Source organism: Talpa europaea, assembly GCF_964194135.1.
Source record: "Talpa europaea genome assembly, chromosome: 15".
Lineage (NCBI taxonomy): Eukaryota > Metazoa > Chordata > Mammalia > Eulipotyphla > Talpidae > Talpa > Talpa europaea.
The window spans coordinates 78,240,567-78,379,793 of NC_140083.1; the positions used below are offsets into that span (position 1 = coordinate 78,240,567).

At 42.8% G+C, this 139,227-nt stretch overlaps 1 protein-coding gene and 1 pseudogene across 2 annotated transcripts; one reads left to right on the top strand and one right to left on the bottom strand.

The window, feature by feature from the left end:
* Positions 1–2,329: 2,329 nt before the first annotated feature.
* Positions 2,330–59,738, top strand: SLC4A8 (solute carrier family 4 member 8; the record flags this gene model as incomplete). Its single annotated transcript, XM_084256129.1, has 25 exons — positions 2,330–2,377; positions 14,489–14,570; positions 19,725–19,871; positions 20,402–20,537; positions 21,580–21,740; positions 24,401–24,589; positions 25,580–25,671; positions 26,615–26,772; positions 27,670–27,757; positions 28,817–28,963; positions 30,039–30,139; positions 36,373–36,547; positions 37,137–37,270; positions 38,139–38,384; positions 40,113–40,218; positions 40,810–40,971; positions 43,570–43,683; positions 46,559–46,720; positions 47,619–47,870; positions 49,328–49,396; positions 50,495–50,668; positions 53,145–53,282; positions 55,711–55,802; positions 57,799–57,894; positions 59,690–59,738. The coding sequence occupies exons 1-25, from the start codon at positions 2,333–2,335 to the stop codon at positions 59,736–59,738; spliced, it is 3,315 nt and encodes a 1,104-aa protein (XP_084112255.1). The 5' UTR covers positions 2,330–2,332.
* Positions 59,739–102,281: 42,543 nt separating this feature from the next.
* On the bottom strand, positions 102,282–102,436 carry LOC311185317 (large ribosomal subunit protein eL39-like; annotated as a pseudogene). The gene has a single exon. The product of its transcript is annotated as a large ribosomal subunit protein eL39-like (transcript).
* Positions 102,437–139,227: the final 36,791 nt, after the last annotated feature.

The following is a 139,227-nucleotide window of genomic DNA, read 5'->3' on the forward strand; positions in this document are numbered from 1 at the left end:
CTCAGTTTGTCTTATTGCTATTTACCCAACACCCCCTACAGACCTGAACCCAAAGTTTTTCAGTAAACATGTTTTGAATTAATAAATGACTGAATCTCAGTTTAATGACTGCTTGACTCTGAGACAACTGCGAAACTTCTTCAACCTCAGTTTTCTTACCAATGAAGTGGAGAAATAATGGAAATGGTCCGAATGGTAAATGACACACTGTACCTGCACCAGTAAACCTGGGGCCCAGAGCAGAAAAGGATCTGAAACCTTCACCCATGTCCTGCTTTCTAGCAGATGATAGAAAAATATGATCTTCCTGTGGTGGCAAAATAGTCTGAACTAATTAGCCAGCTCATCATAATCTGGCCAGAGCTTTAGTTTACCACAATTTTTACTGTTTACTGTTCTCTATAATTTTCTGCTTTTGCCCAAATCGTGGCTGCTCTGAATGGGCCACATACATCCATATCCATATTTTGCCCAAGCGTTGAGATGCTTACTTTCCTTATCTGGGCTCAACTATTTTCAGATTTTGCTCAAATCCAAGTCCTCTGTGTCATGTTCTTAAAGTGCTCAAAAACATAAAAACCATTTTCTCTTCTGAATTTTTATAATTTTTGTTGTCTATATTACTCATATGACTAATTCTATTGTCATAAGGAGGATTTAATCATATAATCCATTTCCCAGGTTAGATTGTAAGAACCTGGGAGATAAATATTATGTTTCAGATTTCTCTGCATCTTCAGAGCCATTTGGGCTGGAAAATTGTAGGTGATCAATATGTTTTTGATAGATTGAATTAAAAAAACATATATTTGCTAGCTGCTTTCTATGTATCCAGCATTTGTTGAGGCTTTGTGAAATATATGAAGGGCATAAGAAACATAATTATTGCCTTCAAAAACATACCTTTGTAGTAAGCGAAAATCAATGTATAATTAAAGTACTTAATTCAACAACCACAACCTGGTAACTACTTCTATAAGAAACTAATACTATGAGGATTCAGAGGAAGGAGAGATGGCATCTCTTAAGGATGTTGGGGAAAATAGTTTATTGATAAGAGGTGGCTTTTGAGATTGACTTTGGAGGATGGTTAAGATTTTGGTGGGCTAAAATGAGGGTGAATTCCAGATTCAAGCGACAGAATTAGCGAGGATACCAATAGAGACTGTGTCAGTGAACATGGAGGCTCAGAAACAAGAGGAGGGGGTTACACAGGAGATTGGAAATATGGAAATATTTCAGGGATGCTGAAGCACAACCTTATTTAAAATTTCAGGGCCAGTGCAGCGGGTGGTATGCAGGGGCTGAGATCTGGACATGTGCATGACTATGTTCCTCAAGAGAAGCTTCTTTGGAGATTGTGAATTATTTGCAATGGTTCTTTACCCCTCGATTTTGTGGATTTACCTGCATTCTGATGTGACAGTGAATACGACAGCAAAAGGCCCTTTTCTTCCTCTTGGGGGCAGAGGGCCTGGCTGGATGACGGCCAGCTTCTCTTTTCTTTTAAACCCAAATCAAATTGGATGCATTAATCAAGATTTTCTAGACTCGTCTTAGATCACTCATTCATCTCTTGTTAAATAATAACCTTAGCTCATTTCTTGGAAAAGTTGGATGTATTTTTGTGGAATTACTCCAGCAACCATCCTTAGCTCAACCCTGTGCCTTTCACAGCCTGACAGAAAGCTGCAAACAGAACACCTAAGTCCTGGAGAGTGTGCGGGGGCGAGACAGTTCACCGCCCGCCTGCATCTCTATAATCCTCTTCTATCTGGCCACTAGCTCAGAGATGAACAAGTGATTTTACAAGGTCCTTTCTTCTCCCCGCCAATGCCTTCCTTCTGCAATTCCAACGCACATTTCCCCATGATTTAAAATTTTTACTTCAGAAATAGAATCGATAACACGACACGCTCCCAGTCTTCAAGGGTCAGCCGCAGTCGCACACAGAAGCAGGATTTTCAATGTCTAGCCAGCAGTTGGAAGGACCTTCAAGTCCAGAGGCCCCTGAGGGCGGGAGGCGGTTTCCACGGCAACCGGCCCGGGAGCGGCCGGCTCGCGGCTCCCCCACCCCGCCTTGCGCGGTAGCCCGGGTACCGCCGGACCGCGTCCTCCCGTGCTCCGCGCGCTGATTGGCTGCCCGGGCGGCGCGTTGATTGGCTGCGACGACGCTCGCGGGCCGGTGGCCATGGAGGCGGCGGCGCTCGATGGGTGACCGTTGGCTGCGGGGCGGGGGTCGCGGCCGGGGCTGCTCGCTCTGACCCCAGCGGGGCGCGCGGGCGGCAGACGCTCGGCCTGGGCTCGCGGGGAGCCCCAGCTCGGCTCCGCCATGCGGGCGGGGGGCAGCGAGCCCGACGGCGTCCTCAGCTATCAGGTAGGGCCCCGCCTCCCGCCCCACCCCGGGGCGCAGCCTCCGGCCGCGGCCCACCGCCTCCTCCCCGGCCCCGGAGTCGGGGCGCCGCGCGCCGCTCCCCGAGGGCCCCGCAGGCCGGCCCCGGACGCCAGGGGGCGCTTCGGGCGCTCGGGGATCGCGCCGGGGCTGTGCGGGGTTGACCTTGGGCGGAGCCCGCGAGCCCGCAGGTCGCTGCCGCATCCCCTGCGTTGTTGGGGCGCCCTGACGGCCGCGGGCGGGGACCTCTCTGGGGCCCTCGCGGTTGGGGGTGGGGGGCCTGGTCTCTGGCCTCGCTGTGTCTTGCTGGATGCGGGGGGAAGATGGGCAGGAGCCTTGCCCTGATGGGGCAGGTTTCCTCTTTGTGTTTTTGTTTCTGGGGGTTTCTGATTCTTCGGTGACTCAGAGGAAGAGCTGGAAGGACTGGAGGCTGGGACCGGACCCCAGGTGGGGTGCTCAGCTTTGTGGCCCCCCCTGCGCACCACTGCACAGACGTCAGGCTAGTCCTGGGCAGGGAAATGGAAATGGACTCAGGAAATGTTTGAGGGGTCAGGAACAGGTGTTTATTTAAGGCAGCCAAGAAATGGGTTTCAGGGACAACCCAGTCGCTGGGGTGGCTGACATAGGGACAAGCATTGGACTAGATGTCAGAGTTTTTAAGTTCAAGTCCTGCATCCATCTCCTGGGTTTCATGACCTTGAGTAAGTCACTTGTCTCTTTGAACCTCAGTTTCCCTGGCAGTGATATGGGAGTGACACCATCTGTATGGCTTACCTGATAGGGTTGTTTTGAGAACTGAGTAAGATGGTGTTTGTGAAAGGACTTCGGAAAGAATATTTATTGTGTGACACCCAGCGTGTGAGGGGCAGCTGGTTGAATTCTCACTCCCCCTTTCCCATGCAGTCAGGTGGCATAGTTCCTGCTCTGCTTTGAAGTAAATGGCTGCGAAGAGAATGATAGAGCTTCATAGGGAGGATGACAGGTCTTGGAAACAAGTCTACGCTGATGTCAGGAGTGGTTTCTATAAGGAGGCGGAGAACACATTCCTGAGTTTGGACCCAAATGGGTAGTGACACTGATTCTCTTCCCCCAGTTTGCTACTGGGAGCTCCACAATTCCTTCTTGCTTGCTCCATTAAAAAAGAACCATGTCTAAAATTTTAGAATATCTTTGCATGTCTGTTCTTCCTAAGGCCTACTAAGTGTACTCAGTCTGTGTTTGGGATATAATGATGAACAAAAATAGGCGATGTTTTTGCCTTCTGGGAGCTCCCCATTTAGTGTGTGTGTCTAAATTACTATTTTTAATCAAATGATCACACAAATAAATTGTTATTGTCAGTTGTGATATGTGCTTGAAAAGAAAGCTGGGCAGTACTATGAGTATGCATGCCAGTGCTTTCACTCTTAGTCTCAGATCAGGGATTTTGCTAAAGAAGAAAATTTGGGCAAAGATCTAAAGAGTGTCAACTGAGCAAAGAGGGGGAGTAAAGAGAACAGCATATGCAGAAGTCCTGTGGCAGAAGAGAGGTACATCTGGTTGCAAGACCTGACAGAAGGCCCCTGTGGCTAGAAGCAGAGAAAATTATGGTCTGAGACTGACTCTGGTGGTCATACTAACTCATGGGGCCTTTGAAGGCCATGCTGAGAAGCTGGTGTTTACTGAGCAACAAAGGGAAGAGACTGAAGGGACTTAAGCAGGAGAAGGAGAAGGGAAGGGGTGGAGGAGGATAGGGAGAGAGCCAATGAGATCATGATCAAATTTTCCTGTTGAAAAGATTTCTTTGGCTGCAGTGGGAGAACAGACTGGAACAAATGTGAGGAGACGGTCCTTAACATGCAGAGTGTGTGCCGTGTGCCGATTGTATTGTCAAGATCACAAGAACCCCGAGGCTTCTATTAGTGGTTTGCAAGACTGGTAATTCCTGAATGCTTTTGGGAAATAATTCTCTCCTTTACATCTAGTTCAAGAAACTTTTATGGGAGGTGGTATGAGGAGAGGAAAAGGAATTGATTAGGAGTAGGGCCTCATAAGGAGGAGGGATGGAAATGGGATGATTTGGGGGAGACAGCTAAACAATTGAAAATCACCAGCTAAGTCTGTTATATGCCAGCTAGGTTGCTGAGGGGAGACGGACGTTGCAAAGCGAGGAGATTGTGTAGCTTGATGTAAACAGATTCCTGGCATTGCATCTAAATTCCAAATGTCTATGCTGTTTTTTCTCGTTTGGTCTAATGCACTAGCTTCCTATAGGTTTCCCCTGCTATTTCTTTTGCCCTTCTACAGTCCATTTTCTATACAGAGCCTGAGGGAGCTTTTAAAAATGCAAATCAGATCATGTCCTATCCTATCTGGAAACTCTTCGGTTGCGTCCCAGCGCATTTTAGAATAAAATCCAAACTTTTTGTCATGGCCTACCAAACTTCAGTGTGATCAGGGCCTTGCCCACCTGCCTTGACTGCTTGTTCTCCACTCTTTCTCACCATGCACCCTGGCACTGGTTTTCTTTCTTTTTTTTTAAAAAAAAGATTTATTTATTTATGCGTACAAGAGCTGGGGTATAGGCCAGAGATGCGGGGGGTGAGAGGAATCACCAGAGACAGAGTGGGGAGCAGAACAGGTGGATCTACTGAAATACACTGCTGAGGGGAGCAGTGGGGGGACAGGAGAGGTCTGCTGTGCCATGTGGGTCACCTCCCTGGCCGGGGATCGAACTCGTGCTGCAGTGACTATGGGTAGCTTCATTGTGCTGCATCTCAATCCTTTGCACCACCAGGGAGGCCCCGGTTTTCTTTCTTTTTCTCCATTATGGTTTACTCCTTCATGCTACAGGAAGCTTGTCCTCTCTGCTGGGACATTCTTCTAACCCAGACCTCCACTAACTCATTCCAAATGTCATCTCCTCAGAGTGGCTTTCCATGGCTTCCACACCCAGTTACTCTCTTTCATACAATCCTGGTTTTCTTTTTTTTTTTCTTAATAGCACATATGTCTTAGCTGAAGTGTTCTTGTTTTATTTTCTTTTCAAATAGAAGTTTCATGAGGCCATATGGCACAGTGCTTGGTGTAAAATTGGTGCTCAACTGCGCGAGTAAATGAGCGACTCCTTGATATCCAAAGCCAGTGTGCCCCTCCTTGAGGCTCTCGTGGTCTAGTCAGGGTTAGCACAGAGCAACAGATGGCCATTGCTGGAGCACACGGACGCTCTCCCTCAGTGTGGCTGTGCTTGTGCTTGGGCGTTCCAGCTGGACGGTATCTCCCTTCACCTCTCATTCATGCTTCAGGACCCTTGTCCCTCTGCCTAGGACATGTGGCACTTGTGCCTAAAAAAAGAATATTTCGTTTGAACTGCCACAGACCAGCTTCATCATTTATTATTCTCTGGTCATATCACTCCCAAGTGCTGTTACTTCCCCTACTTCATATTTCTGGAATGTTCATCTCTGCTGCTGAAAATGCATTGTTGTTGTTTCTTACGTAAATTTAAATTTTGTTGAGTGCTTGTTATGTGCCAGGCACTGTGCTAGGTGCTTGTATGCATCATTTCTTTTAATTCTCTCAATAACTTTGAGAGTTACGTGTTCCTCTTATTACTGTTTTCCAAATAAGGAATCCAAGATGTGGAGAAGTGAAGAAACTTCTAATGAGTAACAGAGCTGCCTCTCTCCAAAGTATTTAATCACACTGCATTGCTATAGTTTGTTTTTGACACCTTAGATCAGTGCCTGACTTGGAGGGCAGCACTTAATGGTGTTTGGGAAGATATGTGTGGCAAGGTACACAAAGATGTGTTCAAATCCTAACAGACTAGAATGAAAGAGGCCAGCTAGGAGGTCATTGGTGTAATTATTCAGGATGAGTTAATGAAGGCCTGCATTGTTGGATTTCTATGAGCTCTCTGGAAGCTATTGAAATGCATTGGAAGGAAAGATCTGCAGACTTTGGGGGGAGCCCCCCAGGTTTGCAATGGAGCTGGAACATCTTGTAGATCCGGAGCAATATTTTCAGAATTGAGCAGGAAGAAGTACTAGAGGAGACAGCCGGAGAAGTTGAAACAGTGTACACTTGAGCCCAGGGGTGCTAGGAGCTACAGGGAAGTTCAGGGAGGTGAAAGTGGCGGGGGTAGTGGGGGAGCAGGTGAATTTGGGCAATTACCAAGATTTTTATGTAAATCAGGCCTGCTTAGAGTGGAAAATTTTGCAGAAATCTTCAGAATAACAAACCCTGATAAATGGGTGATAATTGGGAGGAAAGTCACACTCCATGTCTTCTGGGGGACCTGAAATACTTTAAGACAAGCGATCTGGATGCTGGTACCCAATGACGGTGGCACCTGTTGGTGCTCAGCAAATATTTCCTGCAAGTAAGTGTAGGGGAGGCTCTGTAGATGACTTTTCTGCAGGTAGCAGTCTGTTTTACGCTGAGCAGTGAGTAAATATGTGCTAAATGTTTTTGAACAGCAGTATCAACCGTCACTGGTTTCTCTTCTCACTGCATTGTGGTGTGCAGCCCACACTCCACACTCTCCCAGGCCACACTCGGTGTCCTTTCCCTGTCTGGGAGTTGGGGAACCTGTGAGCCTTCTCTCTTCCTGGCTTTACCAGCTCTCGTGGGGGACCTTAACAGGAGGGGCATGGACTGTCCTGCCAAGCAGAGAATTGAGGCAATCTGGTGAAGAATTCAGGTTGCAAGTTTACGTGCTTCAAAATTTGTAAATCGAAACTTATATCATGTTATGGTGCAATGTTCCTTCAACAAATTTTATTTTCTTTAACTACTGTACTTAGCTCATGGTTTGCCTTGGCAGGGCAGACAGGGCCCCCAGTCAGTCCTGTCACTTTAGTAATCAGGACCCAGACTAGCAACTGTGTTTATTCTAAAAGTGCTGCTAGGTAACTGCAAAATATCTTAGATAGTAGAGAGGGTGGTTGTTGCTCATAAGGGAGTAACACGTTTACCCTGGTCTTGGTAGTTAGGGAGTCATAATATATGTATTCATTTCTGTTGTTGCCATAACAAATTACCACAAGTTTGGTGGCTTAAAACAACACGTATTGATTATCTTATAGTTCAGGAGTACAACACAGGGCTCACTGGGCTAAAATCAGAGTGTTGGTGGAACAGTGATTCCTTCTTCAAGGCTCTAAGAGAGAATCTATTTCCTTGACTTCTTCAGCGTCTACAGGCTGCCTGAACTCCTTGGCTCTTGGTTCTTGTCCTCCATCTTGAAAACCAGCAACATAGCATCTTTAGATCCTGCTTTTGTCATCACATAGTTCTCTGACTCTTTTCTTCTGCCTCCCTAAGCCACTTTTAGGCATCCTGTGATTATATGAAACCCACCAGATAACCCAGGATAACCTCCTCATCTTAAGGTCAGATAATAGCAACCTCCTTCCATATGTAGCCTTAATTCCCCATTGCTATGTGAGGTCCTAGGGATTAGTATGTGCATATCTTTTAAGGGCCCTTATTCTGTCTACCACAGTATATTATACTGAACCCCAAGTAGGGTTCAAGAAAAGAATCTCTGAAGCCAGAGTCACTTTGGAATTTGGGCCCCTAGCAAACTGCTGAAGAGTCAGAATAGGAAGCTCATGGGCAGTCAAGCTCATGGGTAGTCAGGTTCATGGGTAGTCAGGCTCATGCCACTGAGAAAGGTCTGGAGCAACTGTACATGTCCTTGTGGAACCATTTTTTTCTCTAGCTCTAGGACATCTGCATTCAGTGAGGAAGTGAATTGAGGGCATCAGAAAGTTGGGGGTCTGTGGATCAGATTCAGTGACAGGGTTCACAATGGGCCAGAATTCATAGGCTTAGTTTTATGAAGAGGAAGATGGAAGTGAATAGGAGATGGATAATTATTGGAAGTCTGGTCAGTAAAGGGGCAGTTTGAAGTACAAGGTCGTGGAGCACTAAGGATTTCAGAAGGTGATAATGTAGCTCATAAGCTGTTCTCATGGGGGACATTAATCATGATTAGGTGACCGCAATTCTCTTGAATGACCAGAGTATTTGCTTTTGATAACATTAGTGGATAATATTAATGCAAGGAATACAGAGAGACTTGAATTGGAGTTATCCCTATCCTCTTAGCTCTTGTGGATCTTTCTTAGGCTTGACTTAAGACTGTTGTGAGGATTAAATGAAGTGAGTGCTCAATAAATATTTGTATTAATTCAGCTGATTAAAAATCTGGGAGTCATTTCTATTATTTGTTGATTTTCAAATGATTAAGTGTATCAGAACTCAATGAACACTTATTTTGTTTTCAGAGATATATAATCTCTTTTTTTAATTTAAATATTTAATTTTGTATAAGAGATATACAGTCTCTGAAAAGATTGAATCCTTAGGGCGAAAGGTGAAAGGGGTCTTTAAGGGTGAAAGATCTGAGACTGATGACGGGAAAGGCTACAGAGATGTTTGGTAGCTGGAGGGGAGCAGCAGGGAGGTGTGTGAGAGAGAGGGCTTCTGGCCTCTTGCAGGAGCCAGGGCCTTTGTGTAAGACTCACACCTGCCCTTGCCTTCTAATTTGTCCATTAACTGGAAGTGAGAATCTGGTCTGCTACTAAACTATAATTTATTCATTTTTCAAGGCTCTTAATAATGTTTTATCTCTTAAAATGCCTTGCAATTTCATTGTTTCAATGTGTATGTAACCCCTGCTTTTTTTTATCTTATCTAGTCCTTGAGGCAGGCATCCAGGTCAGTTCATATTCATGTAGTGTGCCATTGTCAGTGGGCTAGGAAAAAGTACAGAAAAGAGGAGATTTAGAACCTTTTCTCTAGTTCACCTTAGTCCCACACCCCACACACAAACACACACTCACTATCCCTCCCCCACTACAAACTTTCCTTTTTCTCCTAAACTTCTATAATGTGGTTCTCATGTGTCTAATCTTTCTGAGTCACAAACTCCTCTAAGAATCTGGTGAATGTTGAAAATTGTACACTCACACGTCATCCTCTGGAGTCCATTCATATGAACCCTGGAAATTCGTGGTTATGAAATCTTCCCTGCTATAAATAATGATGGTGTTGGAAGAAGTGATAGCCAATTGGTGAGGAATCTGCAGTAAGCATAGACCAGTGAGACTTTTCATTTTTGTTTTTTAAATGATCTTAAACAAACTTTATATGTACTCAAAATTTATGAAACATTTCAAATATATGCCAAACTAGAGAATCTTATAAAATCAGTCGTCGTGTACACATGGCCTGGTTTCAACAATGGAAGCACAACTTACCTCGTTTCTTCTCTGTGGCTCTTCTCAGTCCCCAAATCACAGATATCACATCATCAGTGGAAACTTCACTGAAGATTAAAGATTCTTTTTAAAATGATCTAACCAACACATTACAATGTGATTACTGTACTTAAAAGTTAACAGTAATTCCTTTTATAATCAAATATCCATTTAGATGTTTTCTTTCCTGCGAGCGCCCAATATTTTTTTTTTGATAGCTGGCTTGTTTGAACCCAGATCCGACAGGGTCCACACACTGATATTCAAGCCTGACCTTTCAAATATTTTGAACAGTAGTGTTTGGACAGTGGCTCTGTTTTCCTTGGCAAGACAGAAGGAAGGGCTGAATATCATTCAGTGAATTTAGATTATGATTAACCTATTAAATTATGGAAATAAGCAAGTCAATTTTTTAATTTTAATTTTTTATATTCCCCATACAATTGCAACCCCCTTATTTTGACCCCAATCTCTCCTTTTTTTTTTTTTAACCAGTATTCTTAGATGATAGACTTTTTCTTCATATTGTGCTTTTCTAGTCTTAGAGTCAAGAAATCAGTTATTCTCTCTGTCCTGGCCTTCCTCCAGATTCCTGTGTGACCTATGCTCTGTCAGGTGTCTGTGGACAGTACTAAGCATTGTAATTAGTTCCTGTCCTTTGGATATTACGAACCTGTGGGGAAACCAATATGTAAAATTATTCATATATACATTCACATGCATATATGAATACTTTTCACTATTGTGTGTATATAATATACAAATTATATTAAAATACATTAAATTCCCATTGTTTTTGGTGCATAGTACATAGGTATTCATATATTCCTATGTAAATAATTTTTGTGTGAATATGTATGAGGCTTTATAAGAAAACATATGATCTATGATAAAGAATTCAGAAAACCATTACATATTCATTCACCACAGTATATTGGGTAGTTAGTACATACTGGACATTGTACTAGGTTCACAATGGTGAATATAAAGAGTAGTACCCATTCTCCTAGAACTTAATAGGAGTACAAGTTTCTTAAAATTGGGCCTCCCCGGTGGCGCAGCGGGTTGAGCGCAGCACTGTGAAGCTGTCTTCAGCTTCTGCAGCATGGGTTCGATTCCCGGCCGGCCAGGGAGATTCCCACATGGTGTGGCAGACCTCTCCTGTCGCGCCTGCTGCTCCCCTCAGCAGTGTTTTCAGTCCATCTGCCTGTTCTGTTCCCCGCTCAGTTTCTGGTGAATCCTTTCACCCTCCTGCACCTCTGGCCTGTACCCCAGGTATTGTATAAATAAAAAAAAATAAATCTTAAAATAAAAAAAGCAAGCTACTATATTAGTCTCTGAAAGAACATAAAATAAATCTAAAATAAAGGCAAGTTTTTTTTTTGAAGATTTATTTATTTTTATACAAGAACTGGGGTACAGGCCAGAGGCACGGGGGCTGAGAGGATTCCCCAAAGACAGTGGGAAACAGAACAGGTGGATCTACTGAAATATACTGCTGGTTCGATTCCCTGGCTGGCTGGGAATCGGCGCTGCAGAGGCTGCGCCACCAGGGAGGCCCAAGGCAAGTTTTTCTACCTAAAAGTTACCCCTCAGAAAATACTTTATCAGTGGGGGTTAAGTCGCAGTGCTATCACTACTATGCTTAGTTCGACCCGGCCAGGGAACTAACCCACATGGCGCAGCAGACCTCTCATGTCCCACCCGCTGTTCCTCTTAGCAGCATATTTCAGTCATTCTGCATGTTCTGCTCCCCACTCTGTCTCTGGTGAATTGTCTCACTGCCCCCCCCCCAACACACACACACCCTGGCATCTCTGGCCTACACCCCAGTTCTCTGCAAAAATAAATTTAAAAAAAAGGAAATATTTTATCAGAGACTCTTTACAACTTAGATGGGAGTGAAGCTTATATACTCTGCAGAATTGACTCAAAACACCTCTAGTCATCAATGAGGAGGAAGTCACTGATATTAGAAATGCATTTGAAAATTCAGATAACATATTATAAATTTTGAGAAAAAGTAATCATTCTAAGTTAATGTATTATTTTACATATATGTAATTTTCAGATTCATATATAAATATTTCAGTATGTTTAACCAAAAGATACTCTTTTTAAAAAGCACACTACTACCTGAGAGAAAATAGTTTCTTTAATATCATGAAAGATCTAGTCAATATCCAAATTTTCAATTGTCTCAAATGTCAACACTTTAAAAAAATATTTTAATAACTTAATTTTTTTCAGTTTTTTAAAATCAGGATTCAAGTAAAGTTCATACATTGTGATTTCTTCATTGTCTCTTTTAATCTACTGGTTTCACCCTCTTCTCTCTGTCTCTTTCTTGCAATTATTTAAATCAAAGGCAAGGAGGGGGCTTTAGAGGATTTGTTTTATAGAGTTTCCTATAACCTGGATATTGCTGGTTGTATTCCTGTGGTATTGTTTTTTAGGGAACTGTTTTTTCCAGTAAATTGTATTCACTATATTTTCAGTAAACTGGTATTTGGATTTAGGAACTTGATCAGATTCAGGGACCACTTATTTATGAGATTGCTTCATGGATGGTGATATGGTCTGCCACTAGGAGACACAGTGTGTCTAGCTGTCTCTCTTTTTGTGCTGTTAGTGACTTTAAAATCAGTGCAATCCATCAGAGATTGTAAAATGGTGCTGTTCTAATTCTCACACCCCTTTTTCACTTATTTTCTGTAATGAGAAACTTCTTTCATCTACTCTATGCTACTACTCTATAATGCAGTTAATTTGTATAGGAATGCCAGGATAAAATTTTACCAGTTTTTGGAATAACAAGTTGGTTTATTAACATTATTCTCCAAGGGTGATCAATTAGTTAATTTTTAAAGTGACATTGTGAACTCATGGATTTTAACATATCTGATATATTCAGTGTTGCTGTCATTCCCCTATTTTTTAAAAAAGACTTATTTATTTATACAAGAACTGGGGTATAGGTCAGATGTTCTGGAGGGTGAGAGGATTCACCAGAGACAGAGCGGGGAAGAGAACAGGCAGATTGACTGAAATACACTGCTGAGGGGAGCAATGGGTGAGACAGGAGAGGTCTGCCACGCCATGTGGGTATCTCCCCCACTGGCCAGGATCGAACCCATACTGCAGAGGCTGCGGACAGCTTCACAGCACTGCGCTCAACTGCCCGTACCGCCAGGGAGGCCCCATTCCCTTATTGATGCTCAGGTTGTCTTGCTTTTAGCAAAGAACCTCTTTAAGCTGGCTCCTGAGTCCCTTTGATGTAACCCTACTTGTCTTTGAGTACCTTTTAAGTAGAAAATCATATTTTAAGAGACCATAATCTTGTTGCTAAAGATAATGCATTTTTTTCTGAGCCTTTTGAGAACACAAAACTAGAAAATTCACATTTAAAAACAACTAATGACAAGAATATATCATGGTTACTGAACTTCTGTTTTACATCTATATATCTTTCACCCCTTCTGAGAATCCCAGTTTTCAGTTACCTTGGAAGTGACAGGAGAAGTTTACATAATTACTTTTTGTTTTATTTCACAATGTACATCAATCTGAGAATAATTACACCAACCAACAATATGATAAAAAGCAGTTTAAGATCTTTCAAAATTCTTTTTGCTGTAGGAAAAAAGCTACCAAGGATACTCAGTTCATTTATTATGTTTTAGACTTATTTGGAATAATTTCTGTTGGAATAGTTATGCCATATAACTAGTTTGACATTGTCTTCATTTTGTTTCTGATTTCTGGGAATTACTTTTCAAATTTTTATTTTTTAAAAAAAATATGTAAAATATTTACAAAATAAGGTATTTTCAAAGAGGTTTGGTTTCAATATTTGTCTCCCTTTCCCTTTTCCCTTCCTCCTCACCTGTCAACTATTTTTAAAAATCCTTTTATGGCTTATTATCTCCTTATACGCTTTTTTTTTTTAATAATGAAATTCTCAATGATTTGAGGATTTATTTTTTTTTAAAGATTTATTTTATTCATTCATACAAGCACTGGGTACAGTCAGAAGCGTGGGAGGGTGAGAGAATTCACCAGAGCCAGAGCGGGGAGCAGAACAGGCAGAGTGATGAAATACACTGCTGAGGGGAGCAGCGGGCGGCAGGAGAGGTCTGCGTGCCATGTGGGACCCTCACCCGGCAGCCGGGGATCGAACCGGCGCTGCAGAGGCAGCGGGCAGCCTCGCAACCCAGTGCTCAACCGCTGCACCACGGGGGAGGTCCTTTCTTCATATGCTTTTAAGTATAAGTGCATGTACCTATTCCAAACCCCTTTCTTACATAAAGTTAGCAAATTATACTGTTTTATCTCCTTTGCTTTTTAAATTTTACATTATATCTTAGAGATGTCCCATGGTATTGCATAATAATAAGCAATCTTAAATATGTCCATAACAGTGAATTCATCAATAAAATACTATAAATAGGCACTTGACTCTTTCATCCACTTCCCTAAAAGTTTCTGTATTCAAGTTGCCTCAGAAACTTGTTGAATCTCCTCATGACCACTTCCACAATGCCGGCATGCTCTACAGCTGTGGTGATGGAAAAGGTGTGGGACCTGCGGTGATAATTCCTGGTGCTCTGTCTTTCACCATGTTTGTGGCCTTGGGCAATAATAATGTGCTCTGAGTTTCAGGCTGCTCATTTACAAAATGCCATATCTGTGTCTCAAAGTTAGTGTGAGATTCAGGTTAAAAATGTATGTAAAATATGCATTTCCCCCAAGTGTTACATAACAGGTCTGACATTAGAGAGTGCTTGAATGGATGTTGGAATGAATGTATGTGCATTGTTGTGACCACCTAGTTATCTTTCAACAGAGACCAGATGAAGAAGCTGTGGTGGATCAGGGTGGGACCAGTACAATTCTCAACATTCACTATGAGAAAGAAGAGTTGGAAGGTACGAGCTGCTGTTCTTCTGGGGGGGGTTGGGATTAATAAGAAAGTGTGGTGGGAACAGCTTTGCCATCAGGAGACCTGGGCTTAAGTCCAAACTTTCTCACTAGCAGTAAGACTGGGATGGGGGGTGGGGGGGTCACCTAATTTTCTTTAGCCTCAATGTCCTTGTCTGTTGAATAAAAGTAGGGATAATAACGCCTGTCTGATTATTAGGCTATAATAGCAGGTGAGATTGTGATTTGAGTACTGTAAAGTCCGATATAAATATGAATAAATAATCTGTATTCATAAATGATCTACACGTGCGGATGTGACGTACTCAGCTCAGTTGATTCTTGACAACTACCTGGAAATATAAGTATATAAAATACTTTTAAAACAAAACATAATATAAATAGTTTTTAAAACTCAGTTTGGCTATAAGACCCTGTTTTTACCCCATCCTTGATCTAACTATACCCATTTCTGCCTCCTGTTTCCATTTGAACAAGAAAACGGAGCACGTGTACACCCCGGTAGCACATTCTGTGTGTTCCCTGCACAGAGTTGTGTAAAACCCAACTGAAGTGGAAAGAAAGGAGAGACAATTTAATTGACCTGCTGTCTGGTTTACCTTATTGAGGCTCTTCCTCCTTTCTCTGCTTCCCCATTCCTAGCTCCCTGCATGACCGTTGTGTGGGGTCCCTCTATTTCATTTCCCTTTTTCTTATGGGGCCTATTTTGCTGATTAGGGGTAGCACTTAGTTAGAGAAAGGTTTATTTTGTTAGAGAAAGGTTTATTTTTGTGCAGATTTAATAAGAACCCACATTTGGCGCAAAGGCCTTTGTTGAAATCTCCGCAGCATCTCCTGCAATGTTGAAGGCTATGATGCAGCAACTTTCTAGTGACTGAGACAGCATGTGAAATGTTCTCTCTGTACTGCTTGTTCCAGTGATGTTTTTTCCATCAAAGTTGTACAATCCCCAGAGAAAACTTGTCCTTTGGAAATGAAGAGTGAAAGCTGTAGAGGCTGAATCAGCCTCTGGGTTTGTTACCATGAGAACTTATGTGGGTGGCTCTGTGGAGGTCAGTGGATTTCAGCTATATCAAGGTCAAGTTTTCCAAGTTATTCTGACTAGATGGAAGAAGAGCCAATGTGGATTTCAGCATTTGGTAGAAAATAGGAGAAGGAATGTGTGGGGAGGTGGGAGGCTATTTGTTGAACACCCTGTACGTTAATTTGATTGAACCCTTCATACAAAATTGTGTTTTTGTGTTCACAGCAGCCCAGGCAGGTAGTTGTCATCTCTATTTTACATGTAGGGAACTGTTCTGGGTCACGTAGCCTCATAGTAGGTGGGAGTAAAATGGAATTCTGTTCTTTGCACTCTAGCACGCTGCTTGTGAGGGTGGACAGTACCCAGCACTACCCACCCAACCTTAACATCTGCTCCAGCATATAAACATTTTACATATTGCTTCACCCCTTCTGCCCTGATAATCCTCTTGCCTTCCTACCCTTTCATTGCAATATGAGAGCATTGTTGCTTTTCGTTTACTGTCTGGCCCCACTAGACCTCTGCCCTTAGCAAGAGGTAACCATTTATGAACATTCTTATCTGCTTGGGAGTAGGATAATGAACCTGGGTAAGCTCTCTTGGATCCTGAAGACTGGGTTAAATCCACAGAGGTCAGTTGAGTAATTTGTAGTAAGAGCATCTTCTTAAGATGATAGTATCTATTCTGTATGTACTTTCCATTTGCTGTGGAAATCACCCTTGGGATAGGACTTGGCTGCTGCCAGTGTCACCTGGGCTGGTCTCACTGCTGTGCTGTAGGGATCTCATTAACACACTATAGTGGAGCATCATTAGTTAATGGATGGTATTTTATGAAGATGGTATTCAATTTATTCATTTTCATACTTTACTGATCATGTCATACTTTCACTGATAATGTCAGAGGTCTGGTATTCGACATCTTAGCAGATGACCTCTTTTGGCATTATTCTGTTTCAATGAAATTGCAAAATGAGAACATTGTGTTCAGAAATCTGCCTGTCAAAAATGTCCTGAGCTGTGCACAAGTCAACATAGGACTGTCTTTAGGAGAAGGATGAGAGGTGTGATTCTACCAGATACCAAATGTTTTGTCCTCCTACCTCTTAACACTCTGACAAACCTCTGGGAGAGGGGAAGACAAAAGAAGAGAAGGAAATACAGTGAAAGGGGTATTAGAGCAGCACCCGCAGGCATTTCATCCCCATTTGGAAGTAGAGAGAACTATCAAAGAATCGCCAAAGAAGTCAAGCACAGTTAGGATTCCCGTTGCTGGACAGAGAAGAAAATGAAGAATCAGTAACTCTTTCCCTAAAGCCCCCTAATCCAGGAAGCCTTCCTGAAGTAAGCTTTCCATTCTTAGGTTGGCTCAGACCCTCTCATGCCTGCTGATGGCTTCATTTGCCCTAAACGCATTCATTTCGGCACATGCTCTTTTTGTGGCCCCTTTCAGATCCGTATCCTCTCAAGTCAGGTTGTGTGCTTCTGAGGAGGCCCTGAGAGGTCTGGATATTCGTGGAGCAATGACCATGGAAAAGACTCTGTGGTTTGTTATGTGATGGATTCTGAGAGGAAGAAGGTCTGACCTGGTACCTTGAGGAGTTTTGCAGATGAACAGTGGGATATAAGACCAAGAGTTGTTTAATTTGAATGTGAGGCACAAAACAAGTGCATAGGAGAATGCTTGCCAAGGGTTCTTGGAGGAAGGAGGGGCACTTCTTGGTTGGGGAGATCAGCAATACCACCAAGAAGGAAGGTGCATTTATAATGAATCTTGAAAGAGTGAGCCAAGTCCATGTCTAGAAAGCACTGGCTCATTTGTGGAATAGCAGTTTGGCTCAGGTAGAAGAAAGACTGTCAGATAATGGTGGCTACAGTCAGTCAAGACCACGAAGAGGAGATGGAGTCAAACTAAGGTTGTGTTGCTGGGATAGATTCACAAGGTGTACATTTCTAGATGTTTTCCTCACATGGTGCGGTGTGTATAGGATTTCCAGTTCTCTTCTGCTGATAACTCAGATATTTTAGAGGCCTTTCCTTTTATTTTCCTTTTTAATTTTTAATTTGCTGGGGCCTGAGTGCCCTAGAACATGAAGGGTCCTGACTGCAGAGCAGTGAGCTGTGATTGGGGGAGTGCTTCAGGGGAATTAGTTGATAGGGCTGAATTGGTATGGCAAGCAGGAAGGAGTCCTCTGCTGTTGTCAAAGTGGGGGGGAAAGGCTTGACTCCCCTAATCTAGAGGATATAACACTGAGGACTAAGGAGCAGTGGTGCAAATCTAAGGTAACTCTGAGGTTTAAAGCCTGGAAAGTTGAGAGAATGATGCCGTGAACAGAAATGTGGAAGAAAAGAAATGAATATCAACCTGATTTGAGATGGAAGATGGTGGTTTACTTTGGGATATTTTGAATCACTGTAGATAAAGACTTGAGGGTAGTTTGTAGCAGTGAACTTTGAAATCAGGATAGTGGATATTATTAAAAAGAGATGAAAAGGGGCAAGGTTGAAAATCCTTGTGCCTTCCTTTGGTGGATGACGGATGGGGTAGGGAAAAAAGCACTCGTGAGCCAGGGGGAGCTTTGGTGCAGGAGCTAAGGTAGCCCAGAACACTGAGGAGAGGGAGTGATCCAAGAATTTAGATACCGCCAGGTTCCTGGTGAGCTTTCAGTGAAGTCTTTTGAGTTGAACTGAGAAACATGAGATGATAGAAATTTGGTGATAAAGGGCCTTTGGTGTCCCTCATGAGGGCAGTTTCAGCAGAGAGCAGCTGCCTGCAGAGGCCTGGAACAGGAGCTGCGAGGAAAGGGAGGAAGGTCAGTGGACTATTTTTGAGAGTGGTTTGATGAAGAGAAAAGGACGAGGTGGAAACCTGGGAGAATAGCATTGCATTGGGAAAGATTCTTCTCAAGGTGAGCAAGACTGAGCATGGCTGTGGTCAGGAGAAACCTGGGAGGGATGGGAGGGAAGGACGGATGGGATAACTGGTGGAGAAGGACTCTAGAGGGGTGGGAGGGGAGGCTTATTAGCCTGGCAGGAGAAGCAGGGGAGAAAGCGAGCCAGGCTGAGGTGGTGGGTCCAAGTCTTTTCGGTCAACTATGAAGTGACGTCATCTGCTCAGAGGGAGGAAATAGGGGTAAGGTTGTGAATTTGAAGACAGTGAAGTTAAATCAGCTTTTGTGGTGGAAATTGTGGGGCGCTGACCTGAGATCTAGCATGCCGGGCAGCAGGAGCTGGGCAGAAATGGGGAAGCCAAGGGCTCTGTGCCTTAGAGGTGGGGGAGTATCCCTGAAACTGCGGATTCTGGGCGCCAGTCTTGCCCAGAGGGCAAGTGAAGCCAGGAGGAGATGAGCAGCCTAGGAAGTGGGGGGCTAGAGAAGGAATGCTGCTGCATTGTTTAGTCTCTCATGCGCCCCTATTTTTGTACAAAATTCGCTATCTCTCCCTATGAGCCTGGCTTCAGGCTCCTTATGATTGCAACTAGGCCCTTTTTACCAGTTTACATTGTGTATGCTACAGTGTAGGAAAAAAGTAATGGAAACTGATCCTAGAATGTGCTGGCTACGAGTATTTATTCCAGGATTTGTGTTAAACACTTTACACTGTGGTTTATTGCTCCCTGAATGTAGGTAATAAGCTTTCGGTATCCTTTTTAAAGTCAGTCATAGAGCGCTAAGATAACCTGTTCCAGGTCACATAGCTCTGAATGATGGTGTTGAGTTTTGGACCCAAGCGGTGGGCTCCAGCACTAAACCACTTCCCTAAACTGCCTCTCTGCTATGACTGGCCGCGTTTCTCAGGGAGTGACAGTGCTGCTATTTGTTAATTGCTCAGTCAAATTTTTTGTTGTAGTAACAACAACCAACATCTCTATTGACCTTTATAGTTTACAAACCATATTCACACACATTATTTCCTTTAATTTTAGCAGTATTCCCATAAGGTTTGCAGTCGCATGCAGGACCAAGACCTTCAACTCTAACAGCTCTACATTTTCAGTCTTGAAATTTTGTTATTAGGGTTATGACTCCAAAGAACTGTAGTCTTTCCCCTGTATTTTAGATTTGCTAAACTCCTTTTGGAGAAGGCTTTCTTTCCATGGATTTTCTGCTTCTTCTAGGTCATAGAACTCTGTACGTGGGGGTTCGGATGCCACTGGGCCGACAGAGCCATCGGCACCACCGAACCCATGGTCAGAAGCACAGGAGACGAGGTCGGGGCAAAGGAGCCAGCCAGGGGGAGGAGGGCCCTGAAGCCCTGGCCCACGGTAACACACCTGGCGGGGAGGGTTGGTGTCCATGGCTCACAGGCTTGGTGAGGCTGAGGGACTCGCGATGGGCATTAAGCAGGTGGTCTTGCTTCTCTAGTCTTTCTGTAGGGGTTTTAAAAGCTTGTTTCCAAGAAGGAATGCCTGTAAGAATAAAAAGTGTCTTCCTGAAAACTTTGCAGTTCAACCCCCCCAAGTTAATACCATAGTGCAGAAAATCATTTGCTAGAGAATTAGCCATACCTTTTGATCAAATTAATCAAATTTCTAGTTTCTTGTGGATTTTCTTCAAGCAGTCATGAAACTGCTTCCACAGAACAGCCTTTTTTTTTTTTTTCTGAAAATAAAGGCTTTTTTTTTTTTTAATCTATGTCAAGGATTCTCTTCTGCTTGTTCTTGAAGTTGCAAGGCCCCCAGGTGTGCTAAGTATGGCAGCTCGCTACTTCTGTTTTGAGGCGAGGAGCAGACTGTGGTTGATTTCTCTGTGGTTGATTTCTCTGTGGTTGATTTCTCTGTGGTTGATTTTCCAGACACACCATCTCAGCGTGTTCAGTTCATTCTTGGCACCGAGGAGGATGAAGAGCATGTGCCGCATGAGCTGTTCACAGAGCTGGATGAGATCTGTATGAAAGAGGGAGAAGATGCTGAGTGGAAGGAGACAGCTAGGTGAGGCCTTTAAATAACCCGGGTCAAGATTTGCTTGGGTAGGTAAATGTGTGCCTTTCAGCAAGTCCCGACCATGTTTGCATTTTATTTTTTCATAGAAGAAGTGATGACTGACTTGGGGACTGTGACCCTGAGTCTCCTGTGGGAGTCTTGATGTTGGCCTCTTTGTGGTCATACACATATGGCCATACACATGCCAGCTGATGTGAGCCTGGGTTGGTGACAGGAACATGGAGCATCCAAGGGGTCTTCTCATTTGTTTGGGGCCAGAGTAATTCGTGAGCTATCTTGATCTTATTACAGGTGTGGCTTAGGAGGTACCTGACAGGGTCACCTTGGTTTAGACCTATCCAGCAGACAACATATGTTCAGACTTTTCCTGAAGGTGAACCAAAGGATCCAGAATTTTTAAGACAAACTTCCAGTGGGATCATCAAACCTCATTGATTATAACCAGCCTGACTTCATGGGGGTAGTTGTAGAGGGACCAGCTTTTCTGCCTCAAATCCCACAGTTGCCTTCTGATTAACTAGGGCCATGTCTAGGGCCCTTCTGATAACTCACTAGACAGCGTGCTGGTGCCCTTGGGGTAACTAGCAACACTAGTGGCTTTATCTCTCATTGGAATAGCTATTCCTGGATACCTGATGTATTCATGGATGTGCTCAGTCGGTGGAGGATTAAATAAGCCAGTCAACCTGATGACAACCAAAAGGGCAATCAGTTGTGTCAGTCTGTCTTTATAAATCTTTAAAGGTCACACAGCATATAGGCTTCTTCTCTTTACCCGTCTTCTAAGTCCATGGTGCAAGCCCCAAACCGAGAAGCAAGTGTGCCCTTCTTCTCCACTTGTCTCCCTAAGCCCACTTGTCTTCATGTTATGTAGCTCGCCCCTCGTTAAGTGTGGCAGGGACCAAGGTACTGCCCCCCCTTTTGTGGAGATGCCTCTGACAATACCTTTCTTTGTACTTACATTAAAAGTTCTTTCTTGAAAATTCCTCATTTTCTATCTTTGTCATCTAGTTGTTTGTAATGCTTTCAGGTGGCTGAAGTTTGAAGAAGATGTTGAGGATGGGGGAGAACGCTGGAGCAAGCCTTATGTGGCAACCCTGTCATTGCACAGTCTCTTTGAGTTAAGGAGCTGCCTTATTAATGGAACGGTCCTTCTGGATATGCGTGCAAATAGCATAGAAGAAATTTCAGGTAAGGTTAGGTGAGGAAAATGGAAGAACTTTTGTGTAAATTGAGAAAGGTGACACAGAGAGAAGAATAAAGTGACCGTATGTCACTCAGCTTTCCTAACCGCAGCATCTTCAGCTGTGGGTTGGGTTTCAAACTAAGAAAATAATCTATTTCACAGACTTAGGGATTCAGGTGACATAGTGTTTAGTCTTTCCTTTGCCTGTCATTTAGAAAACATTTATATTGTGTCTACTGTGTGCATGGTACTATGTTAAGCACAGGGGAATAAAGATAAGATACAGTTCCTGTCCCCAATGAGCTCACTGTGTAGTGGGGGAAATAGCCATGGAAACAATCAAAATAGGTACAACAAAAGATATGTTTTGGTAATAATTAATAAAGGGGCAACTGGGAGTTATGTAGAGAAAAATAGGTTAAAGATTTTTATAATATGTTTGCTAGGCAAGACATCAAGGAAATTGAGCTGAAGTGCCCCCACTTTTTCATCAAGATGTGAAGGGGAGATGTTTGATAGTTACCTGGTGTGGCCGGCAATGGAGTGTGAGAAACACTGGAGGCATGTGAGGGTTTCCCCTTTGGTTTGGATTTTCTTGGCTGGACAAGTAAAGATTGCTCCAAACTTCTCTCCATTTCAAAAATTCAAGTAATTCTGCTTCTCTGGGATCATGTGGAGACTCAGGGGAGGGGTCAGCATTGTGTCCCCCTTTTTGTCATGGGAGGTGCCCCAGAATTACCACTCTAAATACCTGGGGAAGAACAGAACTCTTGTGTTGGCCATTGGGGTCACATCCATCTTTTGTTAATGTTTGGCTAGGTGTCTGAAATCCCGTGAGGGTCTCTTGAAAGATCTGTATAAGGTAGAAGACCCTCTGGGAGTTAATGAAGCTGCTTATAACTCTCTGTAATCAACAGGGAAACATTGGAGAGTTTTTGGCAGCATAATGACCAAGTTTTGCATTTTAGATGAGAATGATGACAGCAATGTGGAGGATGAATTGAAGGGAAGCTGTGGTTTAGACTGTTACAATAGTTCAGATGAGACATCCCCCCTAACTGCAGTCCGGGATGGAAAGGGAGAGAACTGTTTCCAGTGAAAATCAGAAGTAGAATTGGTAAGATAGTTTGGCCGTTTGAGGGGGGCTGCAGAGAATTGATGATCTGGCTTAGGTGGCTAGAAAACAAGCAGATCTGGTGGGGAAGACAATGAGTTTTTTTTTTTTTCATATTTGTTGGTTTCTAGGGGTCGTGGGATATCTGGATATAGATGTCTAGTGAGTGACTGAAACTTTGATCTGGACCCTAGAAGACAGATAGGAACTAGGAGACAGTTTTAGGGGGTCAGCACATATTAATAGACAGCTGGTATTTGTAGTCTTCTAAGTGGTTATCATAATGGGAGGGAAGATTAGAGACTGAGGACAGAAACTAGGGGAATGCCAAAGGTTAAGTGTACCTTGGAGGGGATTGTGGGTAGGTTGGAGGAAGAAAAGTCAGTAAAAGAAACTGAAGTGTGGTCAGAGAGGTGAGAAGAGAACAGGTCACAGCCATGAAACGTGTATTCCTTTCCCAGAGCCACTGGAGCAAAGTACTACAAACTTGGTCACTTGAACTACAGAGATTTATTCTCTCATCGTTCTGGAGGCCAGAAGATCATAGTCAAGGTGTTAGCAGGGCTACACTCTCTCTGAAGGGGAAAATTAGTCCTTGTTTCTTCCAGCTTCCCCCTCCTAGTGGCTGTAAGTGACCCTGAGCATATGACCGCATAGCTCCAGTCGCCCCTGTCTTTGTGTGAACTTGTCATTTATGTCCCTGGATTTAGGTCTCATCCCAGTAATTCAGGATGATCTCATTTTGTGATCCTTAATTACATCTACAAAGATCCTTTTTCCAAATAAAATTATATTCACAGGGTCTTGGGGGATTTAGATTGAGGCTTATCTTTTGTGGGTTTTCGAGTCAGACAATCCTGGATTTGAGTCCCAGCTCTGCAACTTATTAAATGTGTGACCTTGGGAGATTTTGTAATGATTGGACCTTAGTTTCCTCTTCTTTTTTTTTTCTTTTTAAGATTTATTTTATTTATACAAGAGCCAGGGTGCAGGCCAGAGGCGCGGGAGGGTGAGAGGATTCACCAGAGACAGAGTGGGGAACAGAACAGGCAGACTGACGAAATACACCGCTGAGGGGAGCAGCGGGCGAGACAGGAGAGGTCTGCTCGCTATGTGGGTTGCTCCGAGGCCGGTGGGGATTGAACCGGCACTGCAGAGGCTGTGGACAGCCTCATAGCACTGGGCTCAACCGCCTGTGCCACAAGGGAGGCCCAGTTTCCTTTTCTATAAAAATTGTTATAATACCACCTATTTCTCAGTTTTTTTTATTTTTCAGTTTTTATAGGGATTCCATTAGATAATCTATGTAAAGCTGGTAGTATAGTAGTTTCTATTCCTAATAATGATGATTTATTGCATGAATCAAGTTTATCTTGTGACCACTATTATTCAGATAGCTCTTTTAGTCACTGAAGTAGAAATCACATTTTGATGACCCCAGTGGGACCACTCCCGCTACTCCTTGCCTTTTCCCCTCCATGCACCTGACGCTGGCCTCCTTGGGGTCACTGATGCTCAGTTTGAGTCTTCATGTTGGCATCTACTTTCCAGACTTGATCCTGGACCAACAAGAACTGTTCAGTGACCTGAATGACAGCATGAGGGTTAAAGTGCGGGAAGCCCTTCTCAAAAAGCATCATCATCAAAATGAGAAGAAGAGAAATAACCTCATTCCGATTGTTCGCTCCTTTGCGGAAGTTGGTAAGAAGCAGTCTGATCCACATTCGATGGATAAAAATGGTAAGATTATTAGGAGAGACTGTTGTCTCTTTTCAATAATAAGACATTCTGGAGATACTAAATTGCTAGAGGAGAGCAGCTGGATTTGTCTCCTGCTCTTCCCTGCTCACACAGTACTTTCGGCTTGATGGGTGAGATGGGTGGCAAGGACTGGTGCCCCCACTCTGGGCACTGGGGATGCATGCCATAGACAGGGACTTGTGCCCCAGAGTTACCCACACTGGGGATAATTTGGAGCCAGAGAAGATCATCTGGAGCCTTTTCGAGAGTAAACAATTGTCTTAGACTATGTTTAAATATGGTAATGTAGGCTCTGGAACTTTTCAGCTTGAACTTCTGACTTTACCACTTGCAAAGGCAAGAGGTTGAGGAATATTCCTAAACCTTTTTAAGTCTCATTTTCTTATCTCTAAAATTATGATGATTACTCTACTTTGGAATCTACTCCAAAGTAGAATCTACTTTGGAATCTACTTTGGAATCTACTCCAAAGTTTATTGTGAGACTTTAATAAATTAATCCATGTATCACCTTAGCCAGGCGCATGGTGCTGGTGGGGGGCGGCTTATAAATCAACTGATTGATTTCTTTCTGTGGTCAGGCTGGGCCTAACCTGTTGAGCTCCTTGTCCCCACATTTACTGAATCACCCTGTGCAGGGGATATGCATAGGCATCTATGTATTGGGAAAATTTTTCCTAGAAGTCTCTGATAAGCACCCCAGGTGAAGGAGTATTACCTTCATGGAGGAGAAAAAGGGTCACAAATGTGTTCAAACAGAAGATGCAAAAGTAGTGAGATCTGTGTCCTCGCTTTAGCACTAAATAAAGTAAGGAAATAGGTCTGTGTGGGACCTGGCTTCATAATCATCTCAACCTCTTCTCCATGTGGGCTTTGCAGGAGATAGTCATCGCTGGCTGATGACGGGTGGGGTGTATCTGAGGGGGAAGGGCAAGGGCTCAGAGAATTATGTTCGCTTGTCTCTACACAGGCCAAACTGTGTCTCCTCAGTCTGTTCCTCCTGCAAATCTTGAAGTAAAAAATGGGCTGAATTGTGAACACAGCCCTGTGGATTTAAGCAAGGTGAGCAGCGACATGGAAATTGGCTCATAAGCCTAAGAGCAGTTCTATTGGAACCCAACGCCCAATATCTGGAAGCTGGGTATGCTTGGATAGCTCAGGATACATGCTCCAGCACTGGAGCTGAAAGGGTCTGTAGAACCTTCTGCAGAAAAGGAGGCCCGTTTTCTCATGTCTTCTCCCTTCTAATCCAGCCTGAATGGGGCTGACTTATCAGTTTGTTCTACCAGGTTCAATATGCTGAAACACACTAACCTCTGAGAATCCTTCCTTCAAAGCTTCTGGTTTGTCAGTTGTTTTTTGTTACCTACTGTCCTCTTACCTCTAGGGATTTTGTCAGACCATATTTTTGCTACTGTTTCCTAAAACCATGTCATAACTGAAGCTTTTCTTGGGGATGGTGGCTCTGTTGTCTGAGGCTCGCTACAGCATTGGTGCTCCACTGCAGCTTCTGGTCCAAGCCTCGATCTCCCTGCCTCTCTTCTTGCTCTGGTCTGTCCTTGACACCTCTTCCTGAAATACAGATAGTGCCTTGTCGCTTCCTGTTCATAATGTTCCCTGTTTCATTTAGAAAACCTGAAGCCTCTGTCAAACCATTCAAGGAGAAAATTTAACCTGGAACTTCAAAAACATTCTCCTTTGAGGAAGGGTGGTATAATGGAAGTCAAGTCAGAGCACCTGGATATTAATTCTCCCAGAGGCTTTGTGATCCTGAGCAAGTCAATTTCACCTCTGTAGGTGTCACTTGCTTTATTTTTAAAATATGAAAGGGGGTGAATAAGACCTATCTTTCCCATCTTGCAGGATTATTATAAGGATCAAATAAATACTGTGAGAAAACACTTATGAAATCATGACATGACATTTGAATGTAAGGTGTGAGGAGGATGATTGATGTTTGTGGTGATAGCTACCAACTTGTCAGAAGTTTCTTTTGGACTTTCAGGTGGACCTTCATTTCATGAAAAAAATTCCCACTGGGGCAGAGGCCTCAAACGTCCTGGTTGGAGAGGTGGATACTCTTGACCGCCCCATTGTTGCCTTTGTGAGGTTGTCACCAGCCGTTCTTCTCTCAGGCCTGACAGAAGTTCCCATCCCAACTAGGTAAATGCAAAGACAGCAAAATTGAGTACATTCTGTCTTTATGCATTGTCATAAATCACAGACTTATGTGAGCTCTGGTGAAAGAAACCAGCCAAAGCCAAAATTTGGGATTAATTAGGATTAAAATTCACAGTGATATCAGAAAACTAGGGTTTAGTTGATTAACCTCTACACAGGGAATTCCAAGACTTTTAAGTGTTACTTTTCAGTACTTACAGCCTTGGAAATGGAGAACTGAAGAGCATTCACAGGGCGTAGCAAGGACCAGTCATTGTAACGAGGAGTCTAAGTCTTACTCTCCCAGTTCTATAGCGCTGTGTCTCGGAAACCTTTCCTCTTTGAGCAAAGGTATTGATGTCTCTTTCCACAGTTCTGGCAGGATTTGGTTTGCAAATATATCCACCTTGTTCAAAAGGCCATTCATGCACTCTGAAGGTGGTGATTCAGAACCCCATTAATTTTACAGGGTATTCAGATGCCCAGAAAACAACTTAGACTCTTCCTCAGGGCTTGCTCGTTTCAACTTCCTTGTCCCACTCCTCTGCCCATCATTTTCTTATTAGAACAACAAATAAGAATCAGATAACCTTGAATTTGTACTACAATACCATGTATTGTAAAAGTGCCCTTTCATAGCAAGGAATTGTATCTATGGAAAACCCAAGAATTTTAACCACGTTATTGAATGGGTTCATACAAATAGTTTCCATGCCCATAGTGGAGCTATTAGATCAAGGTAACTAGGTCTGCCCCATTATTAGGCTGTCTTCTTTTATTGAAGATACCATGATGATTTGTATTTGATAGGAGAGAGAAATGCTCTGCTATTTAGAAAGCAGTCAGATGCCACTTCTTTATATTTACTTACATAATTTCATTCTTTGTGTGTTTTGCTAGATTTTTGTTTATCCTATTGGGCCCAGTAGGGAAAGGTCAGCAGTACCATGAGATTGGCAGATCCATGGCCACCATCATGACCGATGAAGTAAGTGCCACCTTTGCTTTCAGTCATGCATCTCATAAATATTGAGTGTTTACTCTGTGCCAGGCAATGAGCTAGTAGTTGGTGACAAAACAATTACAATTGCAGTGTCTTCTAGAAAGCAGTTCAGTCACTTTTCTGAATGCTTATTGTGGGAGGAGCACGCCCCCTGGGGGATTTTTCTTCCTATGTCATTTCACCCTTCTTGAAAAATCAAGGATTCAGAGAAATCTTTTTCTGAGAAAATTATTGTTACCAAGCAGGCTATCTAGAGTTGAAAAATATTAAGGCTGAGTGAACATTTTAGAGAGGATGGTTAGTTAAATGCATTCAAGCTATTTACACAGAGAAACCTCCCTCCTACTCTATGTACAGGAGACCAGGTTGTGTAAGGGTCAGGGACATGAACTCAGGCACTGTAATGTGAATTACTCAGCAACCAGACATTTTGACTGTCCGGTGCTGAACCCCCACTGCATCCTCTGATAAGGACAGCGGTGCTTGTGGAAGTTTCCAAGCAATACTTTCAAGGCATATGTCCAACAGGCAGTAGGAAACAGATTGTGTTTTACGAGCTCTCCTTGATTTCATGAAGGACTGTCGTTAGTAATTCCATCCAGGTTTTCTAGCCATTATGGTCAGAAAAGTTTCCCCATGCATCTTGCCTCTGTTCCCTGTCTTTGAGGAGATAACAGAATTACACAACTTCAGAGTCATGTCTTGTCTCTTCATATTCTTACAAATATGTAGTTCTTTTGACCTATCTCACCTTTTACTTTTATCCTTCCCCTGGCAGAGATAAAAAATCAAGGGGTTGACAGGTGGTGACTTTAATGTCTAGCTGATAATTTTGGCTCTACCTCTGAGAGCAGGAGGGAGCTGGGATAGGTTCAAGCTGGGGTTGATGTGTCAGCTGGGGTAGGGCTTCTGCGTGTTTCCCCGGATAGAAACCGCTTGTCTCACTTGTCCTTGCATAGAAAAAAATCCTTTACTGTATCCATTGGTAATTGTTTCAAGTAAAGTTATTTTCAGTTTTCCTGAGGGTTTTTTTCCTTTCCACAGATTTTTCATGATGTGGCATACAAGGCAAAAGAACGAGATGATCTCCTGGCGGGGATTGATGAGTTCCTAGACCAAGTGACAGTGCTCCCTCCAGGAGAGTGGGACCCCTCCATTAGAATTGAACCACCCAAAAATGTCCCTTCCCAGGTAAGGTATGCACACTAGCCAGTGTGGCTTGATGTCTCTTACTGAGTGCCCACCACAGACAAAGCAAAGCCCATGTGGGTACATGCTAAGAAAATTAAGACAGAGTCCTGCTTCAGGATAGCTAGGAAGTCAGAACAGTAATAATGTGGTAAACATTATTAGAAGTCAGAACAGTAAATATGTGGTAACATGGATTAGCTGAGGTATGATGGGATCAGTCAGCATTACCCTAGGATGGATTTTAAGCCAACTTTTGAAGAATGGATGTGGAATGGGAGAGAGGGGAGGACATTTCTTGGGAGTATAATGTGTATATCATGCATGAAGCTATTAATGAAAAGAGCCAGTTGTATAAAGAGAGCAAAAAAAGTCCCCCATACTTTTTGACAGGTTGAATAAAGGGAGGAGCTCCTGGTGTGTACTAGACACCTGACCAGGTGCTTTACATATGCTAATTCAGTCTTCCCAGCAACTTCTCCAAATAGGTGCAGGAAGTCCTCACTTAACGTTGTTGATAAATTCTAGGAAACTGTGACTTTAAGCCCAATGAGGTACAAGGAAACCAGGTTCTTGAATAGTGTTTCATTCAGGATTGATCTGGCATATTTTCTCTTCAGCATTACAGTGAAACAAGTTGAGCAAAGTGGCATCATTCAAGGGCCTATTGTATTGTTATCCTTAGTTTTACAAATGAGGACTAAGACTGTCTTCAAAGTTTTAAGTTAAGGGGAGGTGTGGGGGTGTGGGGGGTGTTAAGAGAAGGCGGGGGAGGGGGGTGCCGTTTGGCTAGCAGATTTAAAACTGGAATTTGGTCATACCTGCTGCCAAGGTTCCTGTCTTTCTCTCTATTTCTGGGCAAGGCAGAGTTAGGTATTAGGAGAGGAGGAGGGGAGGACAATTATTTTTTTTCCAGGAAAGTCAATGAATTGTCCCAAATAAGTAAACACATTTGAAAGCTAAAAATAGTTGGGTATTATCTGGCTGCTTTTGCATGATTTCATCACTATCTCCCCTATTCACAGGAAGAACAGCATAGACGGCTGACTTTACTAATTTTGTGGTTCTTTGTTAAAAGGAAAAAAGGAAAATGCCTGGAGTTCCAAATGGAAATGTTTGCCACATAGAACCAGAACCACATGGGGGTCACAGCGGTCCAGAACTTCAGCGCACGGGGCGGTAAGTTCTGGCATGTTTCACAGCTGACATTGCTCACTGGGCAGAAGCTGTGTGAAGGAGTGAGTCATACTGTGCTTTCAGCCTTCTTTTCTGTGGTGTCGTAATTGGCTGGGAATGACTTTTCAAGTGGAACACTGGCGACAAGTATTATCAAAAATTGTGTTTATTCATTCAGGTTTCTGAAGCCATCTTGTCTCATCTGTAGACCTTTCCACACATAAGCTCCCTCTGATTTGAACACAGGTCCTCTTTCCTCATTCTGGGCTAACTGCTAAATATCCCTTGTCTCAGTTTAGGTATAATTTCTTTTGGAAAGCCTTTTCGGACTTTCTATAAATGGGGTTAGGTGCTGTTGGTACCACAGCATTGAGTTCTGAACCCTACCCATTTGCCATCCTTTCTCCCAAGCCCCCACCCTTATCATAACTCATTATTACTGCTTGAGTCTTTTTCTTTTCTGCTAGATTATTTGTTCTATAAGGGCAAACCCCCTGGCCTCTTATATTCCTACCACGCAGCACTATGCCCGACACAGGATAGATAGTATCTGATGAATGAACACTTTTAAAATAATGCTTTTTCTGTAGCGTGAGTGGACTAGGTGTGGATAAACAAATATTAAGAAACTTAGGGTAGAAAAATAGTTACTATTTGGGTGTTTGAGAATTGACAATTTATTCTTTTAGGTCAAGATTTTAAGGGCTGATATTCAAGGAGGAGGTTCTCTGTGGTTGGTGAAGGAAACATGTCCTCAGATTAGTAGATTTTATTGCCAGAAAGAAAGGTGTTAAAAGGGGGTGATAGTTTGGGTTGGAGCGACATCTAGAGGTATCCACCAGATGGTGGGAGAAGGTTTGAGACTAGGATGCTGGCTTTGTAAGTTGTGCTTGTATCTAACAGGGGTTTGCTGGTCAAGAATCTATGGACAGGATGCTGACCATGGAAGGAGCTTTTACGGTCCTCTACACCTGCGCCTTCCGATTATTTTTTCCCTCCTTACTTGAAGTTGTATACTTCCCCCCTTTTTTTAATCCTCAGAATTTTCAGAATTTTACCCAATGGAAGTTCAGGTTTGGGATTTTTCTTTTTTTGGAATTGTGGGAAGTAATTTATTTTTCCTGTCTTGGAAATTCCGGGAGAGGTCAGGAGAAGAGACCAAGAAACAGGCGAGAATGGCGCTTCATCAGCAGCCTTCTGGCAGGGTGGTTTGTTTCCTGGCTGGGGGAAATTATTTGAAGGTGGGGCAGATCACTAGGCTCTGGGGAGGGGGCATTGGAGCAAACGAAATTGATGGAAGGGGAGCACTGAAGTAAGGAGTTTGCCATTTTCTTTAATGTTGGGAGAGGTCTGGATTGGGTGGAGGCCTGTTATTGAGAGGCAGTTAAGTGAAGGATGAAACAGTCCTACAGGTGGTGTTTTGTTTTTTTTTTTAGGGGAAGGGCTTTGTATATGGATTTGCTGATATTTCAGAATTATGATTTATCTTTTAAATATAAAGACTGTCCATGTCCATACCCCAGGCCTTAGAGAATTTGAAAATAGTGGCAATAAAGGGCAAGGTTTCCTTCACACAGATATATGCGCAGAGGTGAGATTTTAGGATTTTTTTTTTCTTTTTGGTGTCAAAGAGAGAATACTCTAGGGTTCTAGGCTTTTTGAGAGGGTCACTTAGAGTCAATTCCACATGGGGTTCTGGGACACCATTAGATTGAATCTTAACAGTTATAGAATCTCAGACATGGTGGTTCATGTCCCAAAAGAAAATCCTGTACCTGGACCATCACGTGCTTAATCACTAAAATCCAAATACCTTTACTCACAAATTCAAATGGAGCTTGAGGAAGTTTTCTCATAATGTCACGTTGAATTTACAGAATTGGCAACGTTGAAAGGAAGGATTATCCGGGCTAGTTCTGCTTTGTGTGAGAGATAACTACCTCTTCCTGAGCTCCTGAAGTTTTCCTCAGAGTCCTTAGTACAAGGCAAATGGCCTTCCTTCCACTCTGGCCTTTGAGGCCAGGTCGGTGACCTAGTGCCTGCATTAGGGATCTTCATTCCTGCCAACTCTGGCCTCGTTCCCAAGCTCAGATTATGTAGGAAGGGAACATGAACCTTCCCCTGAAGATGGGCATCCTTGTACTTTTCAGACTTTCCTAGACTACAGGCTCAAAATACATTATTCTGTTTTTTTTTTTCAATTCCTTATATTAGTTATGTTTCTTTGAGGTGGTATGAAATGAGGGACAAATGTGGAGAGTTAGGAAATGTTATCCTTGTTAAGTAGGGAAGTATTTGAAGATGAAGTCGTGTAGACTGTAAGAAGGGGAAGGAGACAAAGTTGAAAACAGTACTCTGGAACCCGTGTTATCTAACTCTCCAAGTCAGGGCTCAGGCAGTGTCTCAGACTCCCCGACACCAAGGCAGGGAGATTCAGTGCGCATTCCCATATGCAATGATGAAGGAAGTCTGACTGCAGGTTCCTAGCCAAAGACTTCACAGTAGGGAGGATGCTCTAGAAAGGGTTTTTCTAAGGTAGACTCATGTACCTTATGGGAATGCCACATTTGGGAAAGTTTAATGAAAAAAAGAATCAGGAACTGCTATCATGATGACCTCCCTCTGCCCCCAAACACTCTTCACACCAGTTTCTTTGAAAGTACACCAGACAAGTGGCTGGCTGGCTTGTCCCTAAAGCCCTCCAGAGAAGGGCTTCCTAGCAGTGCTACAGAGCTAGTGCCCCTCTAGGCCAGGTTGGTCCTTTCTTGTATCAAACTTAAATTCATATCACTGTGCCTTCTGTTCCCAAAGACTTGAAACATAGCATTGAAAAGGAAAGGCGGTCTCAAATGGAGAGGAGCATCCCTGCTGGAGTAACAGCTGCTCGAGGTGCAGTTGTAGCCTGATTTTATGCATAAATGAAGTGCAAAGCTGATTCCATCAGTGGTATTCAGAAATGTTATTATTTTATAGATATACTATTGATATGAGCCTCAGAACTTTTATCACCTCTTTTACTCTCTGTCAGGCAGAGGGATGTCCTCCTTTTCTGGGGTTTTCAAATACACTGCACATAAATCTTTCATCTGTTGCTCACAGACACTCCTCCCTAAAGGTGCCTCCAGTGCCCAGGGCCTGACCAATTATGGCAGCACCTCAGCTTGCCTCAGTGGGGTCCAGCACATTATTGCAGAAGGAAATTCTTCTCCCAGAAAACTACCCTCCAGAGGAAGGTCACATTGTGATTAGGAGGTAATACTCACATAGTTTTAAGATGCTGTGTTGACTCAGGACCTGTAAACACTTGAATCTTACCCCCAACTAATTGTAGCTGCCTTGCTTGTGAGGTCTTTGTGGAGCCTTGTATTCAGAGGAGAGAGCAAGACAACGTGACACTTTCATACAAACTAGAGCTTTGATCCCGCACCCTGAGGCAGAGCTCTCCTGCTCAAGGTTAGGCTGTGTGGACACTCCCTAGCTAAGCTGGGCTACAGGCAGGCCGAGACCAAAGCAGTCAAAGGCTGCCTTTGCTTCTCTCTCCTAAACCCAGATCCAGATTGTGATGTCACTGCTATAAGTTCTATAAGTTGATAAAGTTAGTGAATCCCAATTAATCCCACCCAAATGGAGGAAAAGAACAGTGGGTAGGATGGAACGCTGTCTGCACCAGGCCTGCCTCATCCCGTTGTACCGGCTTAGACAACTAGATGAACGCATGTGAGTGGAGAAAGAACTGGCACAGTTCCAGGTCTTGTGGGGCTCCCCCAGGATCTTCGGCATCCAGAGAGAGAGAGCTGGCCCTGCCCCCTCTTAGGAGAGAGCAGCTTGCTGCTTATGTTACTGTTTTGAGTTTTCAGTTTCAGAAAATGTCAAACATATGAAAAAGAAAGGTGAATAGTATAGTGAACCCGATGTGTCCATGTATGGTTATCAACATTTGGCCAGTCTTGTTTCATCTCTTGCTTTCTATGTAATTGTTTTTTTTTTTTTATGTTTTCTAGATTATTTTAAGCCAAATCACCGGTACCATGTCATTTTACCTGTAACTACTTCAGTATGTATCTGTTTGATAAGAGATTATTAAAAATAACTATCATGCCATTATGAAATCTAACACAATTAACAATAATTCTCTTAAATTGTCTAATTTTAAGTCCAGTTTCAACTTTTTGTGATTATCTTAGCAACATCATTGTAGAGTTCATTTATTTGATGCAGGATCCAATCAAAGTTGGCATTGCATTTAGTTATTATGTCCTCATTCCAGAGCGGCTCATCTTTTTTTTTTTTCCATGCCTTTGATTTGCAGAAGAAACCAGTAGTTTGTCCCGTAGAATGCTAAATGGCCCTTTTTGTTACTCACCTAACAACTTTCACTGTAGTACAGTGACTGTACTCTTAGAAAAATTGACCCTGACAGAGAACACTACCACTTCTTGGTGTGAGGTGTCTTGCTCTTGATCTATCTCATTTGTGGGTAGTAGAGAGGGGTCCTGAATTCCCCTCTTCAAGCCTGTTGTTTCTACCTCCTGATTAGCTCTTGGAATTCATCCACTTCTCCCAATCTGCTGCCTCTAGTTTTAGCTCATGTGCCACTAATCATCTCTGCCAGAGTGATCCTTCCAGAATGCATGTTTAGTTATGTTGCCCCTTTGTTTATAATCTTCAGTGATTTAACATATCATTAGAATAGAATTCTATTTTATTTTTAATTTTTTGAAGCTTTTTTACTATATAATTTATTTACATATATTTATTTTACATCATTGTTCTTTTTTTTTTTTTTTTACAGTGTTTGCTTTCTTTTCTCAGGTCTCCTCCCCATAGAATTTCCACCACCAAGTCACCCGTGCATCATCACCATAGTCCCTTGTGCTCCTCCCGCCCTAGAATTTTATTTCTTAAAACGGTTCACGAGGCCTCTTGTGATTTGGCTTCTCTAACTTCTCTGGTCAAATCTGTTGGTTCTTGCCCCTCCCACAATCTCTTTCACCACCTTGATCCCTCCCTTTGCACTCACCCCTGAGGGTTACCCATGCTAGACCCTCTGCCTCATCTGACTAACTCCTGGTCATTTCCGCCTACCTACTGGTCAGTGCCATCCCTCCCTGTTCTAAGCTGCTGCAGCACCCGCACAACACTGCCTGTCTCCCGCATGAGACTGTTGGTCCTGGAGAGAGGGGCTGTGTTTGTTTTGCTCACTGCTTGAACCAAGTATCTGATACTCCTTGTCAATTGCATGCTAATTTCTCAAGAGTAGGATAGATAGTTATTTTGAGTAGGTGAATACATGTGATAGGGGTGTTCTTTTTTTTTTTTTTTAAGGATTTATTTATTTATTTATGCATACAAAAGCTGGGATGTAGGCTAGAGGTGCCAGGGGGTGAGAGAATTCACCAGAGACAGAGTGGGGAGCAGAACTGGTAGACTGACTGAAATCCACTGCTGAGGGGAGCAGCGGGCGAGACAGGAGAGGTCTGCTGCACCATGGGGGCCACCTCCCTGGCCAGGGTTCGAACTTTTGCTGCAGTAGCTGCAGACTGCTTCATAGTGCTGACGCTTAACCCCTTGCACCACCAGGGAGGCCCCAATAGGGGTGTTTTATCTAGAAAACATAGTAAAACTAACACTTTTAATACCTTGAATTGGTTTTGCACATTTCCTCCTAACAGCTTAGAGTCTGAAGCTAACACTTAATTTCATGGGTTTTTTTATGGTTGGTAATATGCATACCAATTTAATTTTCATTTTTTAAGATTTATTTATTTATACAAGAACTAGGGTACAGGTCAGAGGTGCGGGAGGGTGAGAGAATTCACCAGAGACAGAGTGGGGAGCAGAACAGCAGATGGACCTAAGACACTGCTGAGGGGAGCAGTGGATGAGACAGGAGAGGTCTGCCACGCCTGTGGGTTTCTCCCTGGCCGGCCGGGAATCGAACCCAGCTGCAGAGGCTGCAGACAGCTCAGTGCAGCGCTCAACCCGCTGCACCAACGGGGAGCCCTGTACACCAATTTATTAATTTTATACTTAACACAGTCATTCAAATTCATGTCTCTGGTTGCAAAGAATCTGTGCTGACTCCAAAGAGGTTTCTCCTACACTTGGATCAAGTTAAAGCCCAACTTGTATTACCTCAAAACAGAGCACATTTGAAGTATTTTTGAATGTGGGCTGTTTGTATGCTTTTGGGGAAGGGGGACTGTATTAGAGGCCTGTCTGCCATGTTTTCACAGGCTGTTTGGGGGCTTGGTGCTGGACATCAAGCGGAAGGCCCCTTGGTACTGGAGCGACTACCGGGATGCACTCAGCTTGCAGTGTTTGGCCTCCTTTCTGTTCCTGTACTGTGCCTGCATGTCACCTGTCATCACCTTTGGGGGATTGCTCGGAGAAGCCACTGAGGGACGAATAGTAAGAACTCTAACCATTTCATTGTTCCCAAACAAGACTTCAAGTATTGGCAGCTTGGTCTGGCGGGGGGTGGAGGGGGTGGGGGGAGAATTCTGTATGCTGGGACTGAGGAGAATGGATGTTTTGTACTGAATTACAATGATATTTTGACTTCATATCAAGCAGCAACATAGTTTTCCCTTTAAAACAGACTGTCTTCTGCAAGAGTATCAATTCCAGTAGATTATGGCCAGTTGGATTGTTCATTGCCCCAAGGATGGAAAAATGTGTGTTGATGTCATTTGAAAATAAGATTTAAGGTAACTCTGTATGGCAGCTTCTAGTTTGAATGGTATCATTGTGGTTTCCATAAATTTTTGAATACTGAATGGAGTCATGAAGAATAGGACTTAGTTGAGGAATCACGTGGATGTATTTGGGCACTGGAATTATCAAAGTGGTATCTGTTCACAGGAGTATTAGTGTGTATGCATCTTGTTACCTCAGTGACATGTCAGTGCACACACAAGAGCTAAGTCAGGGCAGACACAGTCCATGTGACCTACTAGAGCTGGGTCATAGACTTAGTGGTGGTTTTTTCTCTCCTCAGAGTGCAATCGAATCTTTGTTTGGTGCCTCCATGACCGGGATTGCTTATTCCTTATTTGCGGGACAGGCGCTTACCATCCTGGGAAGTACTGGGCCGGTGCTCGTGTTTGAAAAGATTTTGTTCAAATTCTGCAAGTAAGACATTTGGCTTTATGAAAACTGACTGGAGGTTGGTTATGGGCTGCTGGGGCTGACTGCCAGGCTTCTAGAGCAGCATATGCAGGACTGTGAGATGCCTGGTGGGGAACCTGGAGGAAGAACATTCATCCTGTTGCCCTGTCCCAGGGAGTACTTACCACATCTAAAATCTCCAAGCTCTCAGAGTCTTTCAGAGCTTTCTTAATGTCCCTCAGCTATTCTTGATGTATCCTCCCCCATTTTGGGCACTTGTTTGTTTATTGAGGCTTAATTGACATATAATGTTTTACTGGTTTCAGGTGTAAGAATGTTTGTAATGATCTGATATTTGTATATATTGTGAAATGATCACAATAAGTCTGCATCTAAGTCTTGACTTTTTATCTTAAAAAAAATTCCCTATCTAACTCAAACTCCTCCCCTTCTATGGAAAGTCAGTATCTTTCAAATCAGCTTTTAGTTTTCTTATGTACCCCCTTCATATGCTGGCTGCTAGCAGTGGAGCGGGCTAAGCAGTTTGCCTACTTTTCTTATAGAATCTTTCATTCATTTTATCTGAAAAATAGGAGCATGTGAGATAAGGTCTAGCCCCCTTTTCTTATCTACAAGAATAAGATCTTAATTAATGGACAGTAATGGCAGGAGTGTGTGGGACAATTCCTTCTTTCTCCGCTGTCTGTGTCCTATGGCAGAAACCACCAGCGAAGCAGTTTTCTCACACCCTTTCCAAGGCAACATTTAAGAGTGAAGGGCAGTCAGAACAGAGATAAAGTGTTGTGGATATTAGGAAATAATCACATTGCTGACCCTGTGTCTCTTACTGCCATCCATTCTTGCTTTCTGATGACCTTTTGTCTTGTTTCAGAGACTACGCCCTTTCATACCTCTCGCTGCGAGCTTGTATCGGACTGTGGACTGCCTTCCTCTGTATTGTCCTTGTGGCAACTGATGCCAGTTCCCTTGTCTGCTACATTACCCGCTTCACTGAAGAAGCGTTTGCCTCACTGATTTGCATTATTTTCATCTATGAAGCAATAGAAAAGCTGATTCACCTGGCAGATACCTACCCTATCCACATGCACAGTCAGCTGGACCACCTTAGCCTGTATTAGTAAGTATGCTGCCTGCTTTTTTAAAAAATTGAACCAAGGGTATGGGTTTAATGGTTGAGGTAGGGTCCCAGGCGCACTCCTATTAAGGAGGTTTCTTGGTCCTCTGGGAAACAAAGCTCAGATACGGATTGGAGAATTGGGGATTTACCCAGAGCAGAACAGTGAAAATTGATGATAGAGAAGATGGACTGTGGGTGAAACCCAGAGGTAACTTGAGAAATGCTTTCCACAGCTTATCTTTTGGTCGTTGGATTGAGACTAAAATAGGCTGCAAATGTGTCAGAGAGAAATCAAGTTAGTTTTGGGGGAAGAACTACTTTTTGCAAGAATTTGTGAGCCCCTGGATCATGTTATCAAGAAAGAGAGTACTTTTTCTCTAAAAGTGTATACAGGTTACTCTTAGGAATCATTACATAGAGATAGATTAATAATTCTAGATCCATGGATTTTTTACTCTGTATCCAAAAAATCTAGAGCTCTATTTACTTGTATGTATTGTAACTCAAAAGATTGTTTTCTTCATGTGCTCAATGTATTTGAATTGACTGGAAAAGAAATGGCATTTTCAGCCATCTAGCAGTCTTTTTTCTCTGGGATGGTCCTCTCCTAATTATGACTAAAGGCCTTCATCCTTTTGCTCTGCATATCAAGTTCCTTCCCTCCTAGCCATACAGTTCTGCTGTGGAGGGTCTGATTGTGAGGTGTTGCCTTCCCAAAATGTCATATATTTGTAATCATATAGTAGGTACCTTGTCGGATGTGCTTCACTTAAAAATATGCACTTAAGGGTCTTCTGTGTCTTTTCATGGCATGGTAACTCATTTCTTTTTAGTGCTAAATAATATTTCATTGTCTGGATATACTACAGTACGTCAATTCACCTATGAAAGGACATCTTTGTTGCTTCCAAGTTTGGGATTTATTTTTTTTATATCTGAATGTGGGATTTTGTAGCTTTTTCTATACTTTTCATTTTCTTAATTTCCTCCAACTATTGTAATCTGTTGAGATGTTTTAGAACTTTTGTCATGCTATATTCTTAGAAGGTATACACATTAAATTCAGGGGTGAAGCAAAGTTGGTAGGAATGGCTACATTAGGTGAGTATACTGAGTCAGATCAGGCATGCAGCATGTTGGACTGGGAGGTCTTATTTTGGCCAGTATAACAGGTCTGATCTGGCTGGCTTAGATGGAGAAGGAGGGCTGGGAAAACCAGAGTATTAGGGTATTAACAGGGATGATCCAATATCAGGAAGCGCTTGCATTACAATTCTAGAAGACTCTAATTTTTAGAGTTATAATATGACAGGGATCTAGGGGTCAAGATATCGAGGCATAGAGAAAGCTGTTGAGAGTTAAATGGGGTATCAGATCCTTCTTGCTATTGACATAGGTAGAGTCTAAGAGAAACTGAGCAAGGATATTCCCAGGGCTAGTTATGGGCATAACAGATGCCAAGCTTGGTTGTCAGCACACTTTATCTGTGACCTGTATGCTGATTTGAATCTGTCCTTAGTAATGACTGACAGAAAAATCAGGCTGTGCTGGTCCTATAGATTGCTCTTAATCATTTGGACCAGTCCCAGGATCTGAAGTGAGCAAAGGGAAAAAAAGGCAGGCTCTGACGGAACCTGTGGCCCAGTCATGGCTAAAAAAGTCATTCAATACTTACTTGACTACTTGACTGCTTTCCTCAGGAGCATTTTTTTTTCTTTTCCTTTTCAGCTGCAGGTGTACTCTTCCAGAGCATCCAAACAATCACACCCTGCAGTACTGGAAGGACCACAGTATTGTGACCACAGAAGTCCACTGGGCTAACCTGACTGTTAGTGTAAGTCTGGGAGCTACCACATGCGCTAGCATTGTGACCACCAGGCTCAAGAGGGCTTTGAGGAGAAGCAGGGAAGCTCTGTGGCAAGCTCTGGCATTTATGAAAAAGAGCTTTTTATTATCCGTATTCTTTCATTTCCCCTTCGAAAGTTCTCTTTTTCCTAAAGGGAAAAGAAAATTAATTCTTTATTCTCTTCCATGTGCACCCTCCCCAGTGACCCTGGGTATGGATATTTGGGGATGAAACCAGGCAGGGCAGGGGGGCAGATCCAGGTTCTGTAGGACAGGAAGAACATTAATGTCTGGAAATCCTCTGTATTAAAAAACCACACTCTTCCAGAACCTTCTGTTTGCTCTGGCTAGTTCTGGTTTCATCTTCTAAGGTTAAGACATTAAGTAGTCTGCCTGTCTGGAAGGGGCTTGTGCAAGGGAGAGCCCCATAACTTCATGGAGGCAAGCAGATGCTCCTGAGAGCCAGGAAGCTAGTGCTTCCCAGCAGCTGTGGGATGGCAATGAGTGGTAAAATTGGAAGGAAACAGCTATTTATTCCCTTATGCCAACCTTTTATTACCCAGAATGCTTTTCCCCCTAGGAATGCCAAGAGATGCATGGAGAATTCATGGGATCTGCGTGTGGTCATCATGGACCTTATACTCCTGATGTACTCTTTTGGTCCTGTATTCTCTTCTTCACCACCTTCATTCTCTCAAGTACCTTAAAGACATTTAAGACAAGCCGCTATTTCCCAACCAGAGTAGGTAGCTTGCTTGTGTGTTTCTTTTTTGTGTTGAAATTCTAACAGCACAGAGCCTGTACTTAACTTCTATGCTGCTTACTGAGAAGATTGGCAGGTGGAGAGCTCCAAATGTCCGAATGTCCTGATGAGCCACCCTATGACATTTTCTTTTTCTAGTGTCAGGCTGCCTCTTTCATAGCTATGTGGTGTGGAATGAGGAGCTAATATTTAAAACGTTAAGAGTGCCAGGGGAGTTTCAGGTGGTGGTAGTATTCTCTAAAAACTACTAAGTTTCATATCCAGAATCTGTTTATTTTCATCTCCAGAATGCTGGTACATGTAGCCTGCAATAGCTGGAGCTAGATCCTGAATATAGTCATTGGGATGATTGCTTTGGATACTGAAGGGACCCTAACACCTGCTCCCAGGGATCATTCTGTGACAGTAATGTGACTGGTTTCATTGACTGCAGCAGCCAAAATGGTCTTGACCTGGTTTGCATGATTGAAGCCTCAGCAACCTTTCCCTGACAGAGATGGCGTTGTTTGTATTGTGACCAGTTTTGGGGGGGAGGGGCAGAATTAGACCCCAGGTATGGGATGACTAGGGGGTTCAATTCTTTGAAAAGGAGCCAAATCAGGAGAAAATGGTGATTTTCTGTAAGTGAGACACATTTGCAGAGCAAGATGTGTAGATGGGTAGGGGACTCAGTTGATTAAATCTTCAGCATACACACATACATGACTAAAGCACATTCTTAGACCTTAGGGAACCTGCAGAATAGTTAAAGGAGGCACATATCAAGTAAGTTCTGGGTCATTGTTTCTGGTTTGGACAAACCACTAATGAGTGGCAGTTGTGTGCTGACTACTTGCTCAGGACTGGGTTATATGCTATATGAGGAATGCAAAAGAAGTTTAAAACATGTTCTCTCCAATTCAATAGGAAGGAGAAAGCCACAAAATAGCCAGCTTGTTAGAAGACAATTGTAATTAGTTGGTGTCAATCTGGGATGTAAGTGCTGTAGGAACTGGGTGGAGAGAGGATCTCTGGGCTTCACAATGACCAAGGTGGGCCTCATTGGTGGGGCCAGCTACACGATCAGAGAATTTATGTAACATTGACAGGATACCTACAGAACCGGGGGAGGGGAGCTGGAAACTTCAGCTTTCAAAGGAAAGCAAAGTTAAGGTATTAGGGATATTGCATGTAGCTAAGACATATTTTTCTCTCTCTTAGAAGTTGAGATTAAGGCAGGCACTGGACCTTTCGGAGGTACTGTATTTTGTGTAGCTACAATAAACCCCAAACTGGGACATCTTCTTAGGGACAAAATGGTGATAAGTGCAATGGGGAGAAATAAAGCAGGAAAAGGGAATGCAGTAAATTCTGGGGTGGAAGGTGGTGACCAGTTTTAAGTAGGATCATCACAGATTTCATTAAAGTGGTATTTGAGTGAACATAAAGGAGGTAAAGGAGCTACCCAAGAAGTTACCTGCACGAAAAGCATTTGCGTAGAGGAATGAGAAGTACAGATTCTGAGATGGGAGTGAATCTGGCATGTTTAAGAAACAATGAGGGGCCTCCCCGGTGGCGCAGCAGTTGAGTGCTGGGTTGTGAAGCTGCCCGCAGCCTCTGCAGCGCCGGTTTGATCCCTGGCTGCTCCCCAGCCACTGGAGGAGGGTCCCACATGGCGCGCAGACCTCTCCTGCCACCCGCTGCTCCCCTCAGCAGTGTACTTCAGTCCTTCTGCCTGCTCTGCTCCCTGCTCTGGCTCTGGTGAATTCTCTCACCCTCCCGTGCTTCTGATTGTACCCAGTGCTTGCATAAATAAATAATAAATAATAAATAAATAAATAAATCTTAAAAAAAAAAAAGAAACAATGAGGAAGTGTGTGTGCAGCGTGATCAAGTGGGAGATCATTAAGAAGCTGGGGTCTGAGACACTGGTGCCAGTACGTGAGGATTCATAGACCAAGAAGGCTTTCGGGTTTTTAACTCAGTCACGTGAGAAACTCTTTCAGGGTGTTGGTAGAAGAATGGCATGATCCAACCTGTGTTTTGAATGATCTCACCAGTGACTTTACAGAAGGGCAGAAGCAAGGTTAAAAGGCTGCTGCACTTACCCAAACAGGGCTGGATGGTGGTTTAAACTGTGTAGGAGCAGTGAAGGTGGAGGGGAGGGCTTGAATTCTCATATGTTCTCAAGGTGGAGTAAGTGGGGCTTTCAGAGGTCTTAGATGTTGAGTTTGTAGGAGAAGAGGGGTTGGTGCTGCTGCTGAGATTCTGGGCTGGTAGAAATAGACCTTGACTGGTCTGAGAAAATCTTATCCCAAGTTCTCAGAGCTATTACCTAAACCTGGGGCTAAATGCTCTAATCAACATTCTTCCGAGATTGGGGTGGTTTAGATTAGAGTATGTCATCGGATTCATTTTTCCCTCATATCCACACTTTTTAGTTTCACATATAAATATCTTATTGTTTAAATATGCTTATAGTAATTCCACTATCAAATTAAAACACTTCTAAGGATTTTAAAGCCTCTTACAACACTGAATTCTTTTTTATTGTATTTAATCTGCTAACATGTTTTTTCTAATCCGTTCTCATGCCAGGTACGCTCCATGGTGAGTGACTTTGCTGTTTTCCTCACTATCTTCACAATGGTGATTATTGATTTTTTTATTGGCGTCCCATCACCAAAGCTTCAAGTTCCCAGTGTGTTCAAGGTAAACAAATCTCAGGGTGCTTGGTGCCCTCATGTAGTTCCACTGAATCTAGTTCTGACTTAATTTGAAAGACCTTTGCATATTCTACTCATGCAGTCATTTATATCTGAATCTTGCTTCTTGTGCCTTATCATTCAAAAAAAAAAAGCAAGCTCTTGAGGCCTGAGTTCAAGTCAGAAAAGCAAAAGAATAGAAAAGTTAAGGCTGTTTAATGAATGCAAAGTATTATTTATTTTTCATTCCACTTATTTTTAATGTTAAGATGTATAACGATGGGATGTGCACATTTCCGTAAACATATACCAGAAAATGTGGAGACATGGGTCCCTGAGCAAAGTCTGGAGAACAGCACTTCCGCTGCGTGTTAACTGTCGAAGGGCACAAGGAGGGATGGAAAAGCTCTATGCAGGACTTAGCCTTTCCACTCAGGAAAGAAAGAAGCCAGCCAAGGGACCTCATGCAGAGTCCAGGGTTCTGCCAGATTAATCATGGCTTCTCTTCAACCTTATTTTGTGTGTGTTTGTATAACTCTCTATAATCTATAATATTTTAAAAAAATACAAAAAATAAAATAAGTGACCAATATGTGGGTACTCCAAGTCTATTTCAGTTTGGGGACACTGAGTAGACAGAGAAGATGCTCAATTCCACAGATCCCACAGAGAGAAAACCTGGGCATACTCAGTGACTGGAGAGGAATCACAAGATGGCGGGAGAGACTGGGGAGGAAAAGGAAGGCAGGAATGAAGGTGCCATGTATGGTTGATCTTCTCATTCTCTTTCTCTCCCTGAAGTAGGCATAGTTAAAAATGCCATTTTTCACATTGCCTGAAATTTTATTTTATTTTGTTAAATTTTCTGAAATGCCACCAGTTAGAAATTCATGGATTAAAAAACACCCTCTTTAAAAATATACCTCTGAGAATATGTCATTCTCACCTTTGTGTAAGTGAGCACAGCACAGTCAACTTTTCTCTCTAGTCCTGAGGCCAGCCCTAGAGGAGCACTGGATTAAGTGTAAAAATAAGTAATTGGGAATATTAAGCAACCCTTGGGAAGGCTTCCTAATGGGTAGGCTTAAGAAGGCACCAAATTTCTGGGAAATCTGAGAAAAAGGCCCCTGGGAAGTGAGAGAAAAATGAGACAGGAAAATGAGAGAATGTCAGAGAAAATGTTGGTTATTGGCAGGCTTCAATCTCAGGGAGCAGAGAAACAAATTTCTTCTTTCTTCCCTTCGCTGTTATACTACACGGAACCCAGTGACCAAGACCAAGCTGAAGACTACTGCTATTACTACTGGGTTAAGGTTCGCTGAAGTTTAATAAGTTTTTGTTTTAGCCTGAGGATTTAACTACCACTTAGAGCACTATTACTAAGGAAACAGATTTTATCAACTTTCAGAAACTAATTTTTTCATATTTTGATACTTGGTGATGTTATCGAAGCCTTTGAATCCTAGAGTCATGACCAGTATGGAACCAAACTTTGAATGTAATGACCTTTGCTTTGTTCTTTGAATTTGGGTCAATTTTGGGCGGTTTGTATTCCTGGCCTTTTACCCTCTAGCGCTACTTGCCAAACACAGTGAACTCCTCTTCCCCAGAGTATCCTGGGATGGAGAGGTGGGGGGAGTAGGGGCTGGAGAATCTGGGAAAGTTTACCTATGTCATCAACATCCCAGTAAGATTTTTGAATAGCGGGGCCTCCCTGGTAGCCTAGGGGTTAAGTTTCAGTGCTAACAATGCTACAGCCTGAGTTTGATCCCAGTCAGGGAGCTAACCCACATATGGGTCAGCAGACCTCTCCTGCCTCGCCTGCAGCTCCCCTCAGCAGTGTATTTCAGTAGATCCACCTGTTCTGCTCCTACTCTGTCTCTGGTGAATACTCTCGAGTCTCCCCGCCCTGCCCTCCCACACCTCTGGCCTATACCGCAGTTCTTCTATGCAATAAATAAAAAGATTTTGAATAGCAGTCTTATGGAACACTGGAGAGGGTTCGAGGTCAAATTCAGCAGTCTTGAGGTTCTCTTTCAAGTCTCTGGAGCCTAGGCCCCTGTTTAACTGCTGAAGGGAGAAGGCCCCCGGACTAATCCAACCTAAGTCCATGAGATTCCATGCAACTGGGTCTATTTTGCCTTTATTTTTTTATTTTTATTAAAGATTTACCTGTCTATGCATACAAGAGCTGGGGCACAGGCTAGAGATGCAGGGGGTGAGAGGATCCACCAGAGACAGAGTGGGGAAGAGAACAGACAGACTGACTGAAATCCACTGCTGAGGGGAGCAGCGGGAGAGACAGGAGAGGTCTGCTGTGCCACGTGGATTTCTCCCTGGCCAGGTGGGGATTGAACTCATGCTGCAGAGGCTGTGGATTGCTTCATAGTGCGGTGCTTAACTCCTTGCGCCACCAGGGAGGCCCTATTTTGCCTTTATTTGTGCTCTGGACATATATTGGTTTCTAAAGGGAGCAGTTAGGTAGATAATCACTTATTTGCATTTGTCTTTGGAAGTCATTAAATTCTTGACAAAAAATTTTTAACAACAGATTTTGTTGTTAAATATATAATTATATTTTACTTGGACTAATGTTGAATCAAGTTGCTTTTTCTGTACACGGGTGTGGCGAGCATGGAAAAGAAATGAAAATTTAATGAATATTCCATAGGAATTTGGTAATTGAAGAGTGGATCTTTCAAAGGAGACTTGGAACAAGGTCACAGGCTTTCTAAGGAGTTGCTGTATTTCGTGCTTTTTTGTTTTTAAGGTTAATCATTCAAGAATAAAAAGAAATGTGGATACTGTGATTCAGTTTGATGTTTTGTACTGACTGTAATTAATTAAAAATACAAAAATAAAACTTTTTTTTTTTTCCTCAGCCAACACGGGATGATCGAGGATGGATTATTAGTCCCATTGGCCCCAACCCCTGGTGGACTGTGATAGCAGCAATCATCCCAGCTCTTCTTTGTACTATCTTAATATTCATGGACCAGCAGATCACAGCTGTCATCATTAATAGGAAGGAACACAAGCTCAAGGTAACAAGAAGTTCTGACCTAGAAGTACTAATGGCAGCCTCTTAGATTTTTTGACTTAGGGTAAACCCATTTAGACCAGGAACTGTAGAACCGGGATAAAAGCAGTCATGAAGTGAGTTTGTAATGGACTTCCAGGGGCTTCAGTCCCCTCTCCCCCCCATTAATGACAGAGATTGATTTGGACGTGAAATTAGAGGGGCGCTTGATGGTGTGATGCAAAAGCAGCTTGAATTCCAGTACTCTCCTCTCACACCTGTGGACGTATGGGCAGAGCTGGCGGCCCCTGCACAGTCTCATTCTCTAGGTTTGGTTTATTTTCCTGAAATTCAGGTCAGGGCTTGGGCACTGTTTTCCAGAGAGAGGTGTTCTCCTGTTCGTGTCCATTACAGGGGTTTCCAGCTTCAGCCTTGAGTCCAAGGATCTGAGGGAGGCAGAGTTCATCAGAGTTCATTCCAGGACATTTATTTGTGAGAGGTTTTGTGCTTTCATTTCCATTCTTTCCTTACGTAAAGTTTCATCATCCACATTTAGTAACAATCTGGGGTGGTTTATAGGAATTTAATAAAGACACGCATCTCCAGCTCCTGTGGTGTCTTCCATCTTGAGTTGGTTAAGATGTGGTTTGGTTTCTGGTTACTCTGTCAGGCAGGATGAATCTTTGGAAAACTCAGGGTGAGATCTGGGGTCACTTGAATATTGGGCTATTAGAGCAGGTTAAGGTTCATTTTTCTTTCTGGTCCTCTCCAAACCAGGGATTGGAAGACTCTTCTGAGATCCATGGAGCTCTTCCTCTTTATCCATACTTTCCCTCTGACTTTGGGCCTAAGACTCATCTCATTGTTCTATGCCCCGCTACAGCCAGCCCTCTGATGGTGACGGAGACTCTGTTTCCCCACAGAAAGGTTGTGGCTACCACCTGGACCTGTTGATGGTAGCCATCATGCTGGGTGTCTGCTCCATCATGGGCCTGCCCTGGTTTGTGGCTGCAACTGTCCTGTCCATCACACATGTGAACAGCCTCAAGCTGGAATCTGAGTGCTCTGCTCCTGGAGAACAGCCCAAGTTCTTGGGTATTCGAGAGCAGAGAGTAACAGGTCTTATGATCTTTGTGCTGATGGGCTGCTCAGTCTTCATGACCACTATACTAAAGGTAACCATTCATTTACTCACTGGGAAAATATGAATGTCTGATTTGTGCCAGGAACCCTATACTGTAGGTGCTGGGATTATAGTGGTATGCCAAGCAGATATACATGTAAATATTTTCCCTAAAAGAGCTTATTCTAGCAGGGTAAGACAGATAATATATAGTTATGAAAGTTAAGAAATTATCATGATAGTTACAGAATATGAGAAGTGATAAAAACTGCATCTCAAGGTATTATTATCTCAACTATATGCTCAAAGTGCTATAGAAAATTAAGGGAATGCTGTTTAGTTAGTGTGGTCATAGAAGGTCTCTGAGGAAATGGTATGTAAAGTGGGATGAAGTTGGCCTTGTCGTGAATGGTGGGCAGTGGTGTAAGCAGATGGGGGAAAAGCAGTCCAGTCAAACACTGGGGTGGGAAAGAGTGATGTGTACTCTGGGGACTATTGGGACCAAGGATGTTGAGTCACAGCAAGAACACAAGGAAGTGAGGATAAAGAGTGTGCGGGGCCAGTGCAGTCAGTGCTTAAGGTAACCTCTGAAGGGCTTTAATGGGAGGGTGACATAATCCACATAGTGTTTTTAAAAGATCACTGTGACTGATACCTAGAGATAAATTTTAAGGGTTGGGGAAAAATAGAAACAGAGACCAGTGAGGCACTTTCAGGTGAGTGATGATGGTGTCTTAGAAAAGGACATTGGTAGTGAGGACCGGTAAGAGGCATGACTTGTATGTATTTGGTGACAGATCCAAAGATCTTGGTGGCTGACTGTGTGATAGAATGGGGTGAGGAAAAAAGTCAACATACTGCTACTTGACCTTCTGGGTAGAGGTTAATGGTATTTATTAAGAGGGAGAAGACTGAGGAGAAAGTGGTTTTGTAAGGGTTGAGGATGTGGTCAGATTTTGGGTTAGGTATCTGGAAGGCATCTCAAATAAAGAGCCTAGAAGAGGGTCCTGGACTAAAAATACAAGTTTGGGAGTCAAAAACACATAGTTATCCCCTCTCTGCTAAGATACCTCCTCACTCCTCCCCTCAAGTCTCTGGTTAGTAAAAAAGAAAACTTACTCCGTGTTAAAAAATATACCAAAGCCCTGAGAAGGTGATTGTGTGATTACAAAATATTTAAAAGTTATTAATTCTATAAAAGTAAGGGGTGTGTATGTGTGTGTTGTGTGTCTGCCCATGCCTATGTGGGAGGAAGAGTCAGCAGACAGGTAAAATGAGGGGCCTATAATTTAACCAGGACTGTATTACACTTATGTGTAATGTTTTAATTTCAGAACAAAATAATTTTTATCGTTGTCAGCTTTTGCTTTTGCTTCTACTTCTCAACCATGTAAAGGCAGCAGAAACTAATGCAACATGTATGCAGTGACTTTTGAGAATTTAAAGGTTTGACTGTGCATATGATGATGTCAAATTTAATTTCTGGTCTTTCTGCCCTTTTCTCTCCAGTTTATCCCAATGCCAGTGCTCTATGGAGTTTTCCTCTACATGGGAGTCTCTTCACTGCAGGGAATTCAGGTATTGTATGGTTCAGTCAGGGCAAGTCTTTTCTCTGCGAGCTCACTTATCCCAACCAGGGCAACACAGATCCTTAAGGAAGTGCAAACCAGTTCTGGAGAAACTGTGTTCTAGTCTTACCAGTTATTTTAGACATTTCTTTAGACAACTGTCAGAATACAGTCATGTTGGCTTAAAGGTTCAGAGACTTCCAGGGTGATCTGGCTTGATGTCCAGTTCCAGTCATTCATTAGTTATTCAGCACTTGTTAGGCAGGTATTAAGCACTAGGTGCTCAGCAGGTGTTACTAAACTTAGATCTGAAATGTTGATCAAGAACCAAACTTACTTCCACACAGGGCAAGTGCTATTTTTAGTGCCCGGCTCAAGTGAGAAAGTGTCAAACTTAGGATACATTGGTTGAAGAGGTTGAGTTGTAGGGACTGTTTCAGGTGAGCAGGTGTTACTTCTGTCATATTCTGCCTTTTCCCATCCTCCGGCTCATTTCCTCCGAGTCCTTTGTACAGAGGAAATCAGGAGCTTGTCACCAACAGCTCAGGTGTCTCAGATTCTATAACTTCTATTAGTGCTAGTCTCTATTTTTGTGCAATGTCTAGTGGTCATTCTTGTACACTCAGTTCTAATGTGACCTTGGAGAGGGGTCATTTAATCACTTTGGGTCTGTTTTTCTCTTTATAATATAATGATGACCATATTTTCTATATCCAGAGTATGAGTTTTCATTTTATCTCTTTACTACAATCAATGAAAAGTTCCAAACTCCACTAAGTACAAGAGATTTCGTTTTGATAATAAGCAGAAAGATGCAGTTGGCTTATTTTGTTTCCAACTCTCCCTGAGAAAGATCTCTCTCTGGAGCCAGTGTAGGAAAGGAGGAAGAAATTTGAATCTATAACTAGAAAAGATGAATTCAGAGTGTGACTCTGTCACTTACCCGCCTTGGCCAAATTACCTGTTCTCTCAGACCCACCCGCTCCTGTCCAGTGGAAGTGATACTCCCTGCCTCTTGGAGTAGGTGACACAAGAAACGTAAATGGACTTAGCAAGGCTCTGACGCAGAGGAACCTCCTGAAAATAAATGCCTGTTCCCTCCTTTTAGTTCTTTGATCGACTGAAGCTCTTTGGGATGCCTGCAAAACACCAGCCAGACTTTATCTACCTTCGGCACGTGCCGCTGCGCAAAGTGCATCTCTTCACCCTCATACAGCTAACCTGCCTTGTCCTGCTCTGGGTCATCAAGGCATCTCCAGCTGCCATTGTCTTTCCAATGATGGTGAGTTGTCAAAAAATCATTATTATTTATTCTTGAAAATTGTGATAAAATATATATAACATAACATTTACCATTTTAATCATTTTAAGCGTACAATTCAGTGACATCAGGTAGATTCACATTGTTGTGCAGCCATAATCACCATCCATCTCTAGAACATTTTTCATCTTGCACAACTGAAACTCTGTACCCACGGAACAAAAACTTGCCATCCCCTCCTTCCTGTTGCCCCCAGAAACCACCATTCTTTGGTGTCCTCTGTGAATTTGACTGTTCTAAGTTCCTCATGTTAGTGGAATCATGTGGTATTTGTTCTTTTGTGACTGGCTTATTAGCCCAACATCTTTCAAGTTTGTCCACGTTGCAGTATAGGTCAGAATTTCCTTTTTTTATGGCTGAATAACTTCCATTGTATGGGGAGTTCACGTTTTGTTTACACATTCCCCTCCTTCCCTCTCTCTCCCTCTTTCTCTCCTTCCCTCCCTTCCTTCTTGAATGTGATGTGGAGAAAATTCATGTTTTTGCAATAATTTGCATATTACTTCAAAGCAGTATAGTTTCACTTTGGAATTTATTGCAATCAGAAGTATCTAAAGTGGTGAAATGCACTGAGTTAAGCCACTAGGAAGAGGGAAGGATGTTGGTCTAGCACATCTGGTGGAAATGATATTACCTGCCTTTCAGAGTAGTAAATGACCAGGGCATCCTTACCACCTTTCTAACTGAGGCAGCTTCAGAAGGAGACTAGGGAAGCTGAACTGTGTGTGGTGTGTGACATGTGACAAGCAGTTTCCTAAAATTAGGGTGATGATGGAATTGCTGCCACCTGACTGCCTCACTGTTAGCTTCTTTCTGGCTCATTCTGTGTCCTGAGGATGCGAGAATTCAGTGGCTGTTTGAAAGCAATCCAAATGGTGGGTCTCAAGAGGGAGAAGGCAATGAGGGTAGTGTTAGGTACTACTGACTTACTGGGGGAATATTCAAGGATGAGGAACCTGGAGTTGGGGGTTCTCTTTTCCTAATCTTCTAGATGTACATCTTCTTGATAGGTTTCTCAATTTTTTCAGAATATATTTTGAGTCCTGCTTTTGGGCGTTACACTCATGGGTTGAGTGTTTGGCTAAAGAACTATCAGATTCCTAGACCAAATTGGTTTAGTAGACATCTATAGAACACTTAATTCGAAAACTACTATATAAACATTTTTTTTTTTTTTGAGTACACATGGGACATCTTCAGGATAGACTGTGTCTTGGTATCTAAATCAACTGTCAATAAACACAAAGATTCAAATTCTATCTAGTATCTCCTCTGACTATAATGCCATAAAACTAAAAGTGAACTATAAAAAGGAAGAGAAACAGGAAAAAATAAGAGTACATGGAGATTAAACAACATGCTGCTAATAGCAATTGAGTAAAAAAGAAATCAAAACAAATTTAAAAAATACCTTGAGTTGAATGAAAGTGATGTTATAAATTACCAGAATATAGGATGCAGCAAAAGCAGTGGTAAAAGAAAAGGTAATTGCAATACAGGCCCATATTTAAAAGCAAGAAATTAGGGGGAAATCAATAACAATCCCAAATGAACAGCCTAATGTCATGCCTACAGTAACTTCAAAAAGAACAAATAAGACAAAGTTAGTAGAAGGAAATAAATAATTTTTTAAAAAGCAGAAATAAATGATATAGGACAAAAATGTTATGACATTCATTAATGAACCAAAGAGCTGTTTCTTTGATCTTTAAAGATAAACAAATTAGATAAATCCCTAATCAGGCTAAAGCAGGGGAGCAAGAGAGAGAGAGAAATGGAAATTACAAGTGAAAGAGGAGGAATCACTACAGATAGCACAGAAATACAAAACTTGATAAGATTATTATGAACTGGCATATAAGTTAAATGCCACTAAATTCAATAATCTTGAATAAATAGATATATTTTTAGATCAGTATAATCTAGCAAGACTAACCCAGGAAAAACAGATGAACTGAACAAACTCATCACAAACATGGAAATTAAAACTAATAAACTATCTAAAAAAAAAAAAAGAACTATCAGATTCCTGACAACTCTTCTAAGGGATACTGTCAGTTTTGGATTTATTGGGAAAAATAGTCATTGAAATTAGGGGGAAATGTAATAAGCCTGATTGGCCTCATTCCTCGTGCAGCAACCAGATGTTGCTGGTGAACACCACTCAATTCAGGTAGGTCATCCTGGGCTCTTGGTTTCTCTGGCTAAAATGGCCCTTATAGAAAGAAAGCCTCTTACTTGTAGGATTGTTATGATGATAGGTAAATAAAATAATGTATATAAAACACCTCAGTATCTAGTATAAATAGGGCATTTATTAAAAGGCAGCTACTATGAATTGAACTGTCCTAGTCTGCTATGAAAATAAGACTTTACTTTTAATTCCAAAAAAAGAACTTAGCCTCTTTAATTCATTTTTCTTCTTATTTTTCTTCAGGTTTTGGCCTTGGTCTTTGTCAGGAAAGTCATGGATCTCTGTTTCTCTAAGCGAGAACTGAGCTGGTTGGATGATCTCATGCCTGAAAGCAAAAAGAAGAAGTTGGATGATGCAAAAAAGAAGGCCAAGGAGGAAGAGGTCATAATTCTTATACCAGTCTTATACTCGGGGGCAGCCTCAAATCACAAAACATAGGAAAATCCACATGGAAAGTCAGCGTGTCTGGCATCCCAAGAGTAACATGCAGAAGCTGGGAAGGTCACTCCAAAGAGATTCTCAGCTGAGAATGGATTAAGGATTTCTTCTCTTTATCTGTCCTTCATGCTCAGATTTGATAACCAGTTGATTTTTTTTCTTTATCTGTTTGCAGCCTAGTTACAAAGTTCATACTTAGAATATGAACATAGAATCTTGCCTTACTATCAAAAAATCTAACGGCTCATGTTCTTCCAAAAGATCTGATTTGTTAAGCATGTAAGAGGTATTATTTTTTGAGAATATTTGTTATAAACTTAATTGTAGATGGTGCTGTGCTGGGCACCATGCAAAAGCAACTTGTATAGGACTTTCTCCGCCTTATTTCCTTCTGTCCACACAGTAGAGCCGCAGTCAGTGGCCTGTAGGTACAAAAAATGGATGTGTAGCAAAATGAAGATACCATACCTAGAAATGAATGAACTAGAACTTTTTCATCTTAGAGCTGCAAGTATGTATCCTTTGACTACCTTCATCCAGTTGCTCCAACCCTCAGCCCCGCCCCCCTCCCCAACTGCCAATCTGTTCTCTGTTCCTATGAGCTTGACTTTTTGTTTTGTCATTTTTTTTTTTTTCCGATTCCACATGTAAGTGTGAATATAGGATTTGTCTTTCTTTATCTGACTTCTTTCACTTAGCATAATGCCATCCAAGCCCATCTTTGTTGTTGAAACTGGCAGGATTTCCTTTGTTTTTAAAGATTTATTTATTTGTGCATACAAGAGCTGGGGTGTAGGCCAGAGACAGAGACAGAGAGGGGAGCAGAACAGGCAGGTCTACTGAAATACACTGCTGAGGGGAGCAACGGGCAAGACAGGAGAGGTCTGCTGTGCCATATGGGTCAGCTCCCTGGCCGGGGTTTGAACTCATGCTGCAGTGGCTGGCGATAGCTTGTTAGTGCTGAGACTTTAACCCCTGTGACACGAGAGAGGCCCGTTTATTTTATTTTCAATATGTTATTCCACTTTGGTTTTTCTCTTATAAAAACATAGCATTAAAATGTTTCTTTGTCTATAGTAATATAGACTTGTATGTTTCCTTGTCTATAGTAATATTATCTCATATTTAATATAAACACCCTTTAAGGCTTATAATTGTTTTAAGTTTTATTATTAAATTCTACTTTAAACTTCTTTCTGTGTAATTTCCCCCTTTATTTCCTTTGTTTTTATTTAATAATAATAGAGTTAGTATTTTTTCTTTTTATGGAGGTAACATTACTTTACAACATTGTACAGGCCTCAGGTATATAGTTCCTTGCCTCAGTAACTGTGTATTTCATACCTCACCCACCACCAAATGTCCAGTCACCATCTGCCACCAAGACATTCCTTCCATATCTTCCCCTCTGGTAATCACCATTCTCTGTCAGAGCTAAGGGTTTGTTTTGCTTTATTTGTTCAGTTAGTTTTTTTCCTTTATATTCCACAATTGAGTGAAATCATATAGTATCTGTCTTTCTCCTTCTGACTTATTTTGCTTAGCATAATTCCCTCAAGTTCTATCCATGTTGTGGCAAATGGCAACATTCATCTCTTTTTAATGGCTGAATAATATTCCACTGTGTATATTTATACCACCACTTTGACAAATGAACAATAGGCACTTGGGTTGTTTCCTCCTGGATTCTTGGCTATTGTAAACAGTGCTGCAGTGAACATAGGGTGGTGCAATATCTTTTTGAATTAATATTTTCATATTCTTTGGGTAAATACCCTGAAGTGGAATTAGTAGATCATATGGTAGTATGATCTAGTAATTTTTTGAGGAATTGTTTGACTGTGGCTATATTCAAGAAAATATTTTGTTATGGAACATTTTAAGCATCTACAAAAGTAAAAAGGACTTTAGTATTCGTATTTTCTCAATTTATCATTGTTTTTAACAGTCTGTCTGATGAGTATCCAAATGAGGTCTGTATAGTACAGTTGGATGATAAATTCCTTTAAGCTTTCCCTTTCTATCTTTTTTTCTTATTGTTGAGGAAACTGCATCTTTGACCTACAGGGGTTCCTACTGTTTAGATTTTACTAAATGTGTCCTTTGGTATCATTTAATACGTTGTTCATCCCCCTACGTTTCCCATAACTTGGTAGTTGAACTGGAGGGCCTAACTAAGAATCAAGTTTGTCTTTTTAAAATACTATTCCACAGGTACAAATATGTGTTTGTCTCTCTTTATGTGATAAGTCAAATCTATGAAAGAACATCATTAGACTCATAATAAATGTGAGAAAAAAACTGAGTAGAAATTGTCATGGTAGAAAAAGGGGCTTGTTCCAAGACATAATAATATCTCTTTTTCTTTTAGGAGGCCGAGAAAATGTTAGAAATGGGGGGAGACAAGTTCCCTTTAGAGAACAGGAAGTTACTAAGTAGTCCCGGAAAGAACAACAGTTTCAGGTAAAACTCCCAAACACCAGGGAATTTACTGTTTTGGTTATTCTGTAAACATTCTGCTTTGTGGTGGGAGCTGGTATGACAGATGCCACTACTTGTATAAAAAGCTTAATATTCAGACTCCCAGTTGTGAAAACACCAACTTGTGAAAACACCTTTCCTTTGCTGGGTCCCTGCCATGTCAGACACTATACCAGGTGCTGGAAATGGAAGGGAGAACATACTGAGCTCCTTCTCTGTGCCAGGACTGTGCTGGAAGATGTACTCATGTGCTCATTTGATCTGATATGTGTGATTATTCACATTTGTACAAGTGAGGAAACTGAGGCTTGCATGGTTTTAGGAAATTTGCCCAAGGTCACAAGACTGCTAAATAAGTTTAAGACTCAAACCCGTTTGAATCTCAGAGTCTTTGTATTGCTCAAACCAGTGCTCTTTCTGTCTCTTTCTTTTGCTTTCCAAAGATGACTAGAGGGCATGGTCCTAGTTGCGTGAGAGTTCTCTGCTGGTGGGCATGAAATTCCCATGCTTGGGTGATCTTTTGGGGATAGGACAGACAGTTCATTCCAGCCTGGCCAATGGCATCTGTGTTCCTAAGAGTCAAGCAGGAACTGAACTGGAATCACAAAAATTACTTTCTTCTGCCAGTAACCTCAGTCCCTTTCTCTGTCAAACCTTTTCCTCACCACAAGTCCCAGGAAGCTAAGTTTGTGGTTTTGTTCCTTGCATTTTGTTTCTACTTTGGAAGAGGTGCCCTCAAGTTGAAAGAAGCTCAGAGGTCGAGGGATTAGAAAAGGAAAGAAAGGGCCTCAAAGCCGTGTAAATCCTGGATAATTTACTGCGGAATTATTGACCCTTCATAGTTGATACTTGGGGGGTGGGGGTGGGGAAAGTTTTTCTTTGGTCTATTTATTTTCGACAAAAATAGCATAAATTTAAGGTATATAATATGTTTTGAAATACATATATACTGTGAAATGATTACTGCAATCAAATAAATTAACATACCCATCACTTCCCATTGTTACCTGTTATATGTATAAGGTGAGAATGTTTGAGGTCTGTTCTTAGCAAATTTGAAGTGTATGATGCATTGCTAGTAACTCTTGTCACCATGCTATACATTGGGTCTTCAGAACTTCTCCATTTGATATCTGTAAATTTGTATCCTTAGATGACTTTGTCCATTTTCTCCCATCCCACCCCTATACCTAGCGTCTGGTGGTTACCATTACTCTGTGCGTACTAGCACTTTGGCTTGTTTTTAGTTGACCCCAGACAAATGGAATTTTTAATCTTTAATAAACTTTCTACAGCTTGCTATGGAAGAGCCACGGCTTTAAAATTCTCTGGGAGCAGTGTTCCTTCCCTAGCAGTATGCTGTCACCTCTCCTGGCCCTTTAAAAGGAAACAGTCTGGTTTATAGGAAACTTCAGAGTGCTCTGCAAACTCTGTAAGACCAAGGACTCAGTTTGAGGCCTTGATTATTCATTTACTGTCGTTTGATCCTTGATGGTAAACTGACCCTGGCAAGCTTGCTTTCCGCACCTTCAAAATGAAGATGTCAGTAATCTGATGCTGTGGCAGTCCACATAATATGTTATAAAAGTCCTTAGTGAACTACACGTGGAAAAGACATAGCCTTGTAAATATGGAAATGAATGAAGTGTTCTCCGCTGTGCCTGGCACACAGCGAGCACTCAGTAAGTGAGAGCTCTTGACGCCACCACTGTTGTCATCATGTGTTGTCATCAGCAGCCCCAAAGTGGTTGTTGGAGGGAGTGCAGGATAGTTGTGGGGCCAGGGCAGGGGCCACCTGGCACTGTAGCCCAACTCTCAGCACTACCCATGGCAACTTCGTGTCTCTGCGTTTGGACCATCTGGGTTGCAGTGCTCCTAAAAACTGTTAGCTGAGCTTCCTCAGATCTAATCTGTTCCCTTCTGGTGAAGACTGAGATGTGATTTGTTTTAAACTTTATGTCCTAACCATTGATTTCAGGTGTGACCCCTCTGAGATCAATATATCTGATGAAATGCCTAAAACCACGGTCTGGAAAACTCTCAGTATGAATTCTGGAAATACAAAGGAAAAAAGGTAAAAAGAACTATAATTGCTGATTTTTTTATTTATTTGTGACCTTTAAAAATGGAGGTCTTCTTGAAAGTAAAATATATTTTAGATATAAAATTGAATTTGTTAAATAGCACTTCCAGGACCACCGTTAACCCCACAAGAATAATTATAAGCCCTTGAGTATAAGAACATATTCTAAACTATGTAAACAACTGCATATTTGCACAGGCCCAAAATCACAGTGGAATTATTTGGGCATTCATATTTTCATTATTTAATTCCCTTAATCCTGTTTCTAATTCCCATATCAAAATCTATAGAACATCTCTCTGCTTGCTGCACCACACAAACTGGAAAATTGCTAAAATATTTGTGTAGTGTTGATGGTGTTGCTATAGACTTTAACCTTATTTAAACTTGTTTCATTATGAGAATTATTGCCAGTAAGGATTTTAAAATATTACACTGTAAATTTTCTTATTTTGGAAACTATATTCTATATATCATTTGTCATTAGCATATATCAAATTTAATTAGGTTAATGAAGAAAATGGAAGAACTTGAAGCATCTTTGCCTACGTTGAGGTAGGCTATGTACCCAAGTTACTTGAATAATTTAGTCCAAGCACCATTTACGTTTCAGTAGTTATGTAACTAAAGGCAGCATTTTAGGTCTTATTAAAGGCAGCTTTTCTAGTTAAAAGAAAAACATCAAGTTAGGAATTAGGAGACTTGGTCAAACTATTTAATGGATAGCCTGCCAGGCCACTCAGTTTATTCAGCAGTAAAATGGGGATAATAATAATTAACAGTCTCACTCACGGGGCTCCTCTGAGGAGAAACTGAAAAGCTTTGAAAAGTCACAGCCATCCGTGGGTGGTAGTGGCAGGTTATTTCTTCATCTAATGGGTTAAAATAAATCTGTGCTGAATGTGAGTGAAATATAGAATCTTGTTTCCTTCAGAGGAAAATCCAGGCAGCTGTCGAAATGTATAACGCACATGGTTATTTTTAGTTGAGAACTAGTCTACTTGTAAATGAACTTAAAATATAGCCAGATCCAAATTGTGGTGACATCTTCAAAGTATTGTGTTAAAAGCAGGAATGAATCATGTGTTCCCTTTTGGTCTAATTGTAACACTTTTATTCAGTCTCTTCAACTAAAAGTCTTTGCTTGGGATGGAAGATTTGGGCCATGAGGTGCCTCAGGGAAGTTCTGCTTACAGAGAAGATGGTGAGTCGCTCAGAGAAGAAGCGAGACCTATCTGGCCCTGTCCTTGGTCATATCAAAGCCATGCTGAAGCATCCAGTTATTTATGGTTTGTGCGGGTGGGCATCCAGCTACCCCCACGCCAGCAACCCGTCACCAGATGTGAGTGTGGAAGAAGACCACCCTCTGTTGGTACTTCTCTTCTTTCTCGTTCTCTTCAGAACTACATCTTTGAAGACCCTGCTTCCCATTTTCCAGTCATTTTTCTGAAACATTCTGCTGGCGTCCTGAGCCATCTGGAGCCATTCTGCCACTGAGAATTCCTTCAATGGAGTCCCTCTTCCTAAAGGATGGGGTTGGGGGGAGGTAGGAAGATAGCAAAAAGAAAAGGGATAGCTCCCCAGTCGGATAGAATCTGCAGACTCCTAGGTAGCCTTGGTTTGACTGCCTCCTCTGGTGGTTGCTGCTCAGATTCAGAGGCTGCCGGGAGGGTCTGCTGCGAGGAGGGGCAATGTGGGCATTGGCAGTGCCCACCTCTGCAGTTGGGAAGGCACCTTTGACTCTGGTGCGCCTTCATTGCTCACTGGAGCCGTCTGTATAGCTCAGTGAGAACCGGGATGATGACGGGGCCAAGGAGGACATTGGAGTTGTTTAGGCTTGGATGGGAAAAGGCTCAGGGGAAAATCAGTAAAATTGAAAGTGAATAGCTTCTCTTAGTTTCAAGAGGAGAGATTACTAGAATGAACTTAAATTAGTACAGAGGGAACGAGTTTAGGTGCCAGAAAGGAGTTCCTAAATGAAATATTTGTCATAGTGTCTGCTTTCTGGATATCTGGGAAAGATTTGATACTCGTTGTTTGTGGGTAGAAAGTGAGATATAAGGTGTTTTTATTGGCCATGTTGTGGAAACATCCATGTCTTGCTGCTGTCTCTTGATACATTCTGATTCCATTCCTGGAGAGATCTAAGTGCTTACGTCACGTCTCCTTAGTTGCCTTAGTAGTGACCATTGTCAATTCAATGGACCAAAACCGTCCTCAGCCATGTGGTTTCTTCAGCACCATGAATTTCTTTTAGTCAGTAATGTTCTGACTTTCAGATGTAAAAATCCACGCTGGAAAATGAACAGTGAGTGGTAAGATTTATTTTGACATTTAGTTTAAAACTTTATAGTTTTCTCTGTTGCAGTGATTTTCAAGGATTTGGGTTCTATAGACTTTCCTTCCCTGTGTGCACAGAATGTGAAGAGAAAGCATATCAGTAACCAGGGAATCCGACCATATTCATTTTCCACCCTGAAAAATCATTGGACAGAGGGACATCTCCCCAGTGTGCTTTCCTCTCATAGGTGATGATTGGACTATATCACTTTGTGGAATCTTACATTCCTTGGACTCTTCAAATGTAGTAGTTTTCTAGTCTTAAAGACCTTTGACATTGGAAGTATCCTGCATTTATTTTATATTTCACTGTCTCCTGGAGCCACAATTGTTTTACACAGCTGATTTTAAAAATTCTTAACAACCGGTACAGGAGGGCACCAACCGCTCAGAATGGATACCTGCTGTAAACAGCAGTAAGTGAGGCCCGCCGGTGCCTACTGGCTGAATGCCTCACAGCTTTCAAATATCAAAATGATAGCCCTGTGAATTGTGGGTACTAGTCCTGGTTTGTCTGAATTCTGCTGACAGGCTGTTTTAAGAGATGGCCTCGGTTTCCTTTCTTTTGGTGCAGATGGGATCAGGTATGCTTATTTGAAATATGTGAGCATTAAAATCTTTGTGAGCCAGAGCTTCACATTTTGTCACTTTAGGATAAATGTAATAATTGAATGCATTTACCTACCTAATTTAGAAAAAATCAAAAAGCAACCTGTCAGTGGGAAAAGGTTCCTGGCTGTCTTTCCCTCTCCCTGTAGGGCTGCTCCTGGAGCTTGCCTCCCTTCCCATTCTCTGATCCCTGGAACGTGCCCCCTTTCTTCCTCTTCCATCGTCTCCTGCCACCTCTGTGCAGGAGGCCAGTGACTGCTGCATCCGCCCCCCACCCTCATCACGACTGTAAGGAATGTAACAGGGACGAGTCCATTGTGCAACCAAAACAGGTGACGTCACTAAGGAAAAAAATCTCTTTGCTAATCCCGATGTCTTATAATGCCTGTGCACACTAAGTTTTCTGAGGGTAAGAAATCTGTCTTTGTGAACACTTTGCAGTGCAGATACAGGACGAAATGTGTACTTTTGAGTCCTTCCCAAGCCAAAACCTCAGGTTACTGCACATTAGGAGTGTCAGCTACTAGAAGTCTGTGCCAGTCCTTAAACCATTAGATTTTTGTCAAATAATGTGCCATTTCTACTACTTCTCAGTGGTGGAAACATTCCTTTTTCTTTCTCTCATCTTTTCTAACTCCCAAACACTGGCTAACTCCCAATTCTGGCTGCTTGCTTGCACGGGCCTGCAGTGACGACCATGGGGCCAGAGTCAGCTGGGCCGTGTTTAGAGTGGGTGCCTGGGAGTGGCGGAGAAGCAGAGCTGGTGGGGGCAGAGTTTATCAACAAATAAGAGTTTATCCATAAGATTTCCATTCCGCTGTGCCGTGTGCACTTAGCAAGGGGATGGGCAGGTACATCAAAATATGGTCTTTCTCCCGTCTAGGTGTTCACCTCTGTGACTTCTCTGACAGAATAGCTTGATGGCAGGTGTAGTCAGATTAGTTTAGAGAAAGAGGCATTTAAGCTCCGCATAATGGAGAAACAACTTAGGGGTGGAAAGCAAGGCAGGTAGTTGGTTAGGCTATTTCTGTACCTATGTCTGGTTGGGGCAGTGAAGTGGTCCACCTCTTTGATGACAAGGACAGATTTCAAGAATAGTTTTGAGTGGTCTGCCTTCACAGGATGGTAGAAAAAGGAAGAGCAGGAGGCCAGGGACTTAAGAAAATGTTGGTAAGTAGAATCTTGGCTCTAAGGGGAAGAACTAGAATTGCTAAGTGGGTGGGTTACATCTTAGTTCATAAATTTTAGGGAAGGATGGGTCTAAAAAGAAAGCAAAGACCAGCAGAAATATGCTGTGAAATTGCCAAATATGTTTGGTTACATAAAATGCAGGCTAGTTCTCTGTGGCGGTTGTGGTGGAGGGAGAGTGAGCCACCTCTGCCCAAAACTAGTGTGATTAGTTGCTGTTTCTTTGTCTGGGGTGTGACTGGCTTCTAAACTAGTCACAAATGTGTGGTAAAGGTCTGGTCTGTGCTAAGTTTTAGACTTGATTGACATCTCAGGCTATAACAACTGTCACCGTCAAGAGGTCTCTGGCTATCAAAAAAGACAATTCCCAATTCTACTTAATTTTCTACTTACTCAACTCTCCAGATTTTCCTTCCTATAGCGGAGCCGGTAATTCTCCCTGCATCTTCTTAGTTGATTTCATTGTTACTTCTGTGGGCCCAGCAGAAATCAGCAGCTCTTGGGCTTCTCTTCGGAGCTTTGCAGTTGACTCCAACGTGCATGTTTTTGAGTGTCCGTGTGTTCCTGAAGCATCGGAGAAAACGTGACCCCAGGGCCTCTGGCTTGCCCCTGACTAGCATTAGAACACCACACTGCATGTTCTCGCTCTGTCTCCTTTTGCAGAGCTGGAACCATCCTCCTAGGTCTTTCAAAGTCTTTGCCAGTTTGTTACTGTGTTTTCCTTGGACTTCTCAGGTTGCGAAGCCATGTCCTGGCAGGACACACCGGAACCCTGCACTGAATGTCCTTGATCCTCTTGAATTTCTTGTGTTTGTAGCTGTCCCTCTGCCCATAAAGTAGAAATTCTTCTGTGATTCCATTAGCCAAATGACGTATTACCTGTGTTCCTCCCCTTTTACTCACTCATTTTTGCAAAAACCCTTTCCTCTTCTTTTTGCCTTGTCCTCAGTCTTTCAAGTGTCCTTGGAGGGAAAATGTTCTTGGTCAGAGGTCCTAAAAACCACCACCAGTTGCGGTGGTGAGAGAGGTGAGGAACTTGGATATTTCTAGGTTTTTCTGGAACGAGGACTTTACATTTGTTTTCCATATTTATGGTGAGGGATTCTACGCCCTCCAGCTCATCAGATTTATATAAACAGAAAAGAGACATTCCAAAACCAAATAGAAGTGATTTTTCTACCAAATATATTCTTTATGATTCTTGGTGGCCTTGGTCTTTTTCATCAATTATAGAGAAGGGGCAGTTGACTCAATTAACATTTCTTTACCAGAAAGGAGGCTAATTTTCATAACCAAAAAAGGTGTGAAGTAATTACGTGGCTGCTTGAAACATGAAAGGAGGAAAGGAAGTGAGTGTCCCGTGAACCAGAGTGGACTACCACATCCACGGGCATGGTTCTTTCAGGCGATTCTGTGCTGGAAGGGAATGGGATGGTTTTGGATCCTTCTGAAAAGAGGAATAGCGTGTTCTTTAACCTCGTCCACTGGAAAATTCAGAACTTTTCCTTTTAGTTTATGACAGAGAGCGAGCGCGTGCGCACACCCTCCTCCGGCATCTTCCGAGCCTGGCCGACATCAGCAGAGCTTGGGCTCCTCTTAGCAGGTTTGCAGTTGACTCAGCATGCAGGTTGGTCCCTTGTGCAATAATGTTGGAAACAGAAGTACCAAACTGAATGTGCAATTACTCCTTTTGCAAAAGAGGCCAAAATCCTCCTCCCCACTCCTTTCTCCCATACTCACTCCAAGATGATAAGCCTCCCTTTTGTTTATCTGTGTCTGTCTGATCCTTAGCTGTGGCTGCCCTTCCAAGCCAGTGGTGTCAGGTGGAGAGCAGAGCAGCCTTCCCACGGAAGGGGACAACTTGAGGTGCTGGTACATTTCCCTTGTTTTCTATGTTCTTTCTAGTAGGTCTCATGTAGAGATAGAGATATTTTTGTTTTAGAGATTCCAAAGTATATATTTTTAGTGTAAGAAATGTACCCTCTCCACACCCCATGGTGTAAATAGAATCAAGAATGAATGTGTCATTGTGATAATCCCATAGCAATCTGTGGTAGGAGTAGGACCCCCTCTGCCTCACAGTCTGTGTCTGTGAACCAGGGGAGGTGATCGCGGCACCTCTGCCTGCCCAGACCTCTCTGTGTTCAACGGGTGAAAAATAAAGTCTGTGTAAACTGTTTGCACCTGTGTTGTTCTTTGAGCCTGAATCAGGGGCTGAGCCACCACCCACCAACTTCATAACTTGTGACAAAGAGTTAGGAATTGTGATGATGGCTGAGAGAGGCCTGGCGTCCACTGAATGTGCCTTAAGAGGGGTGTGTGCACCTCCTTGGAGCAGACCCTGGACAGTCCCTGGGGACTCAAATCCTCTTGTTGGAGGGTTGGAGAGAAGGGGAAGGAGGAAGCAGCGGATTAAGAGTAGAGAGACCTGTGAGGGATGAAAGGCAAGGTGGGGGGGTGGCGGGTGAGAGACAGGTAGAAGTAGCCGTTAACTTTGTAGAATGACTGGAAAGACATCAACTGAAAGCATCCCGAACACAGAATAATGGGAATATTTATTAAGAGTCAGTACAAGGTGGGTCTGTGTTATGTAGACAGAACACTAACTCTGAGGGCTTTTGCTGCCTTTTGGCCATTTTATGAACAATCTGTTGTGCCAGCAAGCACAGGGCAGGTTCACATGGATTCGGGCAGGCAAATGGAGAGTTCTGAGCCCTCTGTGGATTTTTCAGGCTCTTATGCTCTCTCAGGGAACCGGGTACACAGGCACAACAGGCATGGAAGCTGGCATGGACCAGTAGAGGGGGGCTGGGAGGCAGGCAAGCAGGCAACCCAGCCTCCCAGCCCCCCCCCATAAATCTTACACTCTTTCTCTGGGCTCTCTCTGGCATCGTCTCCTGGTCTCCCCTCTTCTGTAGTCGCACTGCTCGTCCTCTCAGCGCCATCATCCATCTGAGTGATGCCACATTTACGTGTGCCCACAGTCATGTTCCAGGTGTCCACAGTCAGGCATACGTGCCCCCAGGCCCACGCTCCCAAGCACCTTCTGCATCAACATGATCAAGGCACACGGGATGGCCCCAGAGGCTGGTGGCGTACAAAGCCTGACTAATTCATTTACCCTACAACATCCCAGTAGTATAGTATTATCTCAGGGAGCGATGCCTGAATTGCATTGAGGAGCAGGTAGTACATGAAATGTCTGCTAGTTCAGGCTAAGTAACCCATGGGAGGTGCTTAGACCGACAACGTGGCACTTAGTAAGCACGTAGTTCAGTAGTGAGAAAGCTAGGTGGTTCGGGGTTGACAATTCAGCAGCAGTCTCATCTTGGGCTATGGTCAGATTCTCTGCTGTTCTCTGGGTTTTCCCCTCAAAGTCACAAGATGGTTCCAGAAGCTTCCAGGCATCACATATGCCAACATAGCTTCCAAATGCAGACGAAGGCGAGGGGTATTTCTCTGGTTTCTCTCTTTCAAAGGTGAAAAGCTTTCACAGAACCCCTTCCCTCCACCCCATCTCCACCCAGCCCTGGTCAGAACTGGGGTACATCCCCACCCATCTCTAAGACGGGCAAGGGGAGGTGGAATTACCTTGTTTGGCTTTAGCCCAATGAGGCTTCTTCCTCTGGAGCTGGGACCATCTTCCTTGATCACATTGCTGCTCCAATACGTGTACAAAGTTAGGATTCTCTTAGCAAGGAATAAGGCGGAAACTAGAAACTATAAATGATTAAATAGCCGAAAGCGTCTGCCAGAGAACTTGAACCATGGGCCTCCCGCAGAGCAGGAGTCAGGCTGCAGCCGCCACAGGCACCGCAGGAGGCGGGTGGCCACTGAAGCTCAGTGGTTCTCCGCCTGGCCTTCCCCGAGATTCACCTGAGGAGATTTTTGCCTGTTAATGCCTGGCTCCCACTTCACACCAATTAACCAATAGCCAAATACACCAATAGCCGGACTCCCTGGAGTAAGAGCGGCACTAGTATTTGTTAAATTCTCTTCAGGTAATTCTCAGGTGCAGGCAGGCTTGAACGTCAACCGCTGTGATGCTTCGCTTCCCCTGACTCAGCACTTCTGTGTCTGCTTCGCTTCCAGACAGCGCTTCTCCCCGCCACTGTGCAAAAGTTCTTCCACATTGTAGCGCTTCTGCTACATCAGGGTCTTTTTTTTTATTTACTTATTTAGTTTATTTTTAAACGAAGTACCTTTTGCTTACATCATTGTTGATTTTGGGGCTGTATGTAATTTTTCCCCTCGGGTGTGGTTCCACATTCTCCCACTCACCATGCCCCCAGCGCCTCACCTAGTCCCTTGTGCTGTTCCCCCAGCCCCTCTTTTCTCCCCTCTTCCCCTCCCGGATACCTCAGATCTAGGGTCAGTGTAGGGAAAGTGAAGTTATGCCCTCCCGTTGGCCTCCGTGGCTACCACCTGCCGTCTTGCGAGCTTCCTAGTTTGTGTGGGCGCCTGTGATTGTGGACACCAGGGAAGGACAGAAGGCGGCTTTGCTCTGAGGAAGGCCGTGAGGCGGCAGGAGACTGAGGGAGGATGCCTGAGAGAGAGCGTAGAGATTTGTGCTACCTGCCTCCTGCACCCCTGCCCAGCACCCCTGCCCAGCCTGCCTGCTTGCCCCCTAACGTGTGCAGAAGTGTAAACGGGCAACCTGAAAAATAAAAGCACCAGGGAGAGGGAAATTAGCGAGCATACCAGCCGCGCCACTCGGGAACAGCAGTTGAGGAAATGAAGGAGACTTCAGTGTTCCGGAAAGAGTGCCTGGAACATGGCAGGGAGACAGGGACTTCTTTTTGTTGTTTTTTTTTTTAAATTTATTTATTTATGCATACACGAGCTGGGGTACAGGCCAGAGGTGGAGGGGGGTGTGAGAGGATTCACCAGAGACAGAGTGGGGAGCAGAGCAGGTGGATCTACTGAAATCCACTGCTAAGAGGAGCAGCGGGCGAGACTTGCTTCCTGGCCGGCCGGGGATCGAACTCGTGCTGCAGAGCCTTCAGAGTGCTTCATAGTGCTGTGCTCAACCCCTTGTGCCACCAGGGAGGCCCTGACTTTTTTTTTTTTTTTAAATGAACGGTCACAGGGCGTGGCCAGCCTGCCTTCTCAGGAAAACTTTAGGACTCATTGTTAGATGTGTAGGGCTCACACACTGATCAGATATTTGGGGAACCTGAGTCAGTAATTATTGGTGAATAAATTGTTTCATCATCATCCTCTGCATCCCTCTCCCTACCTTGGCTCACTCTACCCAACAGTGGGCAGACTACAGTGCTGGGTCCCCCTCAGAGTCTGTTAGAAAACAGAAGCCCAACGCACACCCCCAGGAGGGACACTGAAGAAAGGAGGAAAGAAACTCAAGGAGTCCTGGTAACTTACTCAGCAGTCAGTGGAGCTTACCATTGTCTTCAAAGTGTTTTTGTTTTTGAGTGGCTGTCTGTGGAATGGGGGGTGGGGTGTACACATTCTTGGAGGACCTCCACTTGGACTCATATCAAAATGAGACAAGAGCATATGCAGAGAGCAGCGGTGAGGCCTGTGGGTTCTGTGGCTGTGGGAGAGGCTGCCAGCAGGTAGTCAAGGAGACCTCCAAAGATGACGCGGCTGGAGGAGGCAAAGAAGAGGATGCAGGCCTGGCCCCAGTGGCGGGAGTGCCAGGGGGATGTTCTGAATTTCACTGGTTCCCTTGAGGTCACAGGTTTTGTGTCGGAATCAATCGTACATAAAATTGGAGTCAGAGGAAAGAAGACTTTCAACTCCAGGTGAATTTTAGGGCCCTCCTACAGCCACCCCCCAAGTGGAGATGTTTGCTTGTCGATGTACTGGAAGGATTCGTCTCGGGGCAGTAAGGAAGAATCACAAGAGGGGAAAGCTGGAGTGGGGGGGCACCAGGAGAAGGTGAGGCCCTGATGGGGCCAGGCGGCGGTGGTGGAAGGGAAGGGCAGGTCAGGAGACACAGGCCAAAGTCCATTGCCTGGGGAAACGCAGGTGGAGTGAAACATCACACACAGCCGGGGAAAAAATGGCATGTAAGAGAGTAAACTTGTTTGGCAGAGCCCCTGAGGGCACAGCCAGGACAAACTTACCTTCTAGGGAAACATTTTGGGGCCGCTTTAGGGACGTAGTGTTACAACTGTCCCACAGGCTCAGCTGCCCCAGGACCCAGTGAGCGCCCTGCGGTGGAGATGCCGGCTGCGGGCGGCCACCTGCCGGGAAAGCTGCAGGTGTGGGAGGGTGCACCCAGGCCTGTGCTTCTGTGACAGGGAGGTGCCACCGACAGACAACATCGCCTGGGAGAGGATGAGCGATGGGCGGGTGGTGACGAAGGAGTGGGTGGGGAACAGATGTTTGAGTGGAGCAGAGGGAGCAAACGGTGCAGGGGAGAGGGAGCGAGTGGGATGAGGGTGTCTGCTTCTGAGGCCAAGCAGGAGGATGCGGGCCTCAGCACTGCAAGTCCCCACTGCTCTCGGGCTGGGGCTTTGGATCCTGCGGGTCCCAGGTTACAGGGGTCGAGTTTTAAAAACTAGGGAATCATAAGGGCACCAGAGGCTAATTTGTAGACTGTCCCCTGCCCCCAACTTGGCTATTGTATGACCGCCAGGCCCCTTTAAAAGTTCCTAAAACTAACTCAGGAGCCTGGTACCTCAAAGATGACCTCTTCATCCCTGGCCCCAGTCCAGCTCTCTGTGCCACACCCACTGCTGAGCGAGACCCTGCTGCCATCTCGGCCTCCATTACCCACTTCAGACATGTTGTGCCAACCCACTCTGCACTAGGCCAATACTGTGTATTGACGCCAAGCTGCTCACCCTGCCTCTGCCAAAGAATTCCCAAAGCTAAGTTACCTTGGTTCCTCCAGTGGGCAAAGGAAGAGAGTTCATTTAAGATGGCATTACCTGTGGGCCTCCCTGGTGGCTCAGGGAGTTAAGCACCACACTGTGAGGCAATCCGCAGCCTTCGCAGCACGGGTTCAGTCCCTGGCCAGCTGGGGAGGAACCTACATGGCGCAGCTGACCTCTCCTGTCTCGCCCACTGCTCCCCTCAGCAGTGGATTTCAGTCAGTCTGCCTGTTCTGTTCCCCACTCTGTCTCTGGTGAATCCTCTCACCCTCCCGCGCCTCTGGCCTGTACCCCAGCTCTTGTATAAAAATAAATAAATCTTAAAAAAAAAAAAAGTAATACCAACCCTTCAAAACTGACCATGATCTGAGGCATCAAGAGGGGAAGATGAGGGGGCAGGAGAGAGGAGGGGAGAGAATGGGGGCACATGGGCCGTGGCAGAGGATCGTAGGTGCTTTGGTGATGGAGTTACGATGACCATACCTGAGGGGAGAAACCCCATGTTGTCTAAATATTAAAGACATTCATAAAAATAAATTCTCCACTAAAAATGACCGCATGAGTTACTTCACCCAGGTGCACCAAGAACTAGAAGTACCTGTGACTCGATGCCCCCCACCTTCCACCACCCCTCTCCCCACACACCCTTCCACCCAGACAGTCAGAACCAGGGTGACTAGGTGCAGGGAGGCTGAAAGAACAGTCCTTTTCCCTTAGGAGGGACAGACTCAGAGACAACTTACACTCCCAAGTTCCCGGCAGGATCTCACTGAGGTCGGGTGTGAACCTGACCGTGTGGCTTTCCCTCATGTGACGCAAGCGCCCGTCTTAAGTTTTGCCTTAAGTTTTGACGCAGAGACGTCCATTTCAAGGAGAATTGACTGGAATAACATTGCCAGGCACTGAACTAGAAAAAGAACCAGGCTACTGCCTTCCACTGCGGCTCCTGTGTTCTACAGATTCTGAGTGATTTGGTTCACTGCTCACCCTTGATCCCAGAAAAAGAGGGATCGCGGGCCTGTGGGCTCACTTTCTCCCGCCCTCCCGCCGTCCGTAACTTCGTTGTGTGCCCCAGATGCGCTATGCCATTACCTGGTCTCATAAGCACCACATCTTTATTTTTCAAAGTTTCCTAACTGTGGTGTTGAAGGGCATCTTGTCATCATAAGGACCAGAAGGACTGTCGCAGCCGCACCCTCAGTTGATGGTAGGCTGAAACCAGCGCAGCTGAAATCAAACACTGACTTCTTCCCTATTCTGCTACTCCATCGCCCACAGGAGCGGGGATATCTCCTCAGTACACCACTTGCATAGGACCAAGGACAGGACACTTTAAGCACCAAAAGCAACCCATGCCCTGAAACACAGCTCTTTAGGGAGAAGGGACCAAGCGAGGAGTGGTGTGGAAAGCAATGTCCCCTATTCCCGGGACATCCCAGAAAAGCATTCCTCTGCCCCAGGTCGGACTGCCCAAATCCATGTGGTCTGACAGGTCTAGAAAAGGCTTTGTTCGTGCCCAAGGAAGTGCCCAGGTTTGGGATTGCCCTAAACCACAGGAAACTGGTAGGAAATGCAAACTCAGCATCAATTACAGACAAAGCCAAGAGTATAAATTTGGAGCTCAAACTTGGAGTAAATAACTTAAAGGGCAGGATTAGCGTGTGACCAAAGGGCACTCCAGGGCCACAAACTGTTAAGGGGTGCGTACTCTAAAAAGGGTCTAGCCAGCCACCACTCAAACGTAAAGGAAGCGGTCTTGGTGTGAAAGCTCCTTAATAGAATTATAGACATAGAAAAGAAAGGAGATTACTAAATAAAACTCTGAACATTACCTATCCCCTCACGGGCAAAGGCCTAACCAAACAGGATCAGCCTGAAGTGGGGCTGCTGAGGGCCAAAAGCTTGCCACACGTCTAAGGCACCTTCTGGACCACACCAGAAAGGGATTAGGCAGGCCTTAGAGAGCTTGGACCATAGGAGACACCACATCAAGACAACAGCCACTATTGCCAGCTTCCCCACGGGTCTCTCGCCCACGTGTTTTTCCATATGTCTCTATATGTTTCTCCTCCAAGTCCCCTGACAACAGTACCAGGGTTTAAGTCGGGGCCTCAGAAGCAAGCAAGCAAGAGTGGCCGTCTGCCTGCCCTCCATGGGCAGGACACTGAGTTCCACCCTTAGTTCCCAGTCACTCCCCAACTCAGGAAGTCTGGTTAACTGCATATTAGGAAGTAGTCCAAGGTGGCTGCATGTAAGCGGGGGGCAGGGAAATGGTACCTCCCCTTAACCGAGGACTCAGCCTTCTTAGTGGGCTTAGAAAGCTGTCCAGACATTTAAGGTGCGCTAAGACCAACATGAGATGTGGCTAAAGAGTTGGACTTCCCGTCCCATCTTTGCTCGGCCTGCCCTCTGCTGGAATGACTCATGAACAGCTGGCAGTCAAGAGGGAAAGAGCCAGAAGCAGGCCTCCAAAACCCCACTCAAAGCTTACTTGTCCTTTAGGACCCAACTTAAACCTCACCTCCTCCAGGAAGCCCCCCATTCTTACAGCTAGAAGCAAGTTCTTTACTACAAGTTCTTGAAGTCATTCATTATACTTCCTTAATACTGCTGTCTGCCTTATTTCATGGGTATGTGGTACATATATTATGTCCCCAACTAATTTGTGAGCGACCAGGGTATAAAAGCATTTTGTTTTTTAAAATTTACTCCCAAATGATTTTATACCTGTCCAGAAATGTCTCCTACAACTAAGTCCTAAATTTACATCATTAAAGAGAGTCCTTTGAATTCCAATTTATCTTCAAAAAGACCCAATTAAAATGTAACTATGAAAAGATGTAAACACGTTGCTTGGATCTTGAGTCATTAACTGCTTAGAGCTTTAGCACATCAGCAGAGCCCAGGGCTCAGAGCCTTGGAGCTTTGGTGTTATGGAAATTTTTTTTTTTTAAAGATTTATTTATTTATTTATTTATTTATTTATACAAGCACTGGGTACAGTCAGAAGCGCGGGAGGGTGAGAGAATTCACCAGAGCCAGAGCGGGGAGCAGAGCAGGCAGAAGGACCGAAGTACACTGCTGAGGGGAGCAGCGGGCGGCAGGAAGGGTCTGCGCGTCATGTGGGACCCTCCTCCGGTGGCCGGGGAGCCGCCAGGGATTGAACCGGCGCTGCAGAGGCTGTGGGCAGCTGCAGAGGCTGTGGGCAGCTACAGAGGCTGTGGGCGGCTTCGCAACCCAGCGCTCAACGGCTGCGCCACCAGGGACGCCCCTGTTATGGAAATTTTTTAGGGGCAAAGAAAGATGAGGAAAGGGAGGTCGTAAAGAATAGAGGAGTGGACTGAGCCTCAGGGACTTCTGAAGACAGTCGGTTAGATAAGGCCCCACCTGTCCTAGGATGAAGGTCCAGAAGGAGAGGTGAGGGACACATATTAAAGAGACCATTTTTTAAATTTCGTATGTTTTTTACATCATTTTTCATTTTTGTACAATGTATGCATTTTCATCTTGGTTATAATCCTCATACAATTTTGTTTGGACCCTAAAACCTCCTCTCCTCCCCCACCCCCAGTGTGTCTCTGGTGTATAGTTGCTTGTTGATTTTGATTTTTACTTTATTATAATTAGTCTTTTTCCTGGTCCCTTATTTAGATTTTCTAAATTCCTGCTATGAGTGAGGCCATCCGGTATTTTTCTTTTTCTTTCTGGCTTATTTCGCTGAGCAGGATCTAAAGGGACTATTTTTATCTTGTAGGACCAAAGCAAATTATTGTCTCCAACTGCAAAAATAAATTATTACTAATTAAATGTCAGGAAAACATAACATCATGTCAACATCATGAACTTTATTGATAAATTTACTGTTTAGAAATATTCATTTGATTGATAGAGAATTTGTGGGTTAACTCCCCCACCTCATGAGAATTTCCAAATAAAGACAGTAATTCCTAAGAAATTGTAGCCAATTGTAAATTAAATTTTACTCATTGTCAAATAATATCCAAAGCAAAATTATACAGCTTCTTTAAAATCTGCAGGATGTGTGTGCATTTTAATATATTTGATATAATAAAAGTGGAAGTTCCTGGGTTTTAAAAGGTTTTTTTTTAAATGGCCCTGTGCATCAAAGATCAGTACATTCCATCTCCTTAATTTCTCTCTCCAGTCTTCACCTTTCACAGACAAAACGCTACCAGACAAGCTAGAATTCAGTCTTGTCCCCCTGCCTAAGCCAACTCCTTCCAGTTCATTAATTGATCAGGTGGTTGCAATAGGTAACTGAAAAGTTTTCTTATTCCCAAAGGCCTCTCCAGCGGGAAGGGAGTTATTCGTTTCTTACCTGGTGTAAGGTGTTTTGAAGGCTGTCTCATCAGCTGTAAGTCCTTCAGAGGGGTGGGGGGTTTTCCTGCTGTTTCTCTCAGGACCAGAGCTGTTTCTAGGAGACTCCCAAGAGGTGATGTGTCCCTGCCACATCCTGTCAGGGTGTAGCTCCCTAGCGATGCTAACCTTCATTGTCAGTGGAGTGGTTTGCCAAGTTCTCCACCGTATTTTCCCCTTTCCATTCCCCACCTGTTGGATGTGAGTCATTAACTTCAGCCCACACTCCATGGGATGGGCATGAGCGAAGAACCAAGCTGTGCCTCCTAAGGGTGGCGAATCTGCTAAGATTCTTTGGAATTCTCGGTTAGTCCCTCGTCTGTTTATTGAATCATTTGTCTACACCAAGATGGATGTGTGTGTGTTCTGTACTTTGGGCTGTCACCCAATACCATACTCTCTATTTTGATATTCAAATCATTCCAACTTTGGCCAATGGCAATTCCTTCAAGTCAGTCTTGTGTCTTTTTGAAATCCTTTTGTTTTCTGAGAGCTTCTTTGCTACCTGGCACGATAAGTTACTACTGGCATTTTTAAAGTGCTGCCCTGCAGCGTATTACCTGGGTGCTGTTACTTCCTAGCAAAATTTGCTTATTTATACTGTTTTATGAGACATGAGCTGGAAGGGGGGAAGTAAAGAGCTGAAGACTCTTGCTGTCCCCAATATCTATTCTCCCCCTTCTTACAAAATCATCAGGGTCACCAGATAAGCCTGCCTTTCGTAGCCTTCTCTGCAGCTAGATGTCCCTACTGACTGAAGTCTAGCTAATGACTTGTAATTGAAAGTGACATAAACCACTCCCAAGCTCTTGCCCTCAAAAAGATTGAGCATGACTGAGCCCCCTGGTCCCTGTCCTGTTGGCTGACAGATGGTGAGAACCACCACCATCATTTCCCATCAGCTGCAGCAGTGAAAGCCCGAGGCCCGTGTCAGGGAATGGTTTTCTGGAAACTGAGCTGGGTTAGTCCCCCAGCATTTTCTCTATCCCTAGGAATCTTCATATCATAGCACATTTGGCAGGATAACCAAGGCCAGCAGAGACTGGACATCCGCACCACACAGTGCGTAGCTGAGTGACCTGCTCCAAACGGGGCCAGGGCAAATGTGCTGGGAGAGAGGCGATGCTTCAGCATGAGCAGCCCACGAGCCCTCTGGCCACGTCACTTCTCTCCTCTCGGTGGTGGCTGGTCAGTGGAGGCCGACTCGGAAGCTCGTCTGGGTGGTCACATGAAGATCCTCATAATCAGTGGGTGGCGAATTGCCTTGTTGAGTTTCAAAAGGGGCCTATGACTCTAATTTCACTTTTCCTTTTTCTCTCTCTCCCCCTGTTCCCTTTTAACTATAAAAAATGCTAAATGGTCAGAAACCATGAAATGTTTGAGCTAAGTGCTATACTGAATCCTTGGGTAAGGCCAAGGGAAGCTAACATTTGTTGAGTTCCTACTCTCTGCCGAACAGTGTGTCACATATTTTTCTATATAACAACACTCAAAGAGATTTTATCTCTAACTGCTAAAAGAGAGAAAGTGGTCAGAGAGGCTAAGTTACTTTTCCAAGGTTGCACAGCAGAAAATCAGCAGACCTGGAACTAGACTCAAGGCTGCCTGTCCCCAGAGCTTTCCCTTACCTTGTCATTTATGTCTCCCAGATGGTGCATTTCGCATTTTGATACTCTGCCCTGTTCTTTCTGGAGAGTTTATTTACTGGAACCCAGAATAAGAGTCTTATCCATTGGCCATCCATTTATCACATGCTTTTGTGGGTCAAAATTTCAGACAGAATTTGGCAGGGTAATTCTTCTGTCCATGTGGTATCAACTGAGGTCACTTGGAGGTATTCAGATGACAACTAGCTGGCTTGAAGGGTCTGAGATGGTTTCACACACAAACATGGTGCCCTGGCCAAATTCTCTTATTTCTATTATGAATGAAATTGAGCTGATTTTTAGATATATGGTCATGGTGCAGACTCTTGCCCCCATCCTACAAAATTTTTCCTTTGCAGGGCCTAGTCTTGTCTGACCAAACCTGGAAGTCTTATTGCAAGTCACTGAGAGTCAATCTGATCAGCCTCCTTATCTGTGATGGTGATATTTTATTTGTATTATTCTGTCTTTATTAGTTGGAATACTTGTACAAAGAGAAACTTCCCATTAAATATTTGGTTATCTCTATTTATACTCCTACAGGAAAGGCAGGACAAATACTAATTTGGAAGGAAACCTGCACTCCTATGTTTATGCGACATTATTTACAATAGTCAAGACATGGAAACAACTTAAATGCCCCAGAACAGATGGGTGGATCAAGAAGATGTCTAGATATATACACATACACACACTTACATACATTCATACACATACACAATGGAATTCTCAGCAATTAAAAAGATAAACTCATGCCATTGATGGCATTTGAATGGAACTACCAAAATATACAAGCTATTTAATATATACTGCTTTACATATATACACATACATACACATATAGGTATATAGTCATGGATGGAAAAGGAAAATAAAATGAGCAGTCGGATTTCAGCAACTCTCAAATACCACTAAATGTAAAGCGTGTCATTATTTTAATAAAAGAGAAAAATTTATAGATAAATAAATACCGTTAAATATGAAGCCCCACCTTAACAATCATCCAGGGTGCTGTGTGAATTGGTCATAATGGCTTCTACTTACTTTGAGATTTTTTTGATTTATTCCAAGGGTTTGGCAGTTTTTTCTACCTTCAGTTGCCTTGTTTGTTTATGATATTATGATACACATTGCATTTGCATCTATTTTGGAAACAAAAGGCACACAGCTTCATCTAGTTGTGGGTATTTTCCTTTCTTAGGTCCTATAGCGCTTTTGGTTAGTCTTTACAAGGGAATTTAGAATTTTGGTCATTGCTCCAAACTGAAATGTTTACCAATTTTCCCCTGCTGCCTTTCTGTGACTGCAATAACTTTTCATTTTAATGAGTAATCTTTTAAAATACATTTTATTTTTTTTTTTTTTTTTTTAGAGGCATGTTTTATTTATTTATTTGTTTGTTTGTTTGTTTTTGTTTATACATGCACTGGGTACAGTCAGAAGCGCGGGAGGGTGAGAGAATTCACCAGAGCCAGAGTGGAGAGCAGAGCAGGCAGAAGGACCGAAGCACACTGCTGAGGGGAGCAGTGGGCGGCAGGAGAGGTCTGCGCGCCATGTGGGATCCTCCTCCGGTGGCCGGGGAGCAGCCGGGGATCGAACTGGCGCCGCAGAGGCCGCGGGCAGCGTCGCAACCCAGCGCTCAACCGCTGCGCCACCGGGGAGGCCCTAAAATACATTTTAAACATCAATTAAGCTCATCTACAGTGATGATGTAGGCCAGAGAACAGTCTGGCCAAGTTCATACATGTGAAGCTGGTGACACAGCTGCTGCCTGGCCTGCAGCGGCTGCACGACACTTCTCTGTTTCAGAGATGTTAAAATAAGGAAAAAATGTGCATCTTAGAATTGATGAATCAGTGTGTTGAAGGGAAAAGCGAAGTCAGAAAATTACTATTTACAGATTTAGAGGAAGTCTTACATACTTACATAATTTGGGCTGAAAATAAGAAGTGATGTATTTCAAGGACCTAGGGAAAATCAGGGAAGAGGTCAAATGAAAATAACGTCGTTTGCCTAAAATAAATATACTATGCTTGATGGAGGCTGGTGTTCATCAACTTGAAATGGGGAAGTGTGGTTGGTCTGCTCCCCTCGGGAAGCAAGGTGACATGAAAGAGCTAGAAAATTTTTAGTGAACTGCTCTCTGTAAAAAAAAATGTGCATATATATGTTTATTATTATACATTTTACTCATGTAAAGGATATATAGCATATAATTTACAAAAAAAATTAACTAGCTAATATTTTTTGTTGCCAATTACCATATAAACAATTGATTCTCAAAGAATGCTTTCTCTTTTTTTTTTAAGATTTATTTATTTATTCATACAAGAACTGAGGTACAGGACATAGGGGTGGGGGGGGTGAGAGGATTCACCAGAGACAAAGCAGGGAGCAGAACAGGCAGACTGACTGAAATACACTGCTGAGGGGAGCAGCGGGTGAGACAGGAGAGGTCTGCCGTGCCATGTGGGTTTCTCCCTGGCTGGGGATCGAACTCGTGCTTGGACAGATTCATAGGTTGCATCTTAACCCCTTGTACCACCAGGGAGGCCCCAAAGAGTGCTTTCATTGACTTTTCCCTAACTCTATCCATACCCAAATCTATGGTTGTATTTGACAGATGAATACAGTTCTGACACAAATGTTGGTTGATTTGTTTACAGTAATGAATAAGATCGAAGCAAAACAGCAAAGACCTATTTTGGAACTTCACTCATTTGTCAATATCTCTTGATTTCTCCGCAGAATTGGATAACAATCTTCTAGTACTGAAAGAATCTTCCTTTCTTTGAGGCTTTTGTGTTATGAAAAATGTAACAGCCATAGCCACAACACACTTTTAAGTTTAGTTTTCATTATTAACATTTTCTTGCCACCTTCTTATGTCTAAACAACCAGCAAAAGGATAGCTCAATCCCTGATTTGTAGCGTGTGCCAAATGCTATGCTGCTGTATTCCCACTGTGGCCACTTTCAAGCTGGTCAAGTGCAGTGTGATTCCACTGAATGTGGAAAGGGAAAAACATGTGCTCTAGCACATTATATAATCTTTCTACCCAACAGATACAACAGATCTGAATTATTAAGGGGTAATGATAATAATTAGGGAGGGATGAACAGGAGTATTTATTACCTTATTTTAAATATAATTTATTTCATTATAAATTTGCATTATTTAATTTTTAATAATGGTCGTGTTTAACAAATGCTCACAAAAATTCCTGAAATTTTAACTATCGGCTCTTGCAAGCCTATATGAGTCAGCTCTGGCACACCTCTGCTTTGGAGTCAGACAACTTCAGGTTTATATTTAACTTTACCAGTTCCTTAGTCTCCAATCACGGACAATATACTTAGCCTCCTCAAGGCTGGCTATTTCTACAACATGGCTAATAATACCTACATCATAGAGCTGAGTGAGGATGGAACAAGACCAAGTTTGTGAAGCACCAGAATCAACACAAAGCAGGAGCATGATATTAATTCTTTTCTCTTTCTCTGATCTTCCTCTTGCCTGGTCAATTCTGAACACTGCTTGTTAAAATTATCTTCCTGAAACAAATATATTGCTGTGTCATCTCGCTGAATTGCTCTGGTATTAAGCACAAAATTCAGTTTGCGCAAAGACTAGATCTCACCAGTCTCATTCCTGTGAGGTTCCTCGGGAGTCGTCTGCGTCCCAGTGCAGATTTGTTGACACATCCCACATGCTCCCATCCCTACACCTCTGCTCCTGGAACCCCTTCCCATGGACCTCTGCTGCCATCTGTGCCACCTTCCTCCTTTACCTGCTAACACACCATTATAAGGCTTTTTTTGTTAGCCCCATCTCATAACAATATCTAACCTTTATTAATGGGGATATGCTGGGCACAGTGAGAAATGCTTCATATTTATTATCCCATTCAGTTAGACCAACTTAAAGATGATAAAACAGAGGCACGGTGAGAGTAAATAACCTCCCCAAGGTCCTATAACTAGTGAATGGTAGAACTGGGATTGCATCGCAGGTGGTCTGACTCCAGAATTTGGCCTCTAAGATAGCATGTTCCACTTAACTGCCCGAATAAGTACCTTCTTAGTAAATCACCTCTGTTTAGGTAATGTTAACACATCGTGTATAGTGTTAAGTATTATTGTGTTCTTTGCCTTTGTCATGTCTAGATTTGCATGCTTTGTCATAGAACCATCTTCCTGAGGGCAGAGGTATTCGGTTATCAAACATTAAGTGTGCTCCCTATGTATCAGGTGCTCTCCTGAGCAATGAGGATCTAGACCAGTCCTTGGTTGAAGATAAAGCAAAGTCTACATTCCACTGGCCAGAATTTAATCATATGGTCCTACATGCAAGGGAAGTTGGAGATACAGTGGAGTCCGATGCAGCTGCCACTCAGAATGAAGAGGTTCTTTATGTAGGATGGGGGAAGATTTCCAGCTATAATGAGAAAAATGTACCCAGTGCCACCTTTTATGTAAAATAGGCATTAATTTTTTGGACCCTTTTAAAGGCAAAATAGCCCACAATCCTGTGACATTTCCCATCTGACTGTGGTCTCTCAAATTCTCCCTAGTCTTAAACTTGTGTCTCCATCTTCCTGTTTGACTGTTTTCTCAAAAAAATAACCAGCCCTTGTCATTACAAAGTTCATAGTGTAGACAATATACTAAAATAATGCTATAATTTATGGATATGGGATCCTCGGACTTCAAAAATACATATTCTAGAAACTTCACAAATCCCTAAAATAATGAATACCACTATGGTGGTGAACTGCTGCTTCATCCTCCCCTTCCTGAATGTACAGTTGTTGCTGAGAATTAAATGGCCACTGGCAAAGGACTGTATTTCCCAAGCTTCCTTGCATGTAGGACCATATGATTAAATTCTCACCAGTGGAATGTGGGCAGAAGTGATAGGATCCCACCTAAGCCTAACCCTAAAAGCCACTTCCTGTGGGATCTGCAGGCTGGCTCTCAATACCCAGGAAGATTCTGGATGACTGCGTGGAACAGAGCTCTTTTGCCTCTTGCCACTCATTGGGCTGCATCAGAGAAATAAAATTACATTTCATTTGACCTCTGAGATTACAGTGTTTATCTATTACTATAATCTGTATCACCGTCACTAACACACCTCTATACTATACAATTTTCCTCTCAAAGTGTAAATGAAAATTTTAAATGACTCCTTCAGTCTGTTACTAATTTATCTCACCTGATAAGCCTTTTTTGCACACTGACTGGAACACTTGCTGAATCAACTTCAAAAACTAAATTTTCTTATTTTTACCTAATACCTATGGTAGGATCATTTATATCACAAAGCTATACCACAGGCATATGTGACATTTCACTCTTTAAGTGATTCGATATTTCCATTTTCTTGCCAGAACTATATTTTCTTTGACCTACTAACTTCTGTCTCTAGTGTTAACAGCTGCCAGCTTTCCTCTTCTTTTTCTGCTTTAACAATTTTTATTTTATTATGAAGCAGAGGGCAGAAAACAGAGTACAGTTTTCAAGATCTGTAGAACACCTCCTGAGTCAAGAAATAGAGTATTGCCCACCCCAGAGAAGCCATCCACCATCTTGACCTTTGTGATAATCATTTGCTTGCTTTTCTTTATAGTTTTAGCACCTATGTCAGATTCCTAAATAATTGTGTTTTTTGAACTATGTATCTATATCTATATCTGTATTTTCATCTATATCTATATACAAGGAGTAATCAACCCCATATACTTTGTATCTTGCTTCTGTGTCCAACATGATATTGTGTGTTGTTTCATGTAACTCTACTTAGTTCATTTTCATTGCTGTGGAATAATCCTTTCTGGGAATATATTGCATTGTCTTCACTTTGGTGTTGAAGGATGTTTGACTACTGTAAACATTATGAATACTCTTTTCCATGGGTCCTTTTTAAGTCAGTTTTAAGTGTTTTTAGTACTATTTCAGTGTTACTCTTGGTTGCAGACGTTCTTAATTCCAGATCCAGTTATATGTGTTTCAAATATAACCTATACCTTGTCTTTTTACTCTCTGTATGGGATCTTGGAAAAGAGGCTCTCTCCATTTTATCAGGTCTGAAGTTCATCTTTTCTTTTATAGATAATACTTTTGGTTTCCTGTTTAAGAAACCCTCCTTTTCCCAGAGGTCATGAAATTATTCCCATTCTTATATTAAAAAACTTTCTAGTTCAGGCTTTCACAATTAGATCTTTACTTCACCTGGAAGTAGGGTTCTAACTTCTTTATTTCCCATGTAGTTACCCAATTATTTCAGCACCGTTTATTAAAAAGTCTATCGGGCCTCCCTGGTGGCGCAGCGTTTGAGCGCTGGGTTGCGAAGCTGCCCACGGCCTCTGCGGCACCAGTTCGATCCCCAGCTGCTCCCCAGCCACCGGAGGAGGGTCCCACATGGCGCGCAGACCTCTCCTGCCGCCCGCTGCTCCCCTCAGCAGTGTACTTCGGTCCTTCTGCCTGCTCTGCTCCCTGCTCTGGCTCTGGTGAATTCTCTCACCCTCCCGCGCTTCTGACTGTACCCAGTGCTTGTATAAACAAAAAACAAACAAATAAATAAATAAATAAAACATGCCTCTATAAAAAAAAAAAAAAAAAAAAAAAAAAAAAGTCTATCATTTTCTCCATTGATCTGCAAAGCGACCTGTGGTTACACGTCAAGGGTTCATATATGTGGAGGTTTGTTTCTGGGATTTCTCTTATGTTCCATTGATCTGTTTGTATAACCCTGTACCAATGCCATATATTTTTACCATCTTAGAAGTTTTTTGTCGTTCATTGAATGCATTTATTTTGAGTCCTAATAGATAGAATGCATTTATTTTGAGTCCCTACTGCGATCCATAGTGAGGATAAAGGTAGTGAGGATAAAGCAGTGAATGAAGCAGGCAAAATTGCTGCCCTCTCAGAGCTTATGCTGTAGTGGGAGAGTCAGGCATAAACACAGAGGGAATAAATACACACACACACACTCACACTCACACAATGTATTTAGATAGCAACATATACTGGCAAGAAAAATAAGGGAGAAAAATAAAGCAAGGAAGCAGAATAGAAAGCATGAGGGGGTGGAAATTTGGGGTAGGATGGCCAAGAAAGGGGCTATTGAGAAAGAGATCTGAATTTATATCTCAGCGTAATGAGGGAACACTCAGGGTCTATCTGTAGGAAGAATGTTCCAGGCAGGAGTATCATCAAGAGCAAAAAAGCCTTGCGTTGTGAGTGTGCCTGGTGTGCCTGAGTAATAAGCGGGGCTGGTGAGCATGTGTGGTGTAAGTGAACGAAAGGAGATGGAGTTAGAGAGTTAACAGGGTGGCATCAACAGGGGCCTGGTAGTTCACAGCACAGCTTTGGACTTTTACTGCCATTAGAGGACTTGGAATAGAGTAATTTGATCTTTTAAAGTATCCTGCTGGATGTTGAGTTGTTAAAAGACTGAAGAAAGGCCATGGATCCAGGGAGGCCAGCTAAGAGGCTGTGGAAACATGTCAGGTGCAGAATAATGATGCCTTGGGCCAGGAGGCAGCTATTGCGAGAGAGGATAGATCCTGGATTTGCTGATAGATCAGAGGTGAGGTTTCAGAGAAAGATAATAAACCAGCACAACTCCAGACGGTCTTCTCATGGACATTCTCCAAAAAGGAACAAAGTTTTTATTATTTAATCAGCATTACCATACGTACAATGTAAACAAACAAAAGAGTAAGAATGTCGATATGATGTAGGTGTTATCATTATAGTAGCAGCAAGAGATAACTAAGGCAATGGTCATGGAAAGAAGAGCGTAGTCAAACGCACTAGGGAGCAAGAACTACCAGCACTTGGGGCCCATTAGAAGTGTGATGAATGAAGAGATTTCTAACTTGAGCTCATGGACTATAAATTAATATTTACAGACTACTAAGTAGATGCTAGGCACCATTTTAAGTGTCTACAGACACTAACTAATACAATCCTGTCATAACACCCTTGTGAGACAGGAGCTATCATTACTTCCATTTTATTTTATTTTATTTTATTTTATTTTATTTTATTTTATTTTATTTTATTTTATTTTATTTTATTTTAAAGATTTACTTATTTATGCATATAAGAGCTGGGGTACAGGCCAGAGATATGGGGGTTGAGAGAATTCACCAGAGACAGAGTGGGGAGCAGACCAGGCAGATTGACTGAAACACATTGCTGGGGGGAGCAGCAGGCGAGACAGGAGAGGTCTGCTGCACCATATGGGTTGCTCCATGGCCGCCTGGGGATCGATTCAGCAAGTGTTCCAGTCAGTGTGCAAAAAAGGCTTATCAGGTGAGATAAATTAGTAACAGACTGAAGGAGTCATTTAAAATTTTCATTTACACTCTGAAGAGGCTGTGGATTGCTTCATAGTGCTGTGTTTAACCCCTTGTGCCACCAGGGAGGCCCTGCATTACTTCCATTTTAAAGATCAGGAAACCAAAGCACAACCATCATATAACTTGCCCGAGATGACACAGTACGGTGAAGCTTGGATTTGAATCCCTGATGTCTGATTCCACAGTCCCCGTGGCTGAACCCTGTGAGCACTGCCCCTCAACAATGTCTGTCACACAGCGTGCTTTCCACATGGGATGCCAGGCAGTGCTACCAGTGGGGTCCAAGATGCTGACCTGGAGGGAGGAGACAAGTTCTTATAGGTTCAGCTCATCAAGTTAACTGGTGAATTATTTGCAAAAGTAGGATAAACCAAAAGCAGGATAGTTCAGGAGTCTAAAGGCTACCACAAGTCACGTTGTCACCCAGGATTTCACGTGGCTACCGTGGAAAGAAGGCGAGAGCGGCTGACATCGTCCACATTACCAGCTATGTCTGCAGGGCTTGCCAGTGTGGGAGGCGATTAGGAGTAATCTCAGAAATAAAATCATCACACGGGAGTCTACTGGCATCACAGAAAGCTAAGGGATTAAAATTTATTTCCACGGAGGGGAACAGTAAATTTAGAGAAAGCAGTAATGTCTGGAGGAGGGACGGGAGAGTGAGCACAGCATTATCAGATAAAAAAGGTAGAAAGGAGTCGTGAGGCAGACCATCCAAAGGAAAGTACTTCCGCTGGATTTCCATCAAGAAACCCTAGGTGACCTCTAAAAGTAGGGTGACGGCGGGCATCGAAAGCCAGGATCACAGGCTGTCAGGGCGGGGCAGGGTGAAGTCCCACTTCACACTTGAAACATTTGTGTGCGCTTGAAATATTTGTGTGAAACCCAAACATTTTGGGTTTCAAGGATGAGTTTCACAATTGAACACAAAACTTTGTGTTAGTGTGTGTGTGGGGGTGGGGGAGGGTGCATGGGACTTTATCTGAGAAAGAAAAAAACAAAACAGTTTTCATCAGAGTTTCAAAGTGGTCCTTAATCTGAAAAAAAGGTCCATAAAAATCGATCTTACAGTTTCTCCTGGAACTAAAACCCTTAGTTCCTTTCCTCAAGGGTGCTGCCGTGTGCTTCCCGGCAACATTACAACATCCTTTCTCTTATAGAGCTGGTATCTATCTTGGAGGAACTCACACCCTTGGTCCTGGTTTGCCCTCAGGGGCAACGAGGTAAGTCTAATCTCTTTCATCTTTCTAAATGGAAACTCATTTCTTAGTGAATTAATTTTTTTTTCTGATATGTGCTTCATTGTTAAAGGAAATCTTTGATATTTCTGAAGCTTCCAAAGATGCTCATGGAGTCAGCAAATATTCTCATATTTTGAAAATGTTGTAAGTTGAGCTACCTAGAGCTTAAAGTTAACAGATCTTATTATTTGAAACCCATGTCATCCCTGCGGCTGAATTTCCATGTTTGTAAAAACAATGGCGAGAACATAAAAAACTGTCTTCTCTCACTGTTTGGCAAATAATAAAGGATTCATTTCCAAAAGAAGGTGCCGCAGACCAGCACAGCAGTAGACGATGAGGCCACCTCAGGGTTGAGAGAAGCGTGCAGGGTGGTCAGGGAGTCGGCGAAAGAAATGACAAACAGACACACTTCAAGAGTGAAAATCTGAGTGTAATTTTCCTTAAGTTTGTGACTAGTATATATATGTTTTCTAAAAGCACAGGAATGAATATCAAAGAAATTAGCTTGCTCGCTGGCTCAGTCTATCACTATCAGGGAGGTGATCTACATAACAAGCAATGACCATTATAGAAGAAAGGAGGAAGTTTAGAAAGACAGATAAGGGATTAAAGTTTGTAGTTCTAGGAAGACGGGATAGGATTTTTAGCATTCTAGTAGTGGTTCTTGGTGGTCGTTGTCTTTTGATAAGCTTCTGCCTTTTCAGGGAGCTTCTGCTGCACTTCCTCTGCTTCAGGCTGTTCTCCCACCGCGCGCTGGTGCCCAGCCAGATCTAGGGACCGTGGCGAAAGCCATTCGATCTAGGGACCGTGGCGAAAGCCATTCCTAAGATCACTGCGGTGGGAGGTGCAGCAGGTAGGGTTTTGCTGTTCTCCCCCTGCGCGCTGGTTGCCCAGCCGGACCTAGGGCCGGTTAGCCCTAAAGGTCACTGCAGGGGGAGGTGCAGCAAGAAGGGAAAATGAAGAAATGAATAACTTGGGGAGAAAGACAGGGAGATAAATTCGAGAATGTGTCCTACTAGTTCCGCTGACCTGGAACACTAATAGCCGGCTGAGAGCTGGCAAAAAACCAAGTCCTCCAAGGCCCACATGTCTGGTTTTATACCAAACCTGGCTGCTTAACTCCACCCCCGGGTCCTAGCCTCCTCCCTTCAGTGGTGATGCCATTATGGGATTTGTATTCTTGGTGTCTTGGATATCTTTGGCCCAGAGTGGGGATGGAGTCCATAAAACCTCTTTATGGAGTTTGTTCAGGACCTCCTTTTCCCCTGACAATGGAATTATTATTTCATATATACATAGATATAGATGTATATTCATTACATCATCCTTCATTTTTGTACAATGCATGATTTCCACGTGAAATTCCCACCACCAACTCACCATGCTCCTCCCCTGCAGACTGTCTCTGGGCTCTGGTTGCCTGTTGATTTTGATTTTTACTTTATTAGAGTTTTTTTTTCCCTGATCCCTTATTTGGTTGAACACATAATTATAAAAAACAAAACAAAACACGATAAGAAGTTTATTTAAACAGGATGCTTGACTTGAAGGTAAAATTATCTGGAATTCAATTCTTTTAATTTATTCCCACTTAGAGAGAGCTTGCCCTACGTGCCATAGCCATGTACAAAAAAGTTATAAAATTGTCTTTGGTTTTATAACGATAAATGAAAAGCTTTTAAATTCTCCAGTCGAGTGAGGTATGCGAGAATTTTTATGTTGTTTCCATTGATTGATTGCTTGTCAAACATTGAAAGCAAAATAACTTCCTGCGATATAAAGATAAGAGCTGAATGAACGTGCCACTAATGCAGAAGGGGGGTTTTCTCACTGAACCAATATTTTTCTCTACCTCATCTCCCTTTGATAGATACCAAAACATCCCACTGGGCACTTAGTTTTTTTTTTTTTTTTTTTTATTAGAGGCATGTTTATTTATTTATTTGTTTGTTTGTTTGTTTTGTTTATACATGCACTGGGTACAGTCAGAAGCGCGGGAGGGTGAGAGAATTCACCAGAGCCAGAGCGGGGAGCAGAGCAGGCAGAAGGACCGAAGTACACTGCTGAGGGGAGCAGCGGGCGGCAGGAGAGGTCTGCGCGCCATGTGGGACCCTCCTCCGGTGGCCGGGGAGCAGCCGGGGATCGAACCAGCGCCGCAGAGGCCGCGGGCAGCTTCGCAACCCAGCGCTCAACCGCTGCGCCACCGGGGAGGCCCTGGGCACTTAGTTTTTAAAAGTGCCATGTGCTTGAGCGCACACACACCCGTTACTTCATGTCTAACAGCGGAGTGGGGAAGGAGAAACGGAAGAGTAGGGAAAACTATAGTGTAGGAGTCAGGATGTGGGGGAACCTAATTGCGTTTTGCTAATTGAGGATGTCTGCTGGGTCTGGAGAACAGAACTCAAGGTTGCAGCGTCCCTTAGTAGTAGACACTTCAGTTGCAGCGTCCCTTCAATTGTATCTTCACCCTCCAGTTCCAACTGGTGAGGTGGGATTTGGGGACAAGGGGTGGGGAAGCTGGAGGGGCAGATCTGTTTCATTGAGTGGCTGCCCGTTAAATCGGAACAAACTCTGTCATTCACAATAAGCTTTTATTGGTTTACTTAATCTGCACCGCAGAACCATCCTGACCTGCCAACCTTCAAATTAATACGATCGTTGTGGTCAGTCTTGACTCTTTGGACTTTTCTTCTGCCACTGGAGCACCAGTTTTCACAGCTGCAGCTTCACAAAAGAGGTATCAGGGCCACACCAAATAAACATACACAAATAAGCAGCGGCTAACACACACCTCAAGTACACATGGGGCGTGCACTAAAATAGATCATATTCTGGGCCATAAAACAAGTCTCAAAAATTATAAAAGAATTCAATAAAATTCATAATTTTATTCATAATGCAATAAAATTAGAATTGATAACATAAAGAAACTTGGAAAATCTCCAGATATTTGAAAACTAAGTACTATACTTCTAAATAATTCATGCGGCAAAGAAGACATCAAAAGGGAAATTAGAAAGTTTCTTTAACTGAATTAAAATGAAAATCCAACATATCAAAATTTGGGGATGCAGATAAAGCAATATTTGGAGAGAACTTATAGCAATAAATGGCTGTTTTAGAAAAGAAGCTTTCAAATCTATGGTCTCCACTTTATAAAACTAGAGGAAAAAAGAGTAAAGGAAACTCAGAGTAAGCAGAATAAAGGAAATAATAAAGAGTTGAGTGGAAATCAATTAAATGGAACAAAGAAAATCAGCAGAGAAAAATCAGTAATGCAAAAATTACTTCTTTGAAAAGATGAATAAAATTGATAAATTTATAGTCAGACTAATCAAAGGGGAAAAAGAGAAGATATGAATGACCAATCTGAGGAGTGAGAGGAGTCACTCTATACTCCATACTCACTCTATAGATAGTAAGAGAATAATATGGGAATACTATGAAAAATCTTACCATAATACCATGAAAACCTTATTGTACATTCAGTGACTTACATGAAGTGAAAATTCCTGGACAGACATAAATATCAAAGTTCACTCAACAAAATGTAAAAAAGCTGAATGTTACTATATCTATTAAAGAAATTAGATTTGTATTTAAAAACGTTCCCTCAAACAAAACTCCAGCCCCAGATGATTTCACTGGGCAATTCTATTAAATATTTCTTTCTTTTTTTTTTTTTTTTAAGATTTATTTATGTATGCATACAAGAACTGGGGTACAGGCCAGAGGTGTGGGGGGTGACAGGATTCACCAGAGACAGAGTGGGGAACAGAACAGGCAGATTGACTGAAATACACTGCTGAGGGGAGCAGCGGGTGAGACAGGAGAGGTCGGCTGTACCATGTGGGTTGCTCTCTGGCCAGGGATCAAACTCGTGCTGCAGTGGCTGCTGATAGCTTCATAGGTTGTGTCTTAACCCCTTGTGCCACCAGGGAGGCCCAGTCTACTAAATATTTAAGGAAGAAATAATATGAACTCTATACAAATTATTCTGGATAATAGAAGAGAAGGAAATACTTCCTAACCTATTGTATGAGGTCAGTGCTATTCTGACACCAGAACCAGGCAAGATATTACTAGAAAACTATAGACCACTACATATAATAAGCATAAATATAATAATTCTTAATCAAATGTTAGTAAATCAAATTCAACTATACAAAAAAATAAGATAATATATCATGCTTGGGTCCTCCCTTATGGCGCAGGGATTAAAGTCTCAACGTTGTCAAGCTATCGCCAGCCACTGCGGGTTGGGTTCAATCCCTGGCTAGAAAGCTAACCCACAAACAGCACAGCAGACCTCTCCTGTCTCGCCCGCTGCTCTCCTCAAGAGTGTATTTCAGTAGATCTGCCTGTTCTGCTCCCAACTGTGTCTCTGGTGACTCCTCTCACCCCCTGCACCTCTGGTCTATATCCCAGCTCTTGTATGCATAAATAAATAAAAATAAATCTTTTAAAAAAATTATGCTCAATGTGGGTTGGTTTAACATTTGAAAATCCAATCTGTCTTTCACCACATTAAGGGACTAAAAGAAAAACCATATGCAAAAAAGAGATGTATAAAATTCACCATCCATTTCTGATAAAAACTCTCAGGAATGTAGGATCAGAAGACACATTCCTCAACAGGATAAAGGGTATGTAGGAAAAACCCACAGCTAACATCATACTTAGAGTGAAAGACTGAATATTTTGCCTCTTAGATGAGGAACAAAGCACAGATGTTTGCTTTTGTGACTTCTATGCCACATTATACTAGAAAGAATAAGAGGATTTACCCACGACAAATAAGCCCATGAAAAGAAGCTACAAATCATTAGTCTTTAGGAAAATGCCAATCAAAACCACAATTAGGTAACACTATTAGGATGATTAAATTGAAAAAGACCAACAAAACCTGACATTGTCAAGGATGTGGAGAACAGGAACTCTCCCACCCTGTTCGGTGGAATGTCAAATGGTAAATGACCTTGGAGAGCAGTCGGTCCTTTCCTGCTAAATATATACCTGCCCTAGGACTCAATCATTCCATCCCTAGATATTTACACCCAAGAAAAATAAAAGCAAAGGTCCATACCAAGATGTGCACACACATTCTCACAACAGCTTTATGTGTGACAGGCAAAACCTGGAAAAACTCTCAATGCTCTCAACAGGTGACTGGTATATCCCTACAGGAATACTTCACAGCCATCAAAAGGAATACTGCTGCCAGCTGAATCATCAACACCAAATAATCTCAAAATAAGTAAGCCGAATGGAAGAAGCTGCCTAAGAAGACTACATCTATATGGTTCCATTTACTTAAAATTCTGGAAAATGCAAACCAGTGCACAGTAATAGAAAGATTAGTGGTTGCCTGGAGGGGGAGTGAGTGTGGGAGAGAGATGCCTAGAGGGATGACAAGGAGGCGTGGGGGAACTTTGGGGGTGCGGGGCACGTTCATGACCTGCAGTGATGTGTACATAGGACCCAAACTGTCCCCTGTAAACATGTGCAGTTTATCATATGTCACATGCACCTCGGTGAAGCTATTTAAAAAGGCATGTGTTTATGCAGTTATTATTTATAACACAAGTGTTGTGCATGTGCGAAGCGGATCCTCGTCCTTAGTTCTCCACAGCAGAACTGTCTGGTTGGAGGCGCGGTGGTGCCTTTGCAGAGCAGCACAATGCGCCTCGGAGGGGGTGTTCCCGCCAGGCCCCCCGGCTAGTGTCAGCCTGACCACGCGCCCTCTCCACTGAATTTCTGGTGGCAAACTTTTTATTTTTTTACCGGAGAGGCACAACTGGGCGCCGAGCGCTCTCGCGGGCATCAGACTGCGGGGCAGGCGGTGCAAATGCTGAAGCCTCCTCGACAGATGGACAAACTGAGGCTCAGCAGGACTGAGGTGACCTCTACAGCGTCAGCCCCGGCGGCCGCCCCGACTTCTGCCCCCAGGACCCTGCGCACGGGACCCCAAGGCCCCCCCCCGCGTGTGACGGGCGCCCCGGACCTCCCCGAACCCCAGCCCCCGCCCGGCCGCGGAGCTCCGGGGTCCCCGGCGGCGCCCGCAGAGGCCCCGGCGCGCGCTCAAGGGCGGCCGTGCGCGCTCCAGGGTCGCGGGGCGCCCGCGCGCGCAGCACCCCGGGGCGCCCGCCCGGCCGCCCGGCCGCGCCCCTCCCGCCGGCTCCGGGGGCGTCGGGGAGGCGGGCCCGGGCGCGGAGGGGTGCGCGGCGCCCCCTGCCGGCCGGCCTGCTCCTCGCGGGCGCTGCGGGCGGCGCGGGACGCGGCCTGGAGCGGAGCGGGCGGCGGCGCTGCGGCGAGCCGGCGCGGGCTGCAGGGTAGGTGGGCGCGGGACAGGGGCGCGGGGCGCGCGCGGGGCGGGGCGCGGGGGCGCGGGGGTCGGCGCGGGGGCGGGGCGGGCGGGCGGGGGGCCCCGCGGGGGCGCGCGGCGGCGGCGCGCGGCGGGCGCGCCCGGGACCGGCGGGCGGGGGCGCGCGCGGCAAGATGGCGCCCGCCGCAGTCCCGCGCGCCGCAGCCCCGGCGCCTCTGCAGTCCGGCCGCGCCTCCCGCGCCCCGCGCTAGGCCGCCGCCTCGCCGCCGCCGCCGTAAGTCGCCCCGGCCCCGCCGGCGCCGCCCGCCCGGGCGCCCCTCGGCCTCGGACCCCGCGCCGCGCCCGCCCGGCCGGCTCTGCCGCAGAGTGCGCGGGGCGGCTCGCGCCCCCGCCCCCCCGCACCCCCCCGGCCCCCCGCCCCCCGCGCCGGGCCCGCGGGGACCCGGGCCGCCGCCCCCCGCGCCCCTGCGCGGCCGCCGCTGAGGGGACCCTCGGTGTCCTCGGCGCCCCCGCCCCCGGCGCCCCTCGGGAGGCGGAGGGGCAGCGTCGGGGCCCCTGCCGGGGTGCGCCGTCGGGCCGCGTTAGCAGCCCCCCCCGCCCCCCGCGTCTCGCCGCAGCCTCACCCCGTGCGGCCCCGATCGGCTGCAGAAGCCGCGGCGCCGGGTGCAGGGGCGGCGGGACCCCCGTCCCTCACCTGGACGCGGCCCTGCCCGGCCGGGCGCTGTGGGACTCGGGGGGCGGGGGCCCCTGCAGTGGGGAGCCCTCACCTCGGGGCAGCCCCTTCCCCCACCCGCCCTGCGCCGCCGCCGCAGCGCTCGGCCCCCGGCCCCTGCCCGCCCCCCCGGCCGCGGCCGCGCGCCCCGGGCTCTGCCTGGCCTTGGCCCGGCCGGGGCGCCCGGCTCCGCAGGCCCGGACCCTCCTCGGCGCTTCTCCCTGGGTGCTCGGGGGCCGCAGAGCCTCCGCAGTTCACCCGAGAGCCCTGCTCCAGCCGCGCGGTGCCCGCGGCAGCCACCGGTGGAGACTTGGCATTTAACTTTCCCGGGGTAGCCAAGGGCTCCCAGACCCCTTCGGGGGTCCCGGCCTGGAGGTGGGGCAGAGCGAGGCGCAGAGGCAGCAGGACTGAGGGAGCCAGTTTTCAGCTTGATAAATAGGATGCTTCAAACCGTGCATTCCTTGCAACTACTCCACCCTGTGCCCTCTTCCTCACTTACTCTGCAGTTTTTGAAGCATGGGAGAATAATGCATTGCATATCCGGAGAGTCAGGCATTCTGCATCAATGTTCACAATAAAAGAGTGTCATCTATGGGGGGGGGGACTTTCCATTGCATCTGGCTAAATTCAGGGGGAGGGAGAAATAATTAGCATGGAGCAAGCTCTACCACTCAGGGGAAACTGCTTTTAATGCACAGTGGGTAGCAGAGAAGCAGAGATGGAAGCAGGAAGTGTAGGTGAAGGCCTTGGGGATGCAGGGGGAGCGTGCTTTTTATAACTGTTTTCTCAAGTTTGAACCTGGAGAGCCTTTGGAGAGGCAGCAGTATGTTAGGGCTGGGGGATGTTTTAGCTTTCCAGGGGAGATTTCGGGTGGGGTAGGTTTTCACTGTTTCTCAGTTTTTCTGTAGTTCTCTTTTCTCCATGTGCATTAGAAGATACTGGGGGTGGGGGACCTTTTTTTTCTTGCCTCAAAAAAAAAAAGTGGTTTTTGTTTTTTTTTTTTTTGATGTGTAATGCAAATGGCCGGGTAACATTACCACCCAGCACCATCCTGAGCGAAATCTCAGGGAATCAGACTTAAAAATGCTGAAAGCTTTGCAGCACATTGCTATAACCTGGTTCTTGAAATACTGCAGTGTTTTTTCTTTGGAACTCATGACCCATAAGGCCTTCAGTTCTCCCTGAAAGAGAATTTGATTGCCTGAAAGTGGGGGGGGCAGCGTGGTAGTGATGGTTTGGTATTCAGCAAGCATTCTCTGTCCTAGAAATTGAGGCTCTCCCTCCCTGGAGAGGGCTGCAAGCATGTTCCATGTTCTCTGAACATCTGATTCAGGGTATGTGTAAATGTGTTGTTTCTAGTAGAGCTCATGGTGGGAACTGCAAAGCAATTCCTGATAGTGCAGGCCAGTTACTGATTTCTTGGGTTCAGTTTCAGAGGCGGACTTAATATTTAATGCGTCCTTTGGTTTTCATTTGGGGCTTTATAATTTTTTATCAACATATTTGAAGGGTTTTATTTTAAATCAATAAAGACTTATGAAGTGGAATATTGCATACTTAAAAACAAACAACCGTGCAGTTGCTTGTTGCTTTCTTTATGGGGAGCTTGAACAAATTTTTCTCATGACCCAGCTTTGGTTGTCAGGGTTTAGATGTGCACTAAGGCGGCTCGCTGTGGTGCTGAAAGGACAGTTCCCTGACCAGCCCAGCAGTGAGGCGCTCTTGCTGGTTAAGGTTTCGGTTTTTCTTTGCTCTTATTATTACTATTTTTTATTAATGGCATATCATTATTTTGCATGCTTATTTGTTTTTCCATAATACAGCAAAGCACCCATAGTCCATTGTGCTGTCTTCCCCTACCTGTTTTCTCCCCTCCCCCTATCTCTTTTTCCCTCTCAAACCCCATGCCATAAATCTTAAGGTTAGCCTAAGGATCCATTTTAAAGTTGTCTTTGTCTGATCCTTTGTTTTGTTTCTCTAGGTTGCACATATAAGTGAAACCATCTGTCTGGTTTTTATCTTTCTCCTTCTGGTTCACTTCACTTAGTATAATCCCTTCCAGCTCCATCCATGGTGCTGCAAATCATGAGTTTATCTTTTTTGATTGCTGAATAGTATTCCATTGTGTGTGTGTGTGTGTGTGTGTGTGTATACCACATCTTGATCCATTCATTTGTTCTGTGGCATTTAGGTGGGTTTTCTTTGCTCTTATTATCACCAGCCTTTCTTGTAGATGTGTGCTTGCACAGCTGGATCTATAATTAAGGTTACAGGCCAAGTTAATCATATTTTATCACTCCCGCATAACTCTTGGTCTTGGCTGTTCCTCATGGAGACAATGATGTACAGGCTGCAACAGATCCATATTTAAGTCATGCAGTGACATCTTGCTGACTGCATAAATTCATCACATTTCAATAATTTCAAACAGTAAGACACTATTAATTTAGTCTCCACAAGAAGTGATTCTGTAGCTTGCTAAGTTAAGCATATCAGAAGGGCATCTTCTCTGGGTTGATTTTTACATTTAGCTGGGAAAAGAGCTCAGCAGGTCAATATGTGATACATTGTATCACTAAGGAACAGGTGTCAAAAAAATTATTTTAAAATCCTCAAATAGAAAAGAGGCTATAAGATTCACCTTGTAGAACCTCCCACCCAGCACAAGAATCACCTTAGGGAGATCTCTGCTTTGAATACTTTTGTTGGTAGGGAACTTACTAAAGTAGCTCATTCTATTTGGGTTTTACTATGATTGAACTACTTTAATGTCACTGAAAAAGCAATATACATAAAATTAAAAGACATATAGATTGAGGTTATATCAGGGACAAATGTCAATCTTGTGCTGGTTAGATTGATAATCAGTGTTCCATAAAAATTATACAAGAAACTAGTACCTATTTGAAAAGTAGAGACATATCTACTAAAATCAAAAACATTCCATGAATGGAAGGAAAAATAATTATTATTAATGTGCTGATATTATATAACAAATTGTTCTGGACGGCACATAGATGAATAAATGGATACGTGGTTCCTATAGAGTATATGTGAGAAAGAAGGTAAAATGCACACTGTATAGGAAGTGTTAAAAATACAAAATTTATCCAGAGTGAAATCAGTTGCCATAATTGTTGCAGAAGAGCTTAATATCTGAAAAAATAAGAAGTCACTTTTAGTTTTAACATCCTAATCAAAACAGTTGTTTATGTTTTATTGTACATTTTTAATCCTTTTTTTTTTCTTTTTGTAGTGAGAGCAAAACAGCAGAATTTGCTCAGAAACTTTTAAATTCTTAAGTTCATAGCCCACTAGTCAGCCGTCTAGGGAGTTAAGCTGTAGATATTTCAGTTTACTTTTTTTTGAGTCATTTAAAAATTTTCCTCCAAATTATCTTTAAAAGAATTCATTCACAGAATTGGATTCCTGTAGTTTCTTGATTTAAATTTTGCAGGTTAACTGAAGGAACAAAGGAACCTTTCTTCAGTGAATGAATTAACACATATTCTCACTGTGTACCTACTATGTGTGAGGCATCGGACTAGGCACAAACACATTTTAAATGGCAAGAGCCAGATTAGAAAAGTATACCATGCTCAAAAACCATGTTATAGGAGGAAAACACAACTTTTACCTTTTCAGTGCAATTACTGCAACATTTTATGACAGGTATTAAGACCAGCCCAGTGATTCAACCTAAAAAATGCAGAAAGAGAAAAACAAAGAAGTCTTCTAGAAAATTTTTTTCTGTCCCATTGTGAAGTTATAGAGACATAATCAGCACACTCAGTTAAGGACTATGTCAGGAATTAAGGTGAAATGAAGATCCTAGTTGCCAGACTTAGACTATTGAGAAGAAAAAGTTAGAAGCAGTAGAGACTTTGGAGTTAGATAAAACTAAATTCAAATCTTGACGTTGCTACTTAATAGCTTTGTGACCTTGGGCAAGTTGGTTAATCTGTGTGAGTCTCAGTGTTCTCATCTATAACAATACCCACAGTGCAGGGTATTTGTGGGATTAAATGAAATCTCTGCTTCCTTAGGGTTGCTGGCACGGAGCTCAATATATATCAGTTTGTTTTCCTCCAGGGATTTTACTGCTTAGTGTGTATACGTGTATTTGATAATAGTGCGTGCGTGAGTGCGTGTGTGCGTGCGTGTGTGTGTGTGTGTGTGTGTGTGTGTACTGTATTAAATTTCAGTAGTCTGGAAAGCCAACTGTTGCTTTATCTTCAGTCTGGCGTAGAGGGTTGAATCTCCTGGTACCCTGACTTAGATGGTCATTGCTAACCCGAACGGAGAAAAGTTTTACTGTACAACTGTCGTGCTGATCTCCACCACCACAGTCACCAGCATAACTCATTCCTTCTCAGACTATTCTGGACTAGCGCTCTACCAAAAAGGAATGTGCTGGCACTCACCAGCCTGGAGGCAGCCTGGTGGTTTTAGGTACAGCCTGAGATCTGAAAGTAGAATGGCCTCGAAGGCTGAGGCTTCTCTCTTTGTTTTCCTTTGAGCTGGATGTTCTAATTGCATGAAGTTGTTATAGGTATTTGGAGTTGCTTTTGTCTTCAGCACCATCTAGATTTTCATATTATATGATCTTTGAACTGCTGTATTTGAATGGGTCTCATATATTTTGGTTTCATCGCTAACCAGTTGCCCTTGGTAATTATTACTCTTTTGTGACTGTTTATTAAAACTCTTAAAATTCTTTTATCAATTAATTAAAGCAAATATTATTCACATTTTAGAATTTTAGAACTGAGGAAAATGAATATCCCAGAGCTTAAGTTGTCCAGGGTTATAGGATTGTTAAGTGGTAGAGTGGGCATGGGTATGCAGGTCCGTTGGCTTATACATAAAGACTTTTTCCATTAAATGGTGTTATATTGTGATGTTCATATAATCAAGTAATGTGAACAATTTTGGCTGTATTTTAAGAAATGATCATTATCCTAGGTAGCTAAACATATCTTAGTGAGTGGGCATAATGAATGATTCTAGGATAGGCAGAGGGAGGGCAGAAGTATCTTTGAAAGAGAGCATTTTGGAAGCAAGAAGACAGGAAGGATGAGGGAAAATGAACAGAAGATGTATCAATAAATAGAATCTCGGTGGAAATAGAGCCATTGAAGTCACACTTGTTTTGTTTCTGCAGCCATTCTAGCTACTTTTTTTTTTTTTTTAAAGGTCAGCATGTCTAGGTCCTGCTTATCTTTCTTGCATATAAAAACACACACTTGGCTGCTCATAAATGCTCTCCCATTGCCAGTACTTCCAGCCAGGACCTCAACTACCCCTGGACTTGATTGTTTGTTTTGAGACGGAAATTGGTGTAGGACCAGAGAACAGTACTGCGGATTGGTGCCGGGCCAGTGTGTGAGCTGGAGTGAAGTTCTGGGTGGCCCTTGAGCTAGAAAAGCAAAGGTGAAAGAGAATATGAGTTAAGCTTTCCCTTAGGTGTGAAGTAAGTCGGGAGAAAGACAAATACCAGATGGTTTCACTTACATGTGGAATATAGACGAACAAAACAGTCATAAAACCAAACCAGTAGAAATCTGCCTGTAGAATTGAGTCTCCCAGAGAGGGAGGGGGACACAGTGGACTGTGGTTTAAGACTGGGGGTGCCATGGTAGTGCCTGTGGGGTGGTGACATAAACCTGAAGGGTGTGATCCTGTATCTCTAAATTATACACGGTGTTGTAAACCAATGTTACCTCAGTTATAAAAAAAGATTTTCCTTAGGTATTTGGAAATGTATCCTACTGAAGAGAGTGGCATGGAATAAAATCTGCAAGCCTGAGAATCTTAAGAGCTACTCTTAGTTTGCTCTTGATCCTGGAAGGAGTTGATTGGGTTGGGATGACTAAAATATTAGCTTGAGAGGCTTGGAGCACTTTTACATTCGTTGGCGGTAGGGAGAGGCATCCTGTGTCCACTGGACTCCTCCGAGGAGCTGAAAATAGAAGCGCTGAAATCCCTCAAAAGACAGACAGCATCCTTTCATGTTTAGTTGTTTAGTAAAGCTTTTATGCTGTAAAATCTTTTGAATTCCTGGGGACTTAGGACATTAGATAAATGCTTATTTATCCAAGGATGGATTATGAAGGCTGTGAATTATACATGTCATTTGTTTTCCTACATTTTGCATATTTAACTGATCATTGGCATTTCTACCAGAGTGAACTTAGGGAGGAAAAGTCAAATTTAAATGGTACTTTTAGTTTTCAGGTAATGATTAATAAAGGAAGCGATCATAACTACTGTATCAATGAAAAGGCAATTTGTTTTTCATCTATTCCTTTTCGCCCCTTATTTTAATAGTCCTGATAATTGAAGACTGAGCCTCTAGAATTTTAATGTTCACTGGAAGCAATGTGAAATAGCATTCATTTTGCTGAGTGACAGCCCTATAAGTGAATAGGACTTGATTTATTACATGGTTAGTTTCTTGTTTCAGGAGAAACTTGTCTTCAATTAAGATAATGCGATAGACTTAGGCTTCACATTCATTAGTGTTTTGTTGTTGTTTTTGTCCTAGCAAGAAACTGAATAAAATGCTTTTAAATGAAAACAAATTGATGCATTATTATTAAATTGCAGAGGAAAATTGAGCAGGTTGCAAATGAGACTGGTAAAGCTCTCTTTAGAGGTCAGTATACCCAGAAATCTCATGTGCTACAGAATTCTCAGTGAATTTCCTAAGATTTTGGTGACGATAAGAAACAAAATGTCTTATATCTGGGAGAGATGCCTTAAAGAAAATAGGCGTTTTTCAAGATTTGTGTTGTGATAGAGAAGAAAATATTGGGAGCGTGAGGAATCATCAGAGTGGGGAGTGAGAGAAAGTGGTAGAATAAGTGCAGTGAAGATGGGCAAGAGAGTTTGGATGTGAACTTGGGGAGCTGTGCATTTTTTAAGGAGTTCTCTCCCCTCTGCACACTCCTTTGCTTGTGTCTGTACTGCCGAGCTAGCGAGCCCCTGCTCTTTTAGATAGTGCACAGAGCCTTGGGAAGGTTTTTATTTTATTTTATCCCGAGCTCTGCTAGAACTTTGCTGCAAATTGGTTTCTTTATCTAATCCCTGCATTGGGAAACCTGGAGAATATTTCCTTGTCTTATGGCAAAAAAATCTAATAACATTCTTAGATGTTTATTTTATGGCCTCTTTTTTAAAAGGGGTTTTAGTCATTTGATATAAAAAACATTTCCTCAAAGTGCTCTGGTTGAAGGTGTCTTCCATTCTGTCTTGAAGTACCTCTTTCCATTTGTTTGTCAGTTAACAGAGGCACAGGGTTTTAAAAATCAAAAGGTTCAACATTAAGTCTTTTATAGTATGTACGGTATAAAGGAGACTACTGTAATCACTTTCTCTCTTGTATCCCTGTCTTTATTATTTACATTTCTGTCTCCCCAGTAAACCCCCCCACACACACACATATTCACACACACTTATTTACATTGTCTTTTAGGGAAAACTTAAAACAGTTTGGGGATTTGTCTTTCCTAGATTATTTTAAATCAGCAATCTCCCCTTTGTTCTATTTTTCTTAGTGAAATGTATGATTTCTTGATTTACTTAAAGTAATATGGTAGTTTGGGTCAAAGCTGTGCCCTTTCAAAAAACATTTCTCTTTAGGATTTCTATTGGAGAGTTACCTATGAAAATCAAAGTACAGAGGAAGACATGGCCTTGAGGACTGTGAGGCCATTGCTTTTTTTGACCACAAAATACTTAGTGATAGCAACTAAGAGTGAGTATTATGGCAGGTGTTGAAAGATGATAGGCCTAGGTTTTAGGAACTTACTTGATGATAGACCTACATTTTAGGAACTTGGTGAAATAGTCAAAATAACAAAAAGGTTTAATTGCCAAATAAATGATATAGAAGAGAAATAAATTTTTTTCCACCAAAGAGAGCTTCAAGTTGGTATGATTGGAGGTAGGTTGATGGAAGAAGTGTGATTTGAGCTGGGCTTTACAGAATGGTTGGGTAGAAGAGTGTGAGCCAAAGGAAGGTGAGAATGTACAAAGTGTTTTGGGGGAGCAGTGAACAGATTAGTTGGGCTGGGGTAGGAACATACCCGCCCCTCCTACCCCTGGCAGATAAGCCTGCAAAGAGAGGATAGAGCTAAACGGTAAAGATTTTTTTTTTTTTTGCAGTTGCAGTTATCCTTACAGACAATGGAGGTAACTGCAGATCTTGAGATGACACATCATCAAAGATGTACTGTGATGCTTTAGGATGATAGGGCTGCAGTGTGTAATGGGACAAAATCAAACACCTCGTTAAATGAGTGATTTGGCCAAACTGGCTGTGGCGAAGACGACTTGGACTAGGATAGTAGTGATGACGATGGGAAGGAAGGAGAATAAATGTAATTATATGTGTGTCCTGTAAATGTGTATTTAAGTAACATTTTTCTAATGTAAGGAAAAAGTTGTTAGGAAGACTCAGAAGAACTTGGTGAATGAGTTCACATGGTAGAGACGGAAGAAGTAGTTAAAGAAAGTTAGGCCTTACCAGCCAGAGCTGTTTTCTATTTCAGTTAATTAATCTTTTTTTTTTTTTTAAGATTTATTTATTTATTTATACAAGCACTGGGTACAGTCAGAAGTGCGGGAGGGTGAGAGAATTCACCAGAGCCGGAGCGGGGAGCAGAGCAGGCAGAAGGACCGAAGTACACTGCTGAGGGGAGCAGCGGGCAGCAGGAGAGGTCTGCGCGTCATGCGGGACCCTCCTCCGGTGGCCGGGGAGCAGCCGGGGATCGAACCGGCGCTGCAGAGGCTGCGGGCAGCTTCGTATCCCAGCGCTCAACCGCTGCGCCACCGGGGAGGCCCTCATTTAATTAATCTTGATCTGCGGATACATGTTGTCAGGCTTGACTTATGTGAACTTCCTCCATGTAGCTGGGGTACAGGACAGTGGCCAGTGGGCCCTAAGTGTCCACCTTCAGTATACAGTGGTCATTTAGAACCAAGACTGAGCTCAGGGTGTTGCCTTTCCGTCCCAGCTTTTTGTAGTCAGTAAAGACCTTTCAGATACTGAACTACCCTTGCGTTCTTGAGATAAACTCCAACGTGCTTGTGATCTGTTACTCTTCTATAGGAATTTTGTATAGGAATTTGTGTTCTTAAGGATGTTGGTAGTTTTTGGTTTTTCTAATGCTGTCTTTGGTATCAGGATGATGCTGTCCTGGTAACAAAGTCAGAGTCCCCTTAATATTTTTGGGAAGAGAATGGGTAGAATTGATTTTTTGAGAATTTGGTAGAATTCTCCAGTAAAGCCATCTGAATGTGTGAGTGTGAATGAAGTGTTTAACTACTTCCTTGACACAGAATAGTTCAGATTATTTATTTCATTCTGGGTTTTTGGTGAGTTTTAGTACTTTGTGACTTTCAAGGAATTGATCCATTTCATCTAAAATGTTGAAATTATATGTAGTATATGTATGTAATGGTATGTTTATTTATAGCAGTATATTGTGGTTATTCATTATCAAATATTCATATTTATAGTAGTAGCTTATTATCCTTTTAGTATCTGTGTCTATAGTAACATCTTTGCTTTCATTCTTGATATTGATAATTTGTATATTCATTTTTTTCCTTTGTTTGACTAGAATCTTATCAGTTTTATTTATCTTTTCAAAGAAACAGTTTTTGGTTTTGTAGGTTTTCCTCTATTTTTCTATTTTCAGTGTCATTAATTTATGTTTTTATCTTTCTTTTCTTCCTTCTGCTTGTTTTGAGTTAATTTTGAATTAATTTTCCCTTTTTTTTAAAGATGGAAACTTAAGTTGTTGATTTGAGACCTTCTTTTCTCATGTAAGCTTTTAATGCTATAAATTTCCTTTTAAGCACAGATGTGGCTGCAGTTTACAAACTTTGATTATGTTGAATTTGACTGCCCTTTAAACTTCCTCTTTGACTTATGAATTATTTAGATATGTGTTGTTTTGAGTGTTGGGAGATTTTTTCAGAATCTTAATTTTATTGATTCTAGTTTAATTCTATTGTGGTCAGAGAACATAATTCCTATAATTTCAATACTTTTAAATTTGTTCAGGTTTATTTTATGACCCAAGGTATAGTCTGTCTTGGTAGCTGTTCCATGTGCGCTTAAAAAAGAATGTATATCCTGTTGTTACTTGTAAAATGTCTATAAATGTCAGTTATATCCTTGGCCGATGATGTTTAGCTGCTCTGTGTCCTTGATTTTTCCTTTTAAAAAAATTAAAATGTAATAAAAATAAAAATTATTTAGTTATAAATTATTATTGCAAATTGTGGATTTGCATATTTATTTCCTCAGTTCTATCAATTTTTGCTTCCTGCATTTTGAGTTTCTTTGTTAGATGCATATACATTTAGGATGGTTGGTTATATCTTTGAGTAAATTGACCTTTTTGTCATTATTCTATCTCCCTCTTTATTCCTGGTAGTTTTCCTTGTTTTAAAGACTACTTTGTCTGATACTAGTATAGCCACTGTGGGTTGATTCACGTTTTTCATGGTATATTTGCATATTTCTACCTTCCCCCCTCCAAACAAAGGTCTCACATATTTATTACCAGCCAACCTAGTACAGAAGAGAGTACAAAGAGAAAAATGATTCCTAAACAAACATAACCAAATATGATATTTTCATGTAATGTGGCAAGATGCTGGTGATCTTGATGAAGCATCACTATGTGCGCCGCCTCACGTGGGGTTTATAGCCCTAGCTTGCTTCTCCTCCAGTGTCACCTTGCAAAGTTGTACCTGATTTTATTTCCGGTTTTCATCCAAATCCATTGGGGAATGGGACAATTCTGCTTTTGTTTCTTGACCAGGAATTGCTTCATCTGAAAGTCTCATGCATGGACATGGTGAGGAACAGGTTTTGTTTTCTCCTTTCTTTTACTTTAAAACAATTTTTTTTTTTTGGAAATAATTTCAGATATATCATAGTTGCAAAATAGTATAGAGTTACTATATCTCTTCACCTAGTTTCCCCTAATGTTAACACCTTATATAATCATAGTACATTCATCCAAACTAAAGAATTAACATTGATGTAAGTACTCTATTGAAGAGGCTACGGAATTTTATTTGCATTTCATCAGATTTTCTTTTTCTTTTTTTTTTTTTAAGATTTATTTATTCATGCATACAAGAACTGGGGTATAGGCCAGAGGTGGAGGGGGTGAGAGGATTCACCAGAGACAGAGTGGGGAACAGAACAGGCGGATTGACTGAAATACACTGCTGAGGGGAGCAGCAGGCGAGACAGGAGAGGTCTGCTGCACCATGTGGGTCACCTCCCTGGCTGGGAATCGAATTTGTGCTGCAGTAGTTGCGGATAGCTTCATTGTGCTGACTCTTAACTCCTTGCGCCACTAGGGAGGCCCCTCATCAGATTTTCTAATGTACTTTTCCTGTTCCGTGATCCAATCCAGGCTGCCATATTCCATTTAATATCCTTTTATTTTTAACCTACATACATCATTGTATTTAGTAGATTTCTAGTAGACAACATATAATGTATCTTCTTTTTTAAAAAAAATCCATTCTGATAATCTTTCTTCTAATTGATGTGTTTAAATCCTAGATTTAATATAAATTGGTATTTTAGTTTTTGGTCTGCCATTTTATTGTTGTTTTCTACTTGTTCCCTCCGTTTTATGTTTCTTTGTGTCCCTTTCAATATTTAAATCTTTTCAGTATTCTATTTTATCTATTGAGTTTTTTTCACTATATCCCTTTGATAGTTATTTTGGTGTTGATATGCGGTTACAATTCACTATAGTCAGTTTTCAGTCTACTTAGAACTAATATTTACTGCTTCGAGTGGGATGTAGAAATTTTACTACTGTATAAATTGGTTGATCCTCTCCTTTCTTGTTGTAATTATCATATGAATTACATCTGCATACACTGAAAACTTCATTAGATGTTATAATTTTTGCTTCAACCATCATTCATATTTTAAAGGACTTAAGAGAAATAAAATAGGCTATTACATTTACTTAGATATTTACTGTTTCTATTGCTCTTCCTTCCCACAAATTGTAAGTTGCCTGTAATATCATTTGCTTTTCTGCTGAAGGATTTCCAATAGCATTGCTTTTGCCAGGTCTGCTGCTGATGAATTCTTTTGACTTTCTTTATTTGACTTTATTTCACTATTGTTTTTGAAGGGTATTTTCTCTGTATATAGATTTCTGGATTAACAGTTGTTGTTTTCTAACTGCTTAAAAATAAGTTCCATTGCCTTCTGTCCTCAGTGTTTTTTAATGAGACATGTGAGTTACCGTTTCCCTGTGGGTAATGCATCATTTTTCTCTCATTGATAAGATTTTTTTCTTAGATTTAGTTTTCACTGGGTGACAATTTGAATTTTATCCTCTTTGCTGTTCATTGAGTTTTTTTAAAACTTTTTTTTTTTTAAAAGATTTATTTATCGGGCCTCCCCAGTGGCGCAGCGGTTGAGCGCTGGGTTGCTAAACTTCCCGCAGCCTCTGCAGTGCCGGTTCGATCCCCAGCTGCTCCCCGGCCACTGGAGGAGGGTCCCACATGGCGCGCAGACCTCTCCTGCCGCCCGCTGCTCCCCTCAGCAGTGTACTTCGGTCCTTCTGCCTGCTCTGCTCCCTGCTCTGCTCCCCGCTCTGGCTCTGGTGAATTCTCTCACCCTCCCGCACTTCTGACTGTACCCAGTGCTTGTATAAATAAATAAATAAATCTTTAAAAAAAAGAGATTATCTATGCATACAAGAGCTGGGGCACAGGCCAGAGGTGTGGGGAGCGAGAGGACTCACCAGAGACAGAGTGGGGAACAGAACAGGCAGATTGACCGAAGTGCACTGTTGAGGGGAGCAGCGGGTAAGTCAGGAGAGGTCTGCTGTGCCATGTGGGTAGCTCCCTGGCTGGTGGGGGATTGAACTCATGCTGCAGTGGCTGTGGATTGCTTCATAGTGCTGTGCTTAACCCCTTGCGCCACCAGGGCGGACCTCATTGAGTTTTTTAAATGTGTAAGTTAGTGGCTTTTACCTGATTTGGAAAGTTTTAACTGTTCTTCAAAAATCTTTTTTTTTGCATCACAAGCCTTCTCCTTCTTATAAGTCTTTGGCAATATAAATATTAGACATTTTTGGTATTGTCCAGCGGGTGCTTGAGGGTCTGTTCTTTTTTCCCCCTTTCATTTCTTTCAGTCTTTTTTCTCTCTGTGTTGTTCAGCTTGGATAGTTTTTGTTGATCCATCTTCAAGTGCAGTGATTCTTCCGGCATCTCAATTGTACCATTGAGTCCACCCAGCAAATTAAAAAATTTTCATTGATGTGTTTTCTGGCTAAGTTTTTTTGTTGTTTCTTTTTCTTAGTGTTTTATTTCTTTGTTGAGACTATATTTTGCACTCAATTTAAGAATATTTGCCTTTTAGATCTTGGTGTAGTTATAGTAGCTGCTTTAAATTTTTCATCTGATAATTCTGATTCCTTGGAGTTGGTTGATATCAGTTGATTGTGAGATGTTAAGATTGTCACGTTTCTTTGTATATCCGTTTGGATGTGTGTCGTGGACATTTTGAGTATTATGGCCCTTTGGGTTTTCTTTAAATTTTATAGACGTTTATTTTCTTGTTAATTTGTTTTAGCAGGATCAAACCAATTAGGTTCAGATTACAGGTACTTACCTGCTTTCTATGGGCTGGGGTCCAATATCTGCTCAGTTTTCAAAATATTTGCTGTGTTGTTCGTGTCTATCCCACATATGTACCAGACAGTGGCTAGTCTTATACCCGGGGAGTAGTGTACCCCATAGATCAGTTGTCAGAATCTTTTGTATGCTGTTTACTCAGATGCATGTATGTGCAACTGGGGAATGATTCTGGACTTCCCATAGAACTTTATTAAACTCCCTCCTCCTCTTGTTTCACCCCCAAATTTCCAGATAAAATGTTTCCCTCTCCTTCTCTCCTGCTCCTCTTGCTAGAAAGCTGAGACTTGTATTGCTCTGCCCTGCCTGCACCTCCTGTGACGACATTTCCCTTGGGAACCAAATGGCAAGAAGATGGGGAGAGAAAACAAAGCAATGGAGACTCTCCGTGTGCTCCTGGGCTCTCAGTTCCTTTGGTCAGAGGAAGGTTTTCCTGTTACTGCTGTGATTGCCACCGCCGCCCATTGTCTTGTGTGGGGCTGAGAGACTGGAGGAGACAGGCGACACTGGGGTATTTCCTCCACTCCCTTGACCTGTAGGGGCTCTTGGACTGGAAAGAGAGTTCTCTTGTCGCTCTCTCGTCTGTATCTGGTGTATAGTTTTGGGTTTAGATTATCTTTGAGTCCAGGTTAGGAGATACCAGAAGAGGAAAAAAGGGAAACTCTGCTGGTTTCATACTATTTTGAGTATTGATTTTCTCTCCCAATCTTCCTGTTATCAGTGACTTTTCAGATTCATCAGGTAAAGCAAGGAAGCAATTCTATGTGGAGGTTTTCATTGAATTTAGTGGGAGAGGCAGGGTAGAGTGGACACTCCATCTTAACTGAAACCAAAAGCTCAGGTGTTTATTAAGCACAGGTCATGTGCTCTGACCTACTTTATCATGCCTGCGGACATAGGGGGGAGGTGAAAGCTCTTAACCTTCCCTGTCCTGATGGTGGGACAAACCCTGCAAACAGAAAGTGGGTGTTTTTTCCTTCTTTCTGGTTCTACATTAGCACATAGGGTGTGAGAAGTTTTTATGTAAGAAGCAGTCTTGACATATTTACTATTATGGAGACCAAAGAGTTGTCATTTAGGGCTTTCTTTTTATGTGGTTTGTGTTGTTTATTTGAAATTAAGGCTTTCTGAGAAAATCCGAACTATGAATTTTCCAACATAATAGAGTATTTTCCTAATAACAATTCTTGGGACATTACATCTGAGACCAGAAATCAAATGAGTGAAATGTTTAAAATTTTTCATATTTATTTGGCTTTGATTATGTTAGTCTTTGCTTCAGTTACTTTTAACAAACTAAAGTAGCCATAAAATTAACCTGAAAAAATACTGTTTTAAAGTGAATAGCATATTCTTTCCAAGTGGAACCCTAATTGGGTAAGTTATTAACTAATAAAACTGGTGTGGGTGATCCTTCAAAGAGTCCTGTTTTAATGCCTTGCATATTGAACCCTGTGTTATTTGAAAAATTGGAAAGAGTGTATATTATTTTTTATTTTTATTTATTTTTTAAAGATTTATTTATTTACTTATTATTGTTATTATTATTTATACATGCACTGGGTACAGTCAGAAGCGCAGGAGGGTGAGAGAATTCACCAGAGCCAGAGCAGGGAGCAGAGCAGGCAGAAGGACCGAAGTACACTGCTGAGGGGAGCAGCGGGCAGCAGGAGAGGTCTGCGCGCCATGTGGGACCCTCCTCTGGTGGCCGGGGAGCAGCCAGGGATCGAACCAGTGCTGCAGAGGCTGCGGGCAGCTTCGCAACCCAGCGCTCAACCGCTGCGCCACCGGGGAGGCCCTGTATATTATTTTTTAGTAAATACAATACAGTGGGAAATATAACAGAGTTATCTTAGTGGGCTGTGTATTTAATACAGTAAAGCAGTGATTACACAAAAGATTCTCTGAAATTCTTGTTAGAATTTACCTTTTGAACCTGTTCCACATCAGGCAAATTAAAAAAAGAAAAAGGCTCTGTAGGGTCAGACACTACTGTGGGGCAGACCTGCAAGGGAAAGTGTGATTCTTTGAGTAGAACAAGCTTTTTGGAAGATACGGACATGGCTCACAGTAAAACAGTACTAAAAAGGGTAATATGACGGTACCAAGGGGCAGTACCAAGGTGAGGGACAGGTCCCTCTCCATGGGTCTTACCCGTGTGCTCAATTGCAAGACTACTCAGGCTCAGGGAGCAGCAATGGGGTTTATTTAACGAACAGGAGATTTGGGAAAAGGGAAGAGTTTCTGAGGCCACAGTGGCTGACGGCTTTACCCCAGACAGTGTCCAACAGCAGGGAGCAGTGCTGGATGATCAGAAGCAGTGGCCAGCTCTCAAAGGTGACCGGACACAGAGTGCCGCCAGAGCCAGTGTCAGACACTCCACTGTTAGCAGCTCTTTGTGAGCTATTGGTGTGGACCAATAGCTCACAGTTCTTTGAGACACTGGGACCTAGGCCAACAGTGCTCTTTGCAGGCAATGTCTGAGGCAGGGCCAGAAGCAGGTGCAGTGGCCAGGTCTCTGCACAGGTCTACAGAGGTCTGGTGAATTCCAAAGAGGCCTGGAGCAGAATCCTCCTTTCTGGCTCTTGCTCTGCCTTATATCCTCTTTCAGGATCCCCTACCCTATGAGCCTGATTGGACCATTTTCAATCCTAAATGTCACTTCCATTTTTTAATTTCAGATAATTAGCTCACAAACAAAACTTGAACCTAACTGGTGCATTTATGATCCAGGCGGCAAATACAAAAGGGGAGATTCCATTGCTTGCACAGACTCAGCCTGCCCTGAGCTCAGGGCAGGTTCATGGGCTGGTGGCTCTCAAGAGCTATTGCTAGAGCCACCCGAGTGGGGACCGAGACACCATACCCAATGCCTCCTCATTGTGGTACCCAATGCCTGGTACCACAGTGCAGAGGGGGAGGGATGTGCCTGCAGCAGCTGCAGGTTGGGCTCCACTGAGAGCCCGTCATGTTGGTCCAGTTCTCCATGGGCCTCTCTTTCTATAGCTCCAGGGAGCTGCCCCAGTGGGGCCCAGTGCCCTCCTGGCAGCACTGGACAGGAGCCACAGGGCACGGGGTTGCCTCTGTGCCAAAACCCCAGGGCTGCATGCCTGGGTATGGTGGGGCAGCTGAGTGCCGCAGCCCACTGACACGGCTGCAGGCCTGGACCTGGGCTGGTGGCGCATTCTGGAGCCAGCCACTAGCGCCCCGTGTCCCCACCACTCAAACCCAGCTGGCGGAGGAGTTACCCTCAAGCCCAGTAAAGCCACCACTGCAGACGCCCTCTGTCAGGGAAAACCCCTGCTGCTACCATCCAGGTGGATACCACGGGAGCCTCCAAACCTGCTGGCTCCAGGGAGGCCCCTGCCCCCTGGGACACACTAAGGCGGTGAGGAACCAGCAAAACCAGCCTGCGCAGTCACACCAGCACATCCTTGGCCCTCCTCAGATCACCGTGTTCTAGAATAATGCGTTGGAAGGAGGACTGTCAAGAAACTTTTTATTGCTTTAATCTGTATTTTTTATGTGTGTGTGTAATTTGGACTTTAATGCTTGTAATTTCAGTCTATACAAGTTGAAGTAAACAGACTTTTACAAAATATGCTAGGAGGGTTAAACAGATGATCGCAGAGAGGAGAGAATGTCACATGTTCTGTATAACCTGCCACCTAGCCACGTGAGGCAGCAAGGAGCACTACTGCCATTGTCAACCCCAGATTGTACGTTTCATATAAAAAGAGTGAAAACAGCTCTTTGGCATTTAATTAGCTTCATTCTCTTTTAATCTATGAACCATGATAAGCCTGAACAATCTCAAAATCTTCAGCACAAGAATGCATTATTTATTTATTTATTTATGCATACAAGAACTGGGGTGCAGGCCAGAGGTATGGGGGCTAAGAGGACTCACCAGAGACAGAGTGGGGAGCAGAAGAGGTGGATCCACTGAAATACACTGCCGAGGGGAGCAGCAGGTGAGACAGGAGAGGTCTGCTGCATCTTGTGGGTCAGCTCCCTGGCCAGGGATAGAACTCATCCTAAGTGGCTGCGGATAGCTTCACAATGCTGAGACTTAAGCCCTCGACTACCAGGGAGGCCCCAAAAATGCATTTTCTTCTAATAGATGTGGCAATTTCAGTTTCTTTACAAAACAAGTAAACAAATCACAGCAAAAACTACACACAACCTTCAAAGTTGGCATATTCCAGTGGCCCTGGATTTTAATGATTTTCTATTATACTAATTTAAAAAATAAAATGTGATTTAGCTTTTGAAAACATCATTAAACTTTTTCATTGTAATTATACCTACTTTATAAGCAAACTAAAGTTGTTAACCCAGTGAAAACCAGGGTTACACCTCAAACTGCTTTTATGCTAAGAAAACTTCTTTGAAAGTTTATTTTTTAAAAACTGAGAACCAAGCTCACAGGTATAACTTGAAGACTCAACAATATATTCTTTCAGATATGACAGTAGCAGTTTTAAGCATTTTTAGAACTGGGGAGCATATATACAATCACTGTAAATCACACATAAATATCAGTAACTTCCTGGCAAAATTATACTATTTCCTCTATTAATGATAAAAAAATATCAAACATGTACTACATTTCAGCCTTTCACAGACTACTGAATCTATAATTACTAAGATGTATAGGCTGAGAAATACATTTGGATACTTGAAAAGACCCTGAAAAAAAAAAACAAGAGCTGAAATGTAGTTTTAAACTATTTACAAGATCTCAGTTACCAAACATCTAAAAAATACACACTAACAGATAAATGGGAATTTATTAAAATCAAATGTCTCCAATAATACAAAAATTAAATACTAAGGCTTTTCACTCCCATGCTGCTCTATGCAGCAAAGAGAAATGTTTTCAGTAGGAACCAGCATTTCTCTTCTAGTGCCTTCTTGTGTGTTTGGCAGCTGTTTCTATATTCTCCTACTCCACTTGACTTTGAAAACTCTCGTGACCAAACATCGTGACTCAAACCAAAAGTATAAACAAATGATCACTGATTAAAAAGAGGAGCAAGTGGTTCACCCTTGGGGGAAAAAAAAGGAACTGCAAAGAATGGGGTGTGTGAAGTTCGAATGCCACTACTTCAATTTCTCTGAAGCAATTTATGCTTCAGTCATTAAGAGAAAGACTTTATTAAGATGAGAAGATTATTAGTATGGATCACGTTGTGGGGTAACTGTCCACTCAGCTCGTACTCCTTTAAGAAAATCACATCCACTTGAATAAGATCCTATAAATTAAAATTTATTATTATTCCACATATTTGTCCATTTACAAAGCCCAACAGGCTTTGTTTATAAAGTAGACCAAGCAGTAGCATTTTCATTTTTATTAATGCCAGTCTGTGGAAATAATTTACTACAACCAGATCTCTCAAAACAGTTTTTATGTAAGAAACATACAAAATTTTTGTTTCAAAAAAAGTCACTGCAATACCAGAAAGAGTAGTGAAAGAGATTGAACAGTTTCCTTTCTAAAGGATGCACTTCCTCTGCCTGTCTCAAATTCCAAGTGCTGTTTGTCATTTTTAGAGCCAGTTTTGCTCAAGTGCTTCACTGCACCCACCCAGGTCCGTCTTCCGGGAAGTTCTCTCTGTGTGTCTCCTCTTTACATTTCCGGGCTTTTGAAAATTGTTCTTTTTTATTTTTTTCTTGATGGGACTGTAGGAGGAGCCGGCTCCTGGAGGAATTCAGCTGAGGTAATAGTGCTTCTGGATGCTGTTGAATCTCCACTGTCTCTTTATTGTCTTTGGTATGTTCAAACAATGTGTAGGTCACAGCCATCCCCAAGCTTCCTGTTACTTGCCTAATATATATAGCTGATGATAGGGTGTTGTTAAAAAAAGTATTCATGGCCTCTCTGGTGGTACATGGGGTTAAGCACAGCACTGTGAAGCTGTCTGCAGCCTCCAATCCCCAGGTGCCCAGGGGCTACCCACATGGCACAGCCAACCTCTCCTGCCTCACCCACTGCTCCCCTCAGCAGTGTATTTCAGTGGATCCTCCTATTCTGCTCCCCACTCTGTCTCTGGTGAACCCGTCACCCCCCCCACACACACACACAACTCTGGCCTGCACCCCAGCTCTTGTATGCATAAATAAATAAATCTTTAAAAAAAATAGTCATAGATTTAGTTGGAGGGTTTGGGATATGTTTCTGTCCAGGAAATCTCTATTAGGAAGACTTCGGGGTTACCATTTTCACAAAACCGAACTTAATTCCCGGAAACTTTTGTCTCCTTCATCAGTGGACCGTAGTGCTTCCAGTCCCATCTCCTGCTCCTCATATTGCCCCTCGCTGGGCGAGGCAGTCAGGAGTCACGAGCACCTCTGACCGTGTCCAAGCGGCCAGCAGGTGGCCAGGCAGTAATGGCAGAGCTCTACCTGTGTCTTCTACTTTTTAGCTCCATGATGTTTTGTGGCCATGTATGTTAATATGCTTAGCATATAAAACAAGCGCGACCCTTGCTGGCTGTCAACTTACTATATCTCTTGCAGTTCCCTCTTGGATGCTATTCCCTGGATTTGGAGGTGGAGATCAGAGTTTATGGCATTGCTGTTCCTTGTTCCTCGAGGGCAGTCAATGAATTCTTAGAATTTGGAATCATTACCGTGAAAGTCGTGCTAATTTCCATTTAGGAATACAAAGTGCGGTGTATTGAGGATTCCTTTTGGATAGTGAGCGGTCAAAAAATGGTTACTGTAGGGGTGGGTGTTCGTTATTACTCATCAGTTCTGCTGCCTTGTGCAGAGCCTGTGTGATGATTTGGCTACAGGGTAGGACACTGCTGTTATAATATCAGCTCATGTACACTGTGGTGCCTCTGGGAATGAATTTATCTGAATATGAGGAGGCTGAGGTAGTTCAGATTTCAGTTTTGTGTTAGAGGAAATAGAGAAGAAGGGGGAAGGACAGAGTCTCAGCCTCAGCTGTAGATCTCTTGTAGGCAAGCTGGGCCAGACTAGGCAAGGTGAGGGCCCTGGGAGAGGCCAGAGTTCTGCTAGGTGGGCACAGTGGCCAGGGAAATCTAGTTACCTCAGCCGGCGGTATGGAACAATCTCCATCAAAGAATGTCCAGTTCTGTATTTTGAGGATTGTTTTTACCTCCGGTAATGAAGTAGATCAGGAGTGTGCCATGGAAATGCATTCTTTTCACCAATAAGAAGTATTGGTGCAGTGGGTTTATAAGATAATTGCTCACTAGAACAAGATGTTCCCAATAATGTGATCCTTTGCTTTTGTACACAGGATTCTTGCAAGGAAAATTTTAATTAGTTATTTTTTTTTTCACGAATCGACCCTAAACCATCACTGATTTTTTTTTAAATCAAGTTTTTGTCTTGGAATAGTTTTAGATTTACAGAAAAGTTGCAAAGATATTACAGAGAGTTCCTGCTTTTGCCTGACTCAGTTTCCTGTAGTGTTAACGTCCTGCAGTACCATGGTATACTTGTCAGAATTAAGAAACCAGCACTAGTACATTCCTGTTACGTTCCCGATTTCATTTGGATGTCCTTATTCTCCTCCAGGACCCAGTCCAGGCACCACATTGCACCACGTCTCCTTTGTCACCTCAGGCCGGTGACAGTGTCTCTGCCTTCCCTCATTTTTTATAACCTTGACGGTTTTGAGGAGTACTTTTTATAGCCTGTCCCTCAGTTGGGGTTTATCTGAAGCCTTTGCATGTTAGATTAGGGCAGATACCTTAAAGGTTTTCAGGAAGAATGCCTTAGAGGTAAAGTGCCTGCCCATCACATCATGTTGGGCGTGTCTGGTGTTCAGGTGACAGCACGGAGATGTTTTATCACTTGGGAAAGGTAGTGTTTGCCAGGGGTCTCTACAGAGTGACTTTCCCTTCTTTGATCCTTTCTCCCCCTTTCCGTGTATTCTGTGAAATGAGTCACGGAGTACAGCCCACACTTCGCAGGAGGAGAGAAGATCAAGCTCCGCCTCCTGGAAGGAGCAGCATCTCTCTCTGTTACTGGGGTTCTTCTGTCAGGGAAGGTTTACTCCTCCTACCCATGTATTTATTGCCACTAATTCACATTAGTGTGTACTCATGCATGTATTCTATACATTGGGTATAATTTATCATGCTGTTTATTTTATTATCCAAATTGTTCCAGTTTTGGCTGCCGGGGGCTCTTGCAGATTGACTTCTGTGTCTCTGACATGTCCTCACCCTTTTGCAACCCGAGCACTTCCGTCCTTCCTGGAACTGGAGGATGTCCTCGGCTCATCTTGTGTTTTCCCTGCCCTTGTTCTAGAATCAGCCATTTTCCTAAGCAGTCCTTGCACTTTCCATGGAAGAAACCGAGATCTGCGCTATGAGCCAGCAGTTACAGTACTTGTGACGCTGCTGTCAGATTCTAATCCAGTTCCACAAAGTCCACGCTGGCCTTTCCCCCTCGCTTATCTGGTTTCCTGCTCTGCCAGTGAGAAACCTGCCTCTCTACCCACAGAGTAGGTGGTGGATTGGCTTACTTATTCAGTCCCGTCTGCATCACAGAAAGCTGTCAGAATTGTGAGACACAAATTGCCAGTTAGAGCACAGGGTTTTTACACCATCCCTGCTGTCTTCAGCCTTCTGGTTTCAGTCTAAATAACATTTCCCAAGATTATTTAGGTCAGCTCCTTCTCCTCCCATCCCTTTTACTGAGGATATGTGATACATTTATAATACTTTCGATTCATCGGTCACAATCCGTTTTTCTGTCTTGGGAATCCTCTGACATGGTGTTTTTTAAAAGTTTGTAATCATTATAGTTAACTTTTTGTAAGGTACAGTCCTATGGGTTTTGGCAAATACATAGTCACGTATCTGCCACATTCTATCACCCTAAAAAAGTTTTTCTGCATCTCCTTATAGTCAGCCACGTCCCATTCCACCGTCTTAGTCACCCCTCAGCTGTTTTCTGTGACTGGTTTTGCCCTTCTCACAGTGTTACCTGAATGGGATCATACAATAAAGAGTCTCTCATTTAAAGTACATTTAAGATTCTTCTATATCATTGCATGAACCAATAACTTACTCCTTTTTGTCACCGAATAATTTTTCTTTCCATGGAGGTACCACAGTTTGTGTTTTCATTCAGTGGTTGAAAGACTTCTTGGTTGCTTCCAGTTTTGTACCTTGATAGCTGGAGACTCTGTAAACATTTGTTTACAGGATTTTGTGTGAACATAGTTTTCAGTTCACTTGGCTAGATAACTGGAAGTGTGATTGCATATTGTACTTTAGATTTAATTTCTAGGAAGCTGCCAAACTGGGCAGCATTAGAGTTTCAGCACCCATTTTCAGGGTTGATTTTTTGTTTTGTTTTGAGGGTACAGGGAATAATTAATAGTTGAATAGATTTAGGCTCAAATAAAAGGAAACTAAATTATTTTCATTTGATAAACTAGAACTCAGCTTATCAAATCACTGCTGTGTAGATAGCATTCTTTGGTGAGTGTATGATACAATACATCTTGTTTGGGTCTTCAAAGGCATTTGCTATCCAACTGGGAAGGCAAGATTTGGTAAGCAGTCGTGTAAGCCAGCATTTAGGATTAGGCTGGGTAACTGAATGATAACACAGGGAGGTAAGTGCCCTTAAATGTATTATTTACATTTCCCAAGAGTAGGGGTAATGCCACACCAAGTAGGGTCACAGGGGCGGGGGTGGAGACCAAGGGAAAGCATGGCCCCAGAGCCTTTATTGTTTTCTGTGAGAAATGCAAAGCAGGGCAGGGATAAACCGCTTAACATTGGCTTGTTTGAATAACTCCAGTGAGCTTTGGGACAGAGGGGCTGTTCCTAGTTGTCTGGTGCCTGATTCGGCATTGATTTAAGGCAGGGGAAGTTCTGACTTGGTGTTTTAGAGTTAAATGAAGGACAGCTTCAGAGTATGTACACTGGAGGTGCCAAATGGCAGGTAGTTTCACCCTGTGATTAATGGATGCCAAATAGACAAATACATAATCTAAGAAAAAACATAATACCAGCACACCCTTCCTTTGTAGCACTCTCTGTCTGCCGGTTGAATAATTTAGTTCAATGCATTCTTGACTGTCTGCTTCAAGACAGATACAGAGGTATATGAGATGAGGTATATGAGGTCTTTGTCTTTAAGGAGCTCAGGATATGTCAGGATAAAAACAGATTCATTCACTAAGTAAATATTTATTGAACATCTACCATGTGCCAGGCTCTTGCCAATGTCTGAGATGCAGGGGTTAATCTAACAAATGGAAAGTTCAGAACCAACTAGAGTACATTGCTCTCTTTTATAAACATTAATATTTAATACAAAAAATGCATTCTCCCATTTTGCTGTTTCTTGTTTCCCTCCAACCACGCGTTCCCCACTCCCCAGTTGTTTCCTGGATATACTTTAAGATGTAGAGTTTAGATTATGGATTTGAGTCTTCACATTCTTGAAAAATATAAACAAAAACAAATGATTGACTTTTTATTTTTTTAAGGATCTGGAACAGATATTTTAAAAACTCAGAAAACTTTCATTTAGATAGTTGTCTTTTGTTTTACCTAGAAACCATGAGTTGGGGGACACAGCATCGTATGTGGCTGAAGGAGTTGGGGGTATTAGAGCTGTGAGAGAGAGAAGGTTTACTCAAATGTATTACTCTTTTGAAGCCCACTTTTCTCATTTGGAGAATTGGGTTAATGGTTGTAATTTGCTCAGCTTATCTTACAGTATTAAAGATAAAATGAGGTAATAAATATGAGACTTAAAGTACAGTACAGACATAAGGAATGTTACAGTGCCTTTACTTAGAAAGCTTCAGAAAAAATTGATGTTATAAGTGAATATCTTTTTTCTTTTTGTTTCTGACATTTACTCCAAGGAGTGAGAACTGGGAGACCCAGATCTTTCCTTCTGAACACCTGCCTTGTTTCTCATCCGAGTTGTGACTTGGCCGTGATGTGCTGTCTGATATTTAGTGATTGTTTTGAGTGACTTAGTCTTGGTGCTTCGAGGGCAGTGACTGGAGAGTGTAAATATCCACGTTCTGTCTCCTGAAGCACCTACAGTACAAAGCACATAATAGGAGTTCAATACCTATTGATTGATTGATACTTGTTGAATGTTTAGCATATGTAAATTAAACCTTTGGGGACTAATCTAAAGTTGAATATTTACGAGTGAGAAATGCGTCTACCAACTGAGAAAGCATCAGGGAATGGAGTTGATAAAGGCTTGGTAGGTTTGAGGGACATCCTGATATAGATCTTAAAGGCACTGTGGGTTTAGTGTGGGAGACAAAAGAAGGGCCTGCCCCAAGGGGGATTGGGTGTGGGCGTGAGAATGGCAGGTTAGAAGGTGAACGCCTGGTGGAACAGTAGTAATGGTCAGATTGCTGAGGTTTAAGAATAATTTCAAAATTGTAGTTATTTCCTGTGGGTGCACATTTGTCAGAGTCAAGCAAGTGGCCTTCAAACTTTGTTCCAAGTGAGTCCTTGTCACAGTGTAGACAAACTCTTCAAGGTTGAGGCTTAATGCTTCCTCTTGCTTCTGCAGAGTCCATCACTTAGGCTGTGATGCCATTGACAGCCCAAGTGGCATGTCAGAGGTTTCCTAGCGGTTCTGTTGCCCAGCTGTTACAGCTCTTGCAGGTAAGCGAGAGTGAGCAGCGGCCTATTTTAGGGCAAGGCTTCAGGGTTAGGGTAACTTTCCTTCTGGAGGATGAAGGGGATTCTTGGCGCATAGAGATTTTCAGATGCCAGGGGCTGGGGGTGCTGGGGGTGTCGGCCTCCAGCTGGTAGAGACTGTGATGGAAGAAGAGCTGAGAGTTGGTGGTAAGGCCTGTGTCTGTGTGGGCCAGCGATGCTGCCTCACCCCTGAAGCACAGATACCTTTCTTACCCACAAGTTACAGCAGGTTGGCAAGTACCCGCCTCCTTCATGTTCACCATCAGCCTAGTTATATATTAGCAGGCGCTTGTTATATACTATTAAGTAATACTCCAAGTGATGTTTTTAGCGGTGAACCGGACAACACAATGTTGACATGTTACCTGCTCTTGAGGATCAGCGCAGGACTCAGAGTCTACATAACCTAAAAGCATGTATATCAGTTGTATAAATGTCCATCTGATATGTTTATAATAAAAGATTTGTTTAACTGTTTTGCCTTGGAAGAACTACCATGTAGAACAGGGATTTGACTGCTTGCCTTCAAGAACTAGTGTTCAACACTGATAGGTAAAAGCTTATAGAGGCAAATTTTGATAAAAAAATTTTTTAATTTAAATTTTTGGTGAAGTTTGAGGCATGGAATACACTCATTTGTTAACAGATGAAACAGGCTGCCTCATTCACATTCAGTGCCTACCACAGGTGTGGTGGTGGATAGAGGCTTTTGTCTCGGTAGTTTGTAAAGGAAGTGCAGCATCAGGTATGTGGTGGGGTTATCAGGCCTTGGCACAGCTGACATTTTGAAAGGGGTGATTCTTTATTGTGGGAGCTGTTCTGTTAACAGTAGAAGGGCGAGCAGCATCCCTGACCTGCTGCTGTAGGTATACCATTAGAACCCCCTCCCCAGGTCTCCAGACTTTACTAATGTTCCCTACGGGGAGAAGCATCCCCCCAAAACCCCCCTGCCGCCCACCCTGCACTGGGCTGAGCTAGGTGAAATTAAGGTGTTTCAGAACTGTAGTGATTTAAACTGTCCTGCAGTGTCTCAGATGTACCATCAGCTTTCAAGGGTCAGTCTTACGGTTTGTCTTTGTCTGATTCTTTGTTTGGTTTTTCTAGATTCCCCATAGAAGTGAAACCAGCTAGTATTAATCTTTCTCCTTCTGGCTCACTTCGCCTAGCATAATCCCTTCCAGTTCCATCCATGTTGCTGCAAATGGCCTGAGTTTATCTTTTTTGATCACTGAATAGTATTCCATTGTGTTTGTGTGCCACATCTTTTCGATTCACGGATCTGTTCTGGGATGTTGAAGTTGTTTCCATTTCTTGGCTATTATAAATAGTACTGCAGTAAACAGAAATTCAGGTTTCCTTTCAAATTAGTATTTTTGTGTTCTTTGGGTAGATACCTACTAGTAGAATTGCTGGGTCATATAGTAAATCCATTTTTAGTCTTTTGAGGGATCGCTGCTATTCTTTTTTTTTTTTAAAAGATTTATTTATTTATGCATACAAGAGCTGGGGTACAGGCCAGAGATGGGGGGGGGGTGAGAGGCCCCACCAGAGACAGAGTGGGAAACAGAACAGGCAGACTGATGAAATACACTGCTGAGGGGAGCAGCGGGCGAGACAGGAGAGGTCTGCTGCACCATGTGGGTTTCTCCCTGGTTGGCCAGGGATCGAACTTGTGCTGCAGAGGCTGTGGATTGCTTCATAGTATGGTGCTTAACCCCTTGCACCACCAGGGAGTCCCGGATCTCTACACTTCTTTCTGTAGGGGCTGGACCAGTCTACATTCCCACCAGCTGTGGTAGGATGCATTTTTCTCCACACCCTTGCCAACACTTGTTGTTTATGGTTTTTGTTTTTTTTTTTTGATATGAACCATTTTCACATGTCGAGGTGGTATCACATTGTGGTTTTGATTTGCATTTTCCTGAAGATTAGTGGTGATGAGCATTTTCTCCTATGTCTGTTGGCCATCTGTATGTCTTCTTTGGAGAAGTACCAGCTTAGCTCTACAGCCCATATTTTGATTGGGTTGTTTGTTTTCTTTGTATTGAGTTGTGTAAGTGCTTTGTATATCCTCAATATCAATCCCTTATCAGATGTATGGCATGCAAATATTTACTCCCATTCAGTACGGTATCTCTTTGTTTTGGTTTCTGTTTCTTTCACTCTACAGAAGCTTTTTAGTTTGATATAGTCCCCTTTTATTTTCTCCTTTATTTTCCTTGCTGCTGGAGATGAGTCTGCAAATACGTTTCTGAAGTTTATGTAATGGAGTGTTTTGCCTGTTTTCTTCTATGTATTTTATGGTATCAGGTTTTACACCTTGCAAGGCCTTTATCCATTTTGAGTTGATTTTTGTGTATGGTGTGAGAGAATGGTCTAGTTTCATTCTTTTGCATGTGGCAGCCCAATTTTCCCCCTGCACCATTTGTTGGAGAGGCTTCTTTTTTGAGTGTATATACTTTGTTTCTTTTTCATGTACTAGTTGTCCATAGATATGTGGTGTAATCTCTGGACTCTCAGTTCTAATCCATTGGTCTGTGTGTCTGTTTTTCCTTCTAGTACCACACTGTTTTGATTATTATGGCTTTTTAGTATAGCTTGAAGTCCAGAAGAGTGATACCTCCATTTTCCCCCTTTTTAGTCAGGAGAGCTTTGGCTATTTGTGATTTTTTTGTGGTTCCATATATGAATTTCAGTAGCTGTTCAATTTCTTTGAAGAATGCCTTTGAGATTTTTTATTAGGATAGCATTGAATCTAAATTCCTGTGGGTAGTAATGCCATTTTGACAATGTTGATTCTTCCTATTGATGAACAGAGAATATCTTTCCATTTCTTTGTGTCTTTATTTCTTTTAACAATGTTTTGTATTTTCTTTGTATAGGTCTATCACCTCCTTTGTCAGTTTTACTCCCAGATGTTTTGTGTGCGTGCGAGATCATAAATGGGATGGCTTTTAAAATTTCTTCTTCTTTTTGTTCATTATTTGTATATAAGGAAGGCAACTGATTTTTGTACATTGATTTTGTATCCTGTCGCTTTGCTGAACTGGTTTATTGTTATTTTAATTAGATCTTGCATGGAGTCTTTGGGGTTCTCTGTGTATATTATGTATATGTATATATGTATTGTATATGGAAATAATGATAGATTTACTTCTTCTTTTCCAAGGAAAGAAGCTTTCTTTTATAGCTTTCTCTTGCCTAATTGCTCTAGCTAGAACTTCTAATACTATGTTGAATAGCAGTCGTGAGAGTGGACATCCTTGTCTTGTACCAAATCTTAATAGAAGGCCTTTCATTGTTTCACCATGGAGAATAATAGCTGTGGGTTTGTCCTTTATGACTTTTTTTTTTTTAGATTTATTTTTACTTATTCATGCATACAAGAACTGGGGTGTAAGCCAGAGGTGCAGGGGTATGAAAGATTCACTAGAGACAGAGTGGGGAGCAAGACAGGTGGATCTGCTGAAATATACTGCCAAGGGGAGCAGCGGGTGAGACAGAAGATGTCTACTGGGCCAATTGGGTTAGCTCTCTGGCCAGGGATTGAACTCATGTTGCAGTGGCTGGTGATCGCTTGATAATGCTGAGACTTGAACCCCGGTGCCACCAGGGGTTAAGGTGTCCTATATGACTGTCCTAGATGACTTCTATAGTATGTTAAGGAACATTTCATTTATTCACAGTTTTTCAAGTGTTTTCATCATATATAGATATGAATCTTATCAAATGCTTTCTCACTATTGATATGATCATATGGTTTTTTCCTTTCCTTTTTGTTAGTGTGATGTATTATCAATACATTGGTTTTCAGATGTTGAACCACTCTTTTGTTCCTCATATAAATCCTGTGTGGTCATGGCATATAGTGTTTTTAATGCATTGTTGGTTTGGTTTGCTGAGATTTTATTGAGTATTTTTGTGCCTGTGTTCATTAAACAGATTGATCTGTAGTTTCTTTGTGTTGTCTTTGTTTGGTTTGGTATTTGTGTAATGTTGGCCTCATAAAATATGCTTAGAAAAAATTCCTTCTTTTTCAGTATTTTGAAAGCGTGAGCAGGATACGTATTTATCTTTGAAGGTGGGTGGAACTCACTTGTGAAGCCATCTGATCCTGGACCTTTGTGTTTTTGGGGGGAAGAGTTTTGATTACTGTTTCAATTTCCTTGCTTGTGATTGGTTTGTTCAGGTTTTCGATATCTTCCCTATTTAATCTTGGATGATTATATAATTTTAAGCATCTGTCCATTTTGTCTAGATTGTTGAATTTGTTTGCATATAAATGTTTATAGTAATCTCTTATTACCCTCTGAATTTCTGCAGTCTGTTGTAACTTCTCTTTCATTTTTTACTCTATTTACTTGAGTTTTCTCCCTCTTTTTCTTAGTGAACCTAGCTATAGTTTGGTCTGTTTTGTTTATTTTTCAAAGAACCAGCTTTTGGTTTCACTGCTTTCTTGAACTGTCTTTTTGATTTCTATTTCATTTATTTCTGCTCTAACTTTTACTATTCCCTTCCTTCTACTGGCTTTTCAATGTTTTTGTTCTTCTTTTTCTAGTTCCTTGAGATGAGAGACAAGGTTGTTTGTTTGGGCTCTTCCTAGTTTCTTAATGTGGGCCTGTATTGCTATATACTTCCCTCTTAGAACCACTTTTCCTCTGCCCCACACATTTGGAAAGCTTGTGTGCTCATTATCATTTGCCTTGAGGTATTTTTTTTATCTCTTCTTTGATTTGCTCATTAACTCAGTGGTTGTTTACCACTGTGGAAAGCTGTGTGGAGATTTCTGGACCTACTAAACATAGAGCTTCCATATGACCCAGCAATTCCACTCCTAGGTATTTACCCAAAGGACACAGAAACATCAATTCCAAAGAACACCTGCACCCCTATGTTTATAGCAGCACTGTTTACAATAGCTAAGCTTTGGAAACAACCCAAATGCCCAAAAATAGATGACTGGATCAAGAAGATGTGGTACATATATACCATGGAATATTACTCAGCATTCAAAAAAGATAAACACATGCAATTTGCTGCAACATGGATGGCGCTGGAAGGGATCATGCTCAGCGAAATAAGCCAAAAAGAAAAAGAAAAATACCGGATGGTCTCACTCATAGCAGGAATCTAGAAAACTTAAATAAGGGACCAGGAAAATGAATAACTATAAGAAAGTGAAAATCAAAATCAACAAAAAACTATGAACCAGAGACACTTTTAGGGGGGCGGGGGCGGGAGGGGAGGGATTGGGGTCAGAATGGGGGGCTGCAATTGTATGGGGAATATAACAATAAAATTTATAAAAAAAAAAAAAAAAAAAAAAAAATTAAGTATAATACAATGCAAAAAAGAATACTGGAGAGGGCTGATGGAATGAGTGTTGCAGTATATTCCCACATATCCACCAGTTGCTCCATCATTTAAACTTTAAGGACTTGAATCTATAAAATGAAGAATTTGTAATATCCCACTGGTAAGCTACCTTGAAAATATGTAATAAATAAAACTGTAACTGGTTTATATAAAAAAAAAAAAAAAAAAAAAAAAAAAAAACTCAGTGGTTGTTTAGTAGTATATTATCCAGTCTTCATATGTTAGAGTATTTCCTTGTTTTCTTTCCATAGTTGATTTTTACCTTTATGTGTAGAGAATATAGTTGGTATAATTTCAAGCTTTGTGAATTTGTTGATGCTTGTCTTGTGACCCACTATGAGGTCAGTCCTGGAGAATGACCCATGTGCACTTGAGAAAAATGTGTATTAGGCTTTTTTGGAGTGTAGCACTTTATAAATGTCTATTAAATCCATGTGGTCTAATTTTTTTCTTTAAGGCAATTATGTCCTTATTTATTTTCTGTTTCCTTGATCTGACCATTGGTGAGAGTGGGGTTTTGAAGTCTCCAACTGTAACAGGGTGGTCCCCAGGAAAGGGGGAAGTTCAAGGTTCCCTGCCCCACCCAAGGGAGGGTGGAGCTGAGCAGGAAGAGGAGAAGCTGCAGAAGAGACTGAGGAAGGAAGCAGGATGGAGCCAGGAGACACGTGAAGAAACTGCGCTTGTCTTTTGGTCGTGGACTGGGTGACACAGATGTGGGTGAGACCCGTGGGGAGGTGACAATGGCAGCTTTTATCTTGATGTTGATTTTGCTTTTTTCCTTCCGGGCTTGTCTGGTAGTTTCTGACCCTTTTTTGTGGGTCCCCACTGGAAGATGCTTTAGACTTGTGGCAGGCTTTGGGGCCTTGCTCTGGGCCAATCCCATTTGGATGGACTTTTACCCATGAGGGGACGGGTCACTTTGGGTGTTTCATTTAGAAACTAGACTCTTTGCCTTACCTGTATTGTTTCCTAATTGTCTCCTATGTTTTCTGTTGATGCGGCGGATGGCAGAACCCATTTAGAATAGGCAGGTTTGCGGGGTTTGGGCTGCCCCTCTCCCTGTCCTATAACACAACCACATGTGTATTTTCTCCAGTATCTGTTTTCAGATTTGATAGTAGTTGTCTGATGTATTTTGGTGCCACATTGTTTGATGAGTATATGTTGATGAGTGTTATGTGTTGTTCCCTTGATCATTATGTAGTGTCCAATTCCTGTCTCTTGTTACTTTTTTAAGCTGGAAGTCTATTTTGTCTGATCTAATATGGCTGTTCTGCCTTCCTTTGGGTGTCCTTTTCTTGAAGAATTGTGTCCATCCCTTTACTTTCAGCCTGTGTTTATCCTTGGTATTTAGATGCATTTCCTAGAGGCAGCAGAAATGGATGCTGTTTCCTGTCCAACTATATTGTCTTTGTCTTTTTATTGCTAAGTTCCAGCCATTAACATTTAGAGTGATTATTGACATGTAAATATCCATCGTTGCCACTTGATTCCTAGCTTTGTAGTTCCGCTTAATTCCTGATTCAGTTCTTTGTGTTCATCCCTTTTTCTAGTTTAGATCCTAAGACTTCTTTTAATGTTTCTGTGGTGGAGGAATGGGAAGGGGTTAGTGGCAGACTCCCAAGATTTTCTTTGTCTGAGATGATCCTTATCTTTCTATTATACATGAAGGAGAGCCTTGCAGGATAGATTTATTTTGGTATATTTTTCCTTGGAATATTTTGAATATGTCACTCCGTACTCTCCTTGCCCTTAGTGTTTCTTTACAGAGTTCTGATATTGGTTTCATCAGCGTTCCCTCATAGGTTATCTGTTTCTTCCACCTCGTCAGCTTCATTATTTTTTCTTTATCTTAGACTCTGAGAGTTTCACTATTACGTGAGTTGCTGTAGCTTTCTTTTTGTCTGGGTGGCTAATTGTTCTTTTTGCTTCTTGTATTTTTATGTTCATTTACTTCTTCAAGTTAGGGAAGTTTTTCTCCACTATTTCCCTAAATAGACTCTCAGCTCCCATCCCTCTTTTCCTCTGGGAGTCCTGTGATTCTTATATTTCCTTTCCTCATGGTGTCAGATAATTCTCACAGGGTTGTTTTCTTTTTTTTTTTTTTTTCCATTTTCCTTTGTTTCACTCTTTCCTTTTACTTCTTTTCATCTTCAAGATCACTAATTCATCTTCTGTTTGATATACCTCCATGCCTTTCTCCCCAATTTTTTCCTTCCTGCAATTCCATTATTTCTTGTTTAAACTTTCAATTTCAATCTTCTGTTTTGTTGATGATTGTGAGGGTTTTTTTTGGTGTTGTTCCCATTCTTTAACTTTCTTACTCATGGCCATCTCGAATTCTATGTCGGTGGTTTGGTTATGGTGTTTTGTTTTCTCTCTGTGGTTCATTGTTCCCCTGATGGCTGGCTTGGCTGTACTAGTTATCGTTTCCTTTCTCCTCATTGTTTACTTTGGGTTTGTCCTGCTGCAGTTGGGGCTTTCGTTGTGTATGAGTCCTTCTCTCACACTGTTCTGAACATTTACTTGATGGTGGGCACAACGACTGGGGTCTTATAGGATTTGGGATGCTGCTAGGAGCTCACCTGAAACACTTAATGGACCTTGCTCTGGTGGCTGGGGGCAAGTGGTAGGGGTGGTTGGGGGGACACTGGGTCAAGAGGCTGAATTCCTGAGATCTCACCTTGCCCAAGAGTGGTGGCTCAGGGCCTGTTTCTGGTGGCCAGGAGGGCAGGGGGTTGCTGAAGTTCCCTGATATAGAAGACGGCCCTGTGTGGGCCAGATTGGGGCTTAAGTCTGCCCCCAAGGTTCTGGTGGCTGAGCACTGAATGGGATACACTTCCTGGGTTTGGCTGGGGGCCTGCGGTAGAAAACTAGGTCTGGGAAGGCCTGCCCTGGCACCTGCGACTGCTCTCAGGGAGCAGGTGGCTGGGCCCGGTTTCAGGGTTGCTTATCATTGGGTTGCTGAGGATCCCTGATGTAGAGCAAGGCCCTGTGAGTACCAGGTTGGGGCACAGGTCTGCCAGGAGGCGCTGGTGGTGGAGCAGCGAGTCCGTGCAGACATTGTTGATGGTGCTTACCGATGTTTCTGAAATGTCCGTGGTGCTTCAAGGCAGTGTGTTCTCCTAGAAAGGCCTGGGGTAGAAAACAGAAACACTGACCCCCTGCCCATACCTGCCACTTGCTGGTACAACTCAGACAGAGTTAACTAGGTCTTTGTAAGCTACCCAGCTTTTGTCTTAAAACGATGTACAAACAGCAGAAACAAAACTTACTCGAATTTAACTCCAAAAGACTTTTAATGAATAATGCAGCTCTTTACTGGAGGATTCTTGAGGAAGTTAGCCAGACATGTTGGATATTATACCACTGGAGTTCCTAAATATATATTCTTCAACCACTCCACATAGGAGTTGTCCTATTTCATCTTTTACTTTCTCCTTGTCTTTCTGTCTCCAATCTTCCCACCCCTGCCGGCAGCCCTCCACCATCAGCCACATTCCTTGAGGCCTTCTTGGCCTCCTTAATGTCATTATCGTTAACATTATTATTGTTTAAAGAGTTTTCTCCTTTTCCTTAATGCCTGTTGTTCTGTTTAGCCTAAGGAGGAAAGTGAGATTCAACAGGATTTATTCTTTTCCCTGCCTAGAAAATGAATAGGGACCAGTTAATATTTTGTCCCTGTGTCACTGTTTGATACAGACAAGTCAGTTAACCTCTTCAACACCAGGTACCTTTTTTGTAAAATAGGGCTTAGCATTATTTGCTCTTTTAACCACATGAGTGAGGCCAAGATGAGGTTAAGAATAGAAAATGCTCTGTAAATGCTAAAGCACTATACAAATAAGGGATTGCATTAATTTGTAGCCTTGACAACTGTTTGCAGAGTTTATCACTCTGTCAACTCAATTTCTGCGATTCCTAAGAAGTCTAAAATCTTGTTCAGAAGGGAGCCACCCTGTTTTTAACCATGGCAGATCACTCCAGATTGTTTCCTTTGATTTCCTAGCAACTCACAGCCAGGCTAACATATATTATAGACTTATATTTGTATAACACTTTGAGACCTCTGGACAGATAATCTCATGTCTGCTTCTTGCCCTTACCCTGTGAGGAAGATGGTGTTATCATCCCGATGGCTTAGCTGTGCCTAAGACCTCCCCATGTGTGTCTCTTCTGAGTGCCACACCAGCTGCCTGGGTGACCTGGCTTCCCCTCTCCTGTACATCCTCACGGCTATGTGAGTGGAAAAGGAAAGATGCTTCTGAATTCAGCCAGTGGGATAGCGTCTAGCAACCATTTAGTGTATCTCCTCTGTACTCTATTAGTCATTGATTCAGCAAGTGAAGAGGAAAATCATACAAGCCTGACAAGCCTTTTGTGTTCCTGGATCCAGACCTCTTAGCCACCCCCAGGGCTTTGGCACTCAGTGCTGGGTGAATGCCCTATGGTTTTTGAGACAGTGTAGCTGCAAGAAATTGAGAACTGGTAGGATAAGAGTTGCCCCAAGTTCGGTTTGAAAAGGTGGACTGGGGGCCTCCCTGGTGGTGCAGGCGGTTGAGCGCTGCACTGTGAAGGTGTCCACAGCCTCTGCAGTGTGGGTTCCATCCCAGCCGGCCAAGGAGATACCCACATGGTGCAGCAGACCTCTCCTGTCTCGCTCGCTGCTCCCCTCAGCAGGGTATTTCATCAGTCTGCCTGCTCTGCTCCCCGCTCTGTCTTTGGTGAATCCTCTCACCCTCCCGTGCATCTGGCCTGTACCCCGGTTCTGGTATAAATAAATAAATCTTTAAAAAAAAAAGTAAAAAGGTGGACTGATGAACCCTGTCCAAGCAATTTGACCCATCACACTACCATTAGGACTATGCTAGAGAAAAGGGTCAGATCCTGACTAATGATTATCTCAAAATTTTCGGGAGAGAAAAGGCCCAAATGGACAGGTGGAATGTAACCCATCTCTGCATGCCTGGGGGCAGCACAACCCAGAAGCTATGACACTGCCCTCCTCCTCCCACCTGCCTGTGGACCTGCCCTTTAAAGATCTCCTCCTTATTTTCTTAGAGAAGTCGAGCTAAATTCTCTTAACCGGCACTGGTTCCCTCATGCAGAAGTCTCTAATGTAAATTCTTGCTTGGATTACTTACACCTAGCAATCCCTGGTGAATTCCTTCCCTAGAGGGCAAAGGACTCGCTCTTTTGGGTGAGGGTCTGTAACAGTTGACACAATTGGGTGTCACATTTTTGGATCAGTGAAGCAACCTGTGTTTTGCCTGAGTAGCAAAACTCCAAGCGAGCAGTCAGTTCTTGATCATCATTAAAAATCTCCTTCCTATTTGTAGAGCTTTTTTGGAGCTCTACAATTTTTCAGAGCTCTAAATTCAAATGCTTGTATTTAGCCCTTTTCAAAGGCATCGTGGTGCAGGGAAGGGCTGATCGACTTTGGAGGGAGAAACTGTGTCTCATGTGACATATGTTCTCTTTGAGTCTCACTTTTCTCCTGACATGTAAATGAAACTCTCAGTATCTGTCTAGTTAGGTTGTTGTGAGGATTAAAGGTAATATTCATAAAGTAGACTGACAGTTTATGTTATCATTGTCCTCATAGATTTCACAGCTTTGCAGATTGACCCATAGCCACCTTTATATATTTTTGCATGAACTTTATAAGTAAAGAGCATTAGGGCCATTGTAAGAGTTGTCCATTGAATTCTGAAGTTGAAAGAGACTGTGGTTATTCTGGGTCAGTTTTGGTGCCATCCTGACACTCTGCTGGAATGTCTTTAAGGGTAGTGTGAGAGGAGCGAGGTGGACCTCGGGCTCACTTTCTGCTTCAATCAGAGCAGATGCTTTTGTCTGTTATATATTGACAGCTCATCTAAGGTTTCATTTGAAAAGGACTTCCATTGACTGAAAACAAAAATGGCTTAAAATTTTAATCCAATTTTCTGCCATTCAGTACAGGGATCTATTTTATAACATGACTGACAGATAATGACTTAAACGATTGTGTTCTGATAGCAGTTTTCCAAATCTTAAGCTTTCCAGTGCCTGGCACATAGTGGACATTTAAAGGAAATGCTTATTAAATGAATTCTTGGTCATGGTTGTGGTAAGGGTCAACCAAAGAGTAATGTATTTATTTTTAGCCTCTGTGTTTTAATTCTTTTATTCAGCATGTAATTATTTGATGATAATTGTTGAGTTAGGACACAGTTCTTTCTGACTAAGCCTTCATACATTTAGAACCTTGATAATTCTCTCAGAAAAGCTAACTTTGCTTAGTCTGTCAGAGTCAGAGCAGGTACTTAGTTTATTTTTATGCAGTCCTAGAGCTAGAAGGCACCTTAAAGAGATGCAGAGAAGGGGGAAAGTGCTTATAAGAAATAGTATAGTGCAGTGGTTAAGAACACAGACCCCAGAGCAAAACAACGTGGGTTTGAATCCCACTACATGATCTAACAACTACTTCACAGAGTTGTTGGAAGGGTTAAAAGAATTCTATAAATGCTCTTAGAACTATGGCTAGCATGTCGTAAAAGCTCCACATTATTGTTGTTGGTAATATTATGATCATCATCATTTATTGAGATCTACTTCACATGCACCATCTCATTTAACTCCCATATGAGGAAAAACAGAAGTTCCATAAGGTTGTGTAATTTCTCAAGGTCAGCTAGCTGGTAAATTGCAGTGTGAACTCTACAAATCATTTCACTCACATTCCCCCTTTTACAAATAAAACCAAAACTTAGATGAATTGATTTATTAAGGACTGTAATTAGCCAGTGACAGTATCTGAACTGCAATATCAATTTCTCAATCTTGGCCTAGCATTGTTTCTCTTTCTCATTTGGGGGTGTAGTAGAGGTCTTGATCTAATGTCTTAATTTAAAAAATCTCTATAGCAAAGTAATTTCAGAGATGTTCAAAATCATTACTGTGACTGGAAATTGCCCAGCTTTATAGAATCATAGTGGCTAGGGTATTGACAATCATGGAGAGCAGAAGCCTCGTCATCCTCTTTGTAGTCAAGTGTCATGTTTTAGAAGATCACAAAGATAAGGGCAGCTTTGCAGTCTTGTGACTTAACTTCTGAATTCTGTATGCTATGAAAAAAAAAAGTATATGCAGACCAAAATAATATAACCCCATGATGTTACAACTTTATCATAGTCCATACCCTTTATCTTGCACTCTGAAAGCTCTTTTCAGCAAGTGTTTCTACCATCTCTTTTTCTGATAAGAGTGAAATCAGGGTCTCCCTGTTGGTGCAATGGGTTGAGCACAGCACTATGAAGCAATCCGCAGCCTCTGCAGTACAAGTTCGATCCCCGGCCGGCCAGGGAGCAACCCACATGGCGCAGCAGACCTCTCCTGTCTCGCCCTCTGCTCCCCTCAGCAGTGTATTTCAGTCATTCTGCCTGTTCCGCTCCCCACTCTGTCTCTGGTGAATCCTCTCACCCCCCGCATCTCTGGCCTGTATCCCAGCTCTTGTATGCAAAAATAAATAAATCTTTTTTTAAAAAAAAAAATGTGAAATCACCTTTATTCCTCAGTTAAGCTTGCCAAGCCACACCTCTGGTTTATATAGTCTGTGAAGTATCTGCAACTTGCCTGCTCTTGTCTGCTCCTGTTATTCGTTGATACCTTTTACTTTTTATGCCGCTTTTGAATTTTTTGGCATTAACTGAAAAATGAACATTTATTGGTAGTTGTTGGTGTCACTGAGTGTCCACCAAAATTTTGCTTCCATCGTGATGTCTTCTTTGTTCAGCAGGATTGATGAAGTGATTTGCAGAAATCGTTTTGGATTTCTTTTATGAACATGGAGTGGAATGGCAAAAATCAAGCTAGTGATACAGTGGCATTGAGAGCTAATAGTGACTGTGCATTTCCTGTGAATCAAACACCACATTAGCCCCTGTGCTTTCTTTGTCTTTTAGGTCGCCAGTTATTATACAGCAGAGCAAAGCTTAAAACCATTGGATTTTTGGTTAAAAGCAGCACACATGTCCTATAAACCTAAGTGGGCTTAGATTAGTAACTGTATCTAATCATAAAGGAAGGGACAGCATGAAATATGAGGTGCACTGACTCCTTTTTCCTCAGTGATAATTAGAAATTTTGTGATTTTTTTAGCGGGTACAGCTACCCCTTTCCTTTAGCCTCAACCACGTTTCTTCATGTGGAGGGACTTCGCCTCTTCCTGCCATGTCCAGTACATGCTTATGGGAGATTCTGTCAAATGAATTTCTCCTCCAAGTTCTGCAGTAGTCCTAGAAACCTGTCTTAACTACAGCTTCCTAAATGTTTTTGCCCTGCCAGGAGTATGAGCACCTATTAACTTACACTTCTTTTGTGCATGTTAAGCATATGCCAGTGGGTAAGTCCTCTGGAAAACGTGGAAACAGTCTAGTAGAAAATAAGACATCTGCTCTCTCTAGACCATTGGATGGGAGGAGGGGACCAACCAGGTGGAGACGAGAGTCTGGGAAATTAAGGGCAAAATCTCAGCTACATGTTGGAATTGAGGCAAAAAAAAGTAGAGGCTCATACATGATAAAAATAAAACCCCTTTCAGTTTTAAAGCCTTGAACAAGAAAACTTGTTTGCATTATGATTTGAATCAGGAGACTAGTGAAGACAAAGGCAATTGATGTAGGGTGATCTTTAGCCTACAAAGGCTGCTGCTTCCTTGTGGAAGACATATGAAAACACCGTTCAATTTGAAGAAAAGAAAATTGATGATGGGGGATAGGTGATACAATAGAGGAGATTGCTGACTTGTGTTTCTGCAGGACCAGGGAGTGAAAGTCTAATGCCATCTTGACTGGGCAGTATATTAAGAGGCAGGTGGGAGAAGATGCTTGCTGGTGTGTGGCCGTGTCCACAAGGTGGAATCCGACCTTCGTTTGGGGCTAATGAGACCTGCTCAGAGAAACTTTCGGATGCATTTAAAGTCATTAGTCATTGGTTTTTACTTTATTTAAAAGCATTTTTAAATGAGAATATTCAAAACACTGAAATTAGCGTGTTTCACAGTGCCTCCTGATAGCTATTGAATTACCGTGGACTTATTTATCATGGTTATTTATCTTATGTCTATATATTAGCCTACAAAGACACCTTTCAAAGGGTTTTTGCAAGAAGACATAGCTATAAATCAACCAAGAGCGACTATCTCAAAAGGATTAGGAAGAGACCAGTTACTGAGAATCAGGGACAAATAGCTCAGCTTTTGGAAATTTTGATGGCACGAAGCTTAGGAAGGACAAACTTCAGGAGTGGCCTCAGGAGACAGAGACAGGGAGAGAGAAGAGTTTTCAGACATTCACCAGGATGAAGATGAGCCATAAGATCTTATAGGAGGGAGAGCCAGATTTTGATGTTATCAAGGGAGGCTTAGGACTACAGTTTTTTTAATGTTTCAGATGAGTAAAATTAAGGTTTGACAAAATTGTTTTTATTTCAATTTCTAGAACTGTTAATATGATTTTCCAAAATGAAATCTGCAAGTGACAAAGTAGAAAACTGGCAGCCTAGCATCTAGTTGTCACTGGAGGAAGGAGGGGCCGGGGAGTGGGGACAGTATAAACTCTCTCCATCTGGCTGCATCTCTCTCTTCTCCTGTGATAAGAGCCGCCCACCTTCCTCCCAGCGCAGAGCTGCTCCTCCAAATGAGCTATATTCCAAATGAGCCATACATCCACATGCAGAGAGCTGGCTGGCTAGCGTCTGTACCGAGCTTCGCTTGGAGTCTTGTTCATTCTTTCCCTTGAACTTCACAACCATGCATCTACTGCCGCCAGCACAGTCCCTCCATGAGTAAAACAACTCAGGTGCAACATCATCTTTACTTTCTTTTTTTATTGAGGTAACATTGTTTTACTACATCGTTTGTGTTTTAGAGGTATAGGATTTCAGGCGGTGGTGCCCCACCACACCTTCCCCCAGGGCACCAGAATCCCTTGGGGCCCCTCCCTGCTGCGTCCTCTCCCTTCTCCGTATACTTTCCTCTCCCCTCTGGTCAGATTTCTCAGGTTTGTTACTGGTTTGGCTTTCTCTAACCCTTTGTGTGGGTTCTCTGGATTCTACACATAAGCCGCATCATCCGGTATTTTATCTTTTTCCTTCTGACTCTTAGCATAATCTTTCCTCCTTCTCTGAGCAGAATCTCCTCCAGTTCTATTCATGTTGCAAATGGCATGAATTTGTCTACTTGAATAGCCGGGTCGTACTCCAGTGTGTATATAGACCACATCTTCTTGATCCACTCATCTGTTTTGGGCACTTGGGTTGTTTCCATAGCTTGGCTGTAATGAACACAGGAGGGTGTGTTTTCCTTGGAATTAATGTTTTCATGTTCCTCAGGTAGGTGCCTAGGAGTGGAATTGCTGGGCCACGGGGTAGGTCCATTTTTAATATTTTGAGAAACCGCCGTACTGTTTTCGAGAGGAGATAGCTGAGCATTATGTCTATTTCCTTGGTCGCAGTGATTTTTTACTACCTTCCATCCATTTACCCATGACAAAATCTTGATTTTTTTTTTCTCCTACATACCTCCCACCTTTAGCTAGTTAACAATGCTATCCTGCTGCCCGCTGTTCAGACCAGCGCTTTCTCACAACTGAATGGCTACAACAGTCTCTGCCTGATCTTCATGACTCTGATATTGCCCTTCCTCTTCTCTTCCACCCCTGATTTTTATACACTATAGCTGGACTAATCTTTCTAACATGTAACTTTGATCAACTCACTTCTTACTTAAAAGCCTTGGTATCTCCTTATTGTCTTCAGGATGAAGTCAAAATTCTTTCCCATGACAACAAGATTTTTGCCTTCCTGGTGTGGCTCCTGCTTAATTTTCTGAAGTGCACATATGAATTTTTCGCAGAACCCAGGTGACTGTGAGCTCCTGTAGGTGCTGTTCTTCCTGCAGAGCTCTGTCCACTCTCCTGCCACACCCCACTCCACCACCCGTCCTTCTGGCTTTAGCTAAGATGTCTCTCCAGAAAGCCTTCCTTGTTTTCTCTAGACTAGATTAGGTGTCTTATTTGTGCGTTATCTGCAAAAACCTACTTTACTTTATTGCATTTATCACGCTATATTTTGTTTACCAGTTGCCAGCAGACTGTAAAGGTCCCTGGAGGCAGGAGCTACTTTGATCATCTTGATCAACACCTACAGCCTCAGTAAATGTTTTGTTTGGGCTTTTTTCTCTCCTTTAAAAAAAAAAAAAGGTAAAATACACATATTATAAAACTCACTACATTACCCATTTAAAATGTACAGCTGAGGGCCTCCCCGGTGGCGCCGCAGTTGAGTGCTGGGTTGCGAAGCTGCCCGCAGCCTATGCAGCGCCGGTTTGATCCCCGGCTGCTCCCCGGACACCAGAGGAGGGTCCCACATGGTGCACAGACCTCTCCTGCCGCCCGCTGCTCCCCTCAGCAGTGTACTTCGGGCCTTCTGCCTGCTCTGCTCCCTGCTCTGGCTCTGGTGAATTCTCTCACCCTCCCGCACTTCTGATTGTACCCAGTGCTTGTATAAATAAATAAAATAAATAAATAAATCTTTAAAATAAAATAAAATAAAATATACAGCTGAGTGGTATGAAGCGCATCTACATTATGTGCAACGCTCAGCTCCACCCACCTCTCAAACTTTCTCATCGTCCTAGACAAACTCTCTGCCCATGACTATCCTGGGTGCCTCATATAAGTGCAATGCACAGAATTTGCTCCTGTATGTCTGGTTTATTTCACTTTGCAGAACATCTTTGACGTTTATCCACATTGTGAGAATTTCCTTCCATGAGATATAGTTTGCACGTCTTGCTTATCCATCCGTTTGGAGATATTTGGGTTGTTTCCACCTTTTGACTCTTGTGAATAATGTTATCATCATCGTGGTTATACAAATATCTGTTGGGATCCCTGCTTTTAATTCTTTGGGGTGTATCTCTAAAAGGGGATTACTGGATCATGTGGTTAATTCTGTGATTAATTTTTCGAGGAACCATTTTCCATAGCTACACAGGGTTCCAGTATCCCCACATTCTTGCCAACACTTGTTATTTATTGTTTTGATTTCTTCTCCAATAGCTATCCTAATGAGTGTGAAATAGTATCTCATTATGGTTTTGATTTGCATTTCCTAATGATAAGTGATGCTGAGCATCTTTTCATGTGGTTATTGGCCATTTGTATGTATTTTTCATTGCAAAAATGTCTACTCCAACTCTTTGTCCATTTTCAATTATTTGAAATTTTTGTTGTGGTGGTGGTTGAATTGCAGGAGTTCTTTATGTATTTTAAGTATTAATCCCTTATGAGACATATGGTTTGTAAATACTCCCACCCATTCTGTGGGTTGCCTTTTCATTCTCTTATAATGAATGGCCTTTGCTGTGCAAATCTTCTTAATTTTGATGAAGTCCATTATATCTATTTTTTCCTTCTGTTACGAAGTTTTTGGTGTCATATGCAAGAAATCATTGCCAAATCCAGTATCATGAATCTTTTCCTCTGTATAATTTTCTAAGACTTTTATAGTTTTAGCCCTTATATTCAAAATAGCAAATATATTTAGCCCTTATATTAAATATTTTAAATTGGCTTCTGTATGTGATGTAAGAGTCCAGCTTTATTCTTTTGCATGTGGCTGTTCTTCTCCAGCACCATGTGCAGAGACCTCCTTCCCTCTGTTGAAAACCATTTGACTGATGTGAGGGTTTGCTTCTGGACTCACAAGTCTGTCCCGTTGATTTACATGCCGGTCTTCTGGCCAGTACCACACTGCTTTGGTTACTGTATCTTTGTAGTGTTTTTTGATATTAGGAAATGTAAGTCCTCCAACTTTGCTCATCTTTTTCCAGTCTAAGACAAGTTTTTAATACTACTTGCTACTTGATCATCCTGACATTTTTTTCTCGTGTTATCCTTGCCTTGGGTTTCCTTTAAAAACACCTAGATGATTTCTCTTCCTTTTGTTCCCGTTTTAGCCTCACTCCAAGACCAGTTTTCTTTCTCTCTTCCACTCCCTTTCCCTTAATTTAGATTCATCTTTATTTGGGTGTATCAAGGCAACATCCTCCTGGATGGTCAAGAGAAGACAGCCCTAATCATCTCCTGCCCCTAATCATCTATTGAACTAACCTTTGAGTCTACTTCAGTCTCTTCCAGAACTCTCGGTGCTAAAAGTTGCTCTGATTGTTCCTTTGTCACTGGGCTGACTGTCTCCTCTTAGCACTGCGGGAAGAAGAAAGCTGAGACAGTAGTGTTAGGATGGACGCGGTGTACTGCCCAGGAGACTGTGTGGTTGGTGGGAAGGGCATTGTGTTGGCGACTGAGGAGCATCCAGCTCCACATCTGTCACTGATTAGCGGTGAGACAGCTCAGCCTCTGTTACTTCACTTATGACAAGTTAGTAAGTTAGATAAGTATCTATCAAAGTAGAATGGATAAATTGGGCTATTGACATATTCATACATGGAATACCATATAGTAATAAAGAGAAAGCACTACCTGCTATAAACAACAAAGATGAACTTCACAGAAACAATGTTGAGTGAAAGAAACCACAGGCTGAGAGTACATTTATATTCTACTTAAATGAAGTTCAAGAACAGGCGAAACTAATCATTGGTGATGGACAGCAGAATAGCTTTTAATGGAGGTAGGGAAGGTGTGGTGGTTATTAACAGGGGAGCTCACTAGAACCCTCTGGGCTATTGGAAAGAAATCTTCTGTATCTTGATCTAAGTGGTGGTAACACACGTCTGAGTGCTTAAGACTTGTGTGCTTTACTGTAACCAAAACCAAAAAGAATAACCAGAGTAAATGTTCTTGCTGGGAGGCAGTGGGTGAGAGTGTTGGGGAGTGTAAGGCTGTAAAAGCCCTTGAAGGGCAGTCAAATTGCAGAAGTTTGGATTCTGCCCTATAACTTTGGTAGACTCGGGAGGGAGATAATGGAAATAGATTTTTGGGAAAACAGATCTGAGGACTGGTCCGCAAGAGGGAGGCTGTTGCAGCAGGACCTGGATTACAGTGATACGGTTGAAAATGGAAACTCTGAAGGAAGAATTCGTACAGTGGGTGACTGGTTGTGCAAGGATAGCAAAGGATGACTGGCCAAAAATGACTAAGTTTTCATACTGGATGACTGGAAAAATGATGGTCCCAATAACAGAAATAAGAAAGCCAGGAGTAGGAATCCATTTTGGAAGGGAAAAAGTGAGTGTTTTTAAATGCTTTAATTTTGAAGTGGTGACAGGCAATTGTGGGATTCAGACAAGCAATCAGGGCTGGTGATAGAAATCTGAAAATCACCCACGTACAGATTATTTTGAGTAGATGAAAGCCTGAAATGAAAGAGTGTTGCAGAGATTGCAGAAGGTCAGCCGTTAGAGAACAGAAAGGTGGTAGGGGAAAAAGAGACATAGTTGTGGACAGAACCAGGACAACACAGAATAGATCCAGATTGCTTAAGCCCAATGTAGAGAGAGCAGGGGGTAAAGATGCAAATGGAGAAGAAAGGGAACAAGAGGAAACTGAAAGATTGAGCGTGTGGTGGAGAGCAGGGATCATGGAGGGAACACGATCGTGGAGAAGGTAGGAGGAGACGGGATCTGGAGGAGGACTTAGCCTCGAATGGCTTTACCTGTGAAGGAGCCAGGTGCAGGCAATTGGATCGCAAGAATTTGTCAACATCTTCAGGGACTTCCTCCTGCAGCATTCCTCGTCCTCTCAGTGGGAGCTGAGGGTAACCCAGGGCTTAGAAGCCCAGGAGTCCTAGTATTTGAACTAATTATGGCCTCTAGGCATAATCCTATGCTTTCTAAAAGGGCTACAAATGAAGTTTAAGACACTACCTACGCCCTCTGGGAATTCATATGGCACAATTCAGCAATGATTAAGTGTGAATAGGATGTTTTTTAATCCCTGATTTTGTCATTTTCTAGCTGTGTAACTTTGGGCGAGCTACATTAGTTCTCTCTCTTTTTTTAAAGATTTGTTTATTTGTGCATACAAGAGCTGGGGTACAGGCCAGAGATGTGGGGGCTGAGAGGATTCACCAGAGACAGAGTGGGGAACAGAACAGGCAGATTGAAATAACACTGCTGAGGGGAGCAGCGGGCGACACAGCAGAGGTCTGCTGCACCATGTGGGTTGCTCCCTGGCCTGCTGGGGGATCAAACTCATGCTGCAGAGGCTGCAGATTGCTTCATAGTGTGGTGCTTAACCCCCTGTGCCACCAGGGAGGCCCAGCTACGTTAGTTCTCTGTGCCTCTGTCTTCTAATCTGTTAAAGGGAAGAAATAATAACGGTTCTCATGTTATTCTGGAGGTCAAATGAGCTAATAAGAGCAAGGTACTTGGAACTATGCCTGAAACATAGTGAGTATGTGATAAATGTTAGCTATGCTCAGGATAAGGCTATAGGAGTTCACAAGGGGAACAATTATTAAAGATTGGAGCTGGTGGAAAGGTGGTGGAGTGGGGATTTATTGGAGGCAATTTAGGGAGAGAGGGCCTCCCTGGTGGTGCAAGGGGTTAAGACGTAACCTATGAAGCAACCCGCAGCCTCTGCAGAACAAGTTTGATCCCTGGCCCGCCAGGGAGCAACCCACATGGCGCAGCAGACCTTTCCTGCCTCGCCCGCTGCTCCCCTCAGCAGGGTACTTCGGTCAATCTGTTTGTTCTGTTCCCCACTCTGTGTCTGGTGAATCCTCTCACCCTCCACACCTCTGTCCTGTACCCTAGCTCTGTATGCACAAATAAATACATCTTTAAAAAAAAATTTAGGGAGAGATAGGAGGAGAGGCATGAAGGAAAGGAGTTGTAGGCCGGGGAACACATTATGAATGAAGTCTTAGGTCACTAAAGCCATTGGCATTTGCCATTGATTTCATCTTGATGAACCAAATTATTCCTTTTGGGGAGTAGTGGGAATTAGAGTCTGATAGGGCAGGAGTCGGATAGGATGACTGATAATTGTTACAATAAAAGAAGTATGTGTTGTTACAATAAAAGAAGTATGTGTTGGTTGTAATTTTTTTATCCTGGCCCTATGACTTTGGACAAGTTGCCCAGTCTCTTAGGAAGCCCCGCGTTTATTCATCTATAAGATGAAATGGGCTGGACCTGTAGAGTCCCTCACAGCCCTAAAATCCCGTGTTTCACGGTGAAAACGATTTCTTTGACCCCACAGTGTGGGACTGAGTTTTTTGCGCATCATGATGCAAACTGGCCTGTGGGGGGCGCTCCTGTGGCTCTGGCCTGAGTCCTCTGTGGGCTTAGCTGGCCGCCCATGGCAGACCCGGCCTGGGCCACACTTTGCAGCTGCCACTGGAGAAATTCGGGGTCTCTGTGGGGGTGTTCATGACAGGATCCCTCAGGTATTTTCACTCTCAAATTATTTAGAGTTAACTCTACTACTGTTCCCTTGAGGAGCCTCAAGTTTTATGGATACTTGCCTTGAAGTGGACCCTGTGGGCTAAGTAGGAAGGAAGGAAACAATCCTTGGCCTTAAAAAAAAATTCTCACATTGTCTTTGTGGAGCTCACAAGACTAAAGAAAAAAGCAGTGCCAGGAGTACCCAGTAAACTGCCAGGAAAGCCCTAAAGCCTTTAAGGTAAAACCCACCTGTGGCCTCCGACCCCAGGATTGCTCCCTCAGGGCCTGTGTTTAAATAACCCAGGACTCTGTGAACTGAAACGGGATCATTGACTCTACTGTGTATCACTTCAGTTCTTCTTTTTTTTTTTCATTATTAAATTTATTTATTTTCTTACATCATTGCTAATTTTTTCGTTTCAGAAGGGAATCCTGTTTTGTGACTCCCTGCTGGTATGTGGGGTCTTCCTGCCTTGGGTGCCTGAGGGGGCAACTCACCCAGGTCCTTGCTAA